This window comes from Saccoglossus kowalevskii, chromosome 16 (genome assembly GCF_978046115.1).
Source record: "Saccoglossus kowalevskii chromosome 16, keSacKowa6.1, whole genome shotgun sequence".
NCBI classification, from domain to species: domain Eukaryota; kingdom Metazoa; phylum Hemichordata; class Enteropneusta; family Harrimaniidae; genus Saccoglossus; species Saccoglossus kowalevskii.
The window spans coordinates 25,199,657-25,317,076 of record NC_140656.1 but is presented as its reverse complement, the minus strand read 5'-3'; the positions used below and the strand labels follow the sequence as shown (position 1 = coordinate 25,317,076).

Sequence of the window (117,420 nt, the reverse complement as noted above, 5' to 3'; positions counted from 1 at the left end):
TTTTGCAAGTCAACTGTTTGATATAATGCACAGGCTCTTTTGTTTACATTCATATCAAAGCTTGATATAAATAATATGAATGTGAAAAAATGAGTCTGTGCATTTTCACAAACTGGTAGTTTACTTTGTCCATGAAATTGGTAGACAGTATTAAATACACCAGTAAAATACATGTACAATGTAAAGCACCATGTTGAGTTCTCATGCTTTCACCGCGTTAATATCATAAGTTAAGATCATAAATTGTAAAGTTGAGTCTATAATTGTGAAATTGGACAAAATCAATGCATTGAAGTTTGTGCTAAATGTTCACTAGAGCAGTCGTACTGGTACCTTCAGGGCTTGTTAACGAGATGCACAACATCATCTCAGCGCACGTGCATTGATGTTGCCAAATTTTACCCTTCAATTTAAGTGACAGTGCTTTAACATGCCTTCCTTGATCAAAGCAGCCTTTGTGTTTACCAAATTAGTTAATTTGTTACTACAAGTAAACTTTGAATAGTTCTCACAGTTTTGTATCATTTTTTTATTTATTTCTTATTAATAGAAATAATAACATGTTGAGTTGCATGCTGAGTCAGTGTTTATAATTACTGTACATGATGTCAAGACCTTGTCCCTTAATGTATTTTTCAGGGCTCAGATTGAAACTTTTGTATAGCGGTTTTTAGTTAATTTATCACAAGTTATCAACATGGTGTGCTTTTATATCTCAGCGCATGGTAAATCTAGTGAAACATCAGCAATCGCATAGTCATTAGGACCCCAAACAAGAAACTTGCACCTTGTTCTTCCTGAGCAAAACATTGCAATTTCCACCTGGGTATAGTAAATACTGGCTGCGGTTGTTGCTACCTGTGAAGCGTGGGTGAACATGGTTGCGAATCCATTTTGCGGGATCGGTGTTCAGTTTCTTTAGGACGCTTGCAGCTGCACTACTTGTGATACGTAGCTTTCTCTGAGATGTCCAAAGGGCAGAGTTTCAGTTTTTATTTATTTTTTCTACATCAGCATTTATTATTAACATTCAAATGCCTAAATATTTTGAATAGTTATGAAATTGCTTGTGCTGCCATGTTATTTTACGAGTGTTCATCAGTGTAGTTACAATGATCTTCTTGGCGATCAATGCCCATCATTTTCTACAAAGAATGACTATCCACTAACCCTAGTAAGTCTCTACAACAAAAATTAAATAGTACCATATGAACAACAACCTACGATTCTGTACACCGACCGTGTTGGTAGGGGACTGCCCAGTTACTAACGAGAATAATCCTACGTCTGTTCTCCATTGATCGTTTTGGAAAACAGCTTAACTCTGTACGTGCAAGTAGCGATTTGGACACACACAAACGAAACAAAATCATGTTTTACAACAATTTCTACACAAAGTCTGAATTTCCAGCTTTGGCCAGTCTCTAGCCCTGAGTACAGTCCTATAGGTTGGCCTCCTTCCGTTGATCATTCGGCCCCACATGTTAGCCAGTCTCTAACATCGTCTTTCCAAATATCCAAGAAAATAATCGTTGGAAATACGTATTAAATATTTGTAGGTGAGTTTGTAGTGGTGACAATAGTACGAGTTCGCATGTAATTAATAAATATTATTATTTTTACGTAATTTGTTATGGGACGCCATCATGACTGTGAGTGGTATAAGCCCCCCAGTAATGGCGACGGCGTATGAGGCCGCACTTTCCAGAAGCGCTCGTCGGATTACTCTATAGAATATGACTGGAAGAGGCCTGCAAGCATATATAAAGTATAGAAACGCCGATGCATTTTTGAAGCTTTTTCAAAGTTTTTACTGCTAACAATTTTGAACGAATTTAACGATGGCGTATAAAAAAACGGCATTTGTGGTCAGATGGTAGCAATTCCAATACTTTTAGAGTAATTCAACAGATTACATTCAACCATTAGTTTGATAAACCTAAGACATAACATGTTTGCATCGATTTTGTTGAGAATAGAGATACATGACTTGTTTCTACGCAACCCGATAATGTTCCATTCTGTCTCTTCTGTAATTTGTGCTAAGGTTTATTATATAGCAAAATGAGTTAAATGCCATAAATTCTCTTGAAACTTACTGTCAGAAATGGAAACTCAATATTAATATCTCTAAGTCACAAATCATCATGTTTAGTAGGTCAAAAAAATCACAGGACAAATTAAAATTCTATGTTGATGGAAAGGAACTTGAAAATACAAGAACCTACACATACCTCGGCATTAAACTACACAAATCAGGTAAATTCATCGGAGCACAAGAAGACCTCAGAGCTAGAGCAATGAAGGCATGTTTCAAAATGAAACAAATGCTATTCTCAGAAAAACTAATTCCAATAAAAACATACTTAAAAATGTTCGATGCAATTGTAAAACCAATTATGCTTTACTGCAGTGAAATTTGGACGAGCGAGAACATCAACAAATCGCATCTAATGGCAAATCTGTCTACACCAATGGAAAAAGTACAAATACATTTCTGCAAATACCTTCTAAAAGTAAATAGCAAAGCAAGTAATTTGGCAAGCCTACTAGAGTTGGGAAGATATCCTCTCCTAGCAACAAGCTTAAAATATATGATCAAATATTGGATCAAAATAAATAATTCTAACCCAAATTCGCTAGTACATGAAGCTTACAATCTTGGAATAAATCTTGATAAAAAAGGAAAAGACAACTAGGTAACAGACATAAAACAAATTTTAGAAAATTTAAATATGGGAAATATTTGGGAAAACCATAAATCTCTTGATGACAAACAAATTACTGAAACAGTAATGTGCAAACTAGAACAATCCTTTGAAATACATAGCACAGAAACATTACACGATGACAATAAAGGTAAAACCACAAAAACAATTTAAACAGAATGTGCATATGAAAAATATCTCGCCAAATCAAAAATCCAAATCATAGAGCAGCTATGACAAAACAAAACTCAGAATAAGTGCTCATACCCTTCTAATCGAAAGGGGCAGATATTTTAGCGGAGGACCGAATTTGCCCAGTTTGTGACAAACAGGAAATTGAAAACAAAAACATTTTCTTCTCAATTGTAATTTATACAAGAAGGAACGAGAAACCATGATCAACAATATTAAATACAATATAAGCAACTTGGGGACGGATGACGAAAAACTTACAAATATACTAAAAAGTAAAAATGACAAAACAATCATTGAACTAGGAAAATTCATCCACACTTGTTTCAAATTTCGACAAGAAAAAATCTTAAAATGCCAGATGCCTCAACCACCAAATAATTTTTTTTTTTTCTTCTTTTCAATTGTCTTGTTTTTGTTTTTTTTTTACTATTTTTTTGTATTACCTCATTGCATTTTCAACTAAGATCCCACTCCGGGATACGGTTTCAATAAAGATTATTATTATTATTATTTATTACAATATGGGCATCCCCGACATGATTACAATTATTTGAACAGACAAGGGGGTGTATAAATAAATAAATATTTTTAAATTACTCACCAATCGAGTGTACATCTAATATTGGTTCAACACTCCACACCAATGTCATTCCGTCGAACTTTGTCATTAGTTCATCATGACCCAGAATACGCGGGTGGCCCTCTACAGGCCATGTAGAAACTTGCACGCTATTCCTTGGGTCATGGACATCCCTAGCCACGCTGTCTGTTACTTCAAAACTTGAGACTCTCTCTTTAATATCATCAAGCAAGTCAGTCACTTGATCGTTTTCCCAATATGACATGACGGTGGTTATGTCGGATTGTAAGTATCGCACGGTAACTTTGACACCTAAGCAAACATAAGCACTTTTAGATGATTTCATTTTCGATTTAAAGCGGGGGAGTGCACCTTCGCATACGTTAGACGACCATAGCGTGTCATTGTTTGCAAACAAGCGTCTACCCATGAGCCTTTGCGTTTTTATCATCGCTTGGGACTCAATTGTTGCGTGTGCGCAGGTGACGACCCTCCCGCTTTAAGAACAGAAAGCAGATAACATGGATATTTTCTGTTACAATACTTACACATACGTCATGAGTGTGTTAAAGTATGGTAAACGTAAGTGCCTTGATCATTTGTGTTGCTCTAAAACAAGTATAACATCCGAAAATTCATTGTCTTCATTGCAACGTTTGGGGTATCTTAACGTAGCTCCGACTGTGAGAATATGTCATGATGGGGTAGGCAGATACAAATACATGCGTGTATGTCATGGTAAGATCATATGACATCATGCTAAGTGTAGCAAACACACACATACGAATACGAACAAACAAAATGGCGCCGCACAATTTTGCGCTCGCCATTAAAGGGCGGCAGTCGTCGCGCCGCGTCCTCTTCGATATGAGACTCATAGCGACGTATACAAGGCGTGTAAAATACATTGTTTATTTACATGAAATTCGAGCATGCGCTGCGTGACGACTACCGCACTTTAACCTTTTCACGACCAGACTTACTTGCCCAAATTTGTCTGCACTTTGTTTCTTATATTCTTCAATATTTCTGGAAATGAACCTCAATTTTGAAGCCAACAGACAAAAATTTATTCAATTTTCATTTTTTTCATCTTTTTTTCCAATCTTAAAAAGGAAAATGCAGACTGTAAAAGGAACTATTTAAGGTTTCCTTCAAATACTCAGGGTTTTGACTTGTTCAACATTTTAAAGGGCGGCAGTCGTTGCGCTGCGCATGTGTCGATAACTATTCATTTTTCCACATTCCAATGCGCTTTTCTAATGCAAATCACAAGTATAGAGTTTGACCTGGCCATGGCTTCAAGTTGCACTAATTACCGCCGGTGACTCTTTGGATACTTTCCAATCACCTAAAAAATCTATTTAAATCTTGGTTACGTCTCAGTTTGTTAATCTTCACAAAAGTCAAAGTCGCCATCTTTGTTTATATGAGACCCATATATCTCGCACATGCGTGGTGCGAGACTACCGCCCTTTAAAACTCCTCAGTCGTCGTATACCGTATGAGTTATACGCGACGTATAGGCGTATACAATACCTTGCTTGGCGCTGCAATGCGAACGTGTTGCTTTAAACATAGGATTGATAGGAAAACATACTACTTACGATTTCCTCGTTCTTTTTCCCTCTTTGTCAAAACACGAAATAGTAACGTCTGATCTTTAAAGTCCGATAAACACCTTGTGGGATCAACAGGTTGCACGTTTCCGTCGCTATGTGATTGCAGTATTTGAATTTCATTGCCCGGTGTGTCCAACAAGACAGCGTCACTCTTCGATAGCTTGAATCTCTCTACCTCTTTTATAATCAAATCGCCCAGATCAAAAACTTTAGCATCCAGATTACAAGAGATGCGCACAGGGTTGATGGATGTGTGATACTTAATCAGGATATCGTCATCTATAAAATATGGGAGATGTAAACTAAACAAATGAAACAAAACAAATCCTGACGATTTTTAGGGAATAAATTATATCATTTTATTAAAGCGGGGGAGTCGTCACCTGCGCATGCGTCAGATGGCCCTAGCGTGTCATTGTTTACAAATACAAACAAGCGTCTACCTATGAGCCTTTGCGTTTTTAGCGTGTGTTATTTTCGTCGCCTGGGACTCAATTCCCGCGCGTGCGCAGGTGACGACCCTCCCACAATTTGTCGTTGGTTTTATGGTTCTTGCTTTCAATGGACCATAGACATAAATGGTCGTCGAGAGCGAGAAAAGCACGAGATTTTGTGTCGCCCCTCAAATAGTGTACCGTTCTCATCCGTCGCCGTGTCTACTGTTTTTCCTAATCCATGAAACCATTGTATTTGGAACACACAATAGTCAGTGTACCATTTAAACTAGTTTTGTCCTAGTCAGTGGGTAAACCCATCTATTTTAAAATTGAACAATGACAATGGCGCTTTATTTTTGGCAATTTATCCCGATAAATGTGTTCTAGTTTTTTGAATAAATCCCTAAAAGTATTACTATTGCACAGATCTGATTTGTGAACTGTGTAACCTGTAAAGGATTTTGATCAAAACTGAACAAACAATCACATGCTTGTCCGTGAACTCCCGTTTTAAAAAAAATAATTGAAGAATGTTTTCAGAGATAATGCATAGTCGTTGGTCAACGATAAATGATTTGATCATACTTGCTAACAGCTTACTTGCTAGAAGCACAAAGTAGCACTGACTTGACCAAAAGGTAAACAGCCTGTTTGCTAGTTCCAATGTTTGTATTCCATTATCTATTGTGAATATTTCGAATAGCATAAACATTTATAGAACCTATCTGAAAGTAGTTTCCGAGTTCGCTTAGAGCAGAAGAGCGATTTATTCACCCCCTCCAAAAAATAACGTTCTTCAGTGTCATCGCATGCACTGTTTACCTAGCCTATGTAACCAAGTTTTATAAAACAGTGAATGCGATGGCGGGTGGTAGGAATTAGATATATTTCGGGGCAAAACAAGTCACGTGACTCCCTGGCGCTCAACGTTATTCATTTCGGCGGCCATTTCCGAAAACGGCCTCTCCAGCGAGTTGTTAGTGAATGGTGTCTTAATGAGTCACGTGGTGACGCTAAGTATAATGGAAATTTGGTAGTTGCAGCAGCTAGCTCGCACCATGGAGGTAGAAAAGAGATTCTACCTCCATGCTCGCACCAAGTAGCATAGACAATAACACCAAATACATGGACATGTCATAAGGGCAATACCACTATATACTTACAAATAACAGGGTGGTTATCAAATTCAATTTCAAGTTCCCCAACACAGGTAATATCCTGGTTGAGCTCCAATCGCTGCTTGCCGTCCTTACACACAAGGAACAAATCTAGGTCATCCAATCGCACGTCCTGGCTCTCGAGTCCAAACAAATCAGCATTCTGTTTAAGCCTCTTTGCAAGTTCCATAACTGTTTCCGATGTGTGGCATTGTATCGGTAAAGCGTTTTTCCCGCCGTGTGCGTATCGGACTTTGACGACGACTTTGTCATTCACCGGTGCCGTAGGTGTTCCTGTAGTCGCCGAGAATAGACTAGATAACATTGTAAATATCGGGGGCCTGTGTCGTGTTGAAATTATGTTGTCGTTGCAGTATCCGAGGAAATGTACCGTCGCCTGTCGGTGAGATTTTTTCCCAAAACAACTACTTAACTAGGACATAGTCGGTTAGTGACCCGAGTTTCCGTGTTTATTTGCACACGCGCAGTAAGTTGGCCAATCTTTATGGACGCTGTGCTACGTACGGTTAGAGTTCAACAAGACTGGTCTTAAAGCAGGAGGGTCGTCGCCTGCGCATGCGTCAGATGTCATAGCGGGTCATTGTTTACAAACAAGCGTCTACCCATAAGCATCATTTGCGTTTTTAGCGTGTGTTGTTATCGTCGCCTGGAACTCAATTCCCGGGCGTGCGCAGGTGACGGACCCCCCCCCCCCCCCCCGCTTAAAATTTCAAGTTTGAGCGGAAATACTTTTTCTAGTCTGACGAAAAACTAACTGATTTTTAGGTTTCTTTTTTTAATATTCTGACGTTTACTTGGTCGTATTTTGTATATACCAGTCAGACACTAACAACAAGTAAGTAAACAGGCCTGGACATAGTCAACATTTATAAATATTTTTTAGCAGTATTTGTGTTAGGCATGTACCTATGTACGTCATAGCTTTGAAAAGTACCCGGATGTTAAATATGTTCGTTCGTTATTTATTCCCCTCCATGAATGGCCTCCATGGTGTTTAATTGCAAGCACTTCAAATGCCTATCCAAGCTGCAGTTATAATTAAAACAAAATTAAACCACTGCAATATTATTTCGAATACAGTTTAGAATATACACAACTATAAATTAAGGCCGCATTTAGGTTCGCTTTAAGGAAAAAAATGGCACACGGAAAACCATTGGGTAAGCCATGGTTGTCTAGTGGTATTCTGAAATAGGTAAAAACAAAACATAAACTTTATCCAAAAATGTGCAAATATCCAGGAAAAGAAAATTTTAAAAGCAAATATAGACATTGTCGCAATATGCTAACTACTGTCATCAGAAAGGCTAAAAAATGTATTACTACAAGCGTTTTTTTAGAAAACAGGGGAAACATCAGCAAAACGTGGCAATCTATTAATGAAGTTGTGAACAAAAATTGTAACATTCTCAAAACCCCCGGAAATTGAGAAGTCAATTAGAAGGAAATATTGGAAATTGCGCAACTACAGACAAGGAAATAGCTAATGAATTTAATACTTTTTTCACAAAAATAGGGCCTAAACTTGCAGCACAAATAAATTCAAATGTAGACTTTGCCTCATTTCTTCCAATTCAAACTAGTAATTGCTTTTATTTTCATCCTGTCGGTGAGCTTGACATTTTGAGAGAAATTCACAAACTAAATTTAAAGAAATCATGTGGCTATGACAATGTTCACCCAAGACTTGTGATTGATTCTTCCTTGTACATCTGTCGCCCACTTACCCATATCATAAATAACTCCTTTAAGCACAGAATATTCCCGAATTTTCTTAAAATTGCTAGAGTAACTCCTGTGTATAAAAAAGACTCAACAGAAGATTTAGGCAACTACAGACCAATTTTGATACTTCCGGTTTTCAGTAAAATCCTTGAAAGTGTTGTCAATAAACAGATTATGTCTTTTATTGATAAATTTGATATTTTGTCAGACTTACAGTTCGGATTTCGCAAAAAAACGACGTACAAAACTGGCTTTACTTAATCTTGTAACTGACATCAACAACCATTTAGATAAAAGATATATTGGGTTTGGTATTTTTATTGATTTAAAAAAAGCATTTGACACTGTTGCCCATGATATTTTACTTAAAAAAAATGAAGTCTTATGGATTTAGAGGGGTGGCACATGATTGGTTCAAAAGTTACTTGTCAAACAGGAAACAATATGTTAAAATTAACAATACAGTTTCAGAAAAGCTTGAAATTAAATGTGGTGTTCCCCAAGGCTCAAATTTAGGCCCTTTACTGTTCTTGCTGTACATTAACGACATTTGTAATTCTACTGACGTCTTTAGCTTTAAACTATTTGTGGATGATACAAGCATGTTCATTAATTCTTGTCAAATTAAATTGTCTGACATTCAAGGTGAATTTAATAAAGTTATATTATGGTGCAAGTCAAACAAACTTACTATTAATGCAGATAAAACTAGTTTCTCCATTTTCAAAACAAATAGGAGAGAAGTAAAAATCACAAACAGTTTAAAAATTAATTATATTTCTTTGAGTCAGGTCGAGTCTTTTAGTTATTTTGGCGTTCTTCTTGATTCTAGTCTCTCCTGGAAATTTCATACTCAGAAATTAATTAAAACGATAACTCCCATTGTGGGTATTTTTTTCAAAATTGAGACACTGTGTTCCTAAATCAATCTTAGTAATGATATATTATCACTTATTTTACCAAATTTGTCATACTGCATGGACGTTTGGGGCCATACTTACGAAACAACCCTTAAGCCACTATTTATTCTACAAAACGGAGCTGTGAGGCTAATTAATTGGTCAAACTTTTATGATCATTCCAAACCACTCTTTAAAAACATAGGTATATTAAATATATATGCTTTTTGTAAATTACAAACAAGAATGTAAATTTTTATCTGAAAAAATAATAATCATGCGAGATGTGTGCTACATTATTTTGACCCAATTCAGGTTATTCAGCACTCACACAGTACAAGATCTGTAGGAAAAGCAAACTTTAAAAAAAAAAAAAAAAAACGTTTAACTCAAAGTCAACACAGTGTAATTTATAGTAGTACCTTATTCTGGAACTCATTGCCAGTGTCATTAAAAAATATTACCTCTCGATACATATTTAAACAAGGTCTTAAAAGTATCTCTGTAATAAATAACCCAGTATTGACTTATGTAACAATTGTCACTCTCTTGACTTTTATGACATATTTTTGATCAGTTTTAAGTATTCTTATATACATTACATTTGAATATTTGTAAGCATATTTCTGATAATTTGACTAGTTTATAATTAGGGTAGGGACACGATGTTTCATTAGCTCTTTTTGAGCTATTTATCATGTTCCACACTATAATGACAAAGTATTATGTATTTAGCAAGTACCCTATTGTATTTACTTTATGGTGAAACAAAATATACAATACAATACAATAAACATGGGAATCTGAAGGCATCTGAGAAAGCGTCATCGTACAACATTAATGAATTACAATCTCATGCTCCCGAACAACCTGATATTTATGCTGGAGAACAAAGTATACAAGTACTGTCTATGATATACTGCAAATTGGAAATAATATACCTATTTAACCGTTGTTGATTTTTGTACAAAACTCCAAAAACACAAAAAAAAACTGACAACAACAACAACAACAACCATACTGCCGAGTACACTAAATAGTCACTGTAGTCACACCAGTAAGAAAAAAATACAAAATAAATGTCAGTAAACACAATCTTTATAAAAAAAAAAATTGCAGTTTGCAGCCTCCATGGACAAGTTCACAGCCTCTAATATTGCAAAACTGTCAGGTGTGAACTGTACATTAAATCTTATTAGGATTTCCACATAAAATTACACAGATCGAAAAAAATGCAAAAATAATGCTTTGTCAAGGCTATATACTACATTCTCTTATCCTGGAGGTATTTTTGTTGGTGTACAAGTATGCATTAAAATTATCAAAACTTCAAATGTAATCATAGTACAAATGTAAAGTAAACGAAATTATCGAGTGATTTTGGATTTGTTGGAAAAGTGGCCGAAAGGCTGTGACATTGTCTATTTGGTGGTGGGAACTGCCAAGCCAGTTTATATAATAGTGAACACAAATTTTCGTAAATTTTACTGACCACGGAAGACGCCCATCGCGAAATGTCTCTATAGTACTGTCGAGTCATGGTAACTTGTCGACCAATTAAATATATAAACAAATGTGAGAAAAACATTGGCCAGGGGTCATTTAATTTGGCCTGGGGGCCATTCAATTTGGCCGGGGCCATTGGCCAGGGACCAGAGATTCGGGTTACCCGCGCTTGTATTATTTTTCCAAATACCAGTACTATAAGTAGCTAGCCATACTTTGTCTGTTGGACGCAAAAATGAACGCTACTCGAATACATTAGACCATGGCTAGAGATGAGTGAATTACCACACAAAAAACATTGTACCGGTACCCTTTATCACGTGATAATACAATAAATACGATATGTACTACATTGTATATGGGGGGCCGCCATCTTGAAGGCAGCATAAAACTAAAGAGATAAGTTGTGAAACGCGTTTTTCAGATTCCTACAAATTAGGGCAAAAATACCAGTCTTTCACAAAAATACGATTCGCTGGGGTTTTATTAAGCCAACCGATAACAGAATTTGGCGTTTTGTATACACTACAAGAAGAAATATTTGCAAAGATTTGTTGTATTACATAATAATTCAGGCAATTTAAACAGGCTCATGTACTATAAATGTATATTACTTACCCCAACAGAACACAACAAGGACGATTTCTATCTACACAATTCACGATTTCTAGCCTCACACTATCAGATCTGAAACACACAAGGTAACCTGGAATTCCCCTAATGACAGAGATAAAAACCAGATAGATCACATCATCATTAATGGTAAATGGAGAAGGTCCCTCATGGATACCAGAGCATACCAAGGGGCTGATGTGAACAGCGACCACAAGCTCATTGTGGCAAAGCTAAGGTTAAAGCTCCGGAAGGCTGATAAGGATGATAAGTCGGAAAGGAGGACCTTCGATGTCAAGCGACTGAGAGAACCAAAAGTCCAGAAGAAGTTTATACTTGAGCTGAGTAATAGATTTGCTGCTTTAGAAGACTTAGATTCAGATGCTGAGAACTTCATCTAGAAAAAATGGGATGCCATCAAAGAGATGTACCTTGAGATTAGCAAAAAAACCCATTGGATTCCGCAAGAGAGATTATAAATAATGGTTAACAACAAGCACATGGAAGGCAGTAGAGGAAAGTGGAAAACTCAAGGAGAAGGTGCTTAGTACTAAGTCATCTCGAGTAAGAGAGCAAACACAGAGAGACTACATGCTGAAGGATAAGGAAGTGAAAAGATCAGCTAAAAAGACAAAAGAACCTACTTGGAAGGTAGGGCTGAAGAGGCAGAAAAAGCTGCAACAAGAGGAGATCTCAATACGGTCTATAAGATCACAAAAGAACTGAGTGGTCAACACAAGCAAACACCACTGGTGAAAGACCAGCATGGACACACCATCACAATTGAGAAGGAGCAGGCAGCACGCTGGGTAGAACACTTTAAAGAGGTATTGAACAGGCCAGAGCCACTAGTTGCATTTGAAGGCTGTCCACAATATGATGCTCTTGAAATAAACACAGATCCTTCATGTAAAGATGAAGTAGTTGCAGCAATAAAAGCCATGAAAACAGGCAAAGCGACAGGCATAGATGGAATTTCAGCCGGGCTCCTGAAAGTAGATATTGAAACAGCTAGCAATGAATTATACACCCTGTCCAATCACATCTGGAAATAAACCAAGATCCCAAGTGACTGGGCAAAAGGATTGATTGTAAAATTACCTAGGAAAGGTGACCTTGGGAACTGTGATAACTGGAGAGGGATTACCTTACTCTCAATCCCAAGCAAACTTTTCTGCAGAATCCTCCTGAATATAATCAACAAAACACTTGACCTGACTTTGAGGCAAGAACAGGCGGGATTTCGGTAAGGAAGAGGATGCGCAGATCAGATATTTGCTCTCAGAAACATCATTGGGCAGTGTATAGAGTGGAAATCATCTCTATACATAAACTTTATAGATTTCAAAAATGCTTTTGATAGCATTCATTGAGACACGCTATGGGCAATCCTTGGATCATATGGAGTACCAGACAGGATGGTTTTCCTCATTGAATGCTTCTACACAGAATTTGAGTGTGCAGTTCTAATAAACAACAAAGCAACTAACTGGTTTGCAGTTCATGCTGGTGTAAGACAAGGCTGCATAATCTCACCTGTCTTATTTTTGGTAGTCATTGACTGGGTGATGAATAAGACCACCAGCGATCGTAGGAGAGGGATCACCTGGTCTATGTTCTTAGTCTTAGAAGATCTGGACTTCGCAGATGACATCACGCTCCTGTCATCTAAGCAAGATCAAATGCAGGAGAAGACCAGACAATTCAGCTACTATGCCAAACAAATTGAGCTCCAAATTAACACAAAGAAGAAGGAAATGAGGCTCAACACCACATGCAACAGTAGACTGGTTATTGATGGAGCAGAAATTGAGCAGGTGGACCAATTTACCTACCTAGTCGTAAGCAATGAGGACCCCACACAAAAGGACAATAAAAGCAGACTAGCCAAAGCAAAATCTGCCTTTCAAAAGTTGTGGCCCATATAGAAATCCCGTCAGTATAACATCAGCACTAAAGTCAAAATTTATAACAGCAATGTACAATCCATTTTACTGTAGGGGAGCGAAAGCTGGAGGGTCACCAAGGTTGACATGAAAAAGCTATCAAGTTTTCACCATAACTGCCTCAGACGCATCTGCAAAGTTTTATGGCCCTGTCGAATATCCACCTTGGACCTACTCAAAAGAACTGGAGCCACCTACATCATTGCTAAGAAGACTCAGATGGCTTGGGCATGTTCTCAGAATGCCCGATTCACACAGCACCAAGATATAGCTCTCCGCTAAACACCACAAAAAAAATGACCAAGGGGCAGGCCGAAGAACACCTGGTGGAGAACCATTGAGCAAGAACTCAGGGAAATGGGTTTAACATGGGGAGAGGCACAAACCAAGGCTAAAAACTGTGTTGGGTGGAGGGATCTTGTGTTAATCTTATGTTCCAGTGGGAGCAACAAGAATTAAGAGAGAGTGTAAGGATCTCAGTGAGTATTACTTTTACAGGTAAACGGTGCATAAAATGAAATAAGTAAAAATATGTCTTGACAATTTGCAAAATGTCGAGTGAAATATCACACACTATATCGCTATGAGCAATCAACTCAATCTTTTGTAAGCAATAAAGCACAAAATACTGAAACGAGAAATTTGTGATCATAAATACAGTTGTCTGCTCAATACACGAAATACAAAAATGGACACAGAAGTTAAAACCTCGTCAAAAATACGAACACAACATACAACAAAATCTAATCTTACAAATTCAACAAAGATAACAAATCTTATACAGTGGATGAAATCTTGTATAATCTTCTAAAATCTGTAGGTATGGCGAAAAACGAATGAAGACACATGCGTGGAGAGTATTGAGCCCTCACACACTTTGTGTCCCAACAACCAAACATAGAACACTTTTAAAAGGCCCCTAAATACGAGTTAACTTTTGTGCATCTGGATGATAAGTAACTATGATTGTACCAAATGTAGATTCACTAACTACAGACTTTGGTAAATGAAATGGATTTGAATGTAACCGTGCAGTGGTCCTGGTTGAGCGTCTTGGTGGTGCAGGTTCATCATTTTGTACAGATTGGTCATCGGCAGTAGGTTCAGTCAAAAATTTGATATGATCTGGTTCAGTAGAAGTCGGCCTACCTCCCTGGTTAGTGAGAGGACCTATGTCTATTTCAGTTTACTTGAAGAAAGGTGTGGTTTCTTCCTATCACATGCCTAGTCACCAATGGATAAATCAGTTACATCAGCCTTGGAATCATTTCTGGCTCTTCGTCTCAGAGTCTCTCTTTCTGGGTTCTCCGAGGCAGCAGCGAAAGCCTCAGACAGCGTTTTCTGATGTTCTGGACGCAATGATTCCGGGACCCGCGGGCGACAGTATTTTCATGCAATTTTGGATCACCAGGTCATTCCTAAACGCGTAATTAGGACTGAGTCGAGAATCAATTTTGGGTGCCAGAAATCAATCAAAGACGCTTATTTGGGTATAATTTGTGCTGTCAAGACAAAGTTCAGGTTAATAAAATAAGATTGACGATGTTTTCCCAGGAGAAAAAAGTGCTGAAATAGATGAAAATGTTGGAATTAAGTGTGGTTCTATTTTTTACGAGACTCATATTTCATTTAGTAACACTTTTGCAGTTGCTTGTTGTGCTTGTATGTAAGTTGGTTTAGGTAACGAAGTAGCTCGTTTTTGACTTAGAAATTTGTGAGTAAGAATGTCTACTGATGTCTCATCAAGTCTAGCATACTTTGCATGTCTGCATTTGGATCACTTCTACCAGAAGAAAATTTAAACTGGGCTAAATCGGCTACCAGCGTTTGTTAACAAATATTAATATTAAAGGGTCTATGAAAATCGTAAATTCAGCACGATATTTCTGAGTAATTCCCTAATACAATGCTAACAATTCTAATTTCATACTAGAGTAATTTTGTATATTACGCGCACTCGGTTTAAGACCATTACTGGCATAACCCAAGATTAGTACTTTGTTTCTGTGATAATACTACCCCTAACACTTTATAACTTGCATCAGTCTCCAAGATAAAGGGAAATATGGATAACCTAACACAGGTGGCGATACAAGAACTTGTTTTAAACAGAGAAAACAATCCTCACACGACTGATCCCATGATTCTGTGATCTGGCGATGTAGGTTAGACTTGATATAATATTTCTGTTCTATTTCATAACGTAACGTAACATTGATTAATGTGACGTGGCGTTGCGCATCGTTGTATACCGTGTCAAAACGTGACGTGTTGTAACGTTACTTTACTTGGCGCGGCATGTTGTAGCATAACGTGGCGCAGCGTAATGTTATTAGACAATGCGTAGTGTGCTGTAACGTTACGATAGGCGGAGTTACGCTGCGTGACGTAACGTAACAATGCGTAACATGTGTTGGGACGCGGCGTTACGTTTTGTTGCGTAACGTGGCGCGAAGTAGTGCAACATTACGTAAAGCAGCGTGTCGTGTCGTACCATAACATGTCACGCCACATCGTGTTGTAACGCAATGTTACGTGATGTGTCGTAACATGACGCAAAGTAAAGTACGTGGTGTGTTTTGACGTAACGCAACACTGTGTAACGTAACATGACGTGTCGTGAGGAACCGTAACGTCAAATAATGTACCATGACTTAACGTTACGTGGCATGACTTGGCGTGATGTTGCGTTACGTGATGCAATGTGACGTAACGTAACGTAACGAAATTATTGCCAGAGTCACACATTGTATTCACCCTGAGTTAGCGAATTTTAACGATGGGTTTATATGATAGCAATGACGTAAGAATCAACAAGTTCAGATTGAGTGACAGTTAGAAATCACTAACTAGCGACAACGAATTTGAAAGTAGAGATCAGTCGATATTCTCTTCACGACCGAAGGTTCGACAGCGACATTTGCTTTCAACAAAAAACACATGAAAACGTAGTCAATTCTATCTTTGTTTTGGCTTTTTCTTTTCGTAATTTTGTCCATTATCCCGTAAACCGAGGTATGTTGCGCATATTGTTTCAGGAGCACAAAAAAGTGAAACACAGAAATTCTAAGAAATTGAAAAAAAAATGCAGCGCAGATTGTATCAGCTTTTAATCAGATTGAGGGAAGCCCTATTGACTTCAAATCTAAGAGAATTTGACAGATTCTTGACTTCTGATATATTCCTTTTCCCGGCCTTCCTTGTTTTAAGGATATTTATTGTGTTTATGAACAAACTAGAAACATATATTCTTTTACTTAGTATTCTATTGTTTACAAGACTAATGTGAGTTTTACTTAAAGTCGCGCTACGCATGTGCGACATTTGTGTTGATAAACATTGCTTTTCCCACAATCCAATGCGCCCTTTTAATGGAAATCACACTATGATGTTTTACGTGGGCGCGACTCGCACTGCTTACCACCGGTAACTCCTTCGATACCTTCCTAACGTCTCAGTTTGTACTCGTTGATCTGCGCAACAGTCATCATCTTTGTTTATATGACCCTATATATCTCGCGCATGCGTGGCGCGACGACTACCGCCCTTTAAAGTATTGAACATTTATTTTACCTCGCAGAAAGCTTGGTGTTATAAATTGTAATGTCTGAAAATAACAAATTCAATGGCACCAAATGTATCAGAAATGACTAAAATACCACCACAGAGACTAAAGACCGACACAAAAAAAGATATGAACCCACAGCTAACATTTCCACAGATGGGGACAAAGGTCATATAGAACATAGTTGTTCATTATAAACGGTTGATGTTTTCGAGAAAGCATAAAATATTGTTTCTATTAAAATACAAAAAGTGAAATATGTGAATTGTGAAGGTAAACCATCACCGAATGTAACCGAACCGATAACAGGAAGGTGATGTAAGTTTCTTTCTTTCTTTCTTTCTTTCTTTCTTTCTTTCTTTCTTTCTTTCTTTCTTTCTTTCTTTCTTTCTTTCTTTCTTTCTTTCTTCCTTTCTTCCTTCCTTCCTTTCTTTCTTTCTTTCTTTCTTTCTTTCTTTCTTTCTTTCTTTCTCTTCTTTCTTTCTCTTCTTTCTTTCTTTCTTTTAATTCTCGTACCACCCACAAGTAATATTCAATAAACAACAAGAGAACTGGTGATAGTTGTAGAACCATAACTGCCTCAGCTCAAAGATTGTTATGTAATACAAGGGAATGTGAAGGGGTATGTATTGTACTGTTACCTCTGTGTAATTTACAATATATATGCATTAACCTTCACTGTGAAGGACAATATGGGAGTTGACTTAAATGACTGGTAGAAGCAAGGCTGGTCAAATTTTGCAAAATAGTAGTTATAATTTCCAGATACGCAATCGACACATTGTGGGATATCAAAATATGGATGATAAACAGCAAGTGATATTTCCAGAGATGTAGTTGGAATTGAAGCAAAGGAGTGGCCTATTAATTCATGAAACATACTCACACATATCCGTACATATCATCCTGTCTTATTGTGTGTGGGCAAAGCTGTCATGCACACAATCGGAAAAATATGTTATTACTGTAAATAATTATGAACAATAAAAACTGAAATTTAGAAAAACTATGAAATACTAATATGGAAAATATGCGATTTGCTGTACAGTTCCCAGAAAATTATTACAAGTCCCAGAAGCACATACAAGTCGTCAAAACGTACAGTTTGGTGACAGTTGGAAATGATACCAAGATTTAAAGCGCGGTGGTCGTCACGCAGCGCGTGTTCGAATTTCATGTAAATAAACAATGTATTTTACACGCGTTGTATATACGTCGCTATATGTTCCATATCGAACAGGACGCGGCACGACGACTGCCGCCCTTTAACAATTCCATGAGAATATCGCAACGTTCTTTTAACACATGAAACAGATGTGCATTGGTTGTATAAACCCGAATGAAAAGTCTGGAGTCACGGCGAATACTTCTAACGAGTCACCCCTCTAAAAACGTCATTACTGTGCCAATGACATTGAACTTTGCTCTTCCATAAAGCAGCACTTTCTATCTTCAAATAATCAAAATAACATTGATACCCTGGCGAAGCATGTCCATTGTTTCACATCGACTGTCCCAGGGGATTTTCGTCTTCTCAATTTCTCAAGATAAACGTCCCAAGGTTGCTTTGTTTACTAGAAGGACATGTCTTTTGGCAGAATTTCTTGTATTAATTTCCATTGCACAAACAAGTAGCAAATATTGTTACTGAAGTACAGAATTTGCATGATTTTTTGATGGATGTATTTTGACCCCGGATTCTGACCTTGCATTCCGGCTAAATTTACTGCCCTTTCATGGCAGTTCAATTTCCTTTAATTATTACATCCAAATTTCGTGATATTTAATATTTAAAACCAACCTTTATTTCACAGTCACTTTAGTTTTCACTTTTCTAAAATTATTTTACAGATCCAAAGACTTTTCACTCCCATCATGCAATCTCCCATAGTACTTCCGCAGACACAGCGGCGATCGCCAACATATCTACAAATAACCTCGCTCTCAGGAGCTGAGGAATAACCTCGCTCTCAGGAGCTGAGGAGTCAAAAGACTTTCCACTCATATCATGCAATCCCCCGTAGTACTTCCGGAAACACAGAGGCGATCGCCAGCATATCTACAAATAACCTCGCTCTCAGGAGCTGAGGAATAAAACGGTGTTATTACTATACCGTAAATCAGAAATCACTATTCTTCTTGGATGTTTCAGAAAACTCAACAACGAGGGCGCACTCAACCCGGTTTGGGGGGGGGGGGGTCTTTTGCGTAATACTATCACTTTGCTGCTTATCTGGTGATCATGCTATAAGTGAGGCCGTGGATGGCGTTCGTTTGTCGACAGTTCCTCTTATTTGTGCCAATATATACTCTTCGTCGATAGAATTGAGTCATTCAATGGCCCATACGGCGTCAGTGACACCCACACTCACTCACGGCGGCAATCAGACGCGGTCGGGGAGATGGAAGCACATCGACTTTCCCGATCAAAACAACCCAGTAATGCTAATGGTGACCGATCATGCAGTCCGTTGTCTCTGAAGACTTTGTTTTTGATGTGTTTAGGAGTGTGTATTTCACTTGCGGTGGGTTTAACTATTATGTTCCCAGACTACATCGGTTCATCTTACGTTACCCAGAGCACGCGAAGAGGAAAAAAAGTGAATCTCGTACGAACTAAACAAAGGTATTTTGATTTTATTCTTCGTTCAATGTTAATGACATCTGTCGTATACGCATGGTCACGAGGTCACTGACTTTCCATGTGTTGATTCGTGGAAGATACCGGGAACTGTGTATATTTTAGCAATGCTGCGGCGCTTTCTGGGTGCATAGACAGGACATATGTTGCATTGATGGTCGACGACAGCGTGGCCATGATGATCGAGGTACATGCAGGATCAAAAACCCATCGGAAACACTGCCGGTTAGGTACATGTACATGTATTTATGAGTGTATTATCTTTTGAGACTGCTTAAAAGAAAGCATAAAACGCATTCATACATAGCATCTTGTGGTTCAGTTTCACAATTGTAAATGTCCACCGGCAAGTGAGAAAGTTTCGGATTTCCTTTGATATCTCCTAAATTCCTTATATTGGTTGTCCGTAAAGAGGAAGTGGAAGGGGAAATTAAATTTAAAATTAATTTCACCTGAGTAATATATACAAGAGTTAGTTTTTTTGCGCTTTCTATTGATCAGAGCTAAGAGAATTTACTTGTCAAGTTGATGATCTTAGGGATCCTACAGTTTTCCTTTTTATTCTTGTTTAATCCAGCCATAGTGGGATTTTATATCTTGGATAGTTCCTTTATTTCCTTATCTTCACAAATTTTATAAAAACTTCTAATCCAACCACCGTTCCTCAGGTCCCTCATTTTAGGCCTTAAACATGATCTATACCATTATTAATTAGAATATTTTTGATATATTTTGGTCAGTTCTCGGTTTAGTCCTCTTCTCATATGATTCATACAATTTAGAGAAAACTGTTTTGGTTCTCCTGGTATTATCAGTCTTTAGTAATCAGTTCAAACACTGTATTCATAATTTATTATTAGTTAATATCTTGCCATCCTAAATATCCAAATACTCCTGGACATGCTACATTCCTATTTACTTTACAAAAATAAAAATTCCCAAATTGATACTGGATGCTTTTAAAATTTTATTTGTATTTACATTTACTGTAAGCATTATCACTGCCTGGCAACCTAAAGTAGTGAAAAATATATGATCGAAAACTCATAAAAATCCTTGTACTTTAGGATAGTTGTTGAGATTCTTGAACAGTGTGAAAAGTTTACCCTCTACATGTACATGTACAACAAATTTGGTTGCTTAGGATTATTTCAAAGCTGAGTTTTGACTGCAGTTTATGCAGAGCCGACAGAAATACATGGTACAGTGGTGTGTGTCTTAGCAACATAGAACGCTCTGTGACGTAGCTCCTCTCGAGAATATATGCATGTAACTTTTTTGAAAATGACATAAATACAATTAAAAATTGCCATTAAATTAAAAATAAAGTCTAATTTTGATTAAAGTGTTCATAATTGAGAAATAAAATTAGAAATTTTATTAATTTTTTTAATTTTTTACTCCTCTCATCTTTTATGTCTTTCCTCATAATCTAAATCATTCATTCCTAAAGACCTCTTGACTCTAAGAATGATTGTCTGTAATAGTTTACTATGTATGGTGTGCATTTCTAGAAACAATTCACCAGGAAGTAGAAAATTTGTAATCACACAAAAACAGGAAACTGTCAAACAAAGATATAAAAATATGCCCTGCTCACAGAGAAGAAAAAATGTGTTCATACATGTAATCTAAATTATTGTTTTCAACAGAAATAGTTATTCCACATTACATATTTTCTTTGAGTGATAAGGTCATCTTTTGTCAACATTCCCAAATTTTAAAAATATTTATTTTTAGAATTTCTTTAAAATTATGATTGAGACCTCGATTATAGCCAATGGAAAATTATGTTTAAATTATCAAAAAATTATGATCAAAATACATAAAACAGGCAAAATGATTAAATACATGTAGAACGACTTTGTTGTTTTAACTCTTTTCTGTGATATGTGGGATCTTGATTTGTCATTTCCTAAATTTTAAAAATCTGTGTGGGACAATGGTACCATATGTTTTATGGTTGATTAGAAAAGACATACAATGATAAATCATGTGTCAACTGCCATTAGTCTGCCAAGTACAATGATATGGTTAGGTCGTAATAGGAAACACCATCCTGAATTTGTGCTTTACAGTACTGTATTTTGTGAAAATTTCTATTTTGAAACATTTCCATAGAACAAAATGATAAACCCAGATTTTTTAAGTAATTTAAGATAACAAAAGCACACCATATAGTTTGCACACCCAATCTCATCAGCCATTCATTAAAATCTTTGTCTCTGTAAAACATTTTTTTAAGCCAACATCTTAAAATAATATTGGTTAAAATCCCAGCTGCCATGACAACAACAAGGCTGTATCCACACAAAAAGTAGTGCCTTTCTGAAAAAAAAAAATATTAAAATAGGGCCATCCCAAAAAAATGATTTGTTTCTTGTCAGCTTGTGCATCATTTAAGAATGGGCTGTTTCTAATTTTTTTCTGCTTTAGCCAAAATATTGAAATAAATATAAGAAAACTAAATACAAATTTAGTCTCGACCAACAATGCTCTTTCAGGTTGACTAATCTTTATATTGACCTTGCTGGTGTCAATATTTGTATAATGTTCAAATATTATTTGTATTTCAAAAGTTTTTAATATGTAAACTATTAAATGATGAAAAAATATAGTGAGAAAATGAATGGGCACATCATTTGTGACATGAAACTTTCTTGAAAAACATATAAAATGTAATTTATGCAAATTAGGCTGCTTATGAACTGTTTTAGATGGTGGAAATGCTAATATGCTGTGAATTCCTGAAGAAAATGTAATGATTTTATTGAGAACATTTTCTCAAATGTAACGTAAATAAAATAAATTTAATGCACATTTACATGCCTAAATTTGTTCAATCTTACTCCCCATACTGTTTTCCGAATTTGCTGAAACCTTTACGTATATCGTTTTGTTTTCTTCTTGTGCTTTAGTATTATTGTCTTCAATCTTAGAAACGATTGCAAATATTTATATTTTATCTGTTTTACATGTGGGAGTACCTGTCTAAAATAACAAGTAGACAGGTAGCTGGCTAATTCCATCGGATCCTGTGGGGCTTAAAAATATAATTGAATTTCATAGGAAAAAAACATTTTGTCTGCTTGTAAATGAAAATCTGAATGATGAGCCATTAGTTTTTATTTAAAAACTATCTTCTGATTCATACAACATGTTTTATTGTTAATAATTAAATAATTTTATTATAATATTTAATTCTCATTTAATAATTTAGTACTGTATGCCGTTATACATGTACAATATCATGCAGAAGAATACACTGTACTAGGAAAATAGTCACTGAGTTTAATTTCAGTGATTTGTTAGTGTCGGGATAGTCACGAGGTTTTCAATTGTTTAGGGAAACAATAGATTCTATGGTTAACTTTGGGTTTTATTTAAATGATTCGTGAAATAAGTGAATATAAAACTGAGCTAACAATTAAGTTCTATACACTATTACTGCAAATATAAACAATATACGCTATTCCATACCCAACGAACTGTCATCACATGACTAATTACGATAAAGTACAGATGATATTAGGGTAGTAGTTCTGTGACCTCATATTTGTATCTGGATTTTAAGAACTTTACACAGAGAAATTACCGTACTGTGATAGTCAAGAAAATCATGGTACTTTGATAGGTTTGTAGCTTTTATATGATTATTCCTGGAAGTATTAGTTTCATTCTATTCACAGAAAAATGAAATAATTGGACCATCAGTTGGTTTATAGTTCTCAGACAGGCATCATTATCAGTACTGTATTTGCCTTATTAGAGGCATACCTAAAAAGCAGAGACACTGTAGTCCCAAGAGTAACTTTTAAATGGTTTTAAGATTGCTAAGTATGCTTTCAAAACTGCCATGTATCTAAATTGTGCAAACTACTCTGCCGAAATATGTCTCGTATAGCAGGGGTAAATAGTGCAATGACATAACCCCATGGCCTCGCCCTGACTTTTAAAGGGTATGGAAGTTATTTTCTTGAGTGATGCAGTGTGTCTTGTGGCTGCACTGGAAGTGAAAATGGACCATGGATACACCACATCACATCATAAGATATTATGAAAGAACAAAATTTAGCATATAGAAAGCCCGGCCCCGTACTGTACTGTATGTGATCAAAATAATTATATTTTATTTTAATACATAAAGTGACATGTGCATCTAATAGATGGAATACGGTAGTTGGATTCACTCACATTTTTCTATTATCTTTAGTATGTTCTTGAGATATTCTTGTCGCAAAGTAAATTAACAAATATGCGTTTGAAAAGGTTACGTTGAGTATTTGATCTGATCGCTAAATTTTGAACTGTTGATATGAGCTTTATGACCTGATACTTGTCTGTAAACGTGATCATATGTCAAACTTTTCATTCCAGTAATCTACACCAGTTCTAATTGTTCATCAGTCGTAAAGTCGTAAATAGTCCTTGGTGCTTTTTCAAAGCTTAGGAGTTGTGGCCTGCGCTGACACGAGAATTGAGCCCTAATCTACTATACCAACTTGTGCTAAAAATGCAAAGGCTCATGGGTAGATGCTAGTTTGTAAACAACGACATAATATGATCATCTTCCACATGAACAAGTGGCGACTCTCTCACTTTATTAAAAAAAACATGTAGCATATAATTTGTTATTGTATTATTTATATGTTTTCATAGAATATTTACATCTGATCAATACCATTACAAGCAAGCGTTTGACAGAGATAGTGTTTTTACTCTTACTGAATTTATTCTACACCATTATTCGTTTTCATCATGTTTTCAAAAGACAAGTCATTACTATCACCAAACCAGTGAAACAGTCTCCAATATATCAAGTTTATCTCCATTTTATGAGTAAATAAATTTTGTTTTTTTCAACCTGAATATATTTTCAAAAAAAAAAATGACCAGATGACCTGACCTTACCTGTATCTTTGGTGAATGCATAGTACAAATAAACCTTTTCACCACCAGTTCCCTTTTATCATCACAAATTAGTCCTGTTTTTATAGTCTGCACTTCCCTTCAGAAGATTGCGACAAAAATAGCCAAATTTGTAAAAACCAAAAGTTGACAAAATTTGTGTCTGTTGGCTCTAAAATTAGGGTTCCACAAATATTGAAAAATATACATGTATTTAAGAAAAAAAAAGTGCAGACAATTTTGGGCGAAAAAGTCTGGTGGTGAAAAAGTCACAAATTCAATATGTTGCGTAACTTATTAAAATGTAGTGTTATTTAAATGATGGTGTTCTTGTGTTTCTACTTTTGTCTTAATATTGGTGTTGCATATGAGTATAAATGTACATTTGATGAACAGTCACCATTTAGATAATTATTCTGATATGAACTTGCACTATTTCATTATTTTAATTAAAGTGTTCTTGTTGCCATGGTTATAATCAATGTCTTCAATGTGATTTTGAAAAATTAATAAAAATATCATACATTTCTCGTAAAACAGTTTGATAATATATATTCATAAAAATAGATTTGTCATGTTTTTCAAATCCCCTATGCAAAGTATTATTTGTGGTTTCCCTGTGCTTGTGCACGTACGTACGTACGCACGCATGCATGCATGTGTGTGTGTTTACATGTACAGTGTACATGTATATATGTCTGTTCCATAAATGTTCTTGCGGAAATGCAAAGACCAGGTTAGTTTTTAGTTGAAAGCAGTGTTTATTAATTACCTAATTTACATAATAATTAGTCAGTTTTCACTTTTCCACTGATATCTCAAGAACCAATCATAGCATTTCATTGAAACTTGGTAGATACTATACAAGATCTGGAGCAATCCTCAGACGGATTGAAACACTTGCAGATTGATCATCTAAATTTGCATAAATTAGGCAATTCCTGATATCTCGAAAAGTCAGATTTAAATTAAACTTGTTGCACAGTGCTCTAGATTAAAAAACAAAGCAAAAAACAGATACGCAATCAAATTTGTTTGTGAGTAATTCCTTATTATAATTTTTAATTTGAATCAATTTGTGTTTATAACCCTTTTTAGCTTCGCTGTCGACTTTGTCGAGTGGAGCTTATCATATGAGTGATTGTCCGTCGTCGTCGTCTGTGTCAATGTTTTACTTTTTCGACTTCTTCTTGAAAACTACAAGCCTGAATGCTTTGATACTTGGTGTATATATGTACCTTGGGTAGACCTCTCTTAGGTTTGTTCATTTCATGTTGATATCTTCAATTCTCTAATTTTGGTGAATATTTTTGTCATTTTTGGTAAAAAGTGATATTTTCGACTTCTTGTTAAAAACCGCAAGTGCAATTGCTTTGATATTACATATATAGGTACTACATGTGGACCTCTCTCAGATTTGTTCATTTTGTAATGATATCTTTAATTCTCTAATTTTGGTGAATATTTTTATCATTTTTGGTAAAAAGTGATATTTTCAACTTCTTGTTAAAAACCACAAGTGCAATTGCTTTGATATTACATATATAGGTACTACATGTGGACCTCTCTCAGATTTGTTCATTTTGTGATGGTATCTTCAATTCTCTAATTTTGGTGAATATTTTTGTAATTTTTGGTAAAAAGTGATATTTTCGACTTGTTAAAAACCAACAGTTCAATTGCTTTGATATTACTATATAGATACTACATGTAGACCTTTCTTAGATTTGTTCATTTCATGATGATATCTTCAATTCTCTAATTTTGGTGAATATTTTGGTCATTTTTGGTAGAAAGTGATATTTTCGACTTCTTGTTAAAAACTGTAAGTCCGATTGCTTTGATACTATACATATTGTTCATTTTCTAATGATGTCTTCAGTTCTTTAATTGAAATGTGCATTGCTAACAGCAGAGCTATCTCAGCCGATAGGCTGCTTGTTAATTTTAATAACAATTTTTGCAGATTTTGCTATTTAAGTATGTAATATGTAATTTTTAATAATTGTTATTTGATACTGTATATTGATGGGTACATTGGAATTAAATTAGAATCACACTGTTTTGGTAGTTCACTTTGAAGTATTAGTTACTAGAACAATAAAATTCTCTAAAGCACATGTACGATTTGGTACATACATGTACCGGTACGTGTAAAACACCAATCATTGCACTCAAGTATAGTGATTCTGATTTTCCATCTGACCAATACTGCTGTGCGTTCTGGAACGGCAACATATGATGAATCATAGTCTAATTTGGTCTAAACTTTCGAAAAACAATATTAATAAAAAAATATTGTCCATATTGCATCTTTAAAATTGCAAAATACTGTAAAATACTTCAATTAATAATACCGGTACTGAAAATACTGAATAAATTTTCACTGAATAGACTTTTTGGGTGTTTTGTATAAATAATATAAATTATTTTTCACTGTAATATTCATTCACCAAAAATAGTGAAAATGAAGTATGGAGTTTTCATGATTTTTGGTAAATCCACTCAAATTATGAAAAATTTTAACATTTCTAGCAGTAAAATTTCAACATTTTATAATAATTTTTAATAAAACAATTGCTAGAATACAATGTGATACCAGCAATATGAGTAAGTATTAATATTTAATAATTCACTTATAAATAGAACCGTTACCATGGGCAGATACTGCCTTTTCAATATTTCAGGGATATCTCAGATTTCTGTTTTTTTCCCTCTTACTTGAAAACAATACATGGATCACTGATGGTAATCACTGCTAATTAAATCATAACTAATTGCTAATTATTGCCTAAATAAAAGGAGAAATTAACATTTGTGTTAATTTGTAGTTAGTATTTTCGCAACATTAGAAATTATGACAATTATATTTTTCATTATACATGTACTGTAAAATACCCGTAATTTAGCTGGAATTAATTTTCACTGAAAAGACATTTTCACTGATTTTTGTTGAGTTGAATGTAGAATAAAGAAAAATAGATAATATTTGCTGGATTTTATTTTCACTGAATTATTCCTTCAGCAAAAATAGCAGAAGTTAATTCCAAACGAGAATAAAGTACAGTAAAATACTTTATTTTCGCTGCAATTAATTTTCACTGATGAGGCTTTTTAGGTGTTTTGTATGGAATTTATTTTCACTGATTTTTGATGTAGAATATTGGACAAAAGGTATATTCACTGGATTTTATTTTCACTGAAACGGCCCTTCAACAAAAATAGCGAAAATTCATTGCAAACAAAAATAAAGTATTTGACAGTAGCGGCATTCGTTGAGCCACATTCTGTTTGATACAAGACTCATAGCGACGTATACAATGTGTGCAAAATACATTGTTTATTTACATGAAATTCGAACACGTGCTGCGCGTCGACCACCGCGCATTAACCTACAATTGTTCCCGCTAAACATAGACGCTAAATGTTGACTCTATAACTATTGTCATAATATGGATGTACACTAAGATTAATAATAATTTATTTGCTTATACTTCTCTGTTGCAACTGATGGAACTGATGGGTTCCATAACAAATATTAGAAATCCCAATGAAAAAAGAAATAGATCTGAATAATAAAATAACTGAACAATTATCTACTTAACTGTATACCTCCTTGAATTAATAAATAAAGTTATAAATTAACGAAATCACTTTAAATATGTAAACGATGCACATTGAACACAGTATTCATAATTGATCCTGTTTTTTTTTGGGTAAAATTGTTCATTCATTCAAGAGACTCGCACATTTTTCAAAAATAAAGCTCAAGGCACAATAACTAATAAAAAAAACAGCCCCAATTCTTGCGTCCTAACATAACATTATCTGTAGCCTGTGACCCCTCCTTTCACTGTTCTGAATACGTGTCTCAATTGATGACATTTAGACAACAATCTGTAGAAATTTAATCATACAATTTGATTTCAAAATTGTATTTCATTGTATGAAAAATTTTATTTCCCAGAGTTCTTACTGTAATGCCATCTGGTCACCATCTGTTCTTTCACTTCAAAATGTTTTACATGATAAAGTATTGTTATATTTCAACATTTTTTGCATTCATGTGAAAAGAAAACAATGTATTACCAACAGACTCTAATATTTTTAAAATTTAAATTCAGGTGGTTCAATTTACGTAATTAATATTTTTAATTAATAAAATGTACATATTTTTTGTGACATTTCTGTTTCTTCATTGTAAATATCAATGATGACGCAACTAATTTCGTAATTTTATTTTCCCCCATCCAAAGTCGTAATATCCTCTTCAATCTGCCACATGGGGAACTAAAATTACAATTTTCTCTCTTTTCTGAAGGGGGGTGCTTGGGTAAGCGCTCACCCCTAAAAAAAAATTATGATTTTCTGAGGTGAGGACACTGGGCGCTAACGTGGCCGAGTATGGTAAAAATGAAAACTTAAATTAATAATGATGCATTAGCTGTTTATTATTTATCCTCAGGTTTGAAAAAAAATATTAAAAATTAATTTTTTATTAATTTTCCTATGTTATTAATGCATATTTAACATAAATGCCGAAACAAGAGTAGTGGTAGAACAATAGATCACGTGACCGAAAAGTGGTGTAAATAGTCAGAATGGGTTCAATTAATTAGATCGTCATATGTCTAATAACAACATTGGTGTATACTGAATCTTGTAATTAATTGAAATGCTCACCATGTTGTACAATGAATTGTGCAGCTGTGTATTTTTGACTTCAGTGTTTGAAGCATACAATGGAAGCCTGTGTGTGTGTCATTGTATGCATGTACATATGTCTAACCTTTCAGCCTCGCGTTCTCTGTCTCTTTCCTCACGCTTCAACCTTTCAGCCTCGCGTTTGGCTGCTCTCTCGACCCCTCTCCTCGCGCTCTTTTTTTCTCACACTCTGCCCTCACAAATTCAGTCAGCTCTTCCCCATCATACCCCAAAACTCTACCTAACTCTTTAAGTTCATTATCAATATCCTTGCTTTAAAAGGTGTAAATAAAGTTCCAGTAGTATTAAATAAAGCAATTTAATGTCTACCTAGCAGTAGAAGATGGTCTGACAACACAGTGTTCTCTAGACCTGAGCAGTTACCAAACAGTCAATTTAGTCAAGGGATTACTGACAATAAAATCCAAATCAGACTCACAATCCGAATCAGAATCACAATCTCACTTCTGACATCAAAATGTCACAATGTAAGGCCTGCTTATCGCAATTGAGAGGGCCACCCACAGAACTCACACTGGAGAGGGGGTTCTTTTACTGCTAGAATGGGGTAGACAAGACAATAGTACTGGAAATGAAATGAAATACACATACACCAAAATATTGAGTTAAAGCTCCTGGCTTTAATACCTCTCAAAATAATTACAAGAAATAAAGCACAGAAAAATACAATGAATAAAGTCACTAAAATAGGAGATGGCTTAGGAAAGTGTGCATTGGTGATAACTCACAGTTCCAGGATGTAATAATGGACGACAGTCAATGGCTTGTGCAACAAACGCTAGTAGTCTGGAGGGCACCGCTGAAAGCAGGAGATCGAAGAGCAGTTCATACAAGTCTCACAGAATGATGGTTGTAGCCTGTCACACAATATCGTAGCAGCACACATGTACACTGGATACCAAATTGAAATGATGGACCCTTACTGTCCTCAGTCTGTCTAATTTATAAGCGTGATTCAGTGACACCATCTGGGTTTCCACATGAACCAATCAGAATGTGTACTAGCTCCTGTGTCACGTAGGCAACTCAGTAGATCATAAACATCCTTTGTTATTCAAATAACAGCACACCTGGTAGATTTCAATTCTCCTTTATGACAGTTTTCACACAGCAATACACATCGTTTCTTCCCATGATTCCATGCATACTTCTATTTGCAGGGTTTGAGGTAATATGGCAAAAACATAAAATAAAGGATGCTGACAGTGTGTTATTATCATCAGTATTTAACTTATTACATAGACGCTCAGGATAATGCTAAGACCTGATTAGTTTTGATTATAAATTGTTGCATATTAATTTGCTGGTTTGCATATTAATTAGTTGAATTTAAGCATTTTCACTCATTTTCAAGAACTTTTTAACTGATTGCAATGAAACTTTATACCATAGTATCGGATAATGTACAGACCTGATTAAATTTTGCTTGAAATTCCTTCTTATTAATGACCTAATTTTCATAATAATTAGCTAAATTCACCCTTTTTCAGTTTTTACTCAAAAAGTACATGTACTTAACATATTTCTATGACCTGATTAGTTAGCATATTGATTAGCCATTTTGCAAGCCTTTATACTTTTTTCTCGAGAACTTTTTAACAGATTTCAAAGAAAATTTGATACATAGATGCGTGTTGAAATTTTCATTTTATCAAATTTAGTACATTAGGTACCATAGGGTAAGTTTTGGGCGCCATATCTGTGCATATTAAATAGCTTATTTGCATATTTCATTCAGTGTTTGCAAAAACTCCAGAACAGATTGATCAAATTTGCTTTTTATTGATGCTGGACATCTGTTGGCTGATGACCCTCTAATGCTATTACTCTTTCACTGACTGTCGGGAATACTTATTTCCTAGATGTGTTTTTATAAAAAAAAACTTACAGTGATTATGTATTTTGCATTCACGGAAGCTTTTCAGAGTTTATCTTTCATGTTATTTTAAAGGTTAATGTAATCAAAATACAAACTGGTACAAAAATATTGCCACCTCTATCCATTTCTAATCATGCACCTAGGATATGAAAGATGGTGTCAAAGACTCCACAGACAATACCCAACCGTGCATATGCAAATTCAGTAAATCCATTCATCACACATTTCCAGTTGTTTGCCAACACAACTTTCCGCAATGTCAGTAAATATTTATTGCAATAGAAAAGACTATAAATAATTCTTTTAGATGATGTATTGGTTGCTATAGTAGCATCCTTAGTAACTTCTAGAGAATGTCTGAATCACAGGTCAATTTTTATGTATTAACTTCTTTTTTGTCTGAACCTTAATCCTAATAAATGATCAGATATATAGTTCTAGGCCCTAGTGACTTTTACTAATACTTAAAGCAGGGGAGGCGTCACCTGTGCACGCGTCAGATGGCCATAGCATGTCATTGTTTACAAACAAGTGTCTACCCATGAGCCTTTGCATTTTTAGCGTGTGTTATCGTCACTTGGGACTCAATCCCCGTGCACGCGCAGGTGACGACCCTCCCGCTTTAAAGCAAAGGGCCACTACATATAGTAATCAAGTAGGCTTGAATGCTACTTGCATATTCTTGAAAGCTTCGATATTTTTAGCACATACATATTTCTAGTAGTGACAGTATTTACCGGTAAAATCTATTTATAATTATGTAGATTTTTTGTTAACTGTCAATGTATTTTTTTTCTGACTTTTTGGCAGGGATAAATAGATATAAATATAATTTCTTCTTCACTGCAGTACAAAAGGAAAAGTGGTGAATGGCACAACTGGGAACGTCACTTCTTATGATTACGGCAACATGAAAGTGATCAATGCATTCACTGAGCGGTTATCATATCCATGGAAACGCAACATCACCAAGTTAGAACACATCAGGTACATGTATATTCATTTCTGCAAGAATTTTCTACATTTAATTTGCATTATCACCACTATTGCTTACTGTCATGCATTTAGTCATTCAAATTTAAATTTAGTCACTCTTTTGAAAATTCATGCTAAATTGTTATAAATGAAAATAACAAATTCATTTTGATCCAATTTGTCATTCATTTAGTGAATTTCATGAAGGCATAATGGATATATGGAAATACATAAAGTGTTTATAAAAATTTTTTTTTAATTCTTTTAACCGAGTAGGGTAAATTTTACACAGATTGTGGTTATGATTGCTTTGGGTTTAAACTGGTTTGGGTTTACACTGGTTTGGGATTTACACTGGTTTGGAGTTTACACAGATTTGGGGTTTACACTGGTTTGGGGTTTGCACTGGTTTGGGTTTACACTGGTTTGGATTTTCACTGCTTTGGGGTTTACACTGGTTTGGGGTTTACACTGGTTTAGGGGTTACACTGGTTTGGGGTTTACACTGGTTTGGGGTTTACACTGGTTTGGGGTTTACACTGGTTTGGGGTTTGCACTGGTTTGGGGTTTGCACTGGTTTGGGGTTTACCCTGGTTTGGGGTTTACCCTGGTTTAGGGGTTTGCACTGGTTTGGGGTTTACGCTGGTTTGGGTTTACGCTGGTTTGGGGTTTACCCTGGTTTGGGGTTTACACTGGTTTGGGGTTTACACTGGTTTAGGGTTTACACTGGTTTGGGGTTTACACTGGTTTGGGGTTTACACTGGTTTGGGGTTTACACTGGTTTGGGGTTTGCACTGGTTTTGGGTTTGCACTGGTTTTGGGCTTACACTGGTTTGGGGTTTACGCTGGTTTGGGTTTACACTGGTTTGGGTTTACGCTGGTTTGGGTTTACACTGATTTAGATTTTCACTGCTTTGGGGTTTACACTGGTTTGGGGTTTACACTGGTTTGGGGTTTACACTGGTTTGGGGTTTGCACTGGTTTGGGGTTTGCACTGGTTTGGGGTTTGCACTGGTTTGGGGTTTACACTGGTTTGGGGTTTGCACTGGTTTGGGGTTTGCACTGGTTTGGGGTTTGCACTGGTTTGGGGTTTGCACTGGTTTGGGGTTTGTACTGGTTTTGGGTTTACGCTGGTTTTGGGTTTACGCTGGTTTTGGGTTTACGCTGCTTTGGGTTTTCACTGCTTTGGATTTTCACTGCTTTGGGGTTTTCACTGCTTTGGGGTTTTCACTGCTTTGGGGTTTTCACTGATTTGGGGTTTTCACTGATTTGGGATTCACACTGGTTTAGGGGTTATGCTGGTTTGGGGTTTACACTGGTTTGGGGTTTGCACTAGGTTGGGGTTTTCACTGGTTTGGGGTTTGCACTAGGTTGAAGTTTGCATAGGTTTGGGGTTTGCACTGGTTTGGGGTTTACACTGGTTTGGGGTTTACACTAGTTTGGGGTTTACACTAGTTTGGGGTTTACACTAGTTTGGGGTTTACACTAGTTTGGGGTTTACGCTGGTTTGGGGTTTTCACTGGTTTGGGGTTTACACTGGTTTGGGGTTTACACTGGTTTGGTGTTTGCACTAGGTTGAAGTTTGCACTAGGTTGAAGTTTGCACTGGTTTGGGGTTTGCATAGGTTTGGGGTTTGCATAGGTTTGGGGTTTGCATAGGTTTGGGGTTTGCGTAGGTTTGGGGTTTATACAGGTTTGGGGTTTATACAGGTTTGGGGTTTATGCTGGTTTAAGGGTTACACAGATTTGGGGTTTTCACTGGTTTGGAGTTTACACTGGTTTGGGGTTTGCACTAGGTTGGGGTTTTCACTGGTTTGGAGTTTACACTGGTTTGGGGTTTGCACTAGGTTGGGGTTTTCACTGGTTTGGGGTTTGCATAGGTTTTGGGTGTACACTGGTTTTGGGTGTACACTGGTTTGGGGTTTTACACTGGTTTGGAGTTTACACAGATTTGGGGTTTGCATAGGTTTAAGGATTGTTAATTTTACAGATTTGTCTCATTGTCGGCCAAATGAAATTTTGCCTAAGTGTGAAGTGTCTGTCTATAAACTGACAGACAGACAGGTAGCTGGCTTAAAGCCTTGAAAGCACTGATACATGTAGGTGCATAATACATGTAGCTAGTCTGAACCCTCGGCCAGTAAAGCATTCAAAATGGTCTCAGAATGCAACAATAATGTTATAGTCAAAACTGTATGGTTAATTGTGTTTCGTACAGGTAGTCAATTTCATTAGACCCCGTGGACCACATGTGACTGGCGGCCAGTGTTCCCTCTAAGCCTTGTTTTCACTCAATTTTCTCAGATTCAATTGTAGTTTTTCAGTGAAATTTTGTCTTTTGAGAAACTTTCCATGCATTTTGTAAGTGGAAAAAATATTTCAAGGGGAAAATGGGCAAATTTTCACATTATTTTCAAGATTCAAAATAATTAAAGGGAACAGTGCTGGTGGCATTTTGTACAAGTTACTTTTATAGCTTACAGTATATTTACATTGTCAGGTATACCGCTGCAGTTGTCGTTTCATGATTTATTTGATGAGGTATTATTGAGGGCTGTTGAAAGTGTAATTTATATAATGACTCCACAACTGTTAATTCTAATTGTGCTACAGTCGAACTACATGTACAAGATAAGATGTATTTTCTTCTACATTTTGTGTTCACTATTTGCAGTATTAAATAGTACAATACGACTTTATACATGTATGATAATAGTAATGTCAGTTTGTTTGGCCCGACCATGCAGCTGTCTGTCTCTACATTGTTGCATGTATTTTTTAACGGGCTAAGCCAAGCCAAATGTTGCAAAACATGTATTATTAGTTCCTGTTTGAGGTAAGTTCTAAAAAGGATCAAATTCTTTCATTCTTTGCACGGCCCTAATACTTTATGTGGGACATACATGTACATGTACATGCAGTGGTTTAGTGATTTGATTCAAAATGGCTGACTGGCAGGCATTTTTGTTTTTTGAAAATATGGTATCATAGAACACTTTGCCAATTTTTGTTCAAATTTGTTACATACATTATCCATGTTAGGATACATGTCCATGACAATTTGTTTTGCTATCAGATCAAAGATCAATATCTCCAAGACTTGTAGAACATTTCCTTTCACATTTGTGATTATGAAACAAACTGACATGGACATGTATTTTGATCAAAGATGACCAACTGGCAGCCATCTTGTTTTATGAAAATGTATTATCATATTTTTGTCACATACTGGTACATACAAATTTATTCTGAAACAATGTCACATGACCATTAATTTGCATATCCAATATATTATGCATGTACATGTAGCAATACATCTCTATAACAATTCAATTTGTGATCAGATAAAAGATGACAAACTGGGACTGTATCATTAACAATGATTTGCTAAAGAAAAAATTTGTGAAATGCTATTTAGTCTCAAATTACATACAAAAAAAATCTGTTTTTTTTAATAATTTCATTGTTATCCAATATTGTATAGTATTAACAGATGTACTGAATGGGGTTTGTGGATAGGGGTAAAAGGGGATTGTTGGTTCATTATCGTTGACTGTAATATAAACTTCACTGGGGCGTCACCAGTAAAAGGCTTTGACTGACCAACTTGTTGGTAGATTGATTGTCTCTACAGTGTAGGATTCACCAGAGGTTTCAAAACTTGAATTGCTGTCAATAGCATTGAGGTTGAACCATAAATGTTCACTTTGCACAATAGGAAACTTCTCTCCAAATCTGGTATTTTAAATTGCATTCAGTTCCTGTTACGACAAAAACAAAGACTTTTAAGTTTACCTCTGTGTGTAATACACCTGTATCTCAGACATGCCTTTGCTGATTTCATTCAAAATTGTGTTTGTTTCAAAATCCAATTCAAGATGGCTGAAAAACAGCCATTTTAGTGCTACCAATTTCATCAAACTTCTAGCATTTCTGTCATTCAGAACTGATTGTGAATAGACATACTCTTGATATGTCCATTAAACATAATGTGTAATTGATGCATATCATTTTTTCCCCCCAAATTTATTTCAAAATTGCTAACTGATAGCAATTGTTCATATTCTAATGATATTTTCTGTTCTTTAACTGAAATGTGCATTGCTAACAGCGGAGCAATCTCAGTCTAGAGGCTGCTTGTTTGTCCTTACCACAGCACTGGTATACATGAAATATATGTTCTATTCTGACTTTGTAATAATGTTTGTTTCACAGGAAAGAAATACAAGACTTTGTTAAATTAAAGAACAATTATATACTTACAAAAACGAATGTCCATGTTGGTCAGAAACTACCTTACAGCGCTTCTCCAAGTCGGACTTTCACGCTATCAAAGAAAGTCTTCAATATCCTTGGCAAGGTATATATATGTATTGTCATTTTTACTATCGTCTGACATAAATACTTTAAATTAATGTAGTATTTAAATTCTTTTATTAGCTCAGCTGTCAACTTTGTCGAGCGGAGCTTATCATATGAGTGATTGTCCGTCATTGTCTGTGTCAACTTTTTAGCTCCGCTGTCGACTTTGTCGAGCGGAGCTTATCATATGAGTGATTGTCCGGCGTCGTCCGGCGTACGTTGTCCGTGTCAATGTTTTACTTTTTCGACTTCTTCTTGAAAACTACAAGCCTGAATGCTTTGATACTTGGTGTATATGTACCTTGGGTAGACCTCTCTCAGATTTGTTCATTTCATGATCATATCTTCAATTCTCTAATTTTGGTGAATATTTTTGTCATTTTTGGTAAAAAGTGATATTTTCGACTTCTCGTTAAAAACCGCAAGTCCAGTTGCTTTGATATTACATATATAGGTACTACATGTGGAACTCTCTCAGATTTGTTCATTTTGTAATGATATCTTTAATTCTCTAATTTTGGTGAATATTTTTGTCATTTTTGGTAAAAAGTGATATTTTCGACTTCTTGTTAAAAACCGCAAGTCCAATTGCTTTGATATTACATATATAGGTACTACATGTGGACCTCTCTCAGATTTGTTCATTTTGTAATGATATCTTCAATTCTCTAATTTGAGTGAATATTTTTGTCATTTTTGGTAAAAAATGATATTTTCAACTTCTTGTTAAAAAACGCAAGTCCAATTGCTTTGATATTACATATATAGGTACTACATGTGTACCTCTCTCAGATTTGTGCATTTTGTAATGATATTTTTAATTCTCTAATTTTGGTGAATATTTTTGTCATTTTTTATAAAAAGTGATATTTTCAACTTGTTGTTGAAAACCGCAAGTCCAATTGCTTTGATATTACATACATAGGTACACATATGGACCTCTCTCAGATTTGTTCATTTTGTAATGATATCTTTAATTTTGGTGAATATTTTTGTCATTTTTGGTAAAAAGTGATATTTCGACTTCTTGTTAAAAACCGCAAGTCTAATTGCTTTTATATTACATATATAGGTATTACATGTGGACCTTGTTAATTTCGCGGTGATATCTTCAATTACTTAATTTTGATGATTATTTTTGTCATTTTTGGTGAAAAGTGATATTTTTGAATTCTTGTTGAAAACAGCAAGGTTCGTTGCTTTGATACATATTGTTCATTTTCTAATGATATCTTCAGTTCCTTAATTGAAATGTGCATTGCTAACTGCGGAGCTATGTCAGTTGAGAGGCTGCTTGTTTGACTTGAAAATTACAAGCCTGATTGCTTTAATACTTTAGTGTATATGTAATTTGGGTAGAGCTCTCTTAGATTTGTTCATTTCATGATGATTTTTATAATTCTCTAATTTTGGTGAATATTTTTGTTATTTTGGCTAAAAAGTGATATTTTCAACTTCTTGTCTGATTGTTTTGATACTAGAGAGGCTGCTTGTTGTTTTTTTTCCTGATAAAACTGTTTGTTTGCCAACCAGATGTGGGAGTTTGGTGTATGTAAATATCTTGTGCCTACTGTGACCAATCACAATACTGTGTTTAATGACCATACTCTCCGAAAATTCCTGAATATTGATAGTGGCAAAGCAGAAGTGAAATACAATCTGTTAGCACTGATTTTCTAAAAACTGGTGATTCATAATTCTGACAGGCAAACAGAGTGTGAAGAAAGATTTTAACACTTTCATGGTCATCAACAGGTCAAGTGGAAAAACAGTTTGGTCATTCACATTAAGGATACATTGGATACTGTAATCAAAAAAGTAAAATGATTTCCAATGACAAGATTTCATGACTTGTTGATCACATTTTTAGTCCGAACGGGGACTTATGTTTTGACCTCCGTGTGTCCGTGCATGTGTGCGTGCGTGCGTCTTTGTGTGCGTCCGGACCTGTATCTTAGAAATGCCTGGACCAATCACAATCAAACTTCACACATACATCATACATGATATTATACATATGCACGTCAATTTGTTTCACGATCTGATTCAAGATGGCCGAATGGCGGCCATTTTTGTGCTAAAAAATCATCAAATATCAAGCATTTCTGGCATTTATGGATGGATTTTGTTCAAACTTGGTACATACATTAGACATTACGGGTTCCTGATGCACATCATTTTATTTTTCAGATTGGATTCAAAATGGCTGACAGGCGGCCATTTTGTTTTAATGATTGGGCTTCTAGAGCCATATCTCTTAAATGCTTTGACTGATTATATATTCAAATTTTATATATTCGTTATACATCTTGTTATATATATACATGTATTCAAAATGGCTGATTTTGAATGCCGTTCCAGAGCAATATCTCTCATTATGGACAAGTACTTGTTTGACGATCAGATACGAATGTCAATCATTTTAATGTTAAAAAATCATATTCCTGACATGGTTATATTCCAGCTATATTACTATAAATAAAACTATATCTTAAATTTGATAACTAACAGGGACTGTGCCATGCATGGCTTGTTGATGTTTAAATTTACTCAAAGATAAATGGATTACTTCGTATTGCAACATTGGGTTAGTCATTAATAATAGCAGAATGGAAAAAGTATGCAACATGTTGTGTTGTGCACTAGTTTATGCAAGTTCTTCTGGTGGTAAAAGCACAAACCAAACACTCCCACCACACACCACACATTCAAAAAGAGAACACTGTATCAATGTAACGAAACACACTTGTTACATGCATATTTTTAATAAATATCTTTCACTACGAGTTGCTTTTTCGGTGAGCGGCTTTGGTAGTGAGTAGCTTTTGCAGTGAGTAGAGCTTTATCACAGTCTTTTCATTGAGAATTAATGTTTTATGTGCCATTAGCAACTGATGTTAATCTGGGAAAACCATCCTTAGAAGCTGTTAATTTGTCCTTATGTTTTGTAAAATTTTTCTGGCAGGAGTTCCTAAATATAACCCATGCTATGATAATGCACCCTAGTTTCTTACTTCAACCAAGAATTATTTGACCATTTATAGAATGGGTCTTTCATCATGCATTCTTGTTATACTGCTAAGTGATATACTATAAGTAATGATGTAATTGGTGTTGCAGAAGGAGAGTTGCATATTGTTTATGGAAATTAATAATCCCCAAAACATTTTTCCAATATAGATAAGAATTAATAATAGTACAAAACAAGTAGTAATGTATAAGTTATGAATAGTTACAGTGATAGTTACGGAAATTGCGACAAAATCATTAACGGCAATATTCCAGGGATGGCAGTGATGACACTGTTTTAAATCATAGTTCAAAATATGGGAATTAACTATAGTTCACCCCTGAGAGGAACTCAAATTATAGCTTTTGAGGGTGTCATAATAAGCGAGGGAGTAAACTGTGCTTATGTTATCAAAAAGTGAAGACCTCAAACATGCTTTTATGGTCTATGAACTTTGACCTATTGTTTATTCAAATTTATGAGCTACTGTTTACTCTCTTGCAAACTGACCTATGAACTTTTCTTTACTTAATGATTGATTACTCAGACTCGTGACCTATGACTTGTGAATTATAATGTGTTTTATGAACTATGACGTATGACCTGTTTATTCAGAATTATGAACTATAACCAATGACCTGTTTATTCAGAATTATGAACTATAACCTATGACCTGTTTATTCAAAATTATGAAATATAACCAATGACCTGTTTATTCAGAATTATGAACTATAACCTATGACCTCAGTCTTATGAACTATATAGAAGTGTTTTACAGTGCAACAGTCAACTTGCTGAGCCCATGTGTACCTGCATGCTTGACTGCTGAATTATGCGTGTGTGTAATATTACCGTATTTGAATGGTTAATTTTACAAATTATCATTTCAGTTAATTATGAAATAAAACATTTGTGTTTATTTTTTTGTTTGCAGGTATCACCGATTGGTGACAAACACTACAATACATGCACCATTGTAGGTAATGGTGGTATCATCCTTGGGAGTGGATGTGGTCATGACATTGACAGCACAGAATATGTTTTCAGGTATAAAAAGCAAAATGATGTAATTGATTGTATTTGAAAAAACATGTGGAACAAAACTTTTGACAATTTTTGTGTAATTTTCACTGCTAAATATTATACAGAAATTAACTATTATTGACTGTATTTGAATGACAATATACCTGTCAGATGTCTAGTTTATCTATCACTTAATTTTGCAATACCATGTGATAATTTATTCTTTGTTTTTCTAGGTGTAACGTTTCTCCACTAAAAGCTTACTCCACCGATACTGGCAGTAAAAGTAATCTGGTCACAGTCAATAAATCCCTTCTTTCATACAGGTATGTATAACACATTTTCTCTTCCAAAACTTTTCTACCACAAAATAAATTTTCACAACAAATCTGAAAATGCAAATTTATGATTAATATTTATTTAGAAAAGAAAGTCATGGTGATAATTATGACAGTTGTTGTGCTTCCCTGATTGCATTCTGAAAAGATGACTTGACTAAGGGACAACATCAAATGTTCAATGTAGGATAAAAAACTTAATTCCTTTAGTCCCTCCTCCCAACTGAAACTTAATTGATAAATATTGGTCATGGCGTCAGACTACATTTACCATTAAATACAAATTGATAATCGGACAGTAGTATTGCATAGAAGTTGGTTGTCGGGTGGGTGTAAAAAGACTTTACAAATGCACCTCATTTGACGCACATATTTACACTCAGACCAAATCATTTTTTTGTCTTGGATGTGATTTTTTTCATTTTCTGTTTTTTCAGTCCATGATTGGATAAAAAACCCCCAAAAACTACAAATACTCCAAGATTTTTTGGACTTCATTTAAAAATAAAATCGTTTTTGTAGGATGGAAACTTTTTGAGGCCCCCCCCCACCCCCAAACTAAAGCAAATAAGTTTTTTATCCACATTGATCTTTTGACGTCGTCCCTAAAGGAATTACCAAAATCTCAAGATATCGCTTCATTATTAATAGCACAATTCAACAATTATTGTTGCCATGGTGATTGATCAAGTCATGTTGAACTGTTTTGAAAAAATGTTTTTGTTTTTTAAATTATATATCAACTATAAAACACCACAGTATAGAGAATGTTATTACATATCACACTTGCATATCTCTGCTTAGATGTTTCTGGATACAGTTGTCGGTGTAATGTCAAAGATAAGAACGATAAACTTTGATATAAAATAAATGTTCATCGTTTATAATTTGTGAAATTATGCAGTGTTGCATATAAAACATAATTGCATTTCTGAAAAATGAAAAATTGTATCATAATTTTAAGTATTGCTACTACATTAATAAAGCAATTGAACAAGTTGCAATTGGTTAATATTGCCATGGTAACATCCCATTATGTACATAATTGCTACAATAGAACACCATAGTTTTCTCGGGAGTGCATATTCTGGTGCTTTCACTGCCTGGCAACCACAACTGGGGAAAAGAAGGATGAAAACTTTTGGCTAGTTGTTGATTCTCCTGAGCAGTGCAACATGTATAAATTTGGTTGCTCAGGATTACCTCAAAGTTGAGTTTGTGTCGTTTTATCAACTTTTCGCCGGGGCCCCTAACGTAAAACATATCACAATCTGGAAGCTATAGTTATAGTAGTGTCAGCATTTGATAAGCTGTTATCATTTAATAGATAAGCATGATAAACTCAAGGTCAGGGTCCATAGTATGTTGGTGCATCAACAGCATGAACAAAAAACGTGAACAGATTTGTTTTTCTCCCAATTAGCATTTATCAAAACATTACAATACTAGTAGCTTTGTGGTGAGTGGCTTTCACGGTAAGTGGGTTTCATATTTGGTGGGTTTCGCAGGAAGTATGGCTTTGTCTCAGTAACTGGTCCTTTCATTGTTGTTGAGAATTAAAGTTTTATGTTTCTTTAACAACTGGCGCTATTCTAGGAATACCGTCCTAACGATGACATCACCAGCAGTCTGTTGTACTTACATAGTCTACCGACCATCATCCAGGTGTTTTTGAAAACCCAATAAAACTCTTTACCTATTGGGGTGCTCTTTTCAGAATTGAATTTATGCAAGAAAAAAAATGGTACAAACCAAATTTTGCATCACTTGTGAATATTAAAATGTATGTAATTTGAGCTCTCATCTACGACATTGTACTGAAGAAATAGGTTCAAAAATGAAAATCCTATGAAATAAATAAATACCACCACATACAATTACCGGGGTAGTGAAGTACATGTATGTGAATTAAGTTTTATTATATCGTAACTCAGTCATCTCGTAGTTAAGATCACAGAGACATAAAAAACATAACAACGCAAGTGAAACCAAAAAAAGTTCATAAATGAACAAAAATAACAATATAAAAAATATATATTAATTAAAAAAAACGAATGGTGCCTATTAGTCTAGGATCATTTGTAATTTCGTGTATTTTTTTTGGTAAAAGCAAAAACTCACTTGATTTTGAAAGAAGATATCATAAGCTTTAATAAAAATTAGGGTGTCAATTTTTGTTCACTTCCTAAGGGTCTGAAATCCAAGATGGCGTCCAAAATGGCCGCCGTTTAGCAATAATTAAATATATTGACTCATACACATGTTAAAACTACAAACAAAGTGTCTAGATATAGGTTTTTGGACACGAGGAAAGCAATGCTATATTCAAATTTAGGCTAAAATTATGATTTACATGCCTATGGTCAAGATGGCTTCCATTCTGAATTCTATTGAATTGAACACCGTAATCTATACAATGATATTGGAAATAAATATACAAACAAAATAGCTGTTTGATTAAACTAATTTGTTGCATGATAAAGTCAAAAAACAAATCTACAAAATTATTTTAAAACAACGTTAGTTATTGTTCAGTTATTGTATTAATCAAAAAATGTCACAAAGTCACATATACACCAGTATAAGTGTAGATTTAGAAATATACATCAATCGTCTTCACACTCATTTATCCCTGGTTGACTTGTTTTGTTGTTGCAAGTGAATGCCCAACATCCACATACTTCTGTACAGGGGATATTGTTTTTGCGACAATTACACCTTCCTTCACATCCACGTTTGCATCCGCACTTTATTAGGTACAGTACTGCCTCAGGAGCTGGTGGATTCATGCATCGAACAGGAGAGAAGTGTCTTGAACCTGCGTCAAGTGTCCAACCAAATGCAGTAGGTGCTGGGAGGCTTGGGTGATTTTCATTAGCTTTCTTCCAAATCATGGCTATGTAGTGTGCGCGACGAATATGCAATTCCAGTGAACCTGAAGTTGGTGGAAGGTTTTCTCCTTCGGCTGCACGATTTGAGTAGAAGAACCAGCGAAGCTCATTTACTTTTGTGTGGAATTTTGATCGATACAGCACACAAACAAAGCGTTCTAGTTGGGAGCATGCATCAGGGGAAAGATTATTGTCATTTCCTAGCATTGATAATGATTCCAAGATTTGATCTTCACAAGACATGAATGCCTTGAAGCACCAGTCTTTGGTTCTGCCAGCAAATCTACCAGACATGTCAGAGCCTGTCAGAACGTGAAAACCCAACAGTGCAGAAGCACGCTTTTGTCCCAACTTGTTGTATATGTCACGCACAGAAATGTTATTCTTCATCCTGCCCTTTCCAGTGAGGAATAATGTAGAAACTGGCAAGTTTGGATACATGTAGACAAGTAGCAATAAGACGTCCGTGTCCGGAGAACTTACCACAAGCTCTGCCTCATGGGAAACACTTACAGCATGCAATATCAGCAATGTGTCTGCCTCTTCTTGGCTGTGACTAAGAAGCGAATCTTGAATATAAACATTGCCTCTGGTTTGTGTTCCTGAGGTCACCATAAATGTTTTTAGTCTGTTGTTTGGGCTGCGACTGTGGCATACAACCTTGTCAGCCAAATACTCTGAGCTCTGCTTTGGTTCGGATATCCGACAGAAAGTCCTTCAGGGAAATGTTCTTGATTAAAGTGGTGTCCTTCACATGGTAATATGTTGACTTTCCCTTGGTCCTCTTTGTCCTCATCTGTTCCTTGAGTGATGTGTTCATGTATCTGTCGAATACCAATTTAACCTCGTCATAGTTTTCAGCTATGTTACAGATTATCGCAAGAAAGGAGTCTGCAAATTCTTGACATGTCTTCATTTGGTCAGTCTTGGAAACTGAGTTTACTACAGCCATTCCGTCGATTATGACTACTCGGTATGCTGACGTCACCACATCTGTATGTTCTACTGTTGTAGCTGATACTGTTTGTGGTAGATGTGTTGCTTGATTGCCTGATGACTCACTTTCAGTTGCCTCATTGCTGTCAGTTTCAGCCTGTTGTGCATTACTAATGAGTTTCTCAAGATGATGCAGTATTGAAACCTTATCATAGGCTAGCAGAAGAGACCCATCTGCAGCAAATAATGATCTTGGTATCACACCTAACTCATAAGTTCCAATGCACTCCTTCAGGTCAAGTTCTGGTCGACTTCTGGAGATAATGATGAAGCGTTGCAAGAGTCCTCGCTCTTCCTTGATCTTGACTATCTTATCTCCTACTCTGATTTCTGTTGATGCATTAGCGCTTTTGTATGTTCCAAGTTTTTTTTTGGTCATTTTGTCCCACACAGAAAGTTTACCTTCTGTCAGGCGTTCTGTGACAAAACCTTCAAACATCTGTTGACCAATGTGGTCACGGCAAATGATGTCATTGGAAGCAGTTTCATTCATAACTTCCTTGGTGAGCAGATTGTAAATTTCATCCTCATTAGTTGATTCAAATGGATTTCCATGTTGATGAAATACATCACTGAGTTTGATGGCGTTTTGTGTTACACGAGAGAGTTTTCCGCCTGTGAGGTCATGATGCTGTGTTCTGTTCTCATTGTTGTCAGTGCAGTATGTTTTTTCAAACTCCCGTTGTAAATTTGACAGTTCAGGTGCAATGAGAAAATATTTGTTCAGTGATTTTTCATTTTGCGTGATTCCTACTATCCAACCAACAACTTTGAGTTCACGATTCTCTTGGTCTGGACCTATGGATGTGAATCCAGCAATGCCTTTGGTGACACTGAAGTTGCCTTTCACAAACTCTGCCCATATTTTGGGATGATCTTTTTCTGTTTCTTGCATTGTAAATATGTACAGTGGCAGCAGACGTGCATAATTTAAATGATCATGGGCAAAGAAGTACTTTATGAGTGTTTCAAGACTCTGCATATGTAGCAATATGTCTCGTTGCCTGGTTGCTCGAACAAATTGGAGAATGGTCTATGAAACGCTGAATCTTGTTTGCACTGCCTTCAAATTGTTTTATTTTTTTGAAGATTTCCCTAGATTCAAACATTTCAATTGTTTTTGTAACAGCATCGCTAAGGTTATGTCTGCATGTGGAGTTTTCTTTCAAGAAGACTTCTTCCTCCGGCTGAAGTTGGAGGAAATTTCGGAAGTATAAGCTGTACAAAGCGAGCAAGGTAACTGTATGAGCTTCCAATGCCCGATACATGTGTTTTCCATTGAGAATCTGTGTTACTGTTGTTGGTGAGTATAGTCCAGCTTCGACCCATGCTTGGTCAATACCACTCCCTTCCACATATTTACCCAGGGCAGATAGTGCCCAGAAGATGATGTGCAGCTCACCAGGCCGAAACAGGAACTGCTTCTTGATGTCCGCACGCTCCATCCACAACTTCATGGCCATGTCGTATAGCTGAAGATCAAGAGTCACGACTGTGATTGATTCTGGTCCCATGACATGAGTGGCGATAGAACGTGCTCTCATCAGCCCTGTATAGAGGGTGCTATACTCAGTTGGAGGTAAGCGTATCAGTGGCGGTATGAGAGCAATGTTTGTCTTTGGACCAGAAGGAGACAACAAAGAGTTGAAAGCCCCCCATGTTCCTGGACAAGAGGTAGGTTTGACCTCTACTTCACTTTCTTTGAAGTCCACGCATCCAATCATCCAAGCAAGGTCCTTCTCCTTGTTCATATCTGTGCGAGATGTACCAGAACTCAATGTGCAAGCACACTTTTTGCTTGTTGGTATGGGTTTGTCACATGGTAAGATTTCACAGGGAACTACATCCTGAAGCGTTTGAGAGCGTGATGAACGGTCAATATCAATTGCTGTTGTTGAGGATTTACCAGATGCAGTCTGATACACTGCAGTGGCAGTGCCATGGAGTGTATTCATGCCAGAAGGTGTGGATTCAAGAAAATCTATGTTGTCCAGGGCAAACCAAACAAACATTTTATGGACCAACCAAGGTGGACGATAAACTCCCCCCATGGATTTCATTCGCCCAAGAACACCATTTGCGATGGCAGTCTCTATTTCCATAACTTTTTTGTATGGGATAGCTAGTAGGTGCAGTTTCTCTACAAGAGACTTTGATCTGGTGCTTTTGTGTATATCTAGAGCTAATCCAACATTGAGGGGAGTTTCAGTTCGTTGTTTGAAAGTGCTGTGTTCGTGTTGTGTTTCATAAGTAACCTGCCGCTCACTTTTGTATGCACTCACGAAATGCTGTGCCAGCACAGATACACTTTGGTTCATAGACTCTGCCATGATGGTAGTTTTAACTTCATGCAAGCCTTGGATAGTATGTTTGCAGAATAGTTGGAGCAAAGCAGGTGGTTCATAATTATCTAATGTTCCTTGAAATTTCCACGGAGTTGCAGTTGCAATATCTCTTCTTAGAATTTTAGCTGCTTTCATAAGGACCTTCACATCTTCCCTTAGGTTATTCGGGTCATTGTCAAGAGCACCGGCTAACAGGGTTTCCTTGGACTTTGTAGAAAGTACTTGTTCTGGTTTGGTTTTGTCTGGAGGTCTGGTGAAATGCACATCAGGGATATTGTCCAAAATTAGTTGCTTTAGGTATGGTTTGTATCTTGGATGATCAGGCAAAGGAAACCTGTTTGCATCTAGCAAAAGCACATATGATTTTTCAATGTCATTCATATTCAAAACAGATTCACGAGTTGCGTTGTTAATTTCCATTTCTACCATGTCAAGCATCTCAAGATCGGACACTAACTGTGCAAACTGAATAGGATCTTTTGATAGTTGCCTGTTAGCCTTTTCTATGTCTCGCTTTGCATGGCTTAAGCACAGCAGGTGATACTTCATGTCCTCTGCAACTGCTGTTAAAAGATCGGATGATGCAACAACATTGCTCATTCTGACTTTCAACTGTTCATTTGCTGTCTGTTGGCCAATTGCCTTGAGCTGAGCTCCCATGTTTTCAGTTGAGACATCATGCAATTTGTCTGATTTGTCTTCTTGGCAAATAACACACATCTCCTTGTCAAAAGTGCTACTCTTGGTACATGTAGGTTGTGACTTGGAAGTACGTGTAGGTGTAGATTTTGATGGTCGTCCTCTTTTCTTTTGTTTTACGGCACTTGCATTTCCTGTTGATTGTCCTTTCTCATATCTGATTTTTGCTCGTTTAATGTATGTTTTATTTGTGAGATCTTTGTAACAAGTCTTGTGGTACGAAACACTTTTCTGTAGCAGATCATCAACAGACAAACCACTTAAGCGATCCTTTAATGCAGAGAACATCAGTTGTATTAATTAGTTTTTCTACTGAGGACAAAGAAGGATGAAGCACATAGTTTGTATAATCTGTTTGTCTGCTGCTCACTTGACAAATGAAGCAAAGTTTAAAATCCACAGTTTTCGACTTCTTTTTAGATGAAAATTCTGCCATGTTGGTTAATTATGGATTCTAAGCTACATTGTGTTTCCTGTGGACACTTTTTTCCTGCAAATACAATGAAAATATATTTTTATATGCATATATGAAACAACCTTATATATCTAATATGGAACAACTGCATCCAGCAACTGCATTGAAGGTGGTTTGCTACCATTTGAATTTAATGTCAGATTTCCATAATATTTCCTACAGTACTTATGAATTCATAAAGAAAAATTTACCATTGAATCCTATGGGAATAATATTTCATCATATCTCAAGATTTGCACGGTGACATGGGATGAAAAAATCATATATAATAACCTTGGGTATACGAATTATTGTCATGAAATATTAAAACAATTTCTAGATTCAAAATATGTTTTTTTTATCAAATAATGCTTTACAATGGTTTCCTCTGGAGATATTTTTAATATGGAATTTTTTTTTATATTTTATGTAGTTTATCTCTGAAAACATTTTTTCTCTGAACTAAAAAAAGTTAATTTATTGATCACTAGTGCCATAATTAATAATTTTACATCAGTTTGGAAATAAAATATTGTGATAAGATTTTGACCCCTAGAAATGGTAGCAAACTACCTTAAACATTGATTTTCAGGGCGCCATATTTAATTTTAGATGGTAGGTCTGGCTGAAACTTCACAAAATATAAGATTAGTAGTTATAGGGAAGTTGACATCCATGTGGGAATCTCTACCTGCTCTTTTACAAAAAATAGATGGTGAAAAACATATTAGAATCAGATTTAGTTCGCTCGTAATGTCCAATTTACCCCCTTTTTGTAGTGTGGAAGCCATCTTGGATTCCAGGGTGTCAGAAAGAGGGAAAAAAATGACACCCTATTTTTATTCTTATGTCTATATAATATTCTAACATAATCGGGTGAGATTTTGCTTTTACCAAAATTAATACACGAATGTTTAGTTCATGACAAATGAGCCTACACTATATACCTACATTGGATTTTAATTATTAGTGTTGAATGCCCTTGGAAGTTTAACAAAGTGTAATGTAATATATTTATGGTTTCAGAGTAAAGGGTAAACAAACAGTTGAACCAATTTATGTGTGTTATATGTGATGTGTGCGGCATACAAGCACTTAAAGATTTATGGTTTGCTACTCAAAGCATTTGACAGAAACACGCCCTGTGGTTATTTGTTTATTGACAATAAAATCACTACTTGTGTTGGTGTTTAGGTCATTGGAGCAGAATAGTGTGCTTTATGCTGTTGTTTAATGTTAGGAGGTCAAGCAGGTTTCATTAAAGTGCCTGTGCAATGCCCACCCTCACGTTTCCCATTTTAGATCTGTGTCCCACTGAAATGGGCAGTTATTGATTTTTTTGCTGAAAATGATTACTCGTATCCAAATAAATTTGGGATATTTCTCGTGTTGTAGCCACGCCCACCTATCCTGAAACGGTCGACTGTTTCCGGATTTCCGACTCTCGCCGAAAGTGCGCCACCAAATGACAAAAATGTGAGAGGAAGTCATACCCCCGAGCCGTCATTAAGTATAGTTTTAAACGATACACATTTTTCGATCAGGGTTTTTTCATTTTTCTGTTGTCTATTTTATTTTTTTTGAGAGAGAGTTTTTAGTTGTTGTGTTGTGTTGAGGGCAGTTGCAGTGAAACGTATAGTCATAGTGTATGTATTCACACGTTTCTAATCGATCCAAAGGTGCGTCATCAGTGGACGAAAGCCACTTAACGTAAACCTGGCGCAACACTTTTGAAAGAAATAGATTCCGGACCAGCCCATGAGCACAGAAGCGGATTTTAGAAGAGAGAGAGAGACGTCCGGCAAGTGTTTCAAATGAGTTGACTTTTTTTGCGATCGTGATTATCGTTTTATCGTTTAGTCCCTGTTAGGTAAAAGGTAGCAATAATTTTGACAGTGACACGAAAACGAAGCGTCGGACAAACAGGAAATTACACAGCCCTTACACACTTCTAATTGTTTTCATTTTCGAAGGCTAAAAGTTTCTGAATTGTTTGGTGATTGGTGTTGAATGTCAAATTCACACCTCTGTTCTTTTTTTTACCACCATGCTTGCAGCTTGATCTGCGCACAGTCGCTCTAGTAGAGTTTATCTGTATGTGTGTCGATCTCGATTATTTTTGTTATCCAATTAAACGCCGCTTTTAACGCACTTGCCCTCGTCGTGACCCGACGCGTTCACCTATTTCAACAAAAAGTCAATTTATTTCCACGCGGCTGTCATTTATTTAGTAACTGTGATTTGTCGTTTTTTTAATTATTTTATAGTGATCACTATAGTCTAATGTTTAGAATGTCAGAATATGTTCTCTTTTATTTTAATTTTGAAAGTTTTACTCAGACGATCGATGAAATAAAACAGTGTAGTGACGTGCCTAGTAACCTGCTAAATAACGAGATAATTCCGACGTCAAATTCTATTTTGTTCAGCGACAGTGTACAAACGTGCGCCTGTGTCCGTGTTGATCACGGTGACCAGCTACACCAGAACGGACATATTTCGCATCTAACTCAACCCCATGCAACAAAAATTGATACTATGTGTTCATTATGGTCCATTCTTCCTCAACGAACAAGTACATAAGTGACAATTTAGTCAAAGACGAGAAAACTGCACAAGAAATTTGCCTTATTTACACGTATCGGCAATGCAAGCTACCATGCGACTTCCCCTTCTGACGTCACAAGGGGAATTTCTGTATGCAAATGAGAAGCTAATGAGGAGCCTCGTTTTAAAATACACAAAAATAAAGTTGCCGTAGACAACCTAAAAAAATAATTTATGCTTAGAAACATAAAAGTTAATAATATTTATGTATCAAATGATAATTTTAGGCGTGAAAATAGCAGCCATTTCACAGGCACTTTAACACATTGAAATTTTGATAGTGATACAAAACTGATTGAAACACAATATATTTATTACAATATGCAAACTCATACCAAAATTAGTGTGTCCTTTGCCCACATTGAACAAACATGTACATATACTAGATGCATCTTCGCTGAACAGGTTTATTAGTATGCTCAAGTATACCTTCCAGTTTGTTGTTTAATGACCTTTTGTCTTTTAATAACTTGTTTTCAACTATAGAGGCTGTTCTTTCTAAGCTTTCTTTGAATTGTTCTTGAACTTGTAAATTATAAATATGACTTTTTAAACAAAAATCAACAAGGGTTTTGTAATAGGTATGTTATTTCCACTTTGCAGTATATCGTATCCAGTACTTGTATACGGTGTTCTCTGACTCCCTCTTTGGGGCCTACCTGTGATTCCCGAGTCACATGTTGATTGATTATGTCCGAGCCTGTTGACGTACTTGTCAGTGTCTGACTGGTATATACAGTATTCGACCAAGAAAAGTCAGATTAGTAAAATCAAAAGTCAGTTGCCGATGTCAAGAGAGTTGCTTAACCTGCTGCAGAACAATCTGTTGGCCATCCCTGTCCACAGCAGTGATATAATTCACACTCAGAAACACAGAACTGATTTCAAATCTACGATCACTATGAGTGATGTAAATCCCAGGCTATAAAAGAAATTGTGTGATGTGATTGGCTCCCGCAATGAAACAGAATATATATTTCAGCAAGTCTCGGCTCAAGCCTGTCATTCTTGCAATTCCATCATGATTATAAGATGTCTTCATTCTGTGAATTCAGTAGAGGTGAGTATTTGGTATACCTTCCATGTTAAAGTACGGTAATTCTGATTCTTGACGTATCTGATTTAGTGTAGTATGCATTGTTAAATTCTGTCATGACATAACAGATTTTGCTGAATAATAATTTTGTCTCAATTAATTTTACAGAACACCACTTTTGTGAAATTGATATTCAAAGAAGACAAAAAACCTTAGTGCGTGATAAGTAAAAAAATAGTTACTGGATTGCCAGTGGAGGGAACAAAAATGCAGGCCAGATTTATTGGTAAAACACGAAAACGAAAACAGAATGCTACCTGTAACTTGACAGACAAACAATGTGAACACTGAGGCAACACTAACACATTCGCAAATACACCAGTTACACAACCAGATCCACACACAAACCGCTCAAGTGAAAACCAGATAGCGCCTGCCAGATACCATCCACAGATGACCTTGAAATGCTGTGTAGATCATTTTGTTAAATTTCTGGTGTATAGTATTTTCTCCAAAGAATAGTGTCAAGGACGTAATTGTATAAAGGGTTACATTCACAAAGGAACCCACAAAAGAGGTACTTTTGCTCGCCAGACTTAAAACCACCACTTTCAGAAGTCATGAAAAAATAAATGTTGAGGAAAATTGTTGCGTTCTTGCGCAGAAAACGATCGGTACCTGCTGTAACCCACTCCAAATAAACGACAAATTACTTTTTAATTCAGTATTGAACATGCATTATTTTACAATTATATTAATTAGTCCCCGTTCGGACACAGTCCAAAAACTGGGACTTATGTTTTGACCTCCGTTGGTCCGTCCGTCCGTCTGTCCATGCGTCCGTCCGTGCATGCGTGCGTCTGTGCGTGCGTCTGTGCGTGCGTCTGGACCTGTATCTTAGAAATGCCTGGACCAATCAAAATCAAACTTCACACATACATCATACATGATATTATACATATGCACATCATTTTGTTTCATGATCTGATTCAAGATGGCCGAATGGTGTCCATTTTTGTGCTAAAAAATCCTAAAAATCAAGCATTTCTCGGCTGTTTACAGATGGATTTTGTTCAAACTTGGTATATACATTAGACGTTATGGGACCTTGATGCAAATAATTTTGTTTTTCAGATAAGATTCAAAATGGCCGACTGGCGGCCATTTTGTTTTAATGAATGTGGCTCTCGTGCCATATCTCTGACTTGCTTTCACTGATTATATTAAAATTTTAAATATTCATTATACATGATGTCATAGATAGACAGATATATTGGTTCGACTATCCTATTCAAAATGGCCAAATGGTGGCCATTTTTGTGCTAAAAAATCATAATATATCAAGCATTTTGCTTTAATGATTGGGGTTCTAGAGCTGTATCTCTTAAATGCTTTGACTGATTATATTCAAACTTTATATATTCGTTATACATCATGTTATATATATATATACATATATTCAAAATGGCTGATTTTGAATGCTGTTCCAGAGCAATATCTCTCAATATGGACAAGTACTTGTTTGATGATCAAATACAAATGTCAATCATTTTAATGTTAAAAAAATCATATTCCTGACATGGTTATATTCCAGCTATATTACTATAAACAAAACTATATATCTTAAATTTGATAACTAATGGGGACTGTGCCATGCATGGCTTGTTCTAATTATATTTGATGGGTTTTATCATTATATTAAATATAATTTTTCAATATATGTTCTGATGTTGTGGTGTTTCAATATTTTAAACAAATTAGCAAGTTTCATCATGTTCTGATAAGTCAAAAAAAGTATAATATCCACAGTCTAGTCGAGATTGTCATTCATACTTGCAGTAGTATTATGTATCTGTGAGACTGTCTTTAATAGTTACATAGTAGATTGAACCCCTTGTCTGCCCGACATCCTTATCTAAACCACCCATATTGAGTAATAGGTAATACGGTACTTTTTGTTTCGCCCATTTCTCTAATATGCATATGCAATGATCTGTATCATGGAGCAAATTTTTGTTAGCTCTGTGTTTGTACAATCAGTTGCTAGGTTTATATGTAGTATTCTCTCTAAGCTGAACTATTGCCCTCTCACCAATTACTTATGATTCTTAGCACCCTGGCTGGCACATGGAACTGTCGCTCGGGTTCTCCAGGAGTTCCAGTCTGCTGCATTCTGTCTTGCAGTCGCCCAGGTGAGGCCTAGGTCTCAAAGCTCTTTATCTGTTGAGCGTCAGCAGACATCTTGCTGCCCAAGTAGATGAACTCAGATACCTCATCCTCTGGTTGGTTGTTGGTGGTAAGTGGCTGGGTGTTTTTTGGATTTAGCTTCATGTGTTTCGTCCCTGCAATTTGTGTGAGCTTGTTTGCCTTCTCCTGCTGGTCAATGTGTTGGCAGGCGAGAAGTCCCACATCATCGGTGAAGTCAAGGTCCTCTAGCGTCGATGTTAGCTTCTATTGGATTCCAGTTCTCTGTCAATCTGTTGTTGCCTTCCTTAGCCAATCCATTGCCAGTATAAACAGGAATGGTGACAGGATGCAGCCTTGCTTGACACCAGTTTCCACAGGGAGATCGTCTGTCAGTTGGTTTCCACAGATCACCCGACACTGTCAAAGGCTTTTTCAAAGTCAATGAACAGCATGTAGAGACTTGCGTTCCATTCTATGGTCCTCCCCCCAATTAATAGGTGATTGTGCATTTATAGGGTTGGGGCCAAGCATGGTCTGAAATCAAGGTCAAGATAGAATAGCGCCCTTGGCACAGGGTTTACATGGACGGGCCATGTTGATACTCAGTCCTATTGGAGTTCAACCCCAAGGTTAACTGGAGCCAACTCTGCTCAAACTGAACAAATTTACACAATCATTTTTGCTTCCTCAATCCACCTTGAGCTGTTGGAATTACCTTTCAAAAATACTTTGTATGTACTGTATGTAATAAGTGACATTAAGATTAATAAAGTGCAAGTAGTATTAACATGTTTACGAGTAATTTTCTTGCCAAATTTGTATGCCAGTTATGTTGATGTACAATTATATATTAGGAACTTTTACATAATTCATGCTAGTACTGTATTATAGAAATACAGTACATACATTTTAGTATTATTTGAGGAACACAAATATATTTTTTTTTACGTAATTGTGATGATCTTATTGTATACTTTCAATCGAAATTGTCTTCCCACATGCATATTATTGCATTGTTTCAAGACTTTTATACTCACTTTTGCCATGCGAAGAAAAGATTGATCGTTAAGTTTATATCCATCCATTCATCCATATATATGTCATTTAATCTGAATTTACAACGGGCAATGTTATAATAGTTATGCTATGTTTTAATGAATGCTATTCTAGAGCATTATTCCCATACTCTGACCAATCGTGTTCAAACTTCATATATACATCTCACTTCATGTCGCATGTATAAATGTTTGTTGATTTATCAAAAGCAAGGATTTTTGCCGTTCCAGAACCTCATTTTGGTTGCATAGAGATATTAAGAGATCTTGACGCACATCATTTTGTTTTGCAGATCGGATTCAAAATGGCTGCCTAGTAACTATTTGTTTAATGAATTTATTTCCCGAATCATATCTCCGATATACTATGTACCGTCAGAATGTTTATGTACAAACTTCATATTTTTCTTAAACTTGACAACTCGGTGATTATATAATACAATTACATGTACTTTGTTTTTATATTATATCTCTGAAAAATCATTTCTCCCATTTATGCCTTTAAATGTCAACATGTCAATTTCTTTTTATTTATATATGTATCCTCTATTTTGTTTAAGGGATCAAAAAACACTTAAACGTGACCTTGCTGACCATGACCTTGCATGGCTTCCAGTGCATTCTCTGCCAGGATTAGAAAATATTTATATAAGAATAAGAAACTTATTACGAAACTATCACAAACCTGTGGTTTTTATGCATCCAGAACATTTCGCAAAGACGGGAAAGTTTTGGAACTCCAGGGGAATGGAACAACGAATGACTACAGGTTAGTACATGTACACACTCTAGATAATATTTGTATATCATTTACTTGTACATGTGTATGAACACAGCATTTTATGCTGTTGGAGGTCATGTATTTTTTTATTGTTATGTGGACCAATACATTGTGTATTGGCTTTCTAATACTGGACTTTTTATATTTTAATGCAGTTAAAATGAGTGTTTATATAGTCATTTATATCATTTTTGTACTGCCAATTTTTTAATGCTGCTGAATGCATTTTATTATTTGTAGCCATTTAAAATGACCCCCTTATACTTTGCAGGTTGCCCATTTGGCGTACCGGTGATTTAAAAATACATTCCACATTAATCTAGTAACCTTAGCGTGCATGTATAATGTATGTATATGCATAGCAGTGATTTGTTATCGTCTGGCATTAAGATCTATATTATACAAAGCCATCTTTATTTATTATTCAATCAGATTAATTTTAACCTTCAAATTCCAAGGTACACCATTGACAAAATAAATCAAGTACATAATTTTTTTCCATTCGAAAAAAAAATGTTGATTAGTTATGTTCAGTTGCCTCAATGACCTAATAATTTTATTTTGGTGCCCTCTTAAATTGTTCGGATTTTCCTTTTATTATTTCTTTGCTCTAGCTTAAGTCATTTTTAGCTCCACTGTCATCTGTATGACAGAGTGGAGCTGTTCATATAGGTGATTGTTCGTCGTTGTTTGTCCATCAACGATTGCATTTTCGACTTCTTCTCAAAAACTCAATTGCTTTGACACTCGGTATGTACACGTATGTTCATATATTCTGTTCATATAGATAATTGTCCATCATCAGGGTCCATCAACAATTCTATTTTTGACTTCTTCTTGAAAACTACCAACTCAATTGCACTGATACTTGGTTTTTAGGTATCTCAGGTGGACCTATGTCAAATTTGTTTATTTCATGACAATATTTTCAATACTCAATTTTTAGCAAATACAAAATGTTATTTTCGACTTCTTCTTGAAAACTACACGCTCAATTGCTTTGATATTTGGTATGTAGGGTTCATAGGATTTGTAACAAGATAACAATAGTAATTGCCATGGCAACAACTAAATAAACTACCATGGTTGTGATATATGGCAAGAACATTGTGGGAACACTATGACAAATAGTTAATATCACAATATTATTAACTTTGTTTTGTACAAGACACTTTACACAGACACTCACTATATCACTTAAATTGCTTTATTAACAATAGCTGTTCCAGAGCTATATTCTGAATTTAATAGATGAATTTTCTAGGCAGATTTATAAAAAGTCTCTGACAAAGATGGAATACATTGAATGTTTTTTTTTTTAAATTACAGAAATTAGAAATCAAATCTTAATTCCGTGCTTATATTTACCTCATCTCATCACTGAGGTTCACATTCATGTTTTTTATTTTTTTAACAGGATTTTACTTGACGTCCTTGGCCATTGAGCTATGTGATCAAGTCTTGCTCTATGGATTCTGGCCGTTCACTGCCACTGCTGATGGAAAGCCTGTGAATTATCATTACTTCGACCAGATGGATCTCTCCACTTCCACAGCTCATAATTTCTCGACAGAGTTCGAAGTCTTACTTCAATTACACGAAGAAGGAATCATTCACTTAAATATCGACAAATGTGACTGAATCAGTATTGTTTAAAATATGGTGAACTTTTATTAATATATTTCACATTAATAAATATCACATTTTTGTGATCATATTTTTTTAGCTTTTGAAGTGCAGATCACAGAATGGGGGCTTATGTTGTCACACTGCATGTTAAATGCAAAACACCTACCACTGATTACTGTAATCACCAGGAGAAATGATAAAATTGATCGTTATGACAACAAATCTTCACTGAAACTTGACACTTGACGCTTTGCACTTGACAGAAACAAATTCAAGGTATCCAGTCACCAAATAAAAACAAATTTCTAAGTTGTAGTCTTCTAAATTCTATTTAAGTACTACGTACAGTGTTTGATAAGATTTCCCATGAACTGTACAAAAAATAACTTACAGTTCAGTGGCAGGTCTTCTACAGATTATGCAAAGTGGGAATGTGATTGAGTGCTCTATTTAAATGAAACTCTCATATCGTATGCGTTAAGCTCAGAAACTTGAACAGGTTCAAGCTAATCTGAAGATAATATGCTATGGGTTCATGCCACCAAAATTTTGCTGGATGACATGAAATAAAAAAGTTATTATAATAATATATTTTCATTCATATTTTTATTCATATGATTCTTAATATTAATATCTCAACAAAATTGCATTTAAATTAATTAGTGAGTTTCCTATGAGATAGTAGTTTTCCATTATATGCAACAATAGTTCTCTCTTACAATGCATTGGTCGATTTCAAGACGAAAACCTCGGAAAACTACAGCGAAGTCCCAGTGTTTGCCGCCATCTTGAATAAGATATCGTGACGCCACGAGGCATCATAGTTTTTCCATTTCACACGGTTTTCGTCGTGAAATCGACCAATTTCGGACCATCACCCTCAAAATAATTGATGAAATAGTTTCAGGACCCATCAACAGTAGAAAGGTAGAAACTTAAGGCGAAAATAATGAAAATAAAACTGCTGTTGCGACCCGACCTGATTTCAGTTCAGATTTCAGTTCAGCAAATATTTTTGTAATTTTTGGTTAAAAATGGAATTCAACTAACCACTATTTCCAATGCTTTGATGTTAGGCATACATGTGTTTATTATTCCATTGACAACTTTGTGTGTTTGTTTGGCGATATTTCATTTAAAAGTACAAATTGAAACGAAAAGTTGTGGCATATACAGCACTAATCTTTTGTACAATAGCCGTTGAGCAACAGGCCTATTTTTATTCTCCTGCCTAATTCGTGTCTTCAATGTAGTAAAACTACTTTAATTAATTCAAAGATGAAATTACGATATTAATGTAGTACGATTTGTTTGATTCCTGCTTTCACAAGAAACATTGCATTTTCTTCTCTCTCTCTCCATTCGCATTCAACCAACCAACACACTGTATAGTCAAATCTCTGCAGCTTGGAAACTCGTCAATTGGCGTGGGACTTGATTGACCTTTGGGGAACCTCAGTACAATGGTACTATTGAATTATAATAAAATATACATGTCATAGTTTATACGCGTACATGTATTTGCAAATTAGGAATCTGAGAAGAATGATGATGCTATCGTCAATTCACTTTACTAAAACTAAGTGATTAATAATGAATATATAACACAATACTTACAAATGTATACATGTAGTATTGATGATTATCATAAACCATCTGAGCTTCTTTTATTTCCCTTTTTGAATTAATGAACTTCATTTTGAATCTGTTTGCCTAACAAATCTTTCACTGATAGCCCAAATGAATGGGAACAAAACTGCATCAGCAGTCAATGCATTAACATGTTTGTTCCCATGTATTTCAGCTTTTCGTGAAGGTTTTCAGCTGGTGACGTTAAATATAGTGGTCTTATTAAAAAGACCGAGCTCAAGATACCATATACAACTTGCACATATAGCACATAGACATTACTTCAAATCTGAATATTTTTTCTTCAGCAATTCAGTAGAAATCATCTGTCATTTTGTTTTATAAAATGAGTGCTTCCAATTGATCCAAATATGGACATAAATTCTTTGAAACTTTGAAAGTAATTTTTTCCTGATTATGTTTTATTTAGCTTTATATCTTACAACAGTTTTCTAGTTACATTATCAGAGCCAGCTGGTGTCCTTGTATATCAAATTTGATTCACATGGAACATAGATTCCACGAAATAAATTCAAAAGTAATAGTTCACAATTCAAAAATATAATTCAAATATTACAAGTACTATCACTACATTTTGGTATTGAATGTTTAAATTATAAACTTTCAGTGTTTGTGTAGCAGGGAAATGGGTCAAAGGCCCCACTGATCATTGTGGAATGCTATACTGATAGTATTTATCTGTTACAGCATTGTGATTGGTGGTTTTTAGTCTCCAATCGAACCAAGTCTAAAGTGGGAAATCTTACACAAGACTATACATAAAAAGTTACATAATGATCCTAGAAAAATGGCCAACTGGAGGCCATTTTTGATTGCCTTTAGAGCTGTTTCTCAGAGATAAACATGGCAATTTTGATTAACCTTGGTATGGTAACCATGTAAATGTCTTTTTTTCATGTTTTTTTATGATGTTCATGCTTGTTTCAGTATAGACTCAGTACACATGTAAACCAAAAGATTTATCAACACCTACATTTTATAATTTTAATCAATATGGCCGACCACCAATCATTTTAGTTGTAAAAAACATTCAGTTTATTTTTACAAACAGTTGGAGCTCTGAATACTTACACATACTCAGGTTTTATATTTTATTTTATTTTTTGGGAATGCACTATGTGAATCACAGATGACGAATATTTTTGTTAGTTACTACAGTTTAAAATTAGAAAGATAGGTTGAATTGATTATTGAGCGATGTGAATTTCCAAATCCATATCTTATAGTGTCTGCCTATGTACATGTATATATGCAGCATTCCATGAGTTCATGTAACTTTTAAATTTGTTTTAAAGTTGCACACAAGAGGATGAATTCTCTGATATTTTTATTGGAGTTTTGGTCTATTATGTAATTAATACTTTCACAATATTGCAGTTGAATATGTATTATTAATCTGTGAAACATCTTCTTGGCTGACTGCTGAGGGCATCAGATCCTGTAAATCTTTTTTTTACCATGTAAATCCAAAGAAAAGCTAATTTCATTTACCGTCTCAGATCAATCAATTTACTTTTACCATTAATTTTGTTTTAAAACCAAGTTTTATAATATTGGAATAATTTACCCAATTTTTCTGTTTTACAAAACAGCTCAATGTTGTACTCGGCCACCTCACCACTTTCGGACATAAGTTTTATGAATACATTTGATGTATGAATGTGCATGTTTTAAGTCTTTGTTCTGTGGTAATTTGGAACATGGGTCAATCCACATGCTAAAAGAACACCATGCTAAAACAATATAGTCAAATGGAGGGGAGCACAACAATTGTTGATGTACAAACATGCTGAAAAACATTGAAATTTAAACCTATAACAATTCCTTAGCAATTCCCACTTTGTGGTAATGTCAAATATGTCGCGTAGTTGTTCCGAAACACCGATAAACTTTAAATATCTTCTTAGATTTCAATTTCCTGTACGGTTTCTTCTTATAAGTCTTCTATTAATTTTGTAAGATAGTAATCTAATAACAATCTTTTAAGAAATATTCAGAAATTGTTATTTATAGCTGGTCTTAGAAACTTGTTACTTTGGTAAGGGTAGCATTACATGCTGAGTGGTCATGGTGCTAAAGTTTATTATAAACCCTTTTTCTGGTGCAGTTCTTTTCAGTATTAACATTTTATGTAAGGATGAGCCATTATTCATATAGTGGTTAGGGGGAGTGGAATTGGAATATTCTTTTTAAAAGAAAAATCACTCCAAAAAATTACCCCTACCCCTAATAATATATTATGGTACATCTATGTTTTAATACTCTTATTTAAACTCAAATTCAAAGCCAAATGTGGTTATAATTTGTGTGCAATAAGCTATTATATATATCGACTGTATTATATATATATATATACCTGGTATTTATACATAAGTTATATAGTAAAGATAACTATTCCTTGACAACCCACCTGTTTTTGAAATAAAAGTTAAAGTTTTTAAAAAAAAGTATTTGGTTGATTTATTCTAACAGACTTATCACTAGTTCATATTGACTTCATTGGCAATCATCACAACCCATTTCTGTCCACCACAGATAACGTGTACTGATATTGTCCTTTTGAACACATTTATATTACCATACAGGTATAATTTGTGCCATGGCCCTGTGTACTACCGTGAAATCCCTATTAGAAGTTGCATCTCTATTAGAAGTTGCACCCATTCTTTTTTGAATAATTAAGAACCGAAAATTCATCATTTTGTATGTGTAAATACTCTAATAGAAGCTGCATCCCCTCTGTTGTATTGTAGCGTTTCAGTAGAAGTCATGGTTTCTAATACAGACTTTGCAGTACTATGTGTGACATCTAGCCTGTAGTACGGCAACCGAGGTGGCTCACAACATGGCGTTTTATAAAATCATTTTTACAATTCATTTACATTTTGAAAACTCGTTTATATTTTATAATCCTTTTTTAAACACCATTTCGGTTCTGAAATCGATTTTTAAACCCACTTTCGTTTCTGGGTTCTGTTTTTATTTTAAAAACCAGTTGTTTAAATCCATTTTCATTTATGAAATCCGTTTACATTTTTCATTCGTTTTAAAATTCCATATTCTTTCTTAAAATCCATTTTCGTTTTATAATCTGTTTTTTATTTTTAAAATCCATTTTTGTTTTCATATTCCATTTTCATTTTAAAAATCCATTTCCGTTTTCAAATTCCATTTTCATTTTTAAAATCCATTTTCATTTTTAAAATCCATTTTCGGTTTTTAAGGTAGAGATGCAGTTTATTTGTGAATTTCAATCAAAAATAGTTTTTTTCGTTTTTTATATAGATTTTTATATAAAGAACATTCTGTGAAAATTTGACCAATAATTTCTTATTGGAACACCGTTAAAATTGCTGTTTATTTTCTGGTTAAAAATAAAAAACACTCACACGTGGCAATGTTTATGTCCAATTGCCTAATTTGCATGAGTAAGCAAATAACAGGACCTTTGATTGACAATATGCAAATCGAGATTGTACGGGTCATATTTTATTCAATTCACGCGCATGTGCAATTATTCTCAAATCAGTTATCGCTCGCTAGCAAACCAAATATTATATTTCCTCAGCGTTTTTTCCTAATTTTTATCATTACATTATGCGTGGTGTGAAAAGAAAGAGAGGTAGAAAGAAGATTCAGATGATTTCTATGTCGGGAGAGGCAAAAGCTACACTGAAGGCATCAGCCCGCCGAACGAAAAACAAAATCGATGTGAGGTCCAAACGCGACTTTCCCTGAAGGCGTGAATCCGAGTTTCTGATTGACTGAAATATTTTATTTTTAAATAATTGTTCTCAAAAAATAAACTGAGCATGTGAAGAATAATTTAACATTGTTTACTAAGTTTTACCGTAGTCATTGACGCCTATTCAAAAGTATGATGTTTATTGTGACTAGCGTGAATGGGTAAGCTTCGTTTCGACAATGAGCTGTTATCACTGTAGACTCTATTTTAGGCATCAGGAATGATTGAAATGTCCGAAAATGACGCCAAAATACACCTTAAAAGTCCTATTTTATTTTTTTCTATTTCTATTTTTATTTTGGTCCCTCAAATAAGGGACACGTGAGCTTTGATTCTAACCGGATATATTGCACTGGGTCGGGGAGATACAAACTTTCGTGTATCCACAGTCCATAGAGGGACTGTGGTGTATCTTTTGTCCAATGGGTACCTGTACTTCGATCATTCGCAAGTTTTGCTAGGTGGTGCGAGACAGCTTTGTTTGCAACCGGACGAACTTCGTTTAATTCAATGAAGCACACAACTGACAATGCTAAAATAAATTGCAGAGGTACGCTAAAATTAATTGAAAACAAGCAAATAATTTCAATGAAAAATAAATCACAGAGAGAGGTACTTGATAATTAACAACTCTTTTGACGCGCTGACCGCTTCTCCGCGTCTGATGTTTTGTTTTCCTTGTCATAATACTGATTGATGATTTTGTTTTGATTTTTGAGTTTTTTAGCCTGCAACTCGGCCACGACCTTTGCTTTTTCCGTGAAAAATGGGGAAGTTTACGTCAACTTGACGGACATTTCATTTTTTTTAAACTAACGAACACACACAAGTAGCACTCCTATTTTTTTCATTTGCTGATTTCTACTCAGAAAAATTCGACCGCCCGAAAATACACCTTAATTAATTAATGTCAGATTTCCAACACAAATTATTTAAAACCGGTCGAAATTTTAAAACTTTTACGTTAGGAGCTGGAGCTCTCTTCTTGCTGGCGACCGTCGCCGGTAGTAAAACAGCATGTTTTGTACGTACGTCCGTGCGCTGATTGTCTGCGACTGTCTTAGAAAATCCCTGAATAAGGCGTCACCAAAATCGGAAAAAATAAAAAATTGCTTCCTTAAAAAACGAACAGAATTCAAATATTTCTTTTAACAAATATGTTGCAGTCGGAAAAATGGGATTGGAAACCCTGAACAAAACTTCTGTGCCTCGCGTTTCGATTCTAGGATTACGCGATTATTCATTATTGTGCGTTCGCTTCCTGGAGTTGGTTCTCAATACTACATAAAATATCGAGGATAAATAATTTAATATCCCACTTTGTACTCTTCACGGTAAACCATAGGCTTTGAAATACATCGAAGAGAAGCCATGATGTTTTGATCGTGATAAAAGGTCACCTTCCTAGGACCGCCCCCTGTTTAATAATTCATGAGATGACGTCATATTTACTGGCATTGACTCGTGTTTTTACCGACCCCATCAAAACATTGGTATGAATGACGTGTTTCTGATTTATATATTCAAGAGCAGTTGTTCTGGTCCAACGATTTTACATAAAATGTCTTTGTCTATACGTTAACTTTCAATTTCAATAGTCTAGAAAGTATGACAAAGTATGACAAAGCAGTAATTCCTGGTTTAACGTGCAAATATGCAATAATTTTTCTCGTCTTCTATTTTTGGTGAATTCTTGGGTTTTAAATTAAAATAGCTGATGGACGCTTTGGCCATTTGCCTCGAAATTTTCACACATTATTGACAAGGTGTTCCCCCTTCAAAATGCGTCCAGACAGTTGATTACGGCGAGTGGAACAAAACTAACAAGTCCGCAATTAACATGGATATATAAATTATGCAAAAATAGAAAAGAGTGAACTTTGAGGTCATGCTGTGCGACTTTGAAAGCCGTTAGAGAAATGAGTGGACGCATTTGAATTAGTAGTATACCAAGGTATCCAGTGATGTAATTTTACCCACAAACGGACTTGAAGTTTTTAAGCTAATTTTTTTAAACCACTTTTGTCCAAAAAAGCATATTTTTGACCCAAAATCAAAAACGCATTCTGGATATTTAAAATAAAGACAAGTTTTACAAAGTTTGTATAATAAGCTTTCAGAAAATATATAATATGTTGGATATATAATACCATCTTCATTGTCTAATTACTCAATTAAAAAGCAAGCCAAATAAACTGCATCTCTACCTTAAATTCCATTTTCATTTTAAAAATCCATTTTCGTTTTCAAAATCCATTTTCAGTTTCACTTTTTGACCTGTGACCTTGCCCTCTGACCTCATACCACATGACTAGGAATTGTAACTCGGCTTCTGGCATTTTTTTTTTACTTCCACCTGTGAGGTTTTCATGATAAGGCTTATTTACGTAATTTCTTCTTCAGACTACATTGTGTGTACATACCATAATATTCTTGTCTTGTTTGGTAAATTATTTTATTGAAACAATACAATAAATGTAAATACATGTATAATCACCGGAGGCAAACTCCGGTGTCTTTCATTCGTCTCGTGTAATGTTGTTTCATGTAATTGTTGTTTCAATCGAAGTTACGCCCACCCTGAATAAACCGACTCCCTCTGAAAACCGACCATAGATCCCAGTCCCAGTCATGGTTGGTTTTGACAGGTTTTGCTGTATAACCTATTTGGCCGTGGTTCCACGGCGTTTTTGGATGCATATAGGGTTCTTAGCTTCATCTGTCGGCTTACGCTGTGGCGTGGGATGCCTGTACATATATACACAGATGGCGCTGCCTTGTATACCTGCAGTACCTTATCCGGTACGATAACACAGCAGACCCACAGCTAGAACTTGTTCTAATCTGAGTATCAACCTTACAGCTGATAAAATGAGAGCTCCAAGGTTGATTAGAATAAGTTATAGAGTTATAGCCGTGGTTTTGCTGCGTTTTGGTACCGGGTAGGGTATTGTTGGTAAACAAGGCAACGTCGTCGGTGGACAAGCCTGACCACAAATGCATTTGACGCCAAAGTGTAAGCCGACCGAATTAGCCAAGAACCCTTGATGGACCAAAATCGCCGCGGAACCACGGCTAAAGTTATAGCCTGAAGAAGAACTTACGTAAAGAAGTCTTACAATGGAAACATCACTGGTGAAAATAAAAAAAAAAACTATCAGGTCAAGTTGAAATGATATACAAAACCGGTATACAAAACACAAATCGAATATCCAATCGAAATGAGAATCTTTGTAAAAAGTTAATGCGATAGGTGGGGAAACAACAGCGATTTTTATGTAAATTATGATGGAAAATTTCAAAATGTCAACAAAAATGTGAAAATAGATTTTAAAAATAAAAACGGATTAGTGAAAACAAAAACGGATTTAAAAAAAATAGATTTTAAAAATGAAAGTGGATTTTAAAAATGAAAATGGATTTAAAAAAAGAAAATGGATTTTGAAAATGAAAATGGATTTTAAATATGAAAACTGATTTTAAAAATGAAAATGGATTTTGAAAACGAAAATGGATTATTTTTTTTTTTAAAAACATAAATGGATTTTGAAAATGAAAACGGATTTTGAAAATGAAAACGGATTTTAAAAACAAAAATGGATTTCCTAAAAACTTTCATGAATTTTGAAAATGGATTTAAACAATTGTTTTGTTTTTTTAAATGAAAACAGATACCAGAAGCAAAAATCTTTTTTTCAGAACCGAATATGGTTATTAAAAATGAATTATAAAATAAAAATGAATTGTAAAAATGGTTTTATAAAATGCTATGTTGTGAGCCACCTCGGTTGCCGTACTGTGGGCAAATTACCCAATTTTTATCCAAAACACATGATTAAAAGCAATAATGGCCACAGTTATTCCCAATAACAACTTCTGTATAAAACATGCAGGTAGAGACGCCCACAGTGTTCTTTTATTCCAATTTCACACGATGGTGAGGTATCAAAAAGCAAACAAAAACAAAAAGTACTTGCCAATGACTTTGTGAAGTGTAAATAATTTTACAATTAGTTAATGAAATAAATATAACCACTACTGACAGGGTCTACATGTACATTTTGACATCCAGGAGATGTAAATACATATTTGTCGCTGGCAAACATGATAAATATAAGTATATTCATCTAAGAAATATAACAGCAATAAATCTCAGAATTACAATATTTAGAAATATACAAAATAGCTCACTCCGTCTTGGACAACTCTAAATTGATTAACATGCAGTTTGCAAGATGGCGTCTGTCATGTCACATGACCACCGCATTCTCTAAAGAAATTAATATAATAATTAAGAATTTACAATGCATTACAAAGATAGAAACCGGGGGTAGAAATGTGTATATTTAAAGAAAGTACACTGTGTAAACGAGACTCAAGAAGGGTGAGCGGCGCCCTCATACAGTCAAGAAGGGTAAACTCACTCTCACATAAAGATTGTTCAGGTAAGGGACGACGTCAAAAGATCGATGTCGGATAAAAAACTTAATTCCTTTAGTTTTTTTCCAAACCCCCCTACCCCCCACTGAAACTTAATTGGTAAATATTGGTCATGGCGTCAGACTACATTCACCATTAAATACAAATTGAAAATCGGACAGTAGTATTGCATAGCAGTTGGTTGTCGGGTGGGTGTAAACATATTTTACAAATGCACCTCATTTGACGCACAGATTTACACTCGAACCAAACCATTTTTTCTGTTTTTTTTCCTTTTTCGGTTATTTCTGTCCATGATTGGATAGAAAAAGAAACGAACTACAAATATACCAAGATTTTTTTGACTTCATTAAAAAATTTTGTAGGATGGAAACTTTTTGAGGTCAAAACCCCCACCCCCAAACTAAAGGAAATAAGTTTTTTATCCGACATCGATCTTTTGACGTCGTCCCTAAGTGTCATATATTTTCCAACGTTTTTACAGATCAATTATTTTTTTTTACTTTTTATTATTCAAAAATTACGGTGGCCCAAATATACAATTAGTCCGCTATATGAAAATCCGTCGGCTATTCGAAAATCGCTCTGCTACTTGAAAAAAGTCGGTCGGCTACTTGAAAATTGCTCCGCTACATGAAAATCGGTCGGCTACATGAAAATCGGCCGGCTACATGAAAATCGGTCGGCTACATTAAAATCAATCGGCTACATGGAAAGCGGTCGGCTACGTGAAAATCGGTCGGCTACATGCCCGGGGCTACATGAAAATCGGTCGACTGCATGAAAATCGGCCGGCTATATGAAAATCGGTCGGCTACATAAAAATCGGTCGGCTATATGAAAATCGGTCGGCTACATGAAAATCGGTCGGCTACATGAAAATCGGCCGGCTATATGAAAATCAGTCGGTTACGTGAAAATCGGTCGGCTACATGAAATTCGGTCGGCTACATGGAAATCGGTCGGCTACATGAAAATCGGTCGGCTACATGAAAATCGGTCGGTTACTTGAAAATCACGGTAACACAAATTATTAAATTTTTAAAGAAAACAAGCGGGAAACTATATGCACCCCAATGAGCTGAAGATGATGCATTTGTGTCTCGTATTGTTTAATTATTTTTAAATCTATATAACGTCATGGTGTAAAACTCGTATGTATATTTACCAAAAGCTTGCTACACGTGACGTACAATGAAAAGTTTAAATTTAAATCGAGAGCAATGAATTGACATAATCACGTAGATCTTTAACCGAACTTTGCAAAGAAATACTACGCGTGATAATTTACGCTTGTTTTGCGATAACTTGCATACTAGTATATACTATTTTTCGCTGTTATTGTAATTAACATTATTGTTGTTTAGGAGTTAAAATGGTATAGAAATCCATTTATGTATTATTATCACCACCGGAGGAGGGATGCACGTGTTCACGTGGTTTTGAATCGTCACCTGGTTTGTTTCTACTATTATAATACGAAGTCGTTCAACTTCATCTATCTAGTACTCAAATATCAATTTGATCTACGCATATATCCGTTTTGGCAATTGAGATTCTGTCATCGTTTTTAATATCCAAAGTACTAGATTAGTTTTTGTCCATTCTTGAGTATTACAAATTATTAATATAGTTCATGTAGAAATATTTTGTTTATACCACATAGTGTTTATTGGTAAATATTGTGTCATGTAACTACGACTCGTCTCAATTGGGCATGTTGTACCGGAGCACCGAGTTACTGACGTTATATGACATATTTTTATAGCTCCATTGGTAAGGCTGTTTTATACCTCGTCATAGATCATTTGAAGGTGAACAAATTATGATTGAGTGTACCTCATTATAGACCAAACATCAGCCATGATATCATACGGAAGACGGAATGAAAGTATATTAAAAAAATGTGAGACAGAGAACAACAAAAAACAAGCGTAGTCGGTGAAAATAACAAAATTTGAAGATTTATGCATCATGAAAACAATACTATTCGTGTATTTTGTCGAATACGGGGTACAAACTTACACTGGCATGCATTCCGTTTGAAAGAGTGCGAATATGTAGTCAAGATGACGACAGACCTGAAAACGGACGGATTGAAAGTTAATTTAAAAACAAAAGTGCAAGACAGAGAACAACAAAAAACGAGCACAGTCGGTGGAAAATAACATACTAGTAATAAGCAGATTCATGCATCATGAAAACTAAAATTCGAGTATTTTGTCGAAAACGGGGTACAACCTTAGACATGAATTCCGGTTGAAAGAGTGTGAGCTTTAGTCAAGATGGTGACAGACGGGAGAACATACGGATTCAAAGTCTGGTTGAAAAAAAAAATGCGTGGCAGAAAACAATAAAAAACGAGCATAGTCGTAAACAATAACATAATAAGAAGATTCATGCATCATGAAAACAAAAATATTCAAATATTTTGTCGAAAACGGGGTACAAACTGAATATAACATGTACGGAATCATTATTGCCGTCTGTAACTAACTTTTAATTTTATTCAATTAAACAGGAACATATATATTAAAAGTAATATTTACTAGTGAACCACGTTCACGAGAACATCTGATAACTATTGCGTGTTCGAAAGATGCGTGTTGCGGAAAGAAAACGACTCGTTTGGGGAAAGATACTTGTAGTTCGTTACGAAAGTAGTGACATCGCATCGAAGTAAATATGACGTCATTATTGCTCATTATAATATTCCAGCCCAGCTTACGTTGGGCATACGGCGTTTGACTTTGGTGTTACTATACTGCTACGCTGTTTATGGTTAAACAGGGCCCAAATTGATAGGGAGTAAAACACGGAAGGGAAAGAGCTGTCCATGATGCATTGACCAATCACACCAGAGCTCACAAACACCAACGAAATATTTGTTGTTGTTCTTAACAAAGGGGTTTGGCACTAAAAACAATGGAACGTTTATAGGTTTAACGTTGGATTTAGATCGTGCACAGTCCCTCTATCCCTCTATCTATCCCGAGGGACTGTGGATCGTGTTATAATCCAAATCCCCTAGAAAGAGTTGTAAGCACAAATTTTCATATGATGTGCATGGGCTTCATGAGCGAGATTTTTTCTTGTCGTTTTTCGCTTTCTTTTATATTTTAGAAATCACGTGTGCACGATATATTCACAACATGATGGTAGACCAAATTGTTGAAAATGCCTCATAGCATGTAGGTAAGCTTTGTGTGTCGCGCCAAAATTGCACACATTTCAATTATTTCAGGTAACATATTGTTTGTTTGTGCAATTAGTTTGGTTGACCGTTCTATCACCTTAGCTTTGACAATCACACCAATTGCGAATCATGTGATATGACGGTCGGGTCGGCAAGGGGTATTTTCGTAAGCTGTAATCAATTGTTTTTATTTTTCGTAATAATGTAATTTAAACAAATGAAAAAACGTAATTTCGTAGACATGAGCTAGGTGTAAAACGTAATCAGCTATCCTATTCTTCCGTAATTCGTACACAAATCTTATTTTTTGTAAGTGTATAAACCATTTCCCACATTAAATGTTGTAATTCGTACGAAATTACAAACTTGTAATTCTTCATTTGAAGCCCGGTGTCATGCGAAGGATTTTCCGTGCGCTAAAACTTCCGGTGAGGCCGTTGCACAAGCGCAATGCAGTTCTTGAATTTTCTTCGCGGTGTAGTGGATTCTCGTAAATAATGTGCATTGTTCAATGAAAACACACGTTCTGCTGTTGATGCATCGACGGCAGAGGGTTAAGTTGTTACGTACATCTCGAATGTAGGTAGTTTTGGCCACACACATGTTTTATATCTTGTTGATTGAATCCTTGCAGTTCTATATATTTAGTAATCTAAAATCTAAATAAATGTATATAACAGCAAAGACTGTGTTTGAAACTATTTCCGGGATGGCGAATTGTGGTCGACTCCCGCCCACCGTATATTTCATACATATTACAATAATTACTAGTATCTTATTGAAATTATCTGTTGGTTGAAGTCAATGCATTTTCTGAATTACTGATACCAAAGGTATAATTGCAGAAACTATCAGTAAATACAAATAGTACATTTATAAACAAAATCACAGTCCCTCTATATACAACAACCTAGCGAGCACATCTGCTTGTGTAAACACCAGATGTGTTATTTACTTAAGGATTAGAAATGATTAATATTATTTTGCCTGGTGTTGTACATAATACGTGTCGCATTGTTTATGTAATTCAACTATTCTATTGTTTTACTAAAATAAAATGTGAAGTTTTCTCTCCTAGTTCCCTTTTATTGATGATTCCACATACATGTCAAGCATGCCCACGTATAATTTTATTCATTCGCGCATATGTGTCACACAAACCCATGAGATTTGTCACAGCAGAACGCATTCACCGGAGGTTATTCTATGTGTGATATTCTTTGGCTCTTAAATCAAATATATTAAAATAACTGTAAAATGAATTTGTTTTATCTGTGTAAAGTGTAAAAACCCATTTTTACTATACATGGAATTTTCATTTATTTCTTGTAAAAACGTAAAATGCTTTTTTAATTTTCTGTATTCTGTATCAGCTATCCCCCTCGCCCACCCTGTTGACAGCATGAAGACGTTAGTTTTATAGGTGAATAAAAGCTAAACTTAGTAGTAGTAAAGCCATGAAACTGATTTGTAGTGATGTAAACGTGATACATGGTACAGTAGATTTTGGTAACGAGTCGGAACAATTTGTGGTTGTATAGGATTAGAATGGCGCACTGACTTGTAACCTGTTTACATTCAAAGCCTAGAGTCAGCATGCCAATACATTCAATACATGCAAATATGATGTTTCAAGTATACAGGTTGGTTGACTTCATTTTATTTAACAAACAGATAAATACGTTGTTTACCCGACTTCGTAAGCATACACAAGCAATGGCCACAGTCAGCTGGCGCACACGTGATAATAAAATAAATACGATATTTACTATATGGGGGCCGCCATCTTGAATGCAGCGAAAACTAAATAAGATTCAAGATGGCGGCCCCCATATAGTAAATATCGTATTTATTTTATTATCACGTGTGCGCCAGCTGACTGTGGCAATGGCATACCTTGCATGTTGTACTTCCGGGTCATACCTGCAGGTCGAAGGTTATCTCGCTTTTCTAGATAGAGGAGCAATTTTCATATAGCGACGCGATTTTCAAGTAGCTGACCGATTTTTTCAAGTAGCGGAGCGATTTTCATGTAGCGGAGCAGTTTTCAAGTAGCCGAGCAATTTTCAAGTAGCCGACCGATTTTTATGTAGCGGAGCAATTTTCAAGTAGCCGACTGACTTTCATGTAGCGGACCAATTGTATATATGGGCCACCGTAAAAATTATAACCTACAATACAGAAATACAAAAAAAAAATATACATAAATTACAAAAGAAAATCAAATACTTCATCGTTGTTTGGAATCCAGAAAAAGAGAAAAAAATCAAAAACTATTTTTCAATGCTTATATCAGCATTTAATATAAGAAAGGAAAATTTCCTATTTTTTGGTGGAAAAAGTCGACAGCGTAGCTAATCATATAACAGGTTGTCCGTCGTTTTTCCGGTTGTCCGTCGTCCCTTTCCACCTCTTAAAAACTACAAGTCTGATTGTTTCGATATTTGATGCACTTTGGGCAGACCTCATATCTTGAATTCTCTCATTTTGATGAATATTTTTTATCATTTGGGTGAAAAAGTGATATTTGTTTAACTTCTTGTTTCAAACCGTAAATCTTGTACGGTTTTGATATTTTACATGGTTGTTATCGGGAAACTTCTGCTAGCATACCGCCAATAGCAAGTAAATGTTGGATGGAGTACTATTACCCGTTACTTAACACAATTGTTCAGGTGGAGACCGAATGTTAGATGATATATTTGACGAAAACTTAATGAATGGCGTATCGTTAAATAACAGTATGAATGTGCATATTGCAGACGACGAAATCGTGAAAGCAGAATTTTTCAAATGTTCGATGAATCGATAACTTCCAACCATGTGAGAGTTATTTAATGATATGTTCAATTCGGGAAACTTCCCCACAGGCTGGTCCCGTGAAATAATTATCCCAATATTCAAAAATCAGATCCAAATAATTATAGAGGAATAACTTTTTTGGATGTATTTGGTAAAATTTGACAGAATTTGAACAATGGAGTATGCAAATGGTAGATGATACTGGGACAGTTTCAGGTATATTCGTTCTGTATGCTATCCTTCAAAGGTATCTGAGGGGAAAAGTTTTAATAGATTTTTGTTTACTTTGACAAAGCGTTTGACTTAGTAGACCACCGATATCTTTTCTGTAAACTCCACAATATAGGCATTGAGGGGAAGATGCCATAAATTGTCAAGTAAAAGTATTGTTATGTGAAGACAGGGTAGTATATATTCTAAGTACTGTCATCTTCTCCTTATTTATTGACGAATTATATTGAATGGTTTTGAGAGCAGGTTATAATTGGGTGCAGTTCAACTCAAGAAATGTTTGATTTGATTGCACTGCTATATACAGACGACGATGTTATATTTGCAGATTCAATTGTTGGTTTACAGCAACTAATTGATTTTTTACAATGTTTTTGTATCAAATGGAAAATAAAAGTTTTAACCTGGCGAAAACTAATTATTGTGTTTCGCAAAATGCACGTAAGGAAAAAATGGTTCATGAATGGGAAATGTGTTGAAGTGGTAAACTCTTACAAATATCTTGGTTAAATGATATCATGTAAAAATACCTTTTTGAAAGCTGCATCGCAAGAACAGAAGGAAATGTTTTCTCTGTACACATTTCAATGTAATGTTGGGAATATTAGGTTACAGGTTAACTTTAAACTCCTCGATACGCTAATCATGCCCATCCTTTTCTATGGTGCTGAATTATGGGGGTTCCGCAAATACATGCTAGCAAAGCGGGTACAATTAAAATATTGTAAACATTTTTTAGGGGTTGGAGTGCAAACATGTAATGAATCAATGCTGGGGGAGTGTGGGAGAACACCAATTTATGTAAAATCTGTAGCTAAATGTATAAACTGTTGGTTACGTCTATCTACAGTCACTCTGCTAGGAGAGTGACTGTGGTCTGTCTGAGCTGCCGGAATCCAGAATTACCAGTCAAGCGTAAAAAATTATGTACAATTTGGACAAAAATGGGAACAAATCATGGACAACATAAATTAAAAATGTTTTATATTCTTATGGAGACGGCGCTGTGTGGGAAAAGTCAAGTTATTCACGGCGGACTTCGGGCAGCGGATAACTGATTGTTATAAACTAGAGTGGTTCAGTAAAGTGTGCCGTAATGACAAGCTACGTATGTACTGTAATTTAGTAAGTATGTTTCGGAGCCATAAAAATACTTGTTGGTAATCACGAATGTTAAGCACAGATATGCACTTGTCCGTATTCGCAGTGCATGATATATACTACGTATTGAGGACGGGCGTTATTTGATGTAGTGAGTGAAGAGGGGACATGTGCGTTTTGCTTGTTAAATGCAATCGAGGACGAATTCTATTTCGTTCTCGAATGCCCTTTATATCGCGCGCTACGAACCACACTGATTACAAATTATTTATGGCATACTCCTACTCGTGACAAATTGAAAAATTTAATGAGATACAACTCGGTAACAGTATTTATAAATCATGAAAAATATATATACAAGGCTTACCAAATAAGGGAGGACGCCCTCACATGGAATTCATAAAATTAGTTATGTACTCTGTGTTGTATATTTCAATATGTTATAGTCATACAGGCCTGTGGCCTAAAAAGACGTTAATGAAGTTTCATTATATATAGAAATCTCAGGTGGTCCGATCTCAGATTTGTTAATTTCGTGATGATATTGTCATGAATTAGTTTTCGCGTATCTGTTGACCGACTGGGTCAGCTGGTTACTAGTGAATGGCTGTGTTATATCTGTCATCTGTATATCTGTAAAGCTTAAGTGACTTTCCCGGTCCGGTACCTCAAGCAGACGTGACATAGAGACAGACAAATACAACGACTTGAGTACAGAAAATGCCTTAGCTAAATTGAATGGTTCAAACAATGTTTTGTATACCAAAACCCCAAAAATTATTATTCGACATGTCAAAGTAATAGTTGTTCCCCCGCACTTGATTACAGAATTTCTGAACATCTGCCCCAAAATACTTTGCTACTCTGCACTCCCACATAAAGTGTTCCAAAGTTTATTTTTGCTGACAATGACCACAATTGTCATTTTCTCTCAACCTAATTATAAATAAATACTTGTTAATACGGTGAAGAATTTTAAATTGCAAAACCCCAATTTTTCTTTACAATTAAAAACTCTATACAGCAATATCCAAATTTGTTTCCAGTCTTCGTTAGATCGTTTAGTGACTGAAAGTGCTTCTTTTCAGCCCCGCTGTCATCAAAGATGTCAGAGCGGAACTGTTCATATAGGTGATCGTCAATTCTAATTTTGACTTCTTCTTGACAACTGCAAGCTCAATTGCTTTGATAATTATTATGTTGGTACCGTGGATGAAAGAACCTCTGTCAAATTAGTTCATTTCGTGGTGACATATTCAGTTCTCTATTTTTAGCAAACATTTTTGTCATTTTTGATAAAAAAATTAGAATTATCAGTAATTTTACCTGAACTTTTCAGTTGGAGTAGTAATCTGAAGGTTTTATCTTCCTAATGATGATGTGGTTCGGATTTGCCTTACTGGATCTCCTAGCTTGAATTGTTTCATATTTTGGAAGATTTGGAACATGAGTTGGAAGGGTTAAAGTTAACCTGTTGTGAATTGTAATTTTAGTAGTCATGTCTATATATGTATTTACATTTACGTGGATAATTATACGACAGAGTCATTGCACATTTTAGAATAAACTATACGAGATAATTGGCTTCTTCATTTATAGTACCAAAAATGTGTAACCAACTTAAATACAAAATAGCTAAAAATCGAGATTGAATCGTGTGGGTGGTAATTTATCAATTAGTTTTTAAATATATTGTGTAATAGAAATGAGAAATTTCCATGAGGAATCGAACGCAAGGAGGCATGTCGTTTTTGAATATGTTCCAACATTGACAGAGCTGGGTAAGAAAAAGCAAAAACAAAACAATCACTCCGAGTGCCTACGACTAACCTGCATCTATACCTTAAATTATGAGGAGATGATTTCATTTTATTGTTCACACATGTTATATTATAGACCATGTGTATTTCTAATGTCTATGGTTGGACGTAACAAGGGAGTACAATATAGCCGTGCAACGCATACACACCATCTCAAAGGCATCGGCTTCTTGGGCCACTATTCTGCAGTGTTGTTGTTGTTGTAGACATACTGGGCTTGTATCTTATTGTCATATCGCTCGTACGGACACCCATCATGGGCGTTGTCAGGATTCCCATGGGTAACGCTTGTATTGAAACAATATCAAGCTTATCTTCACATTGCTATCAACAAGCGTGGCTTCTAAAACAATATCGCTTTTAGCATGTATATGATATATGGGCAGCTGACAGTGTATGACACCACGTGTATTAATATAATTCGTAAAACATAATCATCCGCGATAATCAGCCTGTAAACAATTTATCCACGATGTGGAGGTGCTAAAATCATTTTTGTATTTTTATTCAATGTATTTTTATTTAATGTATTTTGGGAAACTTATACGCGTGTATTGAATCTCTGTTCTATCATAAAAAAATATTTTGAGTCATGTGATGTATCAATTTGGATCACGTGATTTACCTTATAAAAAGACAGGTCGGACTCAGATAGAGATTAGCTCAGACAGATTCAGACAGAGACACACCGGACCTGGTCCACTTGTTGGCTCTCTGGGCTTGGCCGTATGGCCAACGCCCAGATACAACTTTTGCACTCAATGCTTCGTTTTCCCGATGTCACCATCCGAATAAAGATCACCCGGTTCATACCACCTTCCGTATACAGTCGAAATTGTTTATTGACACCATATAGAATCAACTTAAAGGGCGGTGGTCGTCGAGACGCGCAGTCTTCGGTATGGGACTCACAATGACGTACAGCACTTGTAAAAAACATTCATTTGAAGTACGAAGTCAAATGCGTAATATACAAAACACAACAAATGGACGAATAACAGAAATCTTGTGATCACGATTGATGGGACAGTGCTCCTGTTTGTTTTATGTAACTTTATTGTTAAGTAGAGTTCACCGTGACGTATTTTGAAACAACAGACCCTAGAGTAGCGTCTATAGTGAAAACAGATGTCTTTTTTATATTGCATGTTCTTCTTCAACTGCTGTGCCCTACTGCAAAAAATATGGTGCCAATGGCTCTCTGTGGTGATTCAATCAACAACTCTTCGTATGATGCTGGCGTGAATGTGCAGTTACTGTCGATTTGTATTGTTACTGTTTGATTTTATTATTCACACACGGCGGATGTAAAAAGGGAGTACATTATAGCCAGGCACTCAGTAACGCATACACATCATCACAAAGGCACGGCTCCAGCTCCTAGGGCCACTATTGTCTAGTGTTGTTGTTTGATACGGGGGTTTACTCCCATTCGAATTCACACCTCTCTGATTGGTTTACTGGTTTACCCCAATGGTTATTGTTTTTGGTTCACTGGTCCATAAAAAGACTCCCTGAATTGGACGCATATCAAGCTCAATGGGCCCAAGTCGGAGAGCGATAAAACATCCTTGTACATGTATAAGGACTGTAAATATATGTACTGTATGTTTTTTCCCCAACTTACCATTCCTGTAAGTCGCGCCCTCTAGTGACGGAATGCTTCAGTGATCTCGTAATGGCGTCTATATACTGTAAAACAAATTGAAATATCTACATGCCATTTTAGCGAATTTGACATGAATACATGAATTAACAAAATCTTAATTTAGCTAAAATGCCAACAATCTCATTGTGAGAATATACTGTATTCTAAATTAACGACATCTTAAATTAGCGTAATTACAGGTTATCTAAATTAGCTAACATGACATGCTACTTGCTAGCTAAAAGGAGGTGTTTTATAGTATACTGTACATGAAGCAATGTGAACGAGTCAACAACTATGTTCAGGCCCGTAGCCAGCACTTTTGAATAGGGGATTCGAAAACAACAATTATATATTTGATGTGAAATGTGTGAATTTTATAATATTCAAAAAGTGTGTTTGAGCTCTGTTACAGACATTTTTATATTATCGGTTTTAAATTAAATTTTATTGGTAAGATATTTCACATAACATCTTTGAACTATTTTACAATTTTAGAGAAGGGGTCCTGAGCCATTTCTCACCTACAGACAAATACTTTCATGCACTTTCATGTCCACTGACTGTACACAGAGCGACCTAATAGAAGTAGTAACACAATACGGTTTACCAAATCAAATTTAAGACCCGGACCTACGAGTCTACGGTTCCAACATTTAATCAATCATGATGTTGAATGTTAATTTCTGCACCCGGACCTACGAGTCTACGATTCCAACATCCAATCAATCATTTTTGTTGCATGTTAATTTCTGCACCCGGACCTACGAGTCTACGATTCCAACATTCATTAAATCATGTTAATTCATGTGCAACAACTTTTTATAGGTTATAAACACAGACACTATATTTTAAATGTAATTTAACACAAACTTAATTATTTTTCCTCAGGTATATTTCCAAATACAACTCTTGAAGTATTTGACGCACACCTGTCGGACATTTTCTTCGCAGCGTGGATAGATATAGTGTGGGTGCTGGTATTTCTGTGGAATACACTTTTTATTATGTACTCGGTATCGACTTTGTGCCGCCGCCACTATGGTCTTGATGTTTACTGGGCAATTTCCGATGTTCTCACCCCATCTGTCTACGCCACTTTCGGCGCCGTCCTCACAGCTCACAGCGCGTGGATTTTCAGCTGGTGTTACAACGTTCTCCCCCTCGCATTTTCTTTCAGTGTTATCCAGACAACGTTGCTATGCGTCTGTTTATTCATTACGGTGGCCCATATATACAATTGGTCCGCTACATGAAAGTCAGTCGGCTAGTATTTGAAAATTGCTCCGCTACATGAAAATCGGTCGGCTACTTGAAAACTGCTCGGCTACATGAAAATCGCTCCGCTACTTGAAAAATTCGGTCGGCTACTTGAAAATCGCGCCGCTATATGAAAATTGCTCCTCTATCTAGAAAATCGCGTGTATGTTGCGAGGTAACCTTCGACCTGCAGATATGACCCGGAAGTACAACATGCAATGTATACCATTGCTTGTGTATGCTTACGAAGTCGGGTAAACAGCGTATTCATCTGTTTGTTAATAAATAAAATGAAGTCAACCAACCTGTATACTTGAAACATCATATTTGCATGTGTTGAATGTATTGGCATGCTGACTGTAGGCTTTGAATGTAAACAGGTTACAAGTCAGTGCACCATTCTAACCCTGTACAACCACAAATTGTTACGACTCGTTACCAAAATCTACTGTACCATGTATCACGTTTACATCACAACAAATCAGTTTCATGGCTTTACTACTACTAAGTTTAGCTTTTATTCACCTATAAAACGAGCGTCTTCATGCTGTCAACATATATCAGAGGGTGGGCGAGGGAGATAGCTGATACAGGTTACAGAAAATTAAAAAGAAATAAAATGAAAATTTCATGTATAGTGAAAATGGGTTTTTACACTTTACACAGATAAAACAAATTCATTTTACAGTTATTTTAATATATTTGATTTAAGAGCCAAAGAATATCACACATAGAATAACCTCCGGTGAATGCGTTCTGCTGTGACAAATCTCATGGGTTTGTGTGACGCATATGCGCGAATCAGGCCAGGAATTAATGTCGAACGTTAACGTGCGATATTAGTTCCGGTTTGATATATTTTCCGGTATTCACTAAACAAACTACAGTGAGTTGTTCAAGTTCTATAGTCGTATAAAATAATAATCATGATATAATCTGTTCAGATATGGTAAGAAATTGATCTTTTGACAAGTTATTAAAATAATAATATAGTGACAAATAAAAATCTGATGCCAGACAAAATATCAGAAATATAATATACGAGGTGAGACAATGATCATCATTGTCTGTTGTAAGGATTAGCTCTTAAACTTAACAATTGTTTAATTTCATTATGTTATTGACGAAATAACTATAAATTATAACAAGTTTTGTATTTGCGACTTGAATACTAATAATTTTTACTGAATACTAATAATAATATACTACTACTTTGAATGGGTCTCTCTCAGATTTTGTGTCAATATTGTATTTTTTTTTTATATTTTGGGTCATTTATGCCAAAACTGCTATTTCCGACGACTTCTTGAAAACTACCAGCTCAATTCATTTGATACATGTTTTGTAGGTATCTTGTGTTAATCTCTATTAGATATGTTCTTTTTGTGACGATATCAACTATTCTCAATTCTTAGCAATTATTTTTCCATGTTTGGAAAAATAAAATTATACGTGAGCATGCTTGACATGTATGTGGAATCATCAATAAAAAGGAACTAGAAGAGAAAACTTTTTCACATTTTATTTTAGTAAAACAATAGAATCGTTGAATTATAAAAACAATGCGACACGTATTATGTACAACGCCAGGCAAAATAATATTAATCATTTATAATCCTTAAGTAAATAACACATCTGGTGTTTACACAAGCAGAGGTGCTCGCTAGGTTGTTGTATTTTGTTTATAAATGTACTATTTGTATTTACTGATAGTTTTACGAAAATAGTTTCAAACACAGTCTTTGCTGTTATATACATTTATTTAGATTTTGGATTACTAAATATATAAAACTGCATAGATTCAATCAACAAGATATAAAACATGTGTGTGGTCGAAACTACCTACATTCGAGATATACGTTACAACTTAGCCATCTGCCGTCGATGCATCAACAGCAGAACGTTTATTTTCATTGAACAATGCACATTATTTACGAGAATCCACTACACCGCGAAGAAAATTCAAGAACTGCATTGCGCTTGTGCAACGACCTCACCCGGAAGTTTTAGCGCACGGAAAATTATTCGCATGACACCGGGCTTCAAATGAGAAATCACAAGTTTGTAATTTCGTACGAATTACAACATTTAATGTGGAATATGGTTCATACACTTACACAAAATAAGATTTGTGTATGAATTACGGAAGAATAGGATAGCTGATTACGTTTTACTTATTTACGTTACGAAATTACGTTTTTTTTATTTTTTAAATTACATTATTACGAAAAATAAAAACAATTGATTACAGCTTACGAAAATACCCCTTGCCGACCGTCATATCACATGATTCGCAACTACGGGTTGTAAATCGGGCACACTAATGTTTATGACTTATTTAAAAAATCGGTGTGATTGTCAAAGCTGAGGTGATAGAACGGTCATATAAACTAATTGCACAAACAAACAATATGTTATCTGAAATAATTGAAATGTGTGCAATTTTGGCGCGACACACAAAGCTTACCTACATGCTATGAGGACATTTTCAACAATTTGGTCTACCATCATGTTGTGAATATATCGTGCACACATGATCTCTAAAATTTAAAAGAAAGCGAAAAACGACAAGAAAAAATCTCGCTCATAAAGCCCATGCACATATCATGGCTGATGTTTGGTCTATAATAAGGTACATTCAATCATAATTTGATCACCTTCAAATGATCTATGACGAGGTATAGATTTGTTTAAAACAGCCTTATTAATGGAGCTATAAAATATGTCCTATAACGTCAGTAACTCGGTGCTCTGGTACAACATGCCCAATTGAGACGAATCGTAGTTACATGACGCAATATTTTCCAATAAACACTATGTGGTATAAACAAAATATTTCTATATGAACTATAATAATGATTTGTAATACTCAAAAATGGACAAAAACTAATCATGTACTTCGGATATTAAAAACGATGACAGAATCTCAATTGCCAAAACGGATATATGCGTAGATCAACTTGGTATTTGAGTACTAGATAGATGAAGTTGAACGACATCGTATTATAATAGTAGAAACAAACCAGGTGACGATTCAAAACCACGTGAACACGTGCATCCCTCCTCCGGTGGTGATAATAATACATAAATGGATTTCTATACCATTTTAACTCCTAAACAACAATAATGTTAATTACAATAACAGCGAAAAATATATACTAGTATGCAAGTTATTGCAAAACAAGAGTAAATTATCACGCGTAGTATTTCTTCGCAAAGTTCGTTTAAAGAGCTACGTGTTTATGTCAATTCATTGCTCTCGATTTAAATTTAAACTCTTCATTGTACGTCACGTGTAGCAAGATTTTAGTAAATATACATACGAGTTTTACACTATGCCGTTATATAGATTTAAAAATAATTAAACAATACGAGACACAAATGCATCATCTTTAGCTCATTTGGGTGCATATAGTTTCCTGCTTGTTTTCTTTAAAAAATTAATAATTTGTGTTACCGTGATTTTCAAGTAACCGACCGATTTTCATGTAGCTGACCGATTTTCATGTAGTCGACCGATTTTCATGTAGCCGACCGATTTTCATGTAGCCGACCGATTTTCATATAGCCGACTGATTTTCATGTAGCCGACCGATTTTCACGTAACCGACCGATTTTCATGTAGCCGACCGATTTTCATATAGTCGGCCGATTTTCATGTAACCGACCGATTTTCATATAGCCGGCCGATTTTCATGTAACCGACCGATTTTCATGTAGCCGACCGATTTTCATGTAGCCGACCGATTTTCATGTAGCCGACCGATTTTCATATAGTCGGCCGATTTTCTACCCCAGACCATTCGTCCCGGTGTTATCGCTATCGCCACACGAGACTCCAGCTTGTCTCCTATACAATTTGACTGCGCACATCCAGAAAGTAGATGTAGCTGTGATTGGTGGAATACTAATGAGTTGAGTGTCAATCAAACGCCCACGCTATCTTTAGTAAACAAAGTCACGTGACACGCGCCATTTTAGTTTTGGCAGGCGATTTCAAGGCAGCACGCTTAACCCTTTCGTTCACAGGTTGGGAGATATTAGAATGACTGACAATTTCACGCCACTGTTTTACATTATTGGTGGATTTTTCTGCGCTATCAATCTTTCTCTTACAAACTAGACATAGATGATACGACAGAGTCGCTCCTTTCACAACGTCGCACTGGATCAAATTGGAAAGACGATTTCCATAAGTTATCCCTCCTGCTTTTCCTGGCTTGAATAAATTCACACACGACTTTAACTGTCCACAAACTCGAAGACTACACGAACACAGTCTACAATAGTCGTCCGCAACAATATGTATGTATTTCTTCGGTGTACTGATGCACGAATGCACCGTGACACGGTGTTTCTCGGGTGTCGCCATCGCTGAGAATGCCGCCGGCGCAATTTTTCACCCAACTCGCGATTCTGTTTTGCAACATTTTATCAATATTCCCTTTGACAAAATCGCCGACAAAAGCACCGCTTTGTTGATCTTTTGTTCTATAATTCTTAATGCAAACACCGACCCTAGTAGTAATTAGTAACGTCGCCTAGTACGTATGAACGGTCGTCATTGCAAATCGAACATCCTTTTGAAATTTGGACGTCGGGCAGGCGATTTCAAGGCACCGCACTTAAATATTAGCAACATATTTTTCTGAGCGGTTGTTTATTCTCTTTCAAACGAGACATAAATGTGACGACATAGTCGATCCCTTATCCACCGCTAAGAATGCCGCAATGTTTCGTTCGTTTTGCAACATGCCACAAATCGTCGAAAAAAACACCACTTCGACGGAAGCTTGCGTAATAAGGGGGTTAAAACAAGAAAACAAATGCCATGTTTAATACATATCGACCTGTTTTACTTGCGAAAGATAACGGAACATGAACTCGTTCCGTGCGACTTCGGAACCCGAAGGAACACACCAACAACGTTGAATTTACCCGCTATCTTCCAAATATGGTATATTAATTTATTCAGTTGTTTATTTAGAGTGACGTCCGCAGTCGAATGCGATTGGCTATCGATGTCAGTGCAAAGGTCATATGAATATTAAAATTAAGTGGGCGGAAGGAAAATTGTATAGAAGACAAGCTGGAGTCTCGTGTGGCGATAGCGATAACACCGGGACGAATGGTCTGGGGTACCGATTTTCATGTAGCCGACCGATTTTCATGTAGCCGACCGATTTTCATGTAGCCGACCGATTTTCATGTTAGCCGACCGATTTTCATGTAGCCGACCGATTTTCATGTAACGGAGCAATTTTCAAGTAGCCGACCGACTTTTTTTCAAGTAGCAGAACGATTTTCAAATAGCCGACGGATTTTCATGTAGCGGACTAATTGTATATATGGGCCACCGTAATTCATCGCACGCTCGCGTTCCCACAACACCTTGACGTGGATGAAGCAGACGCTGCTACAGGACGCTTGGATGATTAAATGCTTCGCGCATAACGCCGTGGCGATGTGGGGGCACTGGTCATTTTTTCAGACGCTCATCAACATGGCGCAGATAATTACGAACACCGGATCAACCTATATAAACCACATCCCCTCCGCCGTCATCTCATCTATCTTTGCTCTGGATATTATTTGTTGGTTTTTTCCTAGACAACTTCTGCTTTTCAACCGAGTTTGCACGTTACACAATCGTTAACTACGTGGTCGACGTACTCGTCATGGCCGCTGTAGTTTCTAATGGCTCCGATATCGACTCTGGGATTACGATCTTTGCTCTGGTGTTACTGATTGCCTGCTCATGCATGTTACTGGCGCATATTGCTATAGGGGTATTGAGGCATTACAAGGAAAAGGACAACTAAGGACAGTATTTATCGATCACATCTAACAAACCAACTCTAGTCGTTCTCTGATTTTACACTACTTTGTATCTTAAAAATACATAACATATTTCACATTTCTCGTTGATTTAATTGCGTTTTTCACACTAAGTCTATTGTACACATACAAGTACTAGAATGAAATGAAACAATGAACAAAAATTATATCTCGCATGACACGCCCTCTAAAATGGCGTTCAATAAATATATTGCAGAAATTCAAGAGATCAACGTGTGAGGGCGCCAATTAAACTAATTTGGTCAATATGTCACCTGTTATAGTATTTCCTGTTACACGACAACGTAGCACTCCAAAATAGATTGTAAACGCAAACTCATATTAAATTTGGGAAAACAAATGCTGTGAACTATTACTTCGATGAGAGAAAATGACAGTACCACTTTCAAACTTAGCAAGACTGAAAACATCGTAAAATCCTGAAAGAAATGCATTCATTTGGCTCATTAGTTTTTGACTCCCATGTGCGAAGCACAAAATGGGAGTCTTTGCAGTTAGTGTGTCTGTGTGTGTGTGTGTGTGTATGTGTGTATGTGTGTATGTGTGTATGTGTGTCCGACTGTTCCACTGCTATCTCAAGAACCATACATCGGTTTTTGATGAAACTTGGTGCATAGATGCTCTGGGCCAATGCGCAGATTTGATTAGGTTTTGGTAAAATTCAATGCTCGTTAATTACCTAATTTGCATGATAATTAGCTAATTTTTAGCTGTTCTATGACTGTTCCACTGATATCTAAAGAACCACTCATTGGATTTTGATGAAACTTGGTACATAGATGCTCTGAACATATGCGCAGATTTGATTAGGTTTTGGTAAAAATCCATGCTCGTTAATTACTGTAAAGGGGGGTAATTATTCACTGGGTTTTAATTTAGCTTATTTCGCTGACTGGAAAAATGCGCTAAATTAAAACACAGTGAATATGTAAAATTTAGCATAGAACACATTATCTAAATGACAAAACCGTGAATTTAAAACCCACTGAATATGCCTGAAATGGTAAATCAGTGAAATTTAAACCCCGTGAAAATTATAGTCATTTTACAGTACCTAATTTGCATGATAATTAGCTAATTTTTAGCTGCTCTATGACTGTTCCACTGATATCTAAAGAACCACTCATTGGATTTTGATGAAACTTGGTACATAGATGCTCTGAACATATGCGCAGATTTGATTAGTTTTTGGTAAAAATCCGTGCATATTTATTAACTAATTTGCATGATAATTCGCTATTTTTTAGTGGTTCCATGACTGTGCCACTGATATCTAAACAACCACTCACTGGATTTTGATGAAACTTGGTACATAGATGCTATGAACAAATGCTAGGTTTTGATTAGTTTTTGGTAATAATCCGTGGATACTAATTACCTAATTTGCATAATGATTAGTCAATTTTCGGTTTTTCCACTGATATCTCAAGTACTAATCATCACATTTCAATGAAACTTGGTACATAGATGTCATATGACACTGCACAGACCTGATAATTTTTATGGTAATATCAGTACATATAATAATTTACATAATTAATTTTCAGCTTTTGATATAAGTAGTGAGCATTACATTTCAATGAAACTTGGTACTTACATACTCAAGGACTATGCAGAGATTGATTGTTTCAGATAAATATTTGTGCATATTAATCACCTAATTTGCATAATTAGTTAATTTTCAGCTTTTCCACGGGTATCTCAAGTACTAATCATCGCATTTCAATGAAACTTGGTACATAGATCCTTTAGGACTATGCAGAGACCTGATTAGTTTCAGGGTAAATAATTGTGCATATTAATTACCTAATTTGCATAATTATTTTTCAGCTTTTCTACTGATATCTAAAGTACTAATCATCACATTTCAATGAATCTAGAATTATGCAGAGACGCAATTAGTTTTTGGTAAATATTTGTGCATATTAATTACCTAATTTGCATATTTAACCAATTTCCAACTTTCACACTGATATCTCAGGTACTAATCATCACATATCAATGAATGTTTATACATGGATGCTGTAGGACAAAGACAGACCTGGATAATTGTGGGTTAAAATCTGTACATATTAATTACCCAATTTGCATAATTAACCAATTTTAAGCTTTCACACTGATATCTAAAGTACTAATTTCCATTTTAATGAAATTTAGTACAAAGATGCTCTAGGACAATGTACAAACCTAATTAGTTTGGGGTAAAACTCTGTTCATATTATTTCCCTAATTAGCATAATAATTCATAATTTTTTGGTTCTAATCACATTTCAATTAAACTTGGTACATAGAGTTTTTGTTACATTGCGCAGACCTCATTAGTTTTACAATCAAATCTGTTCATGTTAATTTTCTGATTTGCATAATTAGTTTTCAGCTAAGTAATTTCAAATTATATTTAATGCGTCTCCAATACTCTCAGCACATGGGAGTTCTTTCTAAGCTTTCTTTGATTTTTGTTTGTTTTTTTATAGAAGAGTCATGGTGACAAAGCCCGTCATCAACCAACCTCGAACGAGTTGTGATTTCGTTGGGAGTCAGAGATCCACGACACTTGTTTTTGACCCTGAAATAACGTACCTTACTTTTCGGAAATGACACATAAAACCGTTAGTGAGAGACCGCCAAAGAAAGGCTTAGCCTCTCAAGAAGGTGACGTATTTGACATTTCGCCCAGGGCCTGTACTGTAATCCCCGAGGTTCGCTTGATAAAACTGGATTTCAATAGATGGCGCCCTCTGACGGAGACACTGACGAAACCCCGTGGGCATTTTTTTCACTTGCATGTTTTAATGTACAGCGTTGGTGTATAGCACATATGCTATGCTTTCTGTGTTCACATTATGGCGACGGTCCTTACAAATTGTCACTAGTGACACAGAAAATGTTTTATTAAAGATAATAATCGGAGAAAAAAATCGATAGTTGCCACTTTAATAAATTATTCACTGAATTATTATGGCATACCCGTAATACACCATTTACTTCACCTCAGGTTTATCTTGTAAGGTGTGTTTCGATAGGTTTAGTGTTTTTTTTTGGGGGGGGGGTTCTACTCAACCGCAGCATGGGGGTCAATCCAAAGAGAAAGGCCATACAATACAACACAGATAGTTACAACTGTATGACCAACTGGCAGCTGCATTGGGCATTTGTATACCTATTTGGTTTTGTGCATTATCTATTTTTAACATTATCTTTCAAATTTAAAGCGAGGGAGTCGTCACCTGCGCATGCGTCAGATGGTCATAGCGTATCATTGTTTACAAACAAGGGTCTACCCATGAGCCTTTGCGTTTTTAGCGTGTGTTGTTATCGCAGCTTGAGACTCAATTCCCGCGCGTGCGCTTTAAAGTTATAAAGCCATAACAGGAAATAATTTCAAATCCAATTTTTAATTTTACAACCATATTTAGTGGACTGGGAAGGTTTTGAACTAAGTGAAATCTACACAATGGATGAATACATGAAACTTAAAATAGAGTACAAGTGTTACTTTTCAGTGTTTATTTTACACCTATTTACTTACTTTAAACTGTACATTTTCGAATGTTTTTTTTTCTACTGTCATCCCCACGTTTACGTTTTAGTGGACTAGTCCATGCATACTTGCATGGAACAACAATGACTATCAAAATATATTGATATCTTCAATTATCTCCATCAAATGGCTGTATGGCAATCATTAAATATGCTACTCATTGGTTATCAATGTCATAAACATTGGCTTTTCTATAGAGACATTTTTTGCTGGTTTATGTAAAGTATATGATTGTATATGTATATGGTTATGGTCTACCCATGGGCCTTTGCGCGCGCGTTGTTATCGTCGCATTGGTTCTCGCATCTCGACATAACTGCGCCTACAAGCCCGCTGTCGGAGTTGTTTGACAACGCATGGAGGGTCAATAGTCTGAAATGGCTTCTGGGTAAATCTACAGTTCAGCTAATAGTGAGCTGAGCTAATGTCGATCGAGACAACCAAATGTTAAGACAACCACACATTGAAACAATGAAATGTTGAAATAACCAAATGTCCAGACAATCGATTATAACGCAATAAAAACATAAAATCCGAATAATGACAATATAGAATATGGAAACCAAAATGCAAAAAACTGGATAACAACATGATAATGGCGACACAATATAACCGAATGATGTCGAAATACAAAAATGTCATAATGACAAAATGCAATTTTGTATAATTTTTTTTTGGTAATGTGATAATTCGTATTTCCAGATTAGAACAGACCAGTGGGATATGCAAATTCGGCTGCAAATATAAATGCGGGTTATGTACTCTCTGTATATCAGATTAAACGATTTGAATGACGGGAAAAAATAAAAATATGTTGATTGGAGTAGAAAGTATAACGCACTGTACGGTAGAATGTATTTTTATTAGCGTAGACACAGAGTCATTTGAGTAGAATACCTGACGATATCTGGAGAGAATTATAGAAAGCTAGACTACAGGTAGGTACCGACGGAGTAGAACACTTTTCGACCCCTGTCAGAAGTGTTACATGGCGCAAATATTAGCATGTCTGCACATCACCAGAAGGGAGATTGCATGTTCGACCTGCGTGATCAGCTTCGTGATCGGCTGCCGATTCAGCAGTAAAATAGCATTTCAGAGGGTCTATATTTAAAAATTGAGCAAATCTCCCCTCTCCCGCCATGCAACATGTTGTGCGGTTGCCTCTGCCGGGCCACCACGTACCGATGCAATAGAGTTTGTGATTAATTATTCATGACTCGTCCGAGTCGGGCAAGCAAATGAGTGAACACAGACAGACTAATAAGGGTTGGACCATTTGGTTTTTGAGGGGGGGAGGTCAGAAACGAAAAAAAAAAAATTGCAAAGTGAAGGGTTCTTCAAAAAAAATTGCTGCTTCACCAGTGTAAAAAAAAAAAAATATTTTTCACTATATGACTTCGGGAAAAAAATGTTTTCATCAGCTGTTGTCGTGTCATCTCTGAACACGGTAGATTCACTTGAATTACTGCGTCATAAAAATATGGCAATTCTTCCTGCCAAGATAAGGGGGCACATAGTACAAGAAGAAACTAGGTCATATATAAATGGATGTCAATAATTCTGGTTGTGGATTAATTAATAGCAGAGGGAAAATTAATATCTGCATTTCAATATTAATTTCAAAAACAATTTCACTCTGGTTGCATTTAGATTGTATACAATACATGCTCTATTAGAAGAGCATCTCCAATAGAAGCACATGTACGGCAACAATTGCATTGATTGTATACTGATTTATTAAAATATGATGTATTTTGACCATAGAAACACCTCTGTTATTTACACAAGAGCATGCGCTACTAATAGAGCAAATGCGGTATTGCATGCAACATCTCTGACAATTTAGCTGTTTTAGTTTAAATACATTTACAGACTAAAACAGAAACATTGTTAGAAAAGTTGCTTGCAATATTGCTGACTACTGTAAAATACTTTATTTACTCAGGAATTTATTTTCGCTGAAAACAGCTTTCTGGCATTGTGTGGATCTAATTTTCACTATGTTGTATTAAGACTCAATGCAACGTATAGAGAAAGCTGCATTTTCACTGGAATTTATTTTGCAGGAAATTGACTACAAGTAAAACAGGGAATATAAAATGCCAGTGCAAATAAAGCATTCCGCAGTATGTTATGTGACCACAATAATAGACAAGATACATTCATGATTGTATGGAACCATGTCGTATTAAACAAGTACAAATAAAATAAATATCAAAGGAAGTTTAGAAAGAACTCTTGAGTTCTGAGAGTATTGGAGACACATTAAAATTAATTCAAAATTTAAGATTTGCTTTTCAAACAAGAAGCTTGGCAGCTAATTTTTGTCTGCTATTTGAGGTGCATAACATGAAAAAATGTGATTCACATTATCACAATTTATAATACATACAGAAAATACATTTGATTTTTCATCCATGGTTTTTATTCTAATTAGTTCCAGAGCACCTCTGCGATGAATTCAATTTAAATCTGATTTTTGTTTAATATCAGAAATGGGCTAATCATAGATAATCAGTATGTATTAAACTAATCATGTCTGTGGATTACCTCAATGAACCAAATGAATTATTATACAAATTGAGAAATTATTATGTATAGATTTAGGTCTGTATATTGTTCCAGGGTGCACATGTACAAAGTTTTATTATAATGTGATGTTTAATCATAACTAAATTAATTGAAAGCTGAAAAGTAAATTATTATAGATTTATATTATTATAGATATTATATAATTATTATAGATGTATATAAACCTAAAACTAACTTAATCATCACATTGTGTTAGAGTACATATGTACCAAGATTCATTAAATTAAGATAAGTACTGTCACAGACCATCTATGTACAAAGTTTCATTGAAATGTGATTATAATCAAAAATTATGATTTATTATGCAAATTAAGTAATTAATATGATCTTAACCCAAAACTAATCAGGTCTGTATATTGTCCTAGAACATCTATGTACCAAGATTCATTGAAAAGAAATGAAGTCATAGTACTTGAAATATCCAAAGCTAAAAATTGAGTAATTACGCAAATTAGGTAATTAGTATATCTCATATTTGTCTGTGCATCGTCCTCTGTATCTATGCAAGTTTCATTGAAATGTGATGATTAGTACCTGAGATATCAGTGGAAAAGCGAAAATTGACTAATGAAAACCTAATCAAATCTGCGTATTAGCCAAGAGCATCTATTCACCAAGTTTCATTAAAAACCAACATACTGTTCTTGGGATATCAGATCACACATACAGACAGGGTAACTGCAAATACTCCCATTGTGTGCTTCGCACACAGGAGTCAAAAATAAATAAAATGTAATAAAATAAATATTAAAATAAATGAGAAATTTTTTTGTCAGCAAATGTTTTACATCACACTCTTACAGAGCAATCTCGTTCTGACCTACAATCCGACTCTCACCACCCACCTTATTTTCACCAACCATTCCACTGTCATAAGCCACTTTAGTACATGTAGCAGTCACCTGCATTTTAGCCCTTTTTGTTACAATGTCAGTGATCTTTTGTTGCTTTGTAACATGATGTGGGGACGATGCACACTTTCTCTTCTTATTTTTCTTTTTGTTTTCGGACTACCGACGAACCTTTTTAGTCCCAGTTCGGACGAAGTCCGAAAACGGTTCCGTCCGTCCTTCTGGATCCATTTATCGGACAGCCTTTGACCGATCTCGTTCAAACTTGGTATACAGACAATCTATAATGACCTACATATGCCAATTTTCGTTACGATTCAATCAAATATGGCTGAATGGCAGCCATTTTGTCCCTCAAATTTGCTAAATTCCGATATTTAAACGTGAACAGGGGATTTCAATCAAACTTTGTATGGTGATCATGCATATTGGGTTATTGGTGCACGTCACTTTTTTTCAAGATTCGGTCCAAAATGGCCGACTCACAGCCATTTCATTTTTTTTAAATTTTTGTGCTGATAGTAGTTAAGGTCGTATTATAGGTACGACCATGAGGGCGCTGTTCATACTCGGATGCGATGACGTCATACGGGGAAGGATGACGTCACAATGGGAGGCCGTGCATAGCTTAGCATAAATAATGACGTCACAATGGGAATTCGTGCATAAATTAGCATAAATGAGCGTCCATGGCCGTAAAGGGGATAATTTGAATGAGGATGACGTCACAATGGGATATTTTAATACATTTGCATAAATTACCATCAATTTTTTTTAATTATTTTTTTTAATTATTTTTAATTATTTTTTAATTATTTTTTAATTGGACAGGCGTGGACGAAAGATTTTTCATGAGGATGACGTCACAATGGGATATTGTGAATACATTTGCATACATAAAATTGATGTGAATACGAGGTCGTGTCGAGGTCATCGTGAATACATTTGCATAAATTACCATCATTTTTTTAATTATTTTTTTTTTAATTATTTTTAATTATTTTTAATTATTTTTAATTATTTTTAATTGGACAGGCGTGGACGAAAGATTTTTCAGAATGTGTCACAGAGGGCGCTCTCTCTCACACACACACACTAATAAATACACGGCATTTTTGAAAACTAACGGAGTTTAGGGCTAATCTGCACTGGCTCGGAAGGTTGTAAATGATTAGCTAGTTTGAATTTCTAATTTGCATAACATTACTGAGAATGAACGTGCATTCAACGCCACAAGTCTTTTGTTTTTTTAGCCAATCAGAATTCATCTTCCGAGCCAGTGCAGATCAGCAGGGAGTTTATTGCACAAAAAAAGTAAACAAGAATGAAATATTGACATGGAGTATACATTCATGGCGTGGTTGAGTATTTTTTTTAACGCCACGAAACAAACATACGATGTGAGTAAGGAAAATAGTTGCGTAGCGTATAAATGTTTAGCATGATTAAATATTTCTTAACACCTCGAAAAATACGTACATACATGTAAATGTGCGGCGTGGTTAAATTCATTTTTCACGTCACGAGAAATACGAGTACATAAACGATTCGATTAAATACACGGAAGAGTGAAAAGTCAATAATTATACAGTAAACAGTGAACAATAAAAATAATTCATTCTACATATACATATGTTGTTCATCGTTTATATTTTCTTACCTCATATTTGCTTTGTTTTGTTTGAGTAAATTATTTTTAACGACACGAAAAAATACGAGTACATAAACGATTCGATTAAAAACACAGAAAACGGAAACGTCAATAATAGTAAACAGTGAACAATAAATAATAATTCATTCTATATATACATGTTCATTTTTACATTTCTTACATCCTTTCAATGAGTCAAGCAGTCTGTACATTTTTTTTATTCCATCGCTCCAATCAGAATCGCTCATCTGTCGTAGAAGAAAAAAGAGAGAGAGAGAATAATATTAAAAACCAATAGTCACTCCGTAAAACTGCGGTAATAAACCCCGCTAAAATGCAAAGTATGCAAAATCGGTTGGTCGACGTACAGTTTGTTTTTTCAAAAATGGTGGACTACGGTACGATGAGTTAAAATATATAATTACCTGATCGTTTCACAGAATAACTTTTGACATACATAATCATCACACGGAATGAGTTTACGGTGTAACGTAGCGATTTTCGTTTTTCCCTTGGCGAAGAAGATATGTCCTCGCCTTCTTGCCGAAGATTCAAAGGCGGTAAACCAAGTTTGACCTTCTGTGAAAGGTCATCTCATGGATATCTACACAACGAGTCATACACGACGTATTGGCTACACATTGCTTGAAATCAAAGTATTTGATGATTGTAGATCCACGTACGAGAAATCTCTTAAATTCTGTGACATGACTACCGTACGAGTCAAAATAGTCTTCGTGGTAAGGTATTTCAGACAGAAAGTGGCCCAATGCGTTCCACCCGCGAATATCAACGGTGTTTGATACGAGCGATGTGTATTATTCCGAAGCACTGTCCGTGAATGCCAGTTTGAACTCAATCACAAGATTAAGTGTGAGTGCATAGGATTATTTATAAATCGTTCGTCATAAATGTTCCTAATGTGAAATAGACCTCCCACGTAGATGATAAACAACAGATGTTGGTGTATTTGTATATTTATGTTATCTAAAACATGAACACTCGCAAACAGCCTGAGGGATAGGGTTTCAAGTTGAAAGCATTACCCCTATACCTGCGTGTATGGGATAATGATAACAGGACTGGAAACACGGGGTCAACTTGATTCGGTCAACGTGAATCAGTATGGTTCTTGTCCATCACCAATTCACTTTTCTGAAAAGGCACACCCCCACAGAGTGTAATGGCATTCCACAGCTACCATCCAAGTGCTACAATTGATTTACTCATTACAGTAGCGTTAATTTGGATTAGCGCTTCCTTCTCATCAATTTTCTCATCACAGTACCGTCTTGCGTAGTTATATAGTGTCTTCACATACGCGCTAAAGATTCCTGACCTGACACCATTCAGTTACTCTGATCGTTTTTGTATCATTTTTGAAGGTTTATTTTACAACGACTGGAAAACCGACTGAAAATCAAGACTATTCAGTTCATTCTCTTCACTAATGAAATGGCAGTACTCAGCAAACTATCATTCGTCGTTTTTTTAAACATGATTTCGAATATCCACGATTTCGAAATTCTAGAAGAGGCAAGAACGAACGTTACATTTGAATGGTCAAATGACAAGGGGCTGACCCCGCTTGAATGCGCAACAGAATGTATTAAATACAACCATATTCAATATTTCGCTTTTTTAGTGTTGACCCATTTAAACGACAGAACCAGTCTCGAAATTAAAAAAAAACGACGAATGATAGTTTGCTGATGAAGAGAAGAGTTTCCAGTCGTAAAACGATCTATTGAAGCACTATGATTCTTCACAAATTACGATGACATCCTTCACAGCCTGGCAAAAGAAATCACTCAACTAACCTCACCACCAGATTCGAATTTCCACGATCAACGATGAAAAAAATTAACCATTGAGGTAACAGGCTTCGCTACAGAGAAACAATGGAAGTTACTAGCTCGCCAAATTGAATACTTTGAAACGGGACATCTAGCCGATCATCATCGAGACATCGACTCAGAGACTGTACGCCTCAGCAAAACAACCGATTGATGAATTCGTGGACTCAAATTCTAACAAGAACAATCCTGACATAATACTTAAACTACGCTCCTTGCAAGAACATGTGGACATGAACACGACATTTCTACCCACAAGATGAAGGACATAATTTTAGTATATCTGTTAATTACTTTACGATTGGAAACTGTCGATAGAACACATTTTTATGAATGAATTGGTTTTCCGATTTGAAAATCATTGAGTAGGTATTCATGCATTAATTAATTAATAATGATCAGTCCATTGAATTTGTGTTTCACCCAAAAAAAAATCAGAACAGCATTACTAGACATCTCCATATTATCCAAATTTCGAAATTATACATATTTTAATATTAAATTTACTATTTTTTTTACCATCAAACTACTGAATCACTGTACATATAATATACTATACGTATACCATTGACAAATTCAGACTCCGCTTATAAATTATACTCGATTATGTTTTTACCAATCATTACCCCGCCCATCATTCATGATTCGATTGACCACGTTCTGAATAATTCGTACACACAGATAAACGGATTTTTGCGATATACATGTACTTCTTGTTTTCACTCCAAAACTTACTGCTTATTTGATCCCTCAATCAAAAGCTGTTTTACTTGGGATTGACCAAGAGTGTATTTCCACGTTAAACTGATGTGACGACATGTCGGTCATCAACGATTTCATAAAGGGTGACTGTCGAAAAGTGGGACACCAATAATTTAAAATAATTAGTTATACTGGAGAGAATGGATGACATTGTTTAATATTATAGAGATGTTGCGTAGTTCGTTCTTTGACGGTAAGCACGTACGCATACCATACACGTTGTATGCTAATTCATGTTAAATAAAATGCGCTAAGTTTTGATTATTCCCAAGATGTACAGAGAGCACTCGCTTATCCATTAGACAGATTCCACTATACAATTACATGTATAATATCCTGACCGCATTGTTTACACTCTCGTAAATCGACTGTTTGACGTGACTGGGGCACCGGTGGACGAGGAATGCGTGCGTGCACATTACATTTCGTCAACACTTTCATTCATAATAGTATCACTTGCAATATGGCGTAATATCAATCGACGATCCTCAAAATACTGTATGTATGTATGCACGTTGTAGTTCGAATGATTAGATATTTCTTTTATTTTGCCATTTTTGTCGATTCTTTCATTATGAACAGTGTTGACTTGCTCTCGAAATAAATACTTTTACACCGATGTTACCGTTTGTAATGTTTATAAGTGTATACGTGAAAGATATTCGCCTTTGAAATAATAATTGAAGACACAACTATATAGTCTTCAAATCAGCTGGGTGTTATTATTGAAGTAACGCACGACGCGTGATATTGTTGTAATGGGGTCTGATCGCGTTCCATAACTCCTGAATAATGCCATGAATCAAATTGTCCTAACAACATGGTAAACACGGGTCAGCAATAAGTAGCTATTTTATCGGTGAGGAAAGATCTGCTTCTTGATTGCGATTATGATTATGTCTAATATAATGTATAATAATCTATTACTCTACGTACACAACTTGAAGTGGGCTTTTCAATTCAACTCACTGCGGCCGTACACAACATGGCTAGTTCCCCCTTCGAAAGAGTGCGTGCGTGTGTTGCAACGCTATCTGTGACCACTGAGCTTTTCAAATATTTACAAAGCACGATGTGATAACTGAGGTGGTAAACTGACCATGATGTCAATATCCAACCATCTAATTTGCACAATAACAATTAAAATTGAAACCGTATTCATGCGTGGGATCTTGGTTGGAAATACAACGAAGTAACAAAAAACCAACAAAGTGTAACAATAATAAAATCACAAACAAGTGAATGTAAAGCAAAAAAAAAAAAAAAAAAAAAATATTTGGTGTTTGGTTTAGGCATTTGGCATTTTAGGATTTTTTTTTCTTATCGTGCCCTGAATCAGATGTGGACGAATGTTCCTAGCTCAATGATTGTTTTGTCATTTTAACTTTTTAGTATACCTGTTAGGTGTTCATCATCTGTTCTAAAGTTGATTTTATTGTATTTAATATTTTAATCATGATTTTTTTTGTTTCTTATTGTATAGATTACAAATGAGAAGATATTTTTTTTCGTTCTCAATTTTCTAGTTGTCACAAACTGAGCAAATTCAGTCTTCAGCTATAAGATTATATACAATAAAGTAACAAAAATAAGCAATGTGTAACAATAATAAAATCACAAACATTTGAATGTAAAGAAAAACAAAATTATTTTGTGGTTGGTTTAGGCATCTGGTATTTTAGTTTTTTTCTTGTCGTAACCTGAAACAGATGTAGACGAATTTTCCTAGCTCAATGATTATTTTGTCATTTTAACTTCTTAGTATATCTGTTAGGTGTTCATCGTCCGTCCTAAAGTTGATTTTATTGTATTTAATATTTTAATCATGATTATTTCGTTCCTCCAAGTATAGATTACAATTGAGAAGTTGTTTTTCGTTCTCAATTTTCTAGTTGTCACAAACTGGGCAAATTTAGTCTTCAGCTATAAAGTTATTATATCTACCCCTTTCCATTTGAAGGGTATGAGCCTTTATTCCGAGTTTCGCCTTAGCGCAGCACTATGTTTTAGATTTTTTATTGTGGTGAGATATTTTTTATATGCAAATTCTGTTTTAATTTTCTGTAGGTTCGTAACTTGTTTTTATGATGTGTACTTTTATTTGCATCATGTAATGTTTCTGTGCTATGAATTTCTAAAGGATTGTTCGAATTACCTGTCAATGTTTCAATGATTTTCTTTTTTGTCATCCTGAGATGTATGTGTATTCCAAAATATTTTTTTTCCATAGTCAAATTGTCTAAAATCTGATTCATGTCTTTTACAAGGATATTTTCTCAACTCTAGCAGGCTTGCCAAATTTCTTGGTTTGCTATTTACTTTGATTCATGTCTTTTACCCAGTTGTCTTTTCCCTTTTCGTCAATATGTATTCCAAGTTTGTGAGCTTCATGAACTAGCGAGTTTGAGTTAGAATTATTTATTTTGATCCAATATTTCAATCTAGTTGCTACGGGGGAGGATATTTTCCCAACTCTAGCAGGCTAGCGAAATTTCTTGCTTTGCTATTTAATTTTAGAAGGTATTTGCAGTAATATATTTTCATTTTTTTTTTCCATTGGTCTTTTGATTGGAAAAACAAAACAAAAACAAAATGTATACTTTCTATATACTCAATTTCAATTACTCAGTTTTTAATCTATTCTTTTTGATTATTTACTCATTAGTAGATTTCCCCTTCTTTGTGTAATAAACTCCGTTAGTTTTCAAAATGACGTGTATTTATTAGAGTGTGCGTGTGTGTGTGTGTGAGCGCCATCTACGATACATTCTGAAAATCTTTCGTCCACGCCTGTCCAATTAAAAAATAAATAAAACATCCAATTCAAAAATAATAAAAAAAAATTAAATTGATGGTAATTTATGCAAATGTATTCACGATGACCTCGACACGACCTCGTATTCACATCAATTTTATGTATGCAAATGTATTCACAATATCCCATTGTGACGTCATCCTCATTCAAATGAACCCTTTACATCCATTTATGCTAATTTATGCACGAAATCCTATTTTGACGTCATCATTTATGCTAATCTATGCTTACATCTATTTATGCTAATTTATGCACGAAATCCTATTGTGACGTCATCATTTATGCTAATCTATGCTTCCACCTCGGTACGACCATGAGGGCGCTGTTCATATTGGGATGCGATGACGTCATACTTGGAAGCATAGATTAGCATAACTGATGACGTCACAATAGGATTTCGTGCATAAATTAGCATAAATAGATGTAAGCATAGATTAGCATAAATGATGACGTCAAAATAGGATTTCGTGCATAAATTAGCATAAATGGATGTAAAGGGTTCATTTGAATGAGGATGACGTCACAATGGGATATTGTGAATACATTTGCATACATAAAATTGATGTGAATACGAGGTCGTGTCGAGGTCATCGTGAATACATTTGCATAAATTACCATCAATTTAATTTTTTTTTATTATTTTTGAATTGGATGTTTTATTTATTTTTTAATTGGACAGGCGTGGACGAAAGATTTTCAGAATGTATCGTAGATGGCGCTCACACACACACACACACGCACACTCTAATAAATACACGTCATTTTGAAAACTAACGGAGTTTATTACACAAAGAAGGGGAAATCTACTAATGAGTAAATAATCAAAAAGAATAGATTAAAAACTGAGTAATTGAAATTGAGTATATAGAAAGTATACATTTTGTTTTTGTTTTGTTTTTCCAATCAAAAGACCAATGGAAAAAAAAAATGAAAATATATTACTGCAAATACCTTCTAAAATTAAATAGCAAAGCAAGAAATTTCGCTAGCCTGCTAGAGTTGGGAAAATATCCTCCCCCGTAGCAACTAGATTGAAATATTGGATCAAAATAAATAATTCTAACTCAAACTCGCTAGTTCATGAAGCTCACAAACTTGGAATACATATTGACGAAAAGGGAAAAGACAACTGGGTAAAAGACATGAATCAAAGTAAATAGCAAACCAAGAAATTTGGCAAGCCTGCTAGAGTTGAGAAAATATCCTTGTAAAAGACATGAATCAGATTTTAGACAATTTGACTATGGAAAAAAAATATTTTGGAATACACATAAATCTCAGGATGACAAAAAAGAAAATCATTGAAACATTGACAGGTAATTCGAACAATCCTTTAGAAATTCATAGCACAGAAACATTACATGATGCAAATAAAAGTACACATCATAAAAACAAGTTACGAACCTACAGAAAATTAAAACAGAATTTGCATATAAAAAATATCTCACCACAATAAAAAATCTAAAACATAGTGCTGCGCTAAGGCGAAACTCGGAATAAAGGCTCATACCCTTCAAATGGAAAGGGGTAGATATAATAACTTTATAGCTGAAGACTAAATTTGCCCAGTTTGTGACAACTAGAAAATTGAGAACGAAAAACAACTTCTCAATTGTAATCTATACTTGGAGGAACGAAATAATCATGATTAAAATATTAAATACAATAAAATCAACTTTAGGACGGACGATGAACACCTAACAGATATACTAAGAAGTTAAAATGACAAAATAATCATTGAGCTAGGAAAATTCGTCTACATCTGTTTCAGGTTACGACAAGAAAAAAACTAAAATACCAGATGCCTAAACCAACCACAAAATAATTTTGTTTTTCTTTACATTCAAATGTTTGTGATTTTATTATTGTTACACATTGCTTATTTTTGTTACTTTATTGTATATAATCTTATAGCTGAAGACTGAATTTGCTCAGTTTGTGACAACTAGAAAATTGAGAACGAAAAAAAATATCTTCTCATTTGTAATCTATACAATAAGAAACAAAAAAAATCATGATTAAAATATTAAATACAATAAAATCAACTTTAGAACAGATGATGAACACCTAACAGGTATACTAAAAAGTTAAAATGACAAAACAATCATTGAGCTAGGAACATTCGTCCACATCTGATTCAGGGCACGATAAGAAAAAAAAATCCTAAAATGCCAAATGCCTAAACCAAACACCAAATATTTTTTTTTTTTTTTTTTTTTGCTTTACATTCACTTGTTTGTGATTTTATTATTGTTACACTTTGTTGGTTTTTTGTTACTTCGTTGTATTTCCAACCAAGATCCCACGCATGAATACGGTTTCAATTTTAATTGTTATTGTGCAAATTAGATGGTTGGATATTGACATCATGGTCAGTTTACCACCTCAGTTATCACATCGTGCTTTGTAAATATTTGAAAAGCTCAGTGGTCACAGATAGCGTTGCAACACACGCACGCACTCTTTCGAAGGGGGAACTAGCCATGTTGTGTACGGCCGCAGTGAGTTGAATTGAAAAGCCCACTTCAAGTTGTGTACGTAGAGTAATAGATTATTATACATTATATTAGACATAATCATAATCGCAATCAAGAAGCAGATCTTTCCTCACCGATAAAATAGCTACTTATTGCTGACCCGTGTTTACCATGTTGTTAGGACAATTTGATTCATGGCATTATTCAGGAGTTATGGAACGCGATCAGACCCCATTACAACAATATCACGCGTCGTGCGTTACTTCAATAATAACACCCAGCTGATTTGAAGACTATATAGTTGTGTCTTCAATTATTATTTCAAAGGCGAATATCTTTCACGTATACACTTATAAACATTACAAACGGTAACATCGGTGTAAAAGTATTTATTTCGAGAGCAAGTCAACACTGTTCATAATGAAAGAATCGACAAAAATGGCAAAATAAAAGAAATATCTAATCATTCGAACTACAACGTGCATACATACATACAGTATTTTGAGGATCGTCGATTGATATTACGCCATATTGCAAGTGATACTATTATGAATGAAAGTGTTGACGAAATGTAATGTGCACGCACGCATTCCTCGTCCACCGGTGCCCCAGTCACGTCAAACAGTCGATTTACGAGAGTGTAAACAATGCGGTCAGGATATTATACATGTAATTGTATAGTGGAATCTGTCTAATGGATAAGCGAGTGCTCTCTGTACATCTTGGGAATAATCAAAACTTAGCGCATTTTATTTAACATGAATTAGCATACAACGTGTATGGTATGCGTACGTGCTTACCGTCAAAGAACGAACTACGCAACATCTCTATAATATTAAACAATGTCATCCATTCTCTCCAGTATAACTAATTATTTTAAATTATTGGTGTCCCACTTTTCGACAGTCACCCTTTATGAAATCGTTGATGACCGACATGTCGTCACATCAGTTTAACGTGGAAATACACTCTTGGTCAATCCCAAGTAAAACAGCTTTTGATTGAGGGATCAAATAAGCAGTAAGTTTTGGAGTGAAAACAAGAAGTACATGTATATCGCAAAAATCCGTTTATCTGTGTGTACGAATTATTCAGAACGTGGTCAATCGAATCATGAATGATGGGCGGGGTAATGATTGGTAAAAACATAATCGAGTATAATTTATAAGCGGAGTCTGAATTTGTCAATGGTATACGTATAGTATATTATATGTACAGTGATTCAGTAGTTTGATGGTAAAAAAAATAGTAAATTTAATATTAAAATATGTATAATTTCGAAATTTGGATAATATGGAGATGTCTAGTAATGCTGTTCTGATTTTTTTTTGGGTGAAACACAAATTCAATGGACTGATCATTATTAATTAATTAATGCATGAATACCTACTCAATGATTTTCAAATTGGAAAACCAATTCATTCATAAAAATGTGTTCTATCGACAGTTTCCAATCGTAAAGTAATTAACAGATATACTAAAATTATGTCCTTCATCTTGTGGGTAGAAATGTCGTGTTCATGTCCACATGTTCTTGCAAGGAGCGTAGTTTAAGTATTATGTCAGGATTGTTCTTGTTAGAATTTGAGTCCACGAATTCATCAATCGGTTGTTTTGCTGAGGCGTACAGTCTCTGAGTCGATGTCTCGATGATGATCGGCTAGATGTCCCGTTTCAAAGTATTCAATTTGGCGAGCTAGTAACTTCCATTGTTTCTCTGTAGCGAAGCCTGTTACCTCAATGGTTAATTTTTTTCATCGTTGATCGTTGATCGTGGAAATTCGAATCTGGTGGTGAGGTTAGTTGAGTGATTTCTTTTGCCAGGCTGTGAAGGATGTCATCGTAATTTGTGAAGAATCATAGTGCTTCATTTAATTTGGTTTCGAGCCATTGGAAGAGAAATTCGTTTTTTGAAGCATCCGCTATGGCTTTCAGTGTTTCGAGACTGGTTCTGTCGTTTAAATGGGTCAACACTAAAAAAGCGAAATATTGAATATGGTTGTATTTAATACATTCTGTTGCGCATTCAAGCGGGGTCAGCCCCTTGTCATTTGACCATTCAAATGTAACGTTCGTTCTTGCCTCTTCTAGAATTTCGAAATCGTGGATATTCGAAATCATGTTTAAAAAAACGACGAATGATAGTTTGCTGAGTACTGCCATTTCATTAGTGAAGAGAATGAACTGAATAGTCTTGATTTTCAGTCGGTTTTCCAGTCGTTGTAAAATAAACCTTCAAAAATGATACAAAAACGATCAGAGTAACTGAATGGTGTCAGGTCAGGAATCTTTAGCGCGTATGTGAAGACACTATATAACTACGCAAGACGGTACTGTGATGAGAAAATTGATGAGAAGGAAGCGCTAATCCAAATTAACGCTACTGTAATGAGTAAATCAATTGTAGCACTTGGATGGTAGCTGTGGAATGCCATTACACTCTGTGGGGGTGTGCCTTTTCAGAAAAGTGAATTGGTGATGGACAAGAACCATACTGATTCACGTTGACCGAATCAAGTTGACCCCGTGTTTCCAGTCCTGTTATCATTATCCCATACACGCAGGTATAGGGGTAATGCTTTCAACTTGAAACCCTATCCCTCAGGCTGTTTGCGAGTGTTCATGTTTTAGATAACATAAATATACAAATACACCAACATCTGTTGTTTATCATCTACGTGGGAGGTCTATTTCACATTAGGAACATTTATGACGAACGATTTATAAATAATCCTATGCACTCACACTTAATCTTGTGATTGAGTTCAAACTGGCATTCACGGACAGTGCTTCGGAATAATACACATCGCTCGTATCAAACACCGTTGATATTCGCGGGTGGAACGCATTGGGCCACTTTCTGTCTGAAATACCTTACCACGAAGACTATTTTGACTCGTACGGTAGTCATGTCACAGAATTTAAGAGATTTCTCGTACGTGGATCTACAATCATCAAATACTTTGATTTCAAGCAATGTGTAGCCAATACGTCGTGTATGACTCGTTGTGTAGATATCCATGAGATGACCTTTCACAGAAGGTCAAACTTGGTTTACCGCCTTTGAATCTTCGGCAAGAAGGCGAGGACATATCTTCTTCGCCAAGGGAAAAACGAAAATCGCTACGTTACACCGTAAACTCATTCCGTGTGATGATTATGTATGTCAAAAGTTATTCTGTGAAACGATCAGGTAATTATATATTTTAACTCATCGTACCGTAGTCCACCATTTTTGAAAAAACAAACTGTACGTCGACCAACCGATTTTGCATACTTTGCATTTTAGCGGGGTTTATTACCGCAGTTTTACGGAGTGACTATTGGTTTTTAATATTATTCTCTCTCTCTCTTTTTTCTTCTACGACAGATGAGCGATTCTGATTGGAGCGATGGAATAAAAAAAATGTACAGACTGCTTGACTCATTGAAAGGATGTAAGAAATGTAAAAATGAACATGTATATATAGAATGAATTATTATTTATTGTTCACTGTTTACTATTATTGACGTTTCCGTTTTCTGTGTTTTTAATCGAATCGTTTATGTACTCGTATTTTTTCGTGTCGTTAAAAATAATTTACTCAAACAAAACAAAGCAAATATGAGGTAAGAAAATATAAACGATGAACAACATATGTATATGTAGAATGAATTATTTTTATTGTTCACTGTTTACTGTATAATTATTGACTTTTCACTCTTCCGTGTATTTAATCGAATCGTTTATGTACTCGTATTTCTCGTGACGTGAAAAATGAATTTAACCACGCCGCACATTTACATGTATGTACGTATTTTTCGAGGTGTTAAGAAATATTTAATCATGCTAAACATTTATACGCTACGCAACTATTTTCCTTACTCACATCGTATGTTTGTTTCGTGGCGTTAAAAAAAATACTCAACCACGCCATGAATGTATACTCCATGTCAATATTTCATTCTTGTTTACTTTTTTTGTGCAATAAACTCCCTGCTGATCTGCACTGGCTCGGAAGATGAATTCTGATTGGCTAAAAAAACAAAAGACTTGTGGCGTTGAATGCACGTTCATTCTCAGTAATGTTATGCAAATTAGAAATTCAAACTAGCTAATCATTTACAACCTTCCGAGCCAGTGCAGATTAGCCCTAAACTCCGTTAGTTTTCAAAAATGCCGTGTATTTATTAGTGTGTGTGTGTGAGAGAGAGCGCCCTCTGTGACACATTCTGAAAAATCTTTCGTCCACGCCTGTCCAATTAAAAATAATTAAAAATAATTAAAAATAATTAAAAATAATTAAAAATAATTAAAAAAAAAATAATTAAAAAAATGATGGTAATTTATGCAAATGTATTCACGATGACCTCGACACGACCTCGTATTCACATCAATTTTATGTATGCAAATGTATTCACAATATCCCATTGTGACGTCATCCTCATGAAAAATCTTTCGTCCACGCCTGTCCAATTAAAAAATAATTAAAAAATAATTAAAAATAATTAAAAAAAATAATTAAAAAAAATTGATGGTAATTTATGCAAATGTATTAAAATATCCCATTGTGACGTCATCCTCATTCAAATTATCCCCTTTACGGCCATGGACGCTCATTTATGCTAATTTATGCACGAATTCCCATTGTGACGTCATTATTTATGCTAAGCTATGCACGGCCTCCCATTGTGACGTCATCCTTCCCCGTATGACGTCATCGCATCCGAGTATGAACAGCGCCCTCATGGTCGTACCTATAATACGACCTTAACTACTGCTAATTCCTCTGAAAGATATCGCCTGATTCACTTGAAAGTTTGTACATAGGTACTATACTTCAAGACAATACAACACCATGTTTTGTTTTGAGATTTGATCAAATTTGTCGAAATGGCGGCCATTTTGTTTAATATCTTAAATTCACAGTCTGTAACGTGTCTGGAACTGTTTCCCGAAGCTGAATAGGGCGATTTCAATCAAACTTTATATGATGATCATGTATATTGGGTTACACGTGCACGTCATATTTTTTTCAAAATTTGGACCAAAATGGCCGACTGTTTTGTCTTGAGATTTGATCAAATTTGTCGAAATTGAGGCCACTTGTCAAAAAAACGTAAAATAGCAGTAAAATAGCAAGTATTTTCTTCAACCGTTGAAGATAATGAAAAAAAAATGTTGGATATGATGAACTCCTAAAAAAAAATTTGCAAGCAAACCTACTGATAAAAAAAATTTACAAACACATAAAAAAAAAAAATTGCCTTTCACTGAGCTGACCTCCCTCCCAAAAAAAATCAAATGGTCCAACCCTAACTGTTGTGACATGGAAATAATTTGTGTAGGCCTTTGTACTGGAAATAAAGTTGGAATTCACAACAAATCACCGAAAGTCACAGCAAATTAAAGCAACACAAAATGTCTTTATCGTCTGCACACGTTGTCCCCATTTGGGTATATTTCACCATCGTTCGAATCGCACGGTTTCGCTAATGCCGGCCATTCATCACCGACCCACGAAATCGTGCGTGATCGTGTTAGGAAAAGCTGTATTTCACTGCAGTTAAATTGAGTAATTTGATTGGGCGCGCCAAGAAGCTGGCTCTACCAATCAGCGTTGCTGTATCATAAATTTGAAGATCCGGGGCTCATCACAGATTAAAACAATGGCAGCGTATAGACTCTGCGCTGATTCACCGGGAGTCAAGAACAGAAGGTCTATGTTCGTTGACAATTGCATGAAGACTATGGAATATTTAAATATTTGTGCAAACCGAGTTTTAGTAAACTGGCAAAACTGTCGAAACAGATAACATGTTGACTTGTCCGATCCGTTCTTCGTTGCAACTAACAAATCATTTCCCTTAGAAACAGTACTAAGTTTTATCTTTCGATGGTCAGTAAGCTCGTTCACAGAGAAAAATCTAGCAACACGTTTATTTCTATATTCAACCGAGCTAGCGCCACGATTTTACCAAGTAATATGTCGTTTCTATCGTGAGTTCTGATTGCGTAAGTCAAATGAGCCCAAGTAAATCTTATAATCGTTTGAGGGCGTGCGACATTCAGTAAATCGTGGTGAAATCTGCCAAGGGTTAATGTTGAAGCTTACGCCGAATAAATGTTCCTTGGCTGGCGAAGATGATATTTCACGTGCTGTACGTGATTGCATTTGTTCTATTTTTAGCCTCGTAATTGTGGCATTTAACGATATAGGGTCTCGTTTCATGAAATCGAACAAAATAACAAAGTTAAAAAATCCGAGATGTGTGTGAACATAAATTGTGTTGTTTGGGAAGGCCACGGGGTTGTAAATAAAGAGTGAAACTAAATTCAAATACTGGTGAACTTTCTGGACCGAGGTTGGAGAATATTGGCACAGATCGTAGCGGAGGTGGAGCGCGTCAATTTTTTTAAATATCATTTTATTACCACACAAACTCGCCATTTGAATTGTAAGTTTCACGAATTTGGTATAAACATAATCTCAGTTGATGACTCACACCAAACACTTTAATTTTATATCAGTAATGCATTTTATTTATTCTGCATTATATTGGTTTTTTTGTATGAAATAATTTTCAGTGGCGGGAATCAAGTCACATTATTATATTATGTTATTGATATTTGCTAATGTTCATAATCAACCTATTTGTCCCAATAATTGTAAACTCCCACTGAAGTTGGTGTTTCAATGTTTATGACGAGTTATGTGACTATGTATATATTCCCAATGTAGATTAATATGTGTAAACAATTCCCCCATATCAACTGATTTCAATTCAACACAAAGTTAAGTACGTCACTAAAAAAACTCAAGATCCTACAGAATAGAAAACTGTGACCATTACATAAGCTAAAATGAAAAAAATAACATTTACAGTTTCTGAGATGTCATGGGTTAATATGCTTGTATTATTAATTGGCAAAATAATGTGTGGTTGTCACGGAAACCACGAGATAAAAGGAGAAATTTCACAACCGACAAACTCTACTTACTTCCTGGTATACCAAAATCATGGTACCATCAGATTTAGTTCTAGTCAATGGGATGAGCCACTGTGTTCTATTCTGGGAATGGCTGTGTTTGTTTGTAATTCGTGACCGTGTGTGCACTCTGTGGGCAGTTGTAAAAATAGATTCTCATCATTCTCGCGTGACGGTAGGTCACTGTAATGCCTACAAGCAATCCTAACGTTCGCAATATTCTCAACTCACTAAGGGTTACCCACGCCCTGTAATGGAAATATCGCTCTTTGATTACACTTCAAATCAAGTAAGTGAACAACACGCCCGTCTCCAACAATTGAACCTAAGTATTACGATTGTACATTTCATCTCCGGCACGTGCTCCTAAGTATGTGCGAGGTAACCAGTGCGGGGACCATATCATGATGCATATAGTCAGTTACAATGTTTGATAGGGTGTAGTTTCGCGTGATTTAAGATATATTACTAACCATTTTATCGAGACGTGTTGTTTTTTTGAATAATTGTTTTTAACTGTGGTTACTGGCTATAATTATCATATCGTATTCATCGTTTCGAGTAGTTGTTTACGTTGTCGGCCGCGTTTTCTCTCGCAATGGTCGCCATTGTACTTGGACAGCCATGCTTGAAAGAAATACTAGTACATACATAAACGCCATTATTTATACACTGCCAATTGTTTGATAAATATAGTTTATTCGGAAAAAATGTTCTCATAATACATTTATTTTGGGAAGAATAATACAAACCTATCGTGGTTTGGAGACATAATACGGTGACATCGCATGACTGCAGACACGATGTTATGGAATCAATGGCAGAATTACTACTATGTTAGGATTACCAACTACTGATAATATTATAAACTGTTCCACCCTGTATATACCTATCCTCGGAGATGGACAGGGACCAAAAATGGCCCTGGGCATTCCCACCAATAGGCCCACCAACAATACCGGAGAGCAGTCATTATGAATGTTGCTAAGGGTGGAACAATTAGTGCTGGGGACTGACGGCCGTAGACCGGACAGCCGTTCTGGACTTTTCCAGAACGCACAGATTATCAGTCCGCCCTGCCTATACTTCATGCTAAGTTAAAAGTACAAATTTTGAATATTAATACTTATACTAATATAATAATTTACCCTTTTTCAATAGCATGTTCCTGATCGTAAAGTTATGAATAAATTATGATAATTTACTTAACGTTTTTACACCTTCCAAGAACCTTACGGATGCTAATTATTTCTACACGTCATAATTATTATGATTCACTTGTTATTGATTGTCAGTATGCTAAAACCTGTCTGTCATCGGTTCAAGGAAATCCAGGCAATGGGTGGGTGAATAACGACAGGAAAAGCCGAAGGATACAAAATTTGATATCATTTTTTTTAAATAGGCTCGAGCATTGGTTCCTCCCAATCTTCCGAACGAACTTCTACATAAAAGACATTTCGGCAATATATTATGCGACCTCAACAATTTATCCGGGGTCGGACTTTATATATATTCGCAGTCAGTTGGCGCACAAGTGATAATAAAATGAATGCGATATTTACTATATTGGGCCGCCATCTTGAATACGACTTGAAACTACATAAATAAACAAGTTGTGAAACGCGTTTTTTTCAGATTCCTACAAATAAGGAAAAAAAATACCTATCTTTTACAGCCAAACCATCCGTTGGTGTATTGTTAAGCCAACCGCTAACAAGATTCGGCCGAATTAATCGTTTTTGTGTGAAAAAATCCCTTGCATAGAAACACCTAATTACACGAAGAACATAAAACACTTTCCCGGGGTATTTGAAACCGAAATTACTGTACATCTTACCGTAAGGCCTTCGCTGATTGGCGGCTGACTTTGAAAGACAATTTTTGGTTTCAAATACCCCAGGAAAGTGTTCTATGTTCTGAAAAACGCGTTTCATAATTTGTTACTTTATTTAGTTTCATGCCGTAATAAAGATGGCGGCCCCCATATAGTATATATCGCGTTTATTTTATATTCAATATTTTTTTATGTTTACTTAACAACTAAATGTGGAACCATTCAAGCTTTGTTGGTGTATATATTGCTCAATGACACTACACAACCTCATATTTCAATCTATTTGACTAGATCATCTAATTTCACATTTAGATATATCGGCGAGGTGCTTACTATTCAATAATGATGTTAATTTGGGTGATTATCCTCCACCTATTCATCTAAATGAAATTAAGATTAAATGAAACAACGGAGTCCGTATATTGTTTCGTTCCCTAATCTTTACTTAGTTTTTTTCGTCACGCCTGTATCTAATACTAAAAGAGTGGATTTTAATATTACCATAATCAAGTGAACTTGTCAGTCGGTAGTTTGTTTGTTTTTGTAGTCACTTTTACACAATTTAGTTTATTTCTGAATCTAGTTCGCATACAAACTGTTCAAATGTATAGTAGGCACGAATACTGACATTTTATCACCGACGTTTTTGTGTGCATTTTGTTGGCTAGAAATGAGCGACTTTATGAATAACTTGTTCAGACTCTGTAGTGGAGCGATTGCCGCATTATTTACGTAATCGCCACGTGATTTTTGTGTAATTAAATTCAACTATACATTTCTATTAACCAATAGATGTCTTCTTCTCATAGATACGTCTTAAACGTTGTCATCCGTCTCCTGATTTTCCCACAAATATGGATGCCAGTAAAAGTCAATCTAAATGTACCCGATACAGTTTACACATTTGCATTGCTCTCTTCGGGATGGCTTCATGGTTACTTGTCAACGGGTTATGGATAGAAGTACCAGTGATGGTGAACCATCTCCCGGAAGGATGGGCATTGGGCTCCTATCTCGTTCTGATTATCCAGTTCGCTAATATTGGCCCACTTACGTTCGCTGTAATCAATAGACTTAATAAGAAGAAGAAGCGAATCGAAATAGCAACCAATTACATCATCATCACAATTGGCTTGTCTGCATGCATGCTCTTAGTCCCATTGTGGGATGTGACGTCATACGTAAATGGAGTTAAACACAGCACCGCCCTTCTGTCGTTGTCAGCCTTCCTGGCACTAACTGATTGCACCTCCTCCGTATCTTACCTGGCGTTCATGGCAATGTTCCCGCCCACTTTATTGACGTCCTTCTTTGTTGGGATGGGAATGAATCCATTTATTGTCAGTGTTTTTGGATTACTTCAGGGTGTCAGCGGCAACCCACGCTGTATAAATTCAACCCGTGTCAATGTCACAGCCTTTGATAATCTCACCGTAAACGTGACAGACTACGAGACAGAGTACAGAAACAATGAACCTAGATTCGCTGTGGAAGTTTACTTTTTGCTTTTGTTTGGGGTGTTACTAATCAGCCTCGTGTCGTACATAGCCCTAGTTCACCTGAAAGTCTTCAAACAATTTCATCTGAAGTTAAATGCAGACACTTCGAGAAAAGTCGACATTCACCAATATGTATACTTAAATGAAAACACCTCCACGGAGAAAGGTGAATCGCCCACACTCACGAGACAGTCTCTCGTGAGAAATGATTGCGAAACTGACACAGCGGCAATTGGGAATATACAGAATAGGAGCAATAACGAATTCAAACTGGGTAAACTTGACTGGGTTTACTTCTTGGCCATACAAGCGTATTCATCCGGTCTTTTCAACAGTGTGATGCCTTCAATTCAATCCTACTCTACACTACCGTATGGCAACTTGACATATCATTTGGCGATTATCGTTGGATTGATGATGGTACCGACAGCTAGTCTGTGCGTGCACTGGTTTCCAGTAAAAACAAAACTATCTGTTGGCGTTCTCACCATGATAGGTACGATTGCTGCTACGTATATCATTACAGTAGCAGCTCTGAGTCCCTATCCTCCGTTATGCGGCAGTGTGTTTGGAGGGATCTCTTCGGTAAGCAATGAATGTTCTCATACAACCTTTCAACCAGGATTGAATTTTTGATTTAAAGGGCGGTGGTCGTCGCGCAGCGCGTGTTCGAATTTCATGTAAATAAGCAATGTATTTTACACGCGTTGTATACGTCGCTATGAGTCCCATATCGAACAGGACGCGGCACGACGACTGCCGCTCTTTAAACGTCAAAAATAGCTAAATGTGCACCAATATTAACACTACGTGTATTACAATATTTTTAATATAATTCCTCAACAGATTATGGTGTGGATCGTGTTCTATTTTGTATTCACCTATATCAAAATCTCCATTGGAATGTTGTTTCGCAGTGAAGGTAGAAACGGACTCATATGGTATGGTAGTATGTCTCAGATCGGATCGTTATTTGCAGCCATCAGCATATTCCCAGTAGTAAATGTTCTACAGTTGTTTCAGCAAGATGATCCATGTAGCACAACATGCTACTAGGACAGTGTACTTGCATATTTGAGTCACATCTTAGTTCACCATTCAAGTCACCTTCACAAGTGGTCTGTGAAGATTTCCCTATCCAGACGAGTCAATCTTTCAACTTAACCCATTGAGTGGCAAAGTCAAATTCTTGAACCATTCCCAAGAACTTGTATTTATAGTTGATGCTCCTCTCTCCATGAAAGTTTGGCGAATATTTTTTTGAACAAAATTGTGATGTCACATTTTGCCCGTTTGGTCTAAAATTAAAACTTTAACACAATTTTGTTCATTATTGGGATACCCTATTTAATTTTATCCCAATTTAGGCGGGAAAAAATGGCGCTCAACGGGTTATTAAATATTGTTTTGGCGAGGACAGTGCTAAAATTTGCTCCGTGTCACTAATTCAAAAATCTTGTTAAGCCAAGAGAATCCTGGGGCACATACCTATATGTTTTGTTTGAAATTTATATTGTATGTTTCTGTAGGGGATACATGTAATAAACGTGTGTGGGCCCTGCAGCCATAGCATAACGCTTTTCATGTTTGTTGTATAATTTGTTTGAATAACTGAAGAGAGAATATATATCAATATAGTGGTTGTATTGGACAACTCACAATCAACGCCAAAATAATAAAACATTTAAATCAAGGTTTGGTAACCTTGGTAACCTTTTTGAAATAGTGTTACGGTATCAAAATACTTATTTATACATTTACCCGCAGCAACGTATATATAAAATTAAAACAATGATAAACATAATTATAACATGATTAATTAAACTAGCCAATTAAAATAACCCAGACAGAAACATTTACAAAACAACACGTTTTAATGACTTAACAGGATTTACAAATATTTATAACTTTAAAAAACGTAGATGAATGAATCTGCTAAGTATTCTTCGCTGGCATAAACGAAAACAACTCGTGTCATGTAAATACCTCTACCAATATTAAACGATTCTTTGAAATCATATGAATCACCGAGATATGGAGCTTAATGTAAACGTTTCACACAGTAACACTGAAATCATATGAATCACTGAGATATAAAGCTTAATGTAATGGTTTTACACAGTAACACTAAAATCATAGGAATCACTGAGATATAAAGCCAAATGTAAAGGTTGCACACTGTAACACTGAAATCATATGAATCACTGAGATATAAAGCTTAATGTAAAGGTTTCACACAGTAACACTGAAATCATATAAATCAATGAGATATAAAGCTTAATGTAAAGGTTTCACACAGTATCACTGAAACCATATGAATCAGTGAGATATAAAGCTTAATGTAAAGGTTGCACACTGTAACACTGAAATCATATGAATCACTGAGATATAAAGCTTAATGTAATGGTTTTACACAGTAACACTAAAATCATAGGAATCACTGAGATATAAAGCCAAATGTAAAGGTTGCACACTGTAACACTGAAATCATATGAATCACTGAGATATAAAGCTTAATGTAAAGGTTTCACACAGTAACACTGAAATCATATAAATCAATGAGATATAAAGCTTAATGTAAAGGTTTCACACAGTAACACTGAAATCATATGAATCACTGAGATATAAAGCTTAATGTAAAGGTTTCACACAGTAACACTGAAATCATATAAATCAATGAGATATGAAGCTTAATGTAAAGGTTTCACACAGTATCACTGAAACCATATGAATCAGTGAGATATAAAGCTTAATGTAAAGGTTGCACACTGTAACACTGAAATCATATGAATCACTGAGATATAAAGCTTAATGTAAAGGTTTCACACAGTAACACTGAAATCATATGAATCACTGAGATATCAAGCTTAATGTAAAGGTTTCAAACTGTAACACTGAAATCATATGAATCACTGAGATATAAAGCTAATGTAAAGGTTTCACACAGTAACACTGAAATCATATGAATCACTGAGATATAAAGCTTAATGTAAAGGTTACACACTGTAACACTGAAATCATATGAATCACAGAGATATAAAGCTTAATGTAAAGGTTGCACACTGTAACACTGAAATCATATGAATCACTGAGATATAGAGCTTAATGTAAATGTTTCACACAGTAACACTGAAATCATATGAACCTCTGAGATATAGAGCTTAATGTAAAGGTTTCACACAGTAACACTGAAATCATATGAATCAGTGAGATATAGAGCTTAATGTAAAGGTTTCACACAGTAACACTGAAATCATATGAATCACTGAGATATAAAGCTTAATGTAAAGGTTACACACTGTAACACTGAAATCATATGAATCACAGAGATATAAAGCTTAATGTAAAGGTTGCACACTGTAACACTGAAATCATATGAATCACTGAGATATAGAGCTTAATGTAAATGTTTCACACAGTAACACTGAAATCATATGAACCTCTGAGATATAGAGCTTAATGTAAAGGTTTCACACAGTAACACTGAAATCATATGAATCAGTGAGATATAGAGCTTAATGTAAAGGTTTCACACAGTAACACTGAAATCATATGAATCACTGAAATATAGAGCTTAATGTAAAGGTTTCACACAGTAACACTGAAATCATATGAATCACTGAGATATAGAGCTTAATGTAAAGGTTTCACACAGTAACACTGAAATCATATGAATCACTGAAATATAGAGCTTAATGTAAAGGTTTCACACAGTAACACTGAAATCATATGAATCACTGAGAAATAGAGCTTAATGTAAAAGTTTCACACAGTAACACTGAAATCATATGAATCACTGAGATATAGAGCTTAATGTAAAGGTTTCACAGAGTAACACTGAAATCATATGAATCACTGAAATATAAAGGTTAATGTAAATGTTTCACACAGTAACACTGAAATCATATGAATCACTGAGATATAGAGCTTAATGTAAATGTTTCACACTGTAACACTGAAATCATATGAATCATGTAAAGGTTTCACACAGTAACACTGAAATCATATGAATCAATGAGATATAAAGCTTAATGTAAAGGTTACACACTGTAACACTGAAATCATATGAATCACTGAAACATAGAGCTTAATCTAAATATTTCACAGAGTTACACTGAAATCATATGAATCACTGAGATATAGAGCTTAATGTAAATGTTTCACACAGTAACACTGAAATCATAGGAATCACTGAGATATAAAGCTTAATGTAAAGGTTGCACACTGTAACACTGAAATCATATGAATCACTGAGATATAGAGCTTAATGTAAATGTTTCACACTGTAACACTGAAATCATATGAATCATGTAAAGGTTTCACACAGTAACACTGAAATCATATGAATCAATGAGATATAAAGCTTAATGTAAAGGTTACACACTGTAACACTGAAATCATATGAATCACTGAAACATAGAGCTTAATCTAAATATTTCACAGAGTTACACTGAAATCATATGAATCACTGAGATATAGAGCTTAATGTAAATGTTTCACACAGTAACACTGAAATCATAGGAATCACTGAGATATAAAGCTTAATGTAAAGGTTGCACACTGTAACACTGAAATCATATGAATCACTGACTCAGAGATATTAAGCTTAATGTAAAGATTTCACACAGTAACACTGAAATCATATGAATCAATGAGATATAAAGCTTAATGTAAAGGTTGCACACTGTAACACTGAAATCATATGAATCATGTAAAGGTTTCACACAGTAACACTGAAATCATATGAACCAGTGACTCAGAGATATTAAGCTTAACGTAAAGGTTTCACACAGTAACACTGAAATCATATGAATCACTGAAATATAGAGCTTAATGTAAAGGTTTCACACAGTAACACTGAAATCATATGAATCACTGAGATATAGAGCTTAATGTAAAGGTTTCACACAGTAACACTGAAATCATATGAATCACTGAAATATAGAGCTTAATGTAAAGGTTTCACACAGTAACACTGAAATCATATGAATCACTGAGAAATAGAGCTTAATGTAAAAGTTTCACACAGTAACACTGAAATCATATGAATCACTGAGATATAGAGCTTAATGTAAAGGTTTCACAGAGTAACACTGAAATCATATGAATCACTGAAATATAAAGGTTAATGTAAATGTTTCACACAGTAACACTGAAATCATATGAATCACTGAGATATAGAGCTTAATGTAAATGTTTCACACTGTAACACTGAAATCATATGAATCATGTAAAGGTTTCACACAGTAACACTGAAATCATATGAATCAATGAGATATAAAGCTTAATGTAAAGGTTACA

At 35.4% G+C, this 117,420-nt stretch overlaps 5 protein-coding genes and 2 long non-coding RNA genes across 8 annotated transcripts in view; 5 read left to right on the top strand and 2 right to left on the bottom strand.

Moving 5' to 3' along the window:
* Positions 1 to 7,106, bottom strand: part of LOC100376846 (uncharacterized) — a 12,727-nt gene extending 5,621 nt beyond the window's left edge. Inside the window, exons 1-3 of the mRNA XM_006825246.3 lie at positions 6,706 to 7,106; positions 5,091 to 5,384; positions 3,505 to 3,795 (exon numbers count right to left, since the gene is read on the bottom strand). Coding sequence (XP_006825309.2) covers positions 3,505 to 3,795; positions 5,091 to 5,384; positions 6,706 to 7,024 — 904 coding nt within the window. The 5' untranslated portion in view covers positions 7,025 to 7,106. The remainder of the gene's footprint in view (positions 1 to 3,504; positions 3,796 to 5,090; positions 5,385 to 6,705) is intronic.
* Positions 7,107 to 12,880: 5,774 nt separating this feature from the next.
* LOC146733792 (uncharacterized) lies at positions 12,881 to 13,390 on the top strand. The gene has a single exon (XM_085490956.1). The coding sequence runs from the start codon at positions 12,881 to 12,883 to the stop codon at positions 13,388 to 13,390; it is 510 nt and encodes a 169-aa protein (XP_085347082.1).
* A 5,771-nt stretch (positions 13,391 to 19,161) lies between these two features.
* Positions 19,162 to 61,610, top strand: LOC102804810 (alpha-2,8-sialyltransferase 8F-like). The gene is made up of 7 exons (XM_085491272.1): positions 19,162 to 19,599; positions 31,976 to 32,113; positions 36,316 to 36,460; positions 40,407 to 40,519; positions 40,732 to 40,821; positions 55,664 to 55,872; positions 57,302 to 61,610. The coding sequence occupies exons 1-7, from the start codon at positions 19,376 to 19,378 to the stop codon at positions 57,523 to 57,525; spliced, it is 1,143 nt and encodes a 380-aa protein (XP_085347398.1). The 5' UTR covers positions 19,162 to 19,375; the 3' UTR covers positions 57,526 to 61,610.
* Positions 61,611 to 76,383: 14,773 nt separating this feature from the next.
* Positions 76,384 to 85,323, top strand: LOC146733791 (uncharacterized). Its single transcript, XM_085490955.1, has 3 exons — positions 76,384 to 76,459; positions 79,038 to 79,351; positions 84,950 to 85,323. The coding sequence occupies exons 1-3, from the start codon at positions 76,384 to 76,386 to the stop codon at positions 85,226 to 85,228; spliced, it is 669 nt and encodes a 222-aa protein (XP_085347081.1). The 3' UTR covers positions 85,229 to 85,323.
* A 4,308-nt stretch (positions 85,324 to 89,631) lies between these two features.
* Positions 89,632 to 113,694, top strand: LOC100369465 (solute carrier family 52, riboflavin transporter, member 3-B-like). Of its 2 annotated transcripts, none has more exons than XM_002734033.4 (3): positions 89,632 to 89,744; positions 111,430 to 112,704; positions 112,966 to 113,694. In XM_002734033.4, the coding sequence occupies exons 2-3, from the start codon at positions 111,475 to 111,477 to the stop codon at positions 113,173 to 113,175; spliced, it is 1,440 nt and encodes a 479-aa protein (XP_002734079.4). In that variant the 5' UTR covers positions 89,632 to 89,744; positions 111,430 to 111,474; the 3' UTR covers positions 113,176 to 113,694. The 2 variants fall into 2 exon arrangements, with proteins under 2 accessions (XP_002734079.4, XP_085347721.1); XM_085491595.1 differs by lacking the exon at positions 89,632 to 89,744 and adding an exon at positions 109,008 to 109,072.
* Positions 93,365 to 94,761, bottom strand: LOC146733790 (uncharacterized). The gene is made up of 2 exons (XR_014926717.1): positions 94,329 to 94,761; positions 93,365 to 94,151 (listed from the first exon to the last, which is right to left on the bottom strand). It is a non-coding gene; the product is annotated as an uncharacterized LOC146733790 (long non-coding RNA).
* Positions 104,574 to 105,970, top strand: LOC146733789 (uncharacterized). The gene is made up of 2 exons (XR_014926716.1): positions 104,574 to 105,006; positions 105,184 to 105,970. It is a non-coding gene; the product is annotated as an uncharacterized LOC146733789 (long non-coding RNA).
* Positions 113,695 to 117,420: the final 3,726 nt, after the last annotated feature.

Excerpts from the sequence above, each read along its gene's own strand:
- LOC146733792 (XM_085490956.1), top strand. The coding sequence starts at position 12,881 with ATGGTTTTCCTCATTGAATGCTTCTACACAGAATTTGAGTGTGCAGTT.
- LOC102804810 (XM_085491272.1), top strand. The coding sequence starts at position 19,376 with ATGGAAGCACATCGACTTTCCCGATCAAAACAACCCAGTAATGCTAAT. Across the intron at positions 36,461-40,406 it reads TCTTCAATATCCTTGGCAAG|GTATCACCGATTGGTGACAA; the intron begins GTATATATATGT and ends TTTTGTTTGCAG. Across the intron at positions 40,822-55,663 it reads AAATCCCTTCTTTCATACAG|GGATCAAAAAACACTTAAAC; the intron begins GTATGTATAACA and ends ATTTTGTTTAAG.
- LOC146733791 (XM_085490955.1), top strand. The coding sequence starts at position 76,384 with ATGAGAAATTTCCATGAGGAATCGAACGCAAGGAGGCATGTCGTTTTT. Across the intron at positions 76,460-79,037 it reads TCCAACATTGACAGAGCTGG|GTATATTTCCAAATACAACT; the intron begins GTAAGAAAAAGC and ends ATTTTTCCTCAG. Across the intron at positions 79,352-84,949 it reads TCCAGACAACGTTGCTATGC|ACCACATCCCCTCCGCCGTC; the intron begins GTCTGTTTATTC and ends CAACCTATATAA.
- LOC100369465 (XM_085491595.1), top strand. The coding sequence starts at position 109,037 with ATGGAAATATCGCTCTTTGATTACACTTCAAATCAA. Across the intron at positions 109,073-111,429 it reads TTGATTACACTTCAAATCAA|ATACGTCTTAAACGTTGTCA; the intron begins GTAAGTGAACAA and ends TTCTTCTCATAG. Across the intron at positions 112,705-112,965 it reads TGTTTGGAGGGATCTCTTCG|ATTATGGTGTGGATCGTGTT; the intron begins GTAAGCAATGAA and ends ATTCCTCAACAG.